Here is a 134,156-nt window from a genome sequence, read left to right on the forward strand (position 1 = left end):
AAACGAAAGACACTAGAATGAAAATTTTAAAGCCTCCTGTTAGTGCTTCATCTACACGTTATAGCCCTGAATTTTCCAATGCCTAGCTCTTTGCAAAAGAGAGATATCGGCAAGGAAAAGCTGTATTGTACCTTTGCATTTTTCTCCCAAACGAAAGACACTAGAATGAAAATTTTAAAGCCTCCTGTTAGTGCTTCATCTACACGTTATAGCCCTGAATTTTCCAATGCCTATCTCTTTGCAAAAGAGAGATATCGGCAAGGAAAAGCTGTATTGTACCTTTGCATTTTTCTCCCAAACGAAGGACACTAGAATGAAAATTTTAAAGCCTCCTATTAGTGCTTCATCTACACGTTATAGCCCTGAATTTTCCAATGCCTATCTCTTTGCAAAAGAGAGATATCGGCAAGGAAAAGCTGTATTGTACCTTTGCATTTTTCTCCCAAACGAAAGACACTAGAATGAAAATTTTAAAGCCTCCTGTTAGTGCTTCATATACACGTTATAGCCCTGAATTTTCCAATGCCTATCTCTTTGCAAAAGAGAGATATCGGCAAGGAAAAGCTGTATTGTACCTTTGCATTTTTCTCCCAAACGAAAGACACTAGAATGAAAATTTTAAAGCCTCCTGTTAGTGCTTCATCTACACGTTATAGCCCTGAATTTTCCAATGCCTAGCTCTTTGCAAAAGAGAGATATCGGCAAGGAAAAGCTGTATTGTACCTTTGCATTTTTCTCCCAAACGAAAGACACTAGAATGAAAATTTTAAAGCCTCCTGTTAGTGCTTCATCTACACGTTATAGCCCTGAATTTTCCAATGCCTATCTCTTTGCAAAAGAGAGATATCGGCAAGGAAAAGCTGTATTGTACCTTTGCATTTTTCTCCCAAACGAAGGACACTAGAATGAAAATTTTAAAACCTCCTATTAGTGCTTCATCTACACGTTATAGCCCTGAATTTTCCAATGCCTATCTCTTTGCAAAAGAGAGATATCGGCAAGGAAAAGCTGTATTGTACCTTTGCATTTTTCTCCCAAACGAAGTACACTAGAATGAAAATGTTAAAGCCTCCTGTTAGTGCTTCATCTACACGTTATAGCCCTGAATTTTCCAATGCCTATCTCTTTGCAAAAGAGAGATATCGGCAAGGAAAAGCTGTATTGTACCTTTGCATTTTTCTCCCAAACGAAAGACACTAGAATGAAAATTTTAAAGCCTCCTGTTAGTGCTTCATCTACACGTTATAGCCCTGCATTTTCCAATGCCTATCTCTTTGCAAAAGAGAGATATCGGCAAGGAAAAGCTGCATTGTACTTTTGCATTTTTCTCCCAAACGAAAGACACTAGAATGAAAATTTTAAAGCCTCCTGTTAGTGCTTCATCTATACGTTATAGCCCTGAATTTTCCAATGCCTATCTCTTTGCAAAAGAGAGATATCGGCAAGGAAAAGCTGTATTGTACCTTTGCATTTTTCTCCCAAACGAAGGACACTAGAATGAAAAATTTAAAGCCTCCTGTTAGTGCTTCATCTACACGTTATAGCCCTGAATTTTCCAATGCCTAGCTCTTTGCAAAAGAGAGATATCGGCAAGGAAATGCTGTATTGTACCTTTGCATTTTTCTCCCAAACGAAAGACACTAGAATGAAAATGTTAAAGCCTACTGTTAGTGCTTCATCTACACGTTATAGCCCTGAATTTTCCAATGCCTAGCTCTTTGCAAAAGAGAGATATCGGCAAGGAAAAGCTGTATTGTACCTTTGCATTTTTCTCCCAAACGAAAGACACTAGAATGAAAATTTTAAAGCCTCCTGTTAGTGCTTCATCTACACGTTATAGCCCTGAATTTTCCAATGCCTATCTCTTTGCAAAAGAGAGATATCAGCAAGGAAAAGCTGTATTGTACCTTTGCATTTTTCTCCCAAACGAAGGACACTAGAATGAAAATTTTAAAGCCTCCTATTAGTGCTTCATCTACACGTTATAGCCCTGAATTTTCCAATGCCTATCTCTTTGCAAAAGAGAGATATCGGCAAGGAAAAACTGTATTGTACCTTTGCATTTTTCTCCCAAACGAAAGACACTAAAATGAAAATTTTAAAGCCTCCTGTTAGTGCTTCATCTACACGTTATAGCCCTGAATTTTCCAATGCCTATCTCTTTGCAAAAGAGAGATATCGGCAAGGAAAAGCTGTATTGTACCTTTGCATTTTTCTCCCAAACGAAAGATACTAGAATGAAAATTTTAAATCCTACTGTTAGTGTTTCATCTGCACGTTATAGCCCTGAATTTTCCAATGCCTAGCTCTTTGCAAAAGAGAGATATCGGCAAGGAAAAGCTGTATTGTACCTTTGCATTTTTCTCCCAAACGAAAGACACTAGAATGAAAATTTTAAAGCCTACTGTTAGTGCTTCATCTACACGTTATAGCCCTGAATTTTCCAATGCCTAGCTCTTTGCAAAAGAGAGATATCGGCAAGGAAAAGCTGTATTGTACCTTTGCATTTTTCTCCCAAACGAAAGACACTAGAATGAAAATTTTAAAGCCTCCTGTTAGTGCTTCATCTACACGTTATAGCCCTGAATTTTCCAATGCCTATCTCTTTTCAAAAGAGAGATATCGGCAAGGAAAAGATGTATTGTACCTTTGCATTTTTCTCCCAAACGAAGGATACTAGAATGAAAATGTTAAAGCCTCCTATTAGTGCTTCATCTACACGTTATAGGCCTAAATTTTCCAATGCCTATCTCTTTGCAAAAGAGAGATATCGGCAAGGAAAAGTGTATTGTACTTTTGCATTTTTCTCCCAAACGAAAGACACTAGAATGATAATTTTAAAGCCTCCTGTTAGTGCTTCATCTACACGTTATAGCCCTGCATTTTCCAATGCCTATCTCTTTGCAAAAGAGAGATATCGGCAAGGAAAAGCTGCATTGTACTTTTGCATTTTTCTCCCAAACGAAAGACACTAGAATGAAAATTTTAAAGCCTCCTGTTAGTGCTTCATCTACACGTTATAGCCCTGAATTTTCCAATGCCTATCTCTTTGCAAAAGAGAGATATCGGCAAGGAAAAGCTGTATTGTGCCTTTGCATTTTTCTCCCAAACGAAAGACACTAGAATGAAAATGTTAAAGCCTACTGTTAGTGCTTCATCTACACGTTATAGCCCTGAATTTTCCAATGCCTAGCTCTTTGCAAAAGAGAGATATCGGCAAGGAAAAGCTGTATTGTACCTTTGCATTTTTCTCCCAAACGAAAGACACTAGAATGAAAATTTTAAAGCCTCCTGTTAGTGCTTCATCTACACGTTATAGCCCTGAATTTTCCAATGCCTATCTCTTTGCAAAAGAGAGATATCGGCAAGGAAAAGCTGTATTGTACCTTTGCATTTTTCTCCCAAACGAAGGACACTAGAATGAAAATGTTAAATCCTCCTATTAGTGCTTCATCTACACGTTATAGCCCTGAATTTTCCAATGCCTATCTCTTTGCAAAAGAGAGATATCGGCAAGGAAAAGCTGTATTGTACCTTTGCATTTTTCTCCCAAACGAAAGACACTAGAATGAAAATTTTAAATCCTACTGTTAGTGCTTCATCTACACGTTATAGCCCTGAATTTTCCAATGCCTAGCTCTTTGCAAAAGAGAGATATCGACAAGGAAAAGCTGTATTGTACCTTTGCTTTTTTCTCCCAAACGAAAGACACTAGAATGAAAATTTTAAAGCCTCCTATTAGTGCTTCATCTACACGTTATAGCCCTGAATTTTCCAATGCCTATCTCTTTGCAAAAGAGAGATATCGGCAAGGAAAAGCTGCATTGTACTTTTGCATTTTTCTCCCAAACGAAAGACACTAGAATGAAAATTTTAAAGCCTCCTGTTAGTGCTTCATCTACACGTTATAGCCCTGAATTTTCCAATGCCTAGCTCTTTGCAAAAGAGAGATATTGGCAAGGAAAAGCTGTATTGTACCTTTGCATTTTTCTCCCAAACGAAAGACACTAGAATGAAAATTTAAAAGCCTCCTGTTAGTGCTTCATGTACGCGGTATAGCCCTGAATTTTCCAATGCCTAGCTCTTTGCAAAAGAGAGATATCGGCAAGGAAAAGCTGTATTGTACCTTTGCATTTTTCTCCCAAACGAAAGACACTAGAATGAAAATTTTAAAGCCTCCTGTTAGTGCTTCATCTACACGTTATAGCCCTGAATTTTCCAATGCCTATCTCTTTGCAAAAGAGAGATATCGGCAAGGAAATGCTGTATTGTACCTTTGCATTTTTCTCCCAAACGAAAGACACTAGAATGAAAATTTTAAAGCCTCCTGTTAGTGCTTCATCTACACGTTATAGCCCTGCATTTTCCAATGCCTATCTCTTTGCAAAAGAGAGATATCGGCAAGGAAAAGCTGCATTGTACTTTTGCATTTTTCTCCCAAACGAAAGACACTAGAATGAAAATTTTAAAGCCTCCTGTTAGTGCTTCATCTACACGTTATAGCCCTGAATTTTCCAATGCCTAGCTCTTTGCAAAAGAGAGATATTGGCAAGGAAAAGCTGTATTGTACCTTTGCATTTTTCTCCCAAACGAAAGACACTAGAATGAAAATTTTAAAGCCTCCTGTTAGTGCTTCATCTACACGATATAGCCCTGAATTTTCCAATGCCTATCTCTTTGCAAAAGAGAGATATCGGCAAGGAAAAGCTGTATTGTACCTTTGCATTTTTCTCCCAAACGAAGGACACTAGAATGAAAATTTTAAAGCCTCCTGTTAGTGCTTCATCTACACGTTATAGCCCTGAATTTTCCAATGCCTATTTCTTTGCAAAAGAGAGATATCGGCATGGAAAAGCTGTATTGTACCTTTGCATTTTTCTCCCAAACGAAAGACACTAGAATGAAAATTTTAAAGCCTACTGTTAGTGCTTCATCTACACGTTATAGCCCTGAATTTTCCAATGCCTAGCTCTTTGCAAAAGAGAGATATCGGCAAGGAAAAGCTGTATTGTACCTTTGCATTTTTCTCCCAAACGAAAGACACTAGAATGAAAATTTTAAAGCCTCCTGTTAGTGCTTCATCTACACGTTATAGCCCTGAATTTTCCAATGCCTATCTCTTTGCAAAAGAGAGATATCGGCAAGGAAAAGCTGTATTGTACCTTTGCTTTTTTCTCCCAAACGAAAGACACTAGAATGAAAATTTTAAAGCCTCCTATTAGTGCTTCATCTACACGTTATAGCCCTGAATTTTCCAATGCCTATCTCTTTGCAAAAGAGAGATATCGGCAAGGAAAAGCTGCATTGTACTTTTGCATTTTTCTCCCAAACGAAAGACACTAGAATGAAAATTTTAAAGCCTCCTGTTAGTGCTTCATCTACACGTTATAGCCCTGAATTTTCCAATGCCTAGCTCTTTGCAAAAGAGAGATATTGGCAAGGAAAAGCTGTATTGTACCTTTGCATTTTTCTCCCAAACGAAAGACACTAGAATGAAAATTTAAAAGCCTCCTGTTAGTGCTTCATGTACGCGGTATAGCCCTGAATTTTCCAATGCCTAGCTCTTTGCAAAAGAGAGATATCGGCAAGGAAAAGCTGTATTGTACCTTTGCATTTTTCTCCCAAACGAAAGACACTAGAATGAAAATTTTAAAGCCTCCTGTTAGTGCTTCATCTACACGTTATAGCCCTGAATTTTCCAATGCCTATCTCTTTGCAAAAGAGAGATATCGGCAAGGAAATGCTGTATTGTACCTTTGCATTTTTCTCCCAAACGAAAGACACTAGAATGAAAATTTTAAAGCCTCCTGTTAGTGCTTCATCTACACGTTATAGCCCTGCATTTTCCAATGCCTATCTCTTTGCAAAAGAGAGATATCGGCAAGGAAAAGCTGCATTGTACTTTTGCATTTTTCTCCCAAACGAAAGACACTAGAATGAAAATTTTAAAGCCTCCTGTTAGTGCTTCATCTACACGTTATTGCCCTGAATTTTCCAATGCCTAGCTCTTTGCAAAAGAGAGATATTGGCAAGGAAAAGCTGTATTGTACCTTTGCATTTTTCTCCCAAACGAAAGACACTAGAATGAAAATTTTAAAGCCTCCTGTTAGTGCTTCATCTACACGTTATAGCCCTGAATTTTCCAATGCCTATCTCTTTGCAAAAGAGAGATATCGGCAAGGAAAAACTGTATTGTACCTTTGCATTTTTCTCCCAAACGAAAGACACTAGAATGAAAATTTTAAAGCCTCCTGTTAGTGCTTCATCTACACGTTATAGCCCTGAATTTTCCAATGCCTATCTCTTTGCAAAAGAGAGATATCGGCAAGGAAAAGCTGTATTGTACCTTTGCATTTTTCTCCCAAACGAAGGACACTAGAATGAAAATTTTAAAGCCTCCTATTAGTGCTTCATCTACACGTTATAGCCCTGAATTTTCCAATGCCTATCTCTTTGCAAAAGAGAGATATCGGCAAGGAAAAGCTGTATTGTACCTTTGCATTTTTCTCCCAAACGAAGTACACTAGAATGAAAATGTTAAAGCCTCCTGTTAGTGCTTCATCTACACGTTATAGCCCTGAATTTTCCAATGCCTATCTCTTTGCAAAAGAGAGATATCGGCAAGGAAAAGCTGTATTGTACCTTTGCATTTTTCTCCCAAACGAAAGACACTAGAATGAAAATTTTAAAGCCTCCTGTTAGTGCTTCATCTACACGTTATAGCCCTGAATTTTCCAATGCCTATCTCTTTGCAAAAGAGAGATATCGGCAAGGAAATGCTGTATTGTACCTTTGCATTTTTCTCCCAAACGAAAGACACTAGAATGAAAATTTTAAAGCCTCCTGTTAGTGCTTCATCTACACGTTATAGCCCTGCATTTTCCAATGCCTATCTCTTTGCAAAAGAGAGATATCGGCAAGGAAAAGCTGCATTGTACTTTTGCATTTTTCTCCCAAACGAAAGACACTAGAATGAAAATTTTAAAGCCTCCTGTTAGTGCTTCATCTACACGTTATAGCCCTGAATTTTCCAATGCCTAGCTCTTTGCAAAAGAGAGATATTGGCAAGGAAAAGCTGTATTGTACCTTTGCATTTTTCTCCCAAACGAAAGACACTAGAATGAAAATTTTAAAGCCTACTGTTAGTGCTTCATCTACACGTTATAGCCCTGAATTTTCCAATGCCTAGCTCTTTGCAAAAGAGAGATATCGGCAAGGAAAAGCTGTATTGTACCTTTGCATTTTTCTCCCAAACGAAAGACACTAGAATGAAAATTTTAAAGCCTCCTGTTAGTGCTTCATCTACACGTTATAGCCCTGAATTTTCCAATGCCTATCTCTTTGCAAAAGAGAGATATCGGCAAGGAAAAGCTGCATTGTACTTTTGCATTTTTCTCCCAAACGAAAGACACTAGAATGAAAATTTTAAAGCCTCCTGTTAGTGCTTCATCTACACGTTATAGCCCTGAATTTTCCAATGCCTAGCTCTTTGCAAAAGAGAGATATTGGCAAGGAAAAGCTGTATTGTACCTTTGCATTTTTCTCCCAAACGAAAGACACTAGAATGAAAATTTAAAAGCCTCCTGTTAGTGCTTCATCTACACGGTATAGCCCTGAATTTTCCAATGCCTAGCTCTTTGCAAAAGAGAGATATCGGCAAGGAAAAGCTGTATTGTACCTTTGCATTTTTCTCCCAAACGAAAGACACTAGAATGCAAACTACAGGTAGTGCTGCAGGGCCCACACCCTTTTACTTGCCTTACAGAGCAGCTCTGGAGCTGTTACAGTGCCCAGCTGCTGCAAGAAATCAGCTTGAATGCTTCAGGGGATGGGGCATGGCCAACATGAGCCCCACACCAAAGGAGGGGGGAGGTGTTTAATGCGAACTAGGGGTCATCCAAGCACTGCAAAAGGCCGCCATGCCCTGCTTGCCCCTTTTCTCTTTTCATATGCAGATGAGGGTTCCAGTCAACTTTGGCCCACTGCTTGGATAACATCACCGTATGCAAATCCGTCTGCTGCAGACCTTCCCCCAGGAGTGCTTGTACTAGTTGTTGCATATGGTTTGATATTTGATGGTGCTTCAGTATTAGGCAGCCTTCCGCCCTCCCATGTTCATCTGAAAAGATGTGGTCTCCCTGCAGTTGTTGTCCCCAGATGAGAGTTCACTTGTGCTGCCTCAGTTGAATCTCCTTTACTTGACAGAGATGTGCCTGAGCAGCTGCCCTCACCAGCCCTATCCCAAATCATACTTATTTTGCATAGGAGATACCATGGTCATGAAGATTGTTCTCCAAGGGTGAGGTTCATTCATTGCATTCTGGGTATGCTGACCCCTGTGATTTTCCCAAATGTGGGAAACTCGACTGCATTATTTGTGGTAGTGGGGGACTGTGTTTGTGCTTTCCTCTGGTCAGCTCTGGTAAAAGTCAGATTTCTTTGTCTCAGATCTTCCTCTAGCCTTGTTCTTCTTTCGAGAGTTCCCTTGTGCTGCCTCAGTTGGATCTCTTTCACTTGACAGGGGGGTGCCCGAACAGCGACCCTCCCCAGCTCTAGCCCAACTCCTACTTACCTGCCAGGTGAGATACTATGATCATGAAGGTGCTTCTCCCAGGGCAAGGCTCACCCATTGCACTCTGGGTGTGCTGCCCCTGCGATTTCCCCAAATGTGGGAAACTTGACTGCATAATTTGTGTTTCCCCTGGTCGGCTCTCGTATAATTCAGATCTCTTTGTCTCAGGTCTCTCTCCAGCCTAGTTTGCTGTCTGTTTCCACTTCTCTTTTCTTCAACCGCTCCCTTCTATACCCTTGTGCACTATCCTGACTTCTCCTCCCGTCTGCTAACTTTGTGCCTTCCAATGCACAATGCAAACTACAGGTAGTGCTGCAGGGCCCACACCCTTTTACTTGCCTTACAGAGCAGCTCTGGAGCTGTTACAGTGCCCAGCTGCTGCAAGAAATCAGCTTGAATGCTTCAGGGGATGGGGCATGGCCAACATGAGCCCCACACCAAAGGAGGGTGGAGGTGTTTAATGCGAACTAGGGGTCATCCAAGCACCGCAAAAGGCCGCCATCCCTGCACGCCCCTTTTCTCTTTTCATATGCAGATGAGGGTTGAAGCCAACTTTGACCCACTGCTTGGATGACATCACCGTATGCAAATCCGTCTTCTGCAGAACTTCCCCCAGGAATGCTTGCACTAGTTGTTGCATTTGGTTTGTTGTTTGGGGGTGCTTCAGTATTAGGCAGCCTTCTGCCCTCCCATGTTCATCTGAAAATATGTGTTCTCCCTGCAGTTGTTGTCCCCAGATGAGAGTTCCCTTGTGCTGCCTCAGTTGAATCTCCTTTACTTGACAGAGATGTGCATGAGCAGCGGCCCTCCCCAGCCCTATTCCAAATCATACTTATTTTGCATAGGAGATACCATGGTCATGAAGATTGTTCTCCCAGGGTGAGGTTCATTCATTGCATTTTGGGTATGCTGACCCCTGTGATTTCCCCAAATGTGGGAAACTTGACTGCATTATTTGTGGTAGTGGGGGACTGTGTTTGTGCTTTCCTCTGGTCATCTCTGGTAAAAGTCAGATTTCTTTGTCTCAGATTTTCCTCTAGCCTTGTTCTTCTTTCGAGAGTTCCATTGTGCTGCCTCAGTTGGATCTCCTTCACTTGACAGGGGGGTACCCGAGCAGCGACCCTCCCCAGCTCTAGCCCAACTCCTACTTACCTGCCAGGTGAGATACTATGATCATGAAGGTGCTTCTCCCAGGGCAAGGCTCACCCATTGCACTCTGGGTGTGCTGCCCCTGCGATTTCCCCAAATGTGGGAAACTTGACTGCATAATTTGTGTTTCCCCTGGTCGGCTCTCGTATAATTCAGATCTATTTGTCTCAGGTCTCTCTCCAGCCTAGTTTGCTGTCTGTTTCCACTTCTCTTTTCTTCAGCCGCTCCCTTCTATACCCTTGTGCACTATCCTGACTTCTCCTCCCGTCTGCTTACTTTGTGCCTTCCAATGCACAATGCAAACTACAGGTAGTGCTGCAGGGCCCACACCCTTTTACTTGCCTTACAGAGCAGCTCTGGAGCTGTTACAGTGCCCAGCTGCTGCAAGAAATCAGCTTGAATGCTTCAGGGGATGGGGCATGGCCAACATGAGCCCCACACCAAAGGAGGGGGGAGGTGTTTAATGCGAACTAGGGGTCATCCAAGCACTGCAAAAGGCCGCCATGCCCTGCATGCCCCTTTTCTCTTTTCATATGCAGATGAGGGTTCCAGTCAACTTTGGCCCACTGCTTGGATAACATCACCGTATGCAAATCCGTCTGCTGCAGACCTTCCCCCAGGAGTGCTTGTACTAGTTGTTGCATATGGTTTGATATTTGATGGTGCTTCAGTATTAGGCAGCCTTCCGCCCTCCCATGTTCATCTGAAAAGATGTGGTCTCCCTGCAGTTGTTGTCCCCAGATGAGAGTTCACTTGTGCTGCCTCAGTTGAATCTCCTTTACTTGACAGAGATGTGCCTGAGCAGCTGCCCTCACCAGCCCTATCCCAAATCATACTTATTTTGCATAGGAGATACCATGGTCATGAAGATTGTTCTCCCAGGGTGAGGTTCATTCATTGCATTCTGGGTATGCTGACCCCTGTGATTTTCCCAAATGTGGGAAACTCGACTGCATTATTTGTGGTAGTGGGGGACTGTGTTTGTGCTTTCCTCTGGTCAGCTCTGGTAAAAGTCAGATTTCTTTGTCTCAGATCTTCCTCTAGCCTTGTTCTTCTTTCGAGAGTTCCCTGGTGCTGCCTCAGTTGGATCTCCTTCACTTCACAGGGGGGAACCCGAGCAGCGACCCTCCCCAGCTCTAGCCCAACTCCTACTTACCTGCCAGGTGAGATACTATGATCATGAAGGTGCTTCTCCCAGGGCAAGGCTCAACCATTGCACTCTGGGTGTGCTGCTCCTGCGATTTCCCCAAATGTGGGAAACTTGACTGCATAATTTGTGTTTCCCCTCGTCGGCTCTCGTATAATTCAGATCTCTTTGTCTCAGGTCTCTCTCCAGCCTAGTTTGCTGTCTGTTTCCACTTCTCTTTTCTTCAGCCGCTCCCTTCTATACCCTTGTGCACTATCCTGACTTCTCCTCCCGTCTGCTTACTTTGTGCCTTCCAATGCACAATGCAAACTACAGGTAGTGCTGCAGGGCCCACACCCTTTTACTTGCCTTACAGAGCAGCTCTGGAGCTGTTACAGTGCCCAGCTGCTGCAAGAAATCAGCTTGAATGCTTCAGGGGCTGGGGCATAGCCAACATGAGCCCCACACCAAAGGAGGGTGGAGGTGTTTAATGCAAACTAGGGGTCAGCCAAGCGCCGCAAAAGGCCACCATGCCCTGCACGCCCCTTTTCTCTTTTCATATGCAGACGAGGGTTGAAGCCAACTTTGACCCACTGCTTGGATGACATCACCATATGCAAATCCATCTGCGGCAGGCCTTCCCCCAGGAATGCTTGCACTAGTTGTTGCATTTGGTTTGTTGTTTGGGGGTGCTTCAGTATTAGGCAGCCTTCTGCCCTCCCATGTTCATCTTCAGGGGATGGGGCATGGCCAACATGAGCCCCACACCAAAGGAGGGTGGAGGTGTTTAATGCGAACTAGGGGTCATCCAAGCACCGCAAAAGGCCGCCATGCCCTGCACGCCCCTTTTCTCTTTTCATATGCAGATGAGGGTTGAAGCCAACTTTGACCCACTGCTTGGATGACATCACCGTATGCAAATCCGTCTTCTGCAGAACTTCACTTGACAGGGGGGTGCCCGAGCAGCGACCCTCCCCATCTCTAGCCCAACTCCTACTTACCTGCCAGGTGAGATACTATGATCAGGAAGGTGCTTCTCCCAGGGCAAGGCTCACCCATTGCACTCTGGGTGTGCTGCTCCTACGATTTCCCCAAATGTGGGACACTTGACTGCATAATTTGTGTTTCCTCTAGTCGGCTACTCGTATAATTCAGATCTCTTTGTCTCAGGTCTCTCTCCAGCCTAGTTTGCTGTCTGTTTCCACTTCTCTTTTCTTGAGCCGCTGCCTTCTATGCCCTTGTGCACTCTCCTGACTTCTCCTGTCTGCTTACTTTGTGCCTTCCAACGCACAATGCAAACTACAGGTAGTGCTGCAGGGCCCACACCCTTTTACTTGCCTTTCAGAGCAGCTCTGGAGCTGTTACAGTGCCCAGCTGCTGCAAGAAATCAGCTTGAATGCTTCAGGGGCTGGGGCATAGCCAACATGAGCCCCACACCGACGGAGGGTGGAGGTGTTTAATGCGAACTAAGGGTCATCCAAGCGCCGCAAAAGGCCGCCATGCCCTGCATACCCCTTTTCTCTTTTCATATGCAGATGAGGGTTCCAGCCAACTTTGGCCCACTGCTTGGATGACATCACCGTATGCAAATCCGTCTTCTGCAGACCTTCCCCCAGGAATGCTTGTACTAGTTGTTGCATTTGGTTTGTTGTTTGGGGTGCTTCAGTATTAGGCAGCCTTCAGCTCTCCCATGTTCATCTGAAAATATGTGTTCTCCCTGCAGTTGTTGTCCCCAGATGAGAGTTCCCTTGTGCTGCCTCAGTTGAATCTCCTTTACTTGAAAGAGATGTGCCTGAGCAGCGGCCCTCCCCAGCCCTATCCCAAATCATACTTATTTTGCATAGGAGATACCATGGTCATGAAGATTGTTCTCCCAGGGTGAGGTTCATTCATTGCATTCTGGGTATGCTGACCCCTGTGATTTCCCCAAATGTGGGAAACTCGACTGCATTATTTGTGGTAGTGGGGGACTGTGTTTGTGCTTTCCTCTGGTCAGCTCTGGTAAAAGTCAGATTTCTTTGTCTCAGATCTTCCTCTAGCCTTGTTCTTTTTTTGAGAGTTTCCTTGTGCTGCCTCAGTTGGATCTCCTTCACTTGACAGGGGGGTGCCCGAGCAGCGACCCTCCCCAGCTCAAGCCCAACTCCTACTTACCTGCCAAGTGAGATACTATGATCAGGAAGGTGCTTCTACCAGGGCAAGGCTCACCCATTGCACTCTGGGTGTGCTGCTCCTACGATTTCCCCAAATGTGGGACACTTGACTGCATAATTTGTGTTTCCTCTGGTCGGCTACTCGTATAATTCAGATCTCTTTGTCTCAGGTCTCTCTCCAGCCTAGTTTGCTGTCTGTTTCCACTTCTCTTTTCTTGAGCCCCTGCCTTCTATGCCCTTGTGCACTCTCCTGACTTCTCCTGTCTGCTTACTTTGTGCCTTCCAACGCACAATGCAAACTACAGGTAGTGCTGCAGGGCCAACACCCTTTTACTTGCCTTACAGAGCAGCTCTGGAGCTGTTACAGTGCCCAGCTGCTGCAAGAAATCAGCTTGAATGCTTCAGGGGCTGGGGCATAGCCAACATGAGCAGCAAGATGCAGCACTGGACTATTAGTAATGTACTGTTGTATGCTGAGCACCACAATGCAGCACAAGACAATGAGCAGTGATACTGAGCACTGATGAGGATACTACTGAGAACTGACACTGAGCAGGAGAGACACACTACTAGTATTACTGAGCAGCAATAAGTAACCACTGATACTGGGCACTGATATTGAGATTTCCACTGAGAGAACATAGCCACGTCCTCTCCGCTCTCTCTTCAATGCACGAGTAAAAATGGCGGCAACGCGCAGCTCTTTATATGGAATCCGAATCTCGCGAGAATCCGACAGCGGGATGATGACATTTTCCCTTGTTCAGGTTTTCCGAGTCAGGCGGGAACAACCGAGCCTGCCACGGACCAGTGTAAACCACGTGGAGTTCGTCGGGAATTCGGTTCTCGGAGAACCGAACCCGCTCCTCTATATATACTATATTACTATGTTACTGTAGTATACAGAACACCACAATGCAATGAGCAGTGATAGTGAGCACTGATGAGGATACTAGAACTGACACTGAGCAGCAAGATGCAGCACTGGACTATTAGTAATGTACTGTAGTATGCTGAGCACCACAATGCAGCACAAGACAATGAGCAGTGATACTGAGCACTGATGAGGATACTACTGAGAACTGACACTGAGCAGGAGAGACACACTGCTAGTATTACTGAGCAGCAATAAGTAACCACTGATACTGAGCACTGATATTGAGATTTCCACTGAGAGAACATAGCCACGTCCTCTCCGCTCTCTCTTCAATGCACGAGTAAAAATGGCAGCAACGCGCAGCTCTTTATATGGAATCCGAATCTCGCAAGAATCCGACAGCGGGATGATGACATTTTCCCTTGTTCAGGTTTTCCGAGTCAGGCGGGAACAACCGAGCCTGCCTCGGACCAGTGTAAACCACGTGGAGTTCGTGGGGAATTCGGTTCTCGGAGAACCGAACCCGCTCCTCTCTACCTTATACCCATCAATTTTTTTATTTTCAATCTAAGCCCCTGCAGTTTTCTGTAAGCATCTGCTTCGCTATGATGATCAACAAGTCACAAGGGCAAACACTCAGGGCTTGAGGCGTAGATCTTAGGACCAGCTGCTACAAGCATGGCAGAGGTGTCACTATCACTGGTGACACCCAGAAAGGTGGCGAGGGAGATTGTAATGCAGTGCGCGCAGATAAACAGCGCAATGGTAAAAAGGAGGCATGGTTTCATAGGTAGGGGCGTGGCCTGGTGGCCTGAATCTACATTTTGTTGCTCCGGGTGTCCCGGGGGTTGGGGGCTGCACCCGGGGACTAGTGTGTGAGCTGTGCTGGCTCCTGCACAGTGACAGGGCATGGCCACCCAGCATGACGCCTCCCTTCTTGACCATGCTGTAATTGCAGTCGCACTGCAGTTCAGCGTGATCATAAAAAATGGTGTAGGCTCCTGCTGGTGCAGGCTGTAGAGAAAAGCTGCTGTGACCACGCCCCCTGTGTCTCCTCCGTTGCAGACCCCATTTTGAAGCCTTGCCCCCGGACTAAGAGAAAAGTATGCCCTTGCGCACTATCCTGACTTCTCCTCCCGTCTGCTTAATTTGTGCCTTCCAACGCACAATGCGAACAACAGGTGGTGCTGCAGGGCCCACACCCTTTTACTTGCCTTACAGAACAGCTCTGGAGCTGTTACAGTGCCCAGCTGCTGCAAGAAATCAGCTTGAATGCTTCAGGGGATGGGGCATGGCCAACATGAGCCCCACACCAAAGGAGGGTGGGGGTGTTTAATGCGAACTAGGGGTCATCCAAGCACTGCAAAAGGCCGCCATGCCCTGCATGCCCCTTTTCTCTTTTCATATGCAGATGAGGGTTCCAGTCAACTTTGGCCCACTGCTTGGATAACATCACCGTATGCAAATCCGTCTGCTGCAGACCTTCCCCAAGGAGTGCTTGTACTAGTTGTTGCATATGGTTTGATATTTGATGGTGCTTCAGTATTAGGCAGCCTTCCGCCCTCCCATGTTCATCTGAAAAGATGTGGTCTCCCTGCAGTTGTTGTCCCCAGATGAGAGTTCCCTTGTGCTGCCTCAGTTGAATCTCCTTTACTTGACAGAGATGTGCCTGAGCAGCGGCCCTCACCAGCCCTATCCCAAATCATACTTATTTTGCATAGGAGATACCATGGTCATGAAGATTGTTCTCCCAGGGTGAGGTTCATTCATTGCATTCTGGGTATGCTGACCCCTGTGATTTTCCCAAATGTGGGAAACTCGACTGCATTATTTGTGGTAGTGGGGGACTGTGTTTGTGCTTTCCTCTGGTCAGCTCTGGTAAAAGTCAGATTTCTTTGTCTCAGATCTTCCTCTAGCCTTGTTCTTCTTTCGAGAGTTCCCTTGTGCTGCCTCAGTTGGATCTCTTTCACTTGACAGGGGGGTGCCCGAACAGCGACCCTCCCCAGCTCTAGCCCAACTCCTACTTACCTGCCAGGTGAGATACTATGATCATGAAGGTGCTTCTCCCAGGGCAAGGCTCACCCATTGCACTCTGGGTGTGCTGCCCCTGCGATTTCCCCAAATGTGGGAAACTTGACTGCATAATTTGTGTTTCCCCTGGTCGGCTCTCGTATAATTCAGATCTATTTGTCTCAGGTCTCTCTCCAGCCTAGTTTGCTGTCTGTTTCCACTTCTCTTTTCTTCAGCCGCTCCCTTCTATACCCTTGTGCACTATCCTGACTTCTCCTCCCGTCTGCTTACTTTGTGCCTTCCAATGCACAATGCAAACTACAGGTAGTGCTGCAGGGCCAACACCCTTTTACTTGCCTTACAGAGCAGCTCTGGAGCTGTTACAGTGCCCAGCTGCTGCAAGAAATCAGCTTGAATGCTTCAGGGGATGGGGCATGGCCAACATGAGCCCCACACCAAAGGAGGGGGGAGGTGTTTAATGCGAACTAGGGGTCATCCAAGCACTGCAAAAGGCCGCCATGCCCTGCATGCCCCTTTTCTCTTTTCATATGCAGATGAGGGTTCCAGTCAACTTTGGCCCACTGCTTGGATAACATCACCGTATGCAAATCCGTCTGCTGCAGACCTTCCCCCAGGAGTGCTTGTACTAGTTGTTGCATATGGTTTGATATTTGATGGTGCTTCAGTATTAGGCAGCCTTCCGCCCTCCCATGTTCATCTGAAAAGATGTGGTCTCCCTGCAGTTGTTGTCCCCAGATGAGAGTTCACTTGTGCTGCCTCAGTTGAATCTCCTTTACTTGACAGAGATGTGCCTGAGCAGCTGCCCTCACCAGCCCTATCCCAAATCATACTTATTTTGCATAGGAGATACCATGGTCATGAAGATTGTTCTCCCAGGGTGAGGTTCATTCATTGCATTCTGGGTATGCTGACCCCTGTGATTTTCCCAAATGTGGGAAACTCGACTGCATTATTTGTGGTAGTGGGGGACTGTGTTTGTGCTTTCCTCTGGTCAGCTCTGGTAAAAGTCAGATTTCTTTGTCTCAGATCTTCCTCTAGCCTTGTTCTTCTTTCGAGAGTTCCCTGGTGCTGCCTCAGTTGGATCTCCTTCACTTCACAGGGGGGAACCCGAGCAGCGACCCTCCCCAGCTCTAGCCCAACTCCTACTTACCTGCCAGGTGAGATACTATGATCATGAAGGTGCTTCTCCCAGGGCAAGGCTCAACCATTGCACTCTGGGTGTGCTGCTCCTGCGATTTCCCCAAATGTGGGAAACTTGACTGCATAATTTGTGTTTCCCCTCGTCGGCTCTCGTATAATTCAGATCTCTTTGTCTCAGGTCTCTCTCCAGCCTAGTTTGCTGTCTGTTTCCACTTCTCTTTTCTTCAGCCGCTCCCTTCTATACCCTTGTGCACTATCCTGACTTCTCCTCCCGTCTGCTTACTTTGTGCCTTCCAATGCACAATGCAAACTACAGGTAGTGCTGCAGGGCCCACACCCTTTTACTTGCCTTACAGAGCAGCTCTGGAGCTGTTACAGTGCCCAGCTGCTGCAAGAAATCAGCTTGAATGCTTCAGGGGCTGGGGCATAGCCAACATGAGCCCCACACCAAAGGAGGGTGGAGGTGTTTAATGCAAACTAGGGGTCAGCCAAGCGCCGCAAAAGGCCACCATGCCCTGCACGCCCCTTTTCTCTTTTCATATGCAGACGAGGGTTGAAGCCAACTTTGACCCACTGCTTGGATGACATCACCATATGCAAATCCATCTGCGGCAGGCCTTCCCCCAGGAATGCTTGCACTAGTTGTTGCATTTGGTTTGTTGTTTGGGGGTGCTTCAGTATTAGGCAGCCTTCTGCCCTCCCATGTTCATCTGAAAATATATGTTCTCCCTGCAGTTGTTGTCCCAAGATGAGAGTTCCCTTGTGCTGCCTCAGTTGAATCTCCTTTACTTGACAGAGATGTGCATGAGCAGCGGCCCTCCCCAGCCCTATTCCAAATCATACTTATTTTGCATAGGAGATACCATGGTCATGAAGATTTTTCTCCCAGGGTGAGGTTCATTCATTGCATTTTGGGTATGCTGACCCCTGTGATTTCCCCAAATGTGGGAAACTTGACTGCATTATTTGTGGTAGTGGGAGACTGTGTTTGTGCTTTCCTCTGGTCAGCTCTGGTAAAAGTCAGATTTCTTTGTCTCAGATTTTCCTTTAGCCTTGTTCTTTTTTCGAGAGTTCCCTTGTGCTGCCTCAGTTGGATCTCCTTCACTTTACAGGGGGGTACCCGAGCAGCGACCCTCCCCAGCTCTAGCCCAACTCCTACTTACCTGCCAGGTGAGATACTATGATCATGAAGGTGCTTCTCCCAGGGCAAGGCTCACCCATTGTACTCTGGGTGTGCTGCTCCTGTGATTTCCCCAAATGTGGGAAACTTGACTGCATAATTTGTGTTTCCCCTGGTCGGCTCTCGTATAATTCAGATCTCTTTGTCTCAGGTCTCTCTCCAGCCTAGTTTGCTGTCTGTTTCCACTTCTCTTTTCTTCAGCCGCTCCCTTCTATACCCTTGTGCACTATCCTGACTTCTCCTCCCGTCTGCTTACTTTGTGCCTTCCAATGCACAATGCAAACTACAGGTAGTGCTGCAGGGCCAACACCCTTTTACTTGCCTTACAGAGCAGCTCTGGAGCTGTTACAGTGCCCAGCTGCTGCAAGAAATCAGCTTGAATGCTTCAGGGGATGGGGCATGGCCAACATGAGCCCCACACCAAAGGAGGGTGGAGGTGTTTAATGCGAACTAGGGGTCATCCAAGCACCGCAAAAGGCCGCCATGCCCTGCACGCCCCTTTTCTCTTTTCATATGCAGATGAGGGTTGAAGCCAACTTTGACCCACTGCTTGGATGACATCACCGTATGCAAATCCGTCTTCTGCAGAACTTCCCCCAGGAATGCTTGCACTAGTTGTTGCATTTGGTTTGTTGTTTGGGGGTGCTTCAGTATTAGGCAGCCTTCTGCCCTCCCATGTTCATCTGAAAATATGTGTTCTCCCTGCAGTTGTTGTCCCCAGATGAGAGTTCCCTTGTGCTGCCTCAGTTGAATCTCCTTTACTTGACAGAGATGTGCCTGAGCAGCGGCCCTCCCCAGCTCTATCCCAAATCATACTTATTTTGCATAGGAGATACCATGGTCATGAAGATTATTCTCCCAGGGTGAGGTTCATTCATTGCATTATGGGTATGCTGACCCCTGTGATTTCCCCAAATGTGGGAAACTCGACTGCTTTATTTGTGGTAGTGGGGGACTGTGTTTGTGTTTTCCTCTGGTCAGCTCTGGTAAAAGTCAGATTTCTTTGTTCAGATCTTCCTCTAGCCTTGTTCTTCTTTCGAGAGTTCCCTTGTGCTGCCTCAGTTGGATCTCCTTCACTTGACAGGGGGGTGCCCAAGCAGAGACCCTCCCCAGCTCTAGCCCAACTCCTACTTACCTGCCAGGTGAGATACTATGATCATGAAGGTGCTTCTCCCAGGGCAAGGCTCACCCATTGCACTCTGGGTGTGCTGCCCCTGCGATTTCCCCAAATGTGGGAAACTTGACTGCATAATTTGTGTTTCCCCTGGTCGGCTCTCGTGTAATTCAGATCTCTTTGTCTCAGGTCTCTCTCCAACCTAGTTTGCTGTCTGTTTCCACTTCTCTTTTCTTCAGCCGCTCCCTTCTATACCCTTGTGCACTATCCTGACTTCTCCTCCCGTCTGCTTACTTTGTGCCTTCCAATGCACAATGCAAACTACAGGTAGTGCTGCAGGGCCCACACCCTTTTACTTGCCTTACAGAGCAGCTCTGGAGATGTTACAGTGCCCAGCTGCTGCAAGAAATCAGCTTGAATGCTTCAGGGGATGGGGCATGGCCAACATGAGCCCCACACCAAAGGAGGGTGGAGGTGTTTAATGCGAACTAGGGGTCATCCAAGCACCGCAAAAGGCCGCCATGCCCTGCACGCTCCTTTTCTCTTTTCATATGCAGATGAGGGTTGAAGCCAACTTTGACCCACTGCTTGGATGACATCACCGTATGCAAATCCGTCTTCTGCAGAACTTCCCCCAGGAATGCTTGCACTAGTAGTTGCATTTGGTTTGTTGTTTGGGGGTGCTTCAGTATTAGGCAGCCTTCTGCCCTCCCATGTTCATCTGAAAATATGTGTTCTCCCTGCAGTTGTTGTCCCCAGATGAGAGTTCCCTTGTGCTGCCTCAGTTGAATCTCCTTTACTTGACAGAGATGTGCATGAGCAGCGGCCCTCCCCAGCCCTATTCCAAATCATACTTATTTTGCATAGGAGATACCATGGTCATGAAGATTGTTCTCCCAGGGTGAGGTTCATTCATTGCATTTTGGGTATGCTGACCCCTGTGATTTCCCCAAATGTGGGAAACTTGACTGCATTATTTGTGGTAGTGGGGGACTGTGTTTGTGCTTTCCTCTGGTCAGCTCTGGTAAAAGTCAGATTTCTTTGTCTCAGATTTTCCTCTAGCCTTGTTCTTCTTTCGAGAGTTCCCTTGTGCTGCCTCAGTTGGATCTCCTTCAGTTTACAGGGGGGTACCCGAGCAGCGATCCTCCCCAGCTCTAGCCCAACTCCTACTTACCTGCCAGGTGAGATACTATGATCATGAAGGTGCTTCTCCCAGGGCAAGGCTCACCCATTGCACTCTAGGTGTGCTGCTCCTGCGATTTCCCCAAATGTGGGAAACTTGACTGCATAATTTGTGTTTCCCCTGGTCGGCTCTCGTATAATTCAGATCTCTTTGTCTCAGGTCTCTCTCCAGCCTAGTTTGCTGTCTGTTTCCACTTCTCTTTTCTTGAGCCGCTCCCTTCTATGCCCTTGCGCACTATCCTGACTTCTCCTCCTGTCTGCTTACTTTGTGCCTTCCAACGCACAATGCGAACTACAGGTAGTGCTGCAGGGCCCACACCCTTTTACTTGCCTTACAGAGCAGCTCTGGAGCTGTTACAGTGCCCAGCTGCTGCAAGAAATCAGCTTGAATGCTTCAGGGGCTGGGGCATAGCCAACATGAGCCCCACACCAAAGGAGGGTGGAGGTGTTTAATGCAAACTAGGGGTCAGCCAAGTGCCGCAAAAGGCCACCATGCCCTGCACGCCCCTTTTCTCTTTTCATATGCAGACGAGGGTTGAAGCCAACTTTGACCCACTGCTTGGATGACATCACCATATGCAAATCCATCTGCGGCAGGCCTTCCCCCAGGAATGCTTGCACTAGTTGTTGCATTTGGTTTGTTGTTTGGGGGTGCTTCAGTATTAGGCAGCTTTCTGCCCTCCCATGTTCATCTGAAAATATATGTTCTCCCTGCAGTTGTTGTCCCCAGATGAGAGTTCCCTTGTGCTGCCTCAGTTGAATCTCCTTTACTTGACAGAGATGTGCATGAGCAGCGGCCCTCCCCAGCCCTATTCCAAATCATACTTATTTTGCATAGGAGATACCATGGTCATGAAGATTTTTCTCCCAGGGTGAGGTTCATTCATTGCATTTTGGGTATGCTGACCCCTGTGATTTCCCCAAATGTGGGAAACTCAACTGCATTATTTGTGGTAGTGGGGGACTGTGTTTGTGCTTTCCTCTGGTCAGCTCTAGTAAAAGTCAGATTTCTTTGTCTCACATTTTCCTCTAGCCTTGTTCTTCTTTCGAGAGTTCCCTTGTGCTGCCTTTGTTGGATCTCCTTCACTTTACAGGGGGGTACCCGAGCAGCGACCCTCCCCAGCTCTAGCCCAACTCCTACTTACCTGCCAGGTGAGATACTATGATCATTAAGGTGCTTCTCCCAGGGCAAGGCTCACCCATTGTACTCTGGGTGTGCTGCTCCTGCGATTTCCCCAAATGTGGGAAACTTGACTGCATAATTTGTGTTTCCCCTCGTCGGCTCTCGTATAATTCAGATCTCTTTGTCTCAGGTCTCTCTCCAGCCTAGTTTGCTGTCTGTTTCCACTTCTCTTTTCTTCAGCCGCTCCCTTCTATACCCTTGTGCACTATCCTGACTTCTCCTCCCGTCTGCTTACTTTGTGCCTTCCAATGCACAATGCAAACTACAGGTAGTGCTGCAGGGCCCACACCCTTTTACTTGCCTTACAGAGCAGCTCTGGAGCTGTTACAGTGCCCAGCTGCTGCAAGAAATCAGCTTGAATGCTTCAGGGGCTGGGGCATAGCCAACATCAGCCCCACACCGAAGGAGGGTGGAGGTGTTTAATGCAAACTAGGGGTCAGTCAAGCGCCGCAAAAGGCCACCATGCCCTGCACGCCCCTTTTCTGTTTTCATATGCAGATGAGGGTTGAAGCCAACTTTGACCCACTGCTTGGATGACATCACCATATGCAAATCCATCTGCGGCAGGCCTTCCCCCAGGAATGCTTGCACTAGTTGTTGCATTTGGTTTGTTGTTTGGGGGTGCTTCAGTATTAGGCAGCCTTCTGCTGCACCCTGCTTTGGTGTGGGGCTCATGTTGGCCATGCCCCATCCCCTGAAGCTTTCAAGCAGATTTCTTGCAGCAGCTGGGCACTGTAACAGCTCAAGAGCTGCTCTGTAAGGCAAGTAAAAGGGTGTGGGCCCTGCAGCACTACCTGTAGTTTGCATTGTGCATTGGAAGGCACAAAGTAAGCAGACGGGAGGAGAAGTCAGGATAGTGCACAAGGGTATAGAAGGGAGCGGCTGAAGAAAAGAGAAGTGGAAACAGACAGCAAACTAGGCTGGAGAGAGATCTGAGACAAAGAGATCTGAATTATACGATAGCCGACCAGGGGAAACACAAATTATGCAGTCAAGTTTCCCACATTTGGGGAAATCGCAGGGGCAGCACACCCAGAGTGCAATGGGTGAGCCTTGCCCTGGGAGAAGCACCTTCATGATCATAGTATCTCACCTGGCAGGTAAGTATGAGTTGGGCTAGAGCTGGGGAGGGTCGCTGCTCGGGCACCCCCCTGTTAAGTGAAGGAGATCCAACTGAGGCAGCACAAGGGAACTCTCAAAAGAAGAACAAGGCTAGAGGAAGATCTGAAACAAAGAAATCTGACTTTTACCAGAGCTGACCAGAAGAAAACACAAACACAGTCCCCCACTACCACAAATAAAGCAGTCGAGGTGAGGTTCATTCATTGCATTTTGGGTATGCTGACCCCTGTGATTTCCCCAAATGTGGGAAACTCGACTGCTTTATTTGTGGTAGTGGGGGACTGTGTTTGTGTTTTCTTCTGGTCAGCTCTGGTAAAAGTCAGATTTCTTTGTTTCAGATCTTCCTCTAGCCTTGTTCTTCTTTTGAGAGTTCCCTTGTGCTGCCTCAGTTGGATCTCCTTCACTTAACAGGGGGGTGCCCGAGCAGCGACCCTCCCCAGCTCTAGCCCAACTCCTACTTACCTGCCAGGTGAGATACTATGATCATGAAGGTGCTTCTCCCAGGGCAAGGCTCACCCATTGCACTCTGGGTGTGCAGCCCCTGCGATTTCCCCAAATGTGGGAAACTTGACTGCATAATTTGTGTTTCCCCTGGTCGGCTCTCGTATAATTCAGATCTCTTTGTCTCAGATCTCTCTCCAGCCTAGTTTGCTGTCTGTTTCCACTTCTCTTTTCTTCAGCCGCTCCCTTCTATACCCTTGTGCACTATCCTGACTTCTCCTCCCGTCTGCTTACTTTGTGCCTTCCAATGCACAATGCAAACTACAGGTAGTGCTGCAGGGCCCACACCCTTTTACTTGCCTTACAGAGCAGCTCTGGAGCTGTTACAGTGCCCAGCTGCTGCAAGAAATCTGCTTGAATGCTTCAGGGGATGGGACATGGCCAACATGAGCCCCACACCAAAGGAGGGTGGAGCAGAAGGCTGACTAATACTGAAGCACCCCCAAACAACAAACCAAATGCAACAACTAGTGCAAGCATTCCTGGGGGAAGGCCTGCCGCAGATGGATTTGCATATGGTGATGTCATCCAAGCAGTGGGTCAAAGTTGGCTTCAACCCTCGTCTGCATATGAAAACAGAAAAGGGGCGTGCAGGGCATGGTGGCCTTTTGCGGCGCTTGACCGACCCCTAGTTTGCATTAAACACCTCCACCCTCCTTCGGTGTGGGGCTCATGTTGGCTATGCCCCAGCCCCTGAAGCATTCAAGCTGATTTCTTGCAGCAGCTGGGCACTTTAACAGCTCCAGAGCTGCTCTGTAAGGCAAGTAAAAGGGTGTGGGCCCTGCAGCACTACCTGTAGTTTGCATTGTGCATTGGAAGGCACAAAGTAAGCAGACGGGAGGAGAAGTCAGGATAGTGCACAAGGGTATAGAAGGGAGCGGCTGAAGAAAAGAGAAGTGGAAACAGACAGCAAACTAGGCTGGAGAGAGACCTGAGACAAAGAGATCTGAATTATACGAGAGCCGACCAGGGGAAACACAAATTATGCAGTCAAGTTTCCCACATTTGGGGAAATCGCAGGAGCAGCACACCCAGAGTGCAATGGGTGAGCCTTGCCCTGGGAGAAGCACCTTCATGATCATAGTATCTCACCTGGCAGGTAAGTAGGAGTTGGGCTAGAGCTGGGGAGGGTCGCTGCTCGGGTACCCCCCTGTCAAGTGAAGGAGATCCAACTGAGGCAGCACAAGGGAACTCTCGAAAGAAGAACAAGGCAAGAGGAAAATCTGAGACAAAGAAATCTGACTTTTACCAGAGCTGACCAGAGGAAAGCACAAACACAGTCCCCCACTACCACAAATAATGCAGTTGAGTTTCCCACATTTGGGGAAATCACAGGGGTCAGCATACCCAAAATGCAATGAATGAACCTCACCCTGGGAGAACAATCTTCATGACCATGGTATCTCCTATGCAAAATAAGTATGATTTGGAATAGGGCTGGGGAGGGCCGCTGCTCATGCACATCTCTGTCAAGTAAAGGATATTCAACTGAGGCAGCACAAGGGAACTCTCATCTGGGGACAACAACTGCAGGGAGAACACATATTTTCAGATGAACATGGGAGGGCAGAAGGCTGCCTAATACTGAAGCACCCCCAAACAACAAACCAAATGCAACAACTAGTGCAAGCATTCCTGGGGGAAGTTCTGCAGAAGACGGATTTGCATACGGTGATGTCATACAAGCAGTGGGTCAAAGTTGGCTTCAACCCTCATCTGCATATGAAAAGAGAAAAGGGGCGTGCAGGGCATGGCGGCCTTTTGCGGTGCTTGGATGACCCCTAGTTCGCATTAAACACCTCCACCCTCCTTTGGTGTGGGGCTCATGTTGGCCATGCCCCATCCCCTGAAGCATTCAAGCAGATTTCTTGCAGCAGCTGGGCACTGTAACAGCTCCAGAGCTGCTCTGTAAGGCAAGTAAAAGGGTGTGGGCCCTGCAGCACTACCTGTAGTTTGCATTGTGCATTGGAAGGCACAAAGTAAGCAGACGGGAGGAGAAGTCAGGATAGTGCACAAGGGTATAGAAGGGAGCGGCTGAAGAAAAGAGAAGTGGAAACAGACAGCAAACTAGGCTGGAGAGAGACCTGAGACAAAGAGATCTGAATTATACGAGAGCCGACCAGGGGAAACACAAATTATGCAGTCAAGTTTCCCACATTTGGGGAAATCGCAGGGGCAGCACACCCAGAGTGCAATGGGTGAGCCTTGCCCTGGGAGAAGCACCTTCATGATCATAGTATCTCACCTGGCAGGTAAGTAGGAGTTGGGCTAGAGCTGGGGAGGGTCTCTGCTCGGGCACCCCCCTGTCAAGTGAAGGAGATCCAACTGAGGCAGCACAAGGGAACTCTCAAAAGAAGAACAAGGCTCTGAAACAAAGAAATCTGACTTTTACCAGAGCTGACCAGAGGAAAACACAAACACAGTCCCCCACTACCACAAATAAAGCAGTCGAGTTTCCCACATTTGGGGAAATCACAGGGGTCAGCATACCCAGAATGCAATGAATGAACCTCACCCTGGGAGAATAATCTTCATGACCATGGTATCTCCTATGCAAAATAAGTATGATTTGGGATAGAGCTGGGGAGGGCCGCTGCTCAGGCACATCTCTGTCAAGTTAAGGAGATTCAACTGAGGCAGCACAAGGGAACTCTCATCTAGGGACAACAACTGCAGGGAGAACACATATTTTCAGATGAACATGGGAGGGCAGACGGCTGCCTAATACTGAAGCACCCCCAAACAACAAACCAAATGCAACAACTAGTGCAAGCATTCCTGGGGGAAGGCCTGCCGCAGAGGGATTTGCATATGGTGATGTCATCCAAGCAGTGGGTCAAAGTTGGCTTCAACCCTCGTCTGCATATGAAAAGAGAAAAGGGGCGTGCAGGGCATGGTGGCCTTTTGCGGCGCTTGGCTGACCCCTAGTTTGCATTAAACACCTCCACCCTCCTTTGGTGTGGGGCTCATGTTGGCTATGCCCCAGCCCCTGAAGCATTCAAGCTGATTTCTTGCAGCAGCTGGGCACTGTAACAGCTCCAGAGCTGCTCTGTAAGGCAAGTAAAAGGGTCTGGGCCCTGCAGCACTACCTGTAGATCGCATTGTGCGTTGGAAGGCACAAAGTAAGCAGACAGGAGGAGAAGTCAGGATAGTGCGCAAGGGCATAGAAGGGAGCGGCTCAAGAAAAGAGAAGTGGAAACAGACAGCAAACTAGGCTGGAGAGAGACCTGAGACAAAGAGATCTGAATTATACGAGAGCCGACCAGGGGAAACACAAATTATGCAGTCAAGTTTCCCACATTTAGGGAAATCGCAGGGGCAGCACACCCAGAGTGCAATGGGTGAGCCTTGCCCTGGGAGAAGCACCTTCATAATCATAGTATCTCACCTGGCAGGTAAGTAGGAGTTGGGCTAGAGCTGGGGAGGGTCGCTGTTCGGGCACCCCCCTGTCAAGTGAAAGAGATCCAACTGAGGTAGCACAAGGGAACTCTCGAAAGAAGAACAAGGCTAGAGGAAGATCTGAGACAAAGAAATCTGACTTTTTCCAGAGCTGACCAGAGGAAAGCACAAACACAGTCCCCCACTACCACAAATAATGCTGTCGAGTTTCCCAAATTTGGGGAAATCACAGGGGTCAGCATACCCAGAATGCAATGAATGAACCTCACCTTGGGAGAACAATCTTCATGACCATGGTATCGCCTATGCAAAATAAGTATGATTTGGGATAGGGCTGGGGAGGGCCGCTGCTCAGGCACATCTCTGTCAAGTAAAGGAGATTCAACTGAGGCAGCACAAGGGAACTCTCATCTTGGGACAACAACTGCAGGGAGAACATATATTTTCAGATGAACATGGGAGGGCAGAAGGCTGCCTAATACTGAAGCACCCCCAAACAACAAACCAAATGCAACAACTAGTGCAAGCATTCCTGGGGGAAGGCCTGCAGCAGATGGATTTGCATATGGTGATGTCATCCAAGCAGTGGGTCAAAGTTGGCTTCAACCCTCGTCTGCATATGAAAAGAGAAAAGGGGCGTGCAGGGCATGGCGGCCTTTTGCAGCGCTTGGATGACCCCTAGTTCGCATTACACACCTCCACCCTCCTTCGGTGTGGGGCTCATGTTGGCTATGCCCCAGCCCCTGAAGCATTCAAGCTGATTTCTTGCAGCAGCTGGGCACTGTAACTGCTCCAGAGCTACTCTGTAAGGCAAGTAAAAGGGTGTGGGCCCTGCAGCACTACCTGTAGTTCGCATTGTGCGTTGGAAGGCACGAAGTAAGCAGACGGGAGAAGTCAGGATAGTGCGCAAGGGCATAGAAGGGAGCGGCTCAAGAAAAGAGAAGTGGAAACAGACAGCAAACTAGGCTGGAGAGAGACCTGAGACAAAGAGATCTGAATTATACGAGAGCCGACGAGGGGAAACACAAATTATGCAGTCACGTTTCCCACATTTGGGGAAATCGCAGGAGCAGCACACCCAGAGTGCAATGGTTGAGCCTTGCCCTGGGAGAAGCACCTTCATGATCATAGTATCTCACCTGGCAGGTAAGTAGGAGTTGGGCTAGAGCTGGGGAGGGTCGCTGCTCGGGTTCCCCCCTGTGAAGTGAAGGAGATCCAACTGAGGCAGCACCAGGGAACTCTCGAAAGAAGAACAAGGCTAGAGGAAGATCTGAGACAAAGAAATCTGACTTTTACCAGAGCTGACCAGAGGAAAGCACAAACACAGTCTCCCACTACCACAAATAATGCAGTCAAGTTTCCCACATTTGGGGAAATCACAGGGGTCAGCATACCCAAAATGCAATGAATGAACCTCACCCTGGGAGAAAAATCTTCATGACCATGGTATCTCCTATGCAAAATAAGTATGATTTGGAATAGGGCTGGGGAGGGCCGCTGCTCATGCACATCTCTGTCAAGTAAAGGAGATTCAACTGAGGCAGCACAAGGGAACTCTCATCTTGGGACAACAACTGCAGGGAGAACATATATTTTCAGATGAACATGGGAGGGCAGAGGACTGCCTAATACTGAAGCACCCCCAAACAACAAACCAAATGCAACAACTAGTGCAAGCATTCCTGGGGGAAGGCCTGCCGCAGATGGATTTGCATATGGTGATGTCATCCAAGCAGTGGGTCAAAGTTGGCTTCAACCCTCGTCTGCATATGAAAAGAGAAAAGGGGCGTGCAGGGCATGGTGGCCTTTTGCGGCGCTTGGCTGACCCCTAGTTTGCATTAAACACCTCCACCCTCCTTTGGTGTGGGGCTCATGTTGGCTATGCCCCAGCCCCTGAAGCATTCAAGCTGATTTCTTGCAGCAGCTGGGCACTGTAACAGCTCCAGAGCTGCTCTGTAAGGCAAGTAAAAGGGTGTGGGCCCTGCAGCACTACCTGTAGTTCGCATTGTGCGTTGGAAGGCACAAAGTAAGCAGACAGGAGGAGAAGTCAGGATAGTGCGCAAGGGCATAGAAGTAAGCGGCTCAAGAAAAGAGAAGTGGAAACAGACAGCAAACTAGGCTGGAGAGAGACCTGAGACAAAGAGATCTGAATTATACGAGAGCCGACCAGGGGAAACACAAATTATACAGTCAAGTTTCCCACATTTGGGGAAATCGCAGGAGCAGCACACCCAGAGTGCAATGGGTTAGCCTTGCCCTGGGAGAAGCACCTTCATGATCATAGTATCTCACCTGGCAGGTAAGTAGGAGTTGGGCTAGAGCTGGGGAGGGTCGCTGCTAGGGTACCCCCCTGTAAAGTGAAGGAGATCCAATTAAGGCAGCACAAGGGAACTCTCGAAAGAAGAACAAGGCTAGAGGAAAATCTGAGACAAAGAAATCTGACTTTTACCAGAGCTGACCAGAGGAAAGCACAAACACAGTCCCCCACTACCACAAATAATGCAGTTGAGTTTCCCACATTTGGGGAAATCACAGGGGTCAGCATACCCAAAATGCAATGAATGAACCTCACCCTGGGAGAAAAATCTTCATGACCATGGTATCTCCTATGCAAAATAAGTATGATTTGGAATAGGGCTGGGGAGGGCCGCTGCTCATGCACATCTCTGTCAAGTAAAGGAGATTTAACTGAGGCAGCACAAGGGAACTCTCATCTGGGGACAACAACTGCAGGGAGAACACATATTTTCAGATGAACATGGGAGGGCAGAAGGCTGCCTAATACTGAAGCACCCCCAAACAACAAACCAAATGCAACAACTAGTGCAAGCATTCCTGGGGGAAGTTCTGCAGAAGACGGATTTGCATACGGTGATGTCATCCAAGCAGTGGGTCAAAGTTGGCTTCAACCCTCATCTGCATATGAAAAGAGAAAAGGGGCGTGCAGGGCATGGCGGCCTTTTGCGGTGCTTGGATGACCCCTAGTTCGCATTAAACACCTCCACCCTCCTTTGGTGTGGGGCTCATGTTGGCCATACCCCATCCCCTGGAGCATTCAAGCTGATTTCTTGCAGCAGCTGGGCACTGTAACAGCTCCAGAGCTGCTCTGTAAGGCAAGTAAAAGGGTGTGGGCCCTGCAGCACTACCTGTAGTTTGCATTGTGCATTGGAAGGCACAAAGTAAGCAGACGGGAGGAGAAGTCAGGATAGTGCACAAGGGTATAGAAGGGAGCGGCTGAAGAAAAGAGAAGTGGAAACAGACAGCAAACTAGGCTGGAGAGAGACCTGAGACAAAGAGATCTGAATTATACGAGAGCCGACCAAGGGAAACACAAATTATGCAGTCAAGTTTCCCACATTTGGGGAAATCGCAGGGGCAGCACACCCAGAGTGCAATGGGTGAGCCTTGCCCTGGGAGAAGCACCTTCATGATCATAGTATCTCACCTGGCAGGTAAGTAGGAGTTGGGCTAGAGCTGGGGAGGGTCGCTGTTCGGGCACCCCCCTGTCAAGTGAAAGAGATCCAACTGAGGCAGCACAAGGGAACTCTCGAAAGAAGAACAAGGCTAGAGGAAGATCTGAGACAAAGAAATCTGACTTTTTCCAGAGCTGGCCAGAGGAAAGCACAAACACAGTCCCCCACTACCACAAATAATGCAGTCGAGTTTCCCACATTTGGGGAAATCACAGGGGTCAGCATACCCAGAATGCAATGAATGAACCTCACCCTGGGAGAACAATCTTCATGACCATGGTATCGCCTATGCAAAATAAGTATGATTTGGGATAGGGCTGGGGAGGGCCGCTGCTCAGGCACATCTCTGTCAAGTAAAGGAGATTCAACTGAGGCAGCACAAGGGAACTCTCATCTGGGGACAACAACTGCAGGGAGAACACATATTTTCAGATGAACATGTGAGGGCAGAAGGCTGCCTAATACTGAAGCACCCCCAAACAACAAACCAAATGCAACAACTAGTGCAAGCATTCCTGGGGGAAGGCCTGCAGCAGATGGATTTGCATATGGTGATGTCATCCAAGCAGTGGGTCAAAGTTGGCTTCAACCCTCGTCTGCATATGAAAAGAGAAAAGGGGCGTGCAGGGCATGGCGGCCTTTTGCAGCGCTTGGATGACCCCTAGTTTGCATTACACACCTCCTCCCTCCTTCGGTGTGGGGCTCATGTTGGCTATGCCCCAGCCCCTGAAGCATTAAAGCTGATTTCTTGCAGCAGCTGGGCACTGTAACTGCTCCAGAGCTACTCTGTAAGGCAAGTAAAAGGGTGTGGGCCCTGCAGCACTACCTGTAGTTCGCATTGTGCGTTGGAAGGCACGAAGTAAGCAGACGGGAGAAGTCAGGATAGTGCGCAAGGGCATAGAAGGGAGCGGCTCAAGAAAAGAGAAGTGGAAACAGACAGCAAACTAGGCTGGAGAGAGACCTGAGACAAAGAGATCTGAATTATACGAGAGCCGACGAGGGGAAACACAAATTATGCAGTCAAGTTTCCCACATTTGGGGAAATCGCAGGAGCAGCACACCCAGAGTGCAATGGTTGAGCCTTGCCCTGGGAGAAGCACCTTCATGATCATAGTATCTCACCTGGCAGGTAAGTAGGAGTTGGGCTAGAGCTGGGGAGGGTCGCTGCTCGGGTTCCCCCCTGTGAAGTGAAGGAGATCCAACTGAAGCAGCACCAGGGAACTCTCGAAAGAAGAACAAGGCTAGAGGAAGATCTGAGACAAAGAAATCTGACTTTTACCAGAGCTGACCAGAGGAAAGCACAAACACAGTCCCCCACTACCACAAATAATGCAGTCGAGTTTCCCACATTTGGGAAAATCACAGGGGTCAGCATACCCAGAATGCAATGAATGAACCTAACCCTGGGAGAACAATCTTCATGACCATGGTATCTCCTATGCAAAATAAGTATGATTTGGGATAGGGCTGGTGAGGGCCGCTGCTCAGGCACATCTCTGTCAAGTAAAGGAGATTCAACTGAGGCAGCACAAGGGAACTCTCATCTGGGGACAACAACTGCAGGGAGACCACATCTTTTCAGATGAACATGGGAGGGCGAAGGCTGCCTAATACTGAAGCACCATCAAATATCAAACCATGGCCCTCATTCCGAGTTGATCGCTCGCAAGGCGATTTTAGCAGAGTTACACACGCTAAGCCGCCGCCTACTGGGAGTGAATCTTAGCTTCTTAAAATTGCGACCGATGTATTCGCAATATTGCGATTACAAACTACTTAGCAGTTTCAGAGTAGCTTCAGACTTACTCTGCATCTGCGATCAGTTCAGTGCTTGTCGTTCCTGGTTTGACGTCACAAACACTCCCAGAGTTCGCCCAGACACTCCCCCGTTTCTCCGGCCACTCCTGCGTTTTTTCCGGAAACTGTAGCGTTTTTTCCCACACGCCCATAAAACGGCCTGTTTCCGCCCAGTAACACCTATTTCCTGTCAATCACATTACGATCGCCGGAGCGAAGAAAAATCCGTGAGTAAAAATACTTTCTTCATTGTAAAATTACTTGGCGCAGTCGCAGTGCGAATATTGCGCATGCGTACTAAGCAGAATTTCACTGCGATGCGATGAAATTTACAGAGCGAACGACTCGGAATGAGGGCCCATATGCAACAACTAGTACAAGCACTCCTGGGGGAAGGTCTGCAGCAGACGGATTTGCATACGGTGATGTAAATCCAAGCAGTGGGCTAAAGTTGACTGGAACCCTCATCTGCATATGAAAAGAGAAAAGGGGCATGCAGGGCATGGCGGCCTTTTGCAGTGCTTGGATGACCCCTAGTTCGCATTAAACACCCCCACCCTCCTTTGGTGTGGGGCTCATGTTGGCCATGCCCCATCCCCTGATGCATTCAAGCTGATTTCTTGCAGCAGCTGGGCACTGTAACAGCTCCAGAGCTGTTCTGTAAGGCAAGTAAAAGTGTGTGGGCCCTGCAGCACCACCTGTTGTTCGCATTGTGCGTTGGAAGGCACAAATTAAGCAGACGGGAGGAGAAGTCAGGATAGTGCGCAAGGGCATTCTTTTCTCTTAGTCCGGGGGCAAGGCTTCAAAATGGGGTCTGCAATGGAGGAGACACAGGGGGCGTGGTCACAGCAGCTTTTCTCTACAGTCTGCACCAGCAGGAGCCTACACCATTTTTTATGATCACGCTGAACTGCAGTGCGACTGCAATTACAGCATGGTCAAGAAGGGAGGCGTCATGCTGGGTGGCCATGCCCTGTCACTGTGCAGGAGCCAGCACCGCTCACACACTAGTCCCCGGGTGCAGCCCCCAACCCCCGGGACACCCGGAGCAACAAAATGTAGATTCAGGCCACCAGGCCACGCCCCTACCTATGAAACCATGCCTCCTTTTTACCATTGCGCTGTTTATCTGCGCGCACTGCATTACAATCTCCCTCGCCACCTCTCTGGGTGTCACCAGTGATAGTGACACCTCTGCCATGCTTGTAGCAGCTGGTCCTAAGATCTACGCCTCAAGCCCTGAGTGTTTGCCCTTGTGACTTGTTGATCATCATAGCGAAGCAGATGCTTACAGAAAACTGCAGGGGCTTAGATTGAAAATAAAAACAATTGATGGGTATAAGGTAGAGAGGAGTGGGTTCGGTTCTCCGAGAACCGAATTCCCCACGAACTCCACGTGGTTTACATTGGTCCGAGGCAGGCTCGGTTGTTCCTGCCTGACTCGGAAAACCTGAACAAGGGAAAATGTCATCATCCCGCTGTCAGATTCTCGTGAGATTCGGATTCCATATAAAGAGCTGCGCGTTGCTGCCATTTTTACTCGTGCATTGAAGAGAGAGCGGAGAGGACGTGGCTATGTTCTCTCAGTGGAAATCTCAATATCAGTGCTCAGTATCAGTGGTTACTTATTGCTGCTCAGTAATACTAGTAGTGTGTCTCTCCTGCTCAGTGTCAGTTCTCAGTAGTATCCTCATCAGTGCTCAGTATCACTGCTCATTGTCTTGTGCTGCATTGTGGTGCTCAGCATACTACAGTACATTACTAATAGTCCAGTGCTGCATCTTGCTGCTCAGTGTCAGTTCTAGTATCCTCATCAGTGCTCACTATCACTGCTCATTGCATTGTGGTGTTCTGTATACTACAGTAACATAGTAATATAGTATATATAGAGGAGCGGGTTCGGTTCTCCGAGAACCGAATTCCCGACGAACTCCACGTGGTTTACACTGGTCCGAGGCAGGCTCGGTTGTTCCTGCCTGACTCGGAAAACCTGAACAAGGGAAAATGTCATCATCCCGCTGTCGGATTCTCGCGAGATTCGGATTCCATATAAAGAGCTGCGCGTTGCCGCCATTTTTACTCGTGCATTGAAGAGAGAGCGGAGAGGACGTGGCTATGTTCTCTCAGTGGAAATCTCAATATCAGTGCTCAGTATCAGTGGTTACTTATTGCTGCTCAGTAATACTAGTAGTGTGTCTCTCCTGCTCAGTGTCAGTTCTCAGTAGTATCCTCATCAGTGCTCAGTATCACTGCTCATTGTCTTGTGCTGCATTGTGGTGCTCAGCATACTACAGTACATTACTAATAGTCCAGTGCTGCATCTTGCTGCTCAGTGTCAGTTCTAGTATCCTCATCAGTGCTCACTATCACTGCTCATTACATTGTGGTGTTCTGTATACTACAGTAACATAGTAATATAGTAACATATGGTAACATAGTTTTTGAGGTTGAATAGAGGCAAATTGCCCATCGTGTTCAACCTGTTTTAAGTTGTGATGATTCTACATACTTGCTGAATAATGTTTTATGACTAGTTAGCTACTATAACTCATGTTACCCCCGGATTAACCATGTTGATATTTTAAGTATTATAACCTTGGATAGCTTTTTCATTCAGAAATGTATCCATTCCTTTTTTAAATCCAATTACAGAGTCCGCCATTACCACCTTCCCTGGCAGGGAATTCCACATCCTGATTGCCCTAACAGTGAAGATCATAGTATCTCACCTGGCAGGTAAGTAGGAGTTGGGCTAGAGCTGTGGAGGATTGCTGCTCGGGCACCCCCTGTCAAGTGAAGGAGATCCAACTGAGGCAGCACAAGGGAACTCTCGAAAGAAGAACAAGGCTAGAGGAAGATCTGAGACAAAGAAATCTGACTTTTACCAGAGCTGACCAGAGGAAAGCACAAACACAGTCCCCCACTACCACAAATAATGCAGTCGAGTTTCCCACATTTGGGGAAATCACAGGGGTCAGCATACCCAGAGTGCAATGAATGAACCTCACCCTGGGAGAACAATCTTCATGACCATGGTATCTCCTATGCAAAATAAGTATGATTTGGGATAGGGCTGGGGAGGGCCGCTGCTCAGGCACATCTCTGTCAAGTAAAGGAGATTCAACTGAGGCAGCACAAGGGAACTCTCATCTGGGGACAACAACTGCAGGGAGAACACATATTTTCAGATGAACATGGGAGGGCAGAAGGCTGCCTAATACTGAAGCACCCCCAAACAACAAACCAAATGCAACTACTAGTGCAAGCATTCCTGGGGGAAGGCCTGCAGCAGACGGATTTGCATATGGTGATGTCATCCAAGCAGTGGGTCAAAGTTGGCTTCAACCCTCGTCTGCATATGAAAATAAAAAAGGGGTGTGCAGGGCATGGCTGCCTTTTGCGGCGCTTGGATGACCCCTAGTTCGCATTAAACACCTCCACCCTCCTTCGGTGTGGGGCTCATGTTGGCTATGCCCCAGCCCCTGAAGCATTCAAGCTGATTTCTTGCAGCAGCTGGGCACTGTAACAGCTCCAGAGCTGCTCTGTAAAGCAAGTAAAAGGGTGTGGGCCCTGCAGCACTACCTGTAGTTTGCATTGTGCATTGGAAGGCACAAAGTAAGCAGACGGGAGGAGAAGTCAGGATAGTGCACAAGGGTATAGAAGGGAGCGGCTGAAGAAAAGAGAAGTGGAAACAGACAGCAAACTAGGCTGGAGAGAGATCTGAGACAAAGAGATCTGAATTATACGATAGCCGACCAGGGGAAACACAAATTATGCAGTCAAGTTTCCCACATTTGGGGAAATCGCAGGGGCAGCACACCCAGAGTGCAATGGGTGAGCCTTGCCCTGGGAGAAGCACCTTCATGATCATAGTATCTCACCTGGCAGGTAAGTATGAGTTGGGCTAGAGCTGGGGAGGGTCGCTGCTCGGGCACCCCCCTGTTAAGTGAAGGAGATCCAACTGAGGCAGCACAAGGGAACTCTCAAAAGAAGAACAAGGCTAGAGGAAGATCTGAAACAAAGAAATCTGACTTTTACCAGAGCTGACCAGAAGAAAACACAAACACAGTCCCCCACTACCACAAATAAAGCAGTCGAGGTGAGGTTCATTCATTGCATTTTGGGTATGCTGACCCCTGTGATTTCCCCAAATGTGGGAAACTCGACTGCTTTATTTGTGGTAGTGGGGGACTGTGTTTGTGTTTTCTTCTGGTCAGCTCTGGTAAAAGTCAGATTTCTTTGTTTCAGATCTTCCTCTAGCCTTGTTCTTCTTTTGAGAGTTCCCTTGTGCTGCCTCAGTTGGATCTCCTTCACTTAACAGGGGGGTGCCCGAGCAGCGACCCTCCCCAGCTCTAGCCCAACTCCTACTTACCTGCCAGGTGAGATACTATGATCATGAAGGTGCTTCTCCCAGGGCAAGGCTCACCCATTGCACTCTGGGTGTGCAGCCCCTGCGATTTCCCCAAATGTGGGAAACTTGACTGCATAATTTGTGTTTCCCCTGGTCGGCTCTCGTATAATTCAGATCTCTTTGTCTCAGATCTCTCTCCAGCCTAGTTTGCTGTCTGTTTCCACTTCTCTTTTCTTCAGCCGCTCCCTTCTATACCCTTGTGCACTATCCTGACTTCTCCTCCCGTCTGCTTACTTTGTGCCTTCCAATGCACAATGCAAACTACAGGTAGTGCTGCAGGGCCCACACCCTTTTACTTGCCTTACAGAGCAGCTCTGGAGCTGTTACAGTGCCCAGCTGCTGCAAGAAATCTGCTTGAATGCTTCAGGGGATGGGACATGGCCAACATGAGCCCCACACCAAAGGAGGGTGGAGCAGAAGGCTGACTAATACTGAAGCACCCCCAAACAACAAACCAAATGCAACAACTAGTGCAAGCATTCCTGGGGGAAGGCCTGCCGCAGATGGATTTGCATATGGTGATGTCATCCAAGCAGTGGGTCAAAGTTGGCTTCAACCCTCGTCTGCATATGAAAACAGAAAAGGGGCGTGCAGGGCATGGTGGCCTTTTGCGGCGCTTGACCGACCCCTAGTTTGCATTAAACACCTCCACCCTCCTTCGGTGTGGGGCTCATGTTGGCTATGCCCCAGCCCCTGAAGCATTCAAGCTGATTTCTTGCAGCAGCTGGGCACTTTAACAGCTCCAGAGCTGCTCTGTAAGGCAAGTAAAAGGGTGTGGGCCCTGCAGCACTACCTGTAGTTTGCATTGTGCATTGGAAGGCACAAAGTAAGCAGACGGGAGGAGAAGTCAGGATAGTGCACAAGGGTATAGAAGGGAGCGGCTGAAGAAAAGAGAAGTGGAAACAGACAGCAAACTAGGCTGGAGAGAGACCTGAGACAAAGAGATCTGAATTATACGAGAGCCGACCAGGGGAAACACAAATTATGCAGTCAAGTTTCCCACATTTGGGGAAATCGCAGGAGCAGCACACCCAGAGTGCAATGGGTGAGCCTTGCCCTGGGAGAAGCACCTTCATGATCATAGTATCTCACCTGGCAGGTAAGTAGGAGTTGGGCTAGAGCTGGGGAGGGTCGCTGCTCGGGTACCCCCCTGTCAAGTGAAGGAGATCCAACTGAGGCAGCACAAGGGAACTCTCGAAAGAAGAACAAGGCAAGAGGAAAATCTGAGACAAAGAAATCTGACTTTTACCAGAGCTGACCAGAGGAAAGCACAAACACAGTCCCCCACTACCACAAATAATGCAGTTGAGTTTCCCACATTTGGGGAAATCACAGGGGTCAGCATACCCAAAATGCAATGAATGAACCTCACCCTGGGAGAACAATCTTCATGACCATGGTATCTCCTATGCAAAATAAGTATGATTTGGAATAGGGCTGGGGAGGGCCGCTGCTCATGCACATCTCTGTCAAGTAAAGGAGATTCAACTGAGGCAGCACAAGGGAACTCTCATCTGGGGACAACAACTGCAGGGAGAACACATATTTTCAGATGAACATGGGAGGGCAGAAGGCTGCCTAATACTGAAGCACCCCCAAACAACAAACCAAATGCAACAACTAGTGCAAGCATTCCTGGGGGAAGTTCTGCAGAAGACGGATTTGCATACGGTGATGTCATACAAGCAGTGGGTCAAAGTTGGCTTCAACCCTCATCTGCATATGAAAAGAGAAAAGGGGCGTGCAGGGCATGGCGGCCTTTTGCGGTGCTTGGATGACCCCTAGTTCGCATTAAACACCTCCACCCTCCTTTGGTGTGGGGCTCATGTTGGCCATGCCCCATCCCCTGAAGCATTCAAGCAGATTTCTTGCAGCAGCTGGGCACTGTAACAGCTCCAGAGCTGCTCTGTAAGGCAAGTAAAAGGGTGTGGGCCCTGCAGCACTACCTGTAGTTTGCATTGTGCATTGGAAGGCACAAAGTAAGCAGACGGGAGGAGAAGTCAGGATAGTGCACAAGGGTATAGAAGGGAGCGGCTGAAGAAAAGAGAAGTGGAAACAGACAGCAAACTAGGCTGGAGAGAGACCTGAGACAAAGAGATCTGAATTATACGAGAGCCGACCAGGGGAAACACAAATTATGCAGTCAAGTTTCCCACATTTGGGGAAATCGCAGGGGCAGCACACCCAGAGTGCAATGGGTGAGCCTTGCCCTGGGAGAAGCACCTTCATGATCATAGTATCTCACCTGGCAGGTAAGTAGGAGTTGGGCTAGAGCTGGGGAGGGTCTCTGCTCGGGCACCCCCCTGTCAAGTGAAGGAGATCCAACTGAGGCAGCACAAGGGAACTCTCAAAAGAAGAACAAGGCTCTGAAACAAAGAAATCTGACTTTTACCAGAGCTGACCAGAGGAAAACACAAACACAGTCACCCACTACCACAAATAAAGCAGTCGAGTTTCCCACATTTGGGGAAATCACAGGGGTCAGCATACCCAGAATGCAATGAATGAACCTCACCCTGGGAGAATAATCTTCATGACCATGGTATCTCCTATGCAAAATAAGTATGATTTGGGATAGAGCTGGGGAGGGCCGCTGCTCAGGCACATCTCTGTCAAGTTAAGGAGATTCAACTGAGGCAGCACAAGGGAACTCTCATCTAGGGACAACAACTGCAGGGAGAACACATATTTTCAGATGAACATGGGAGGGCAGACGGCTGCCTAATACTGAAGCACCCCCAAACAACAAACCAAATGCAACAACTAGTGCAAGCATTCCTGGGGGAAGGCCTGCCGCAGAGGGATTTGCATATGGTGATGTCATCCAAGCAGTGGGTCAAAGTTGGCTTCAACCCTCGTCTGCATATGAAAAGAGAAAAGGGGCGTGCAGGGCATGGTGGCCTTTTGCGGCGCTTGGCTGACCCCTAGTTTGCATTAAACACCTCCACCCTCCTTTGGTGTGGGGCTCATGTTGGCTATGCCCCAGCCCCTGAAGCATTCAAGCTGATTTCTTGCAGCAGCTGGGCACTGTAACAGCTCCAGAGCTGCTCTGTAAGGCAAGTAAAAGGGTCTGGGCCCTGCAGCACTACCTGTAGATCGCATTGTGCGTTGGAAGGCACAAAGTAAGCAGACAGGAGGAGAAGTCAGGATAGTGCGCAAGGGCATAGAAGGGAGCGGCTCAAGAAAAGAGAAGTGGAAACAGACAGCAAACTAGGCTGGAGAGAGACCTGAGACAAAGAGATCTGAATTATACGAGAGCCGACCAGGGGAAACACAAATTATGCAGTCAAGTTTCCCACATTTAGGGAAATCGCAGGGGCAGCACACCCAGAGTGCAATGGGTGAGCCTTGCCCTGGGAGAAGCACCTTCATAATCATAGTATCTCACCTGGCAGGTAAGTAGGAGTTGGGCTAGAGCTGGGGAGGGTCGCTGTTCGGGCACCCCCCTGTCAAGTGAAAGAGATCCAACTGAGGTAGCACAAGGGAACTCTCGAAAGAAGAACAAGGCTAGAGGAAGATCTGAGACAAAGAAATCTGACTTTTTCCAGAGCTGACCAGAGGAAAGCACAAACACAGTCCCCCACTACCACAAATAATGCTGTCGAGTTTCCCAAATTTGGGGAAATCACAGGGGTCAGCATACCCAGAATGCAATGAATGAACCTCACCTTGGGAGAACAATCTTCATGACCATGGTATCGCCTATGCAAAATAAGTATGATTTGGGATAGGGCTGGGGAGGGCCGCTGCTCAGGCACATCTCTGTCAAGTAAAGGAGATTCAACTGAGGCAGCACAAGGGAACTCTCATCTTGGGACAACAACTGCAGGGAGAACATATATTTTCAGATGAACATGGGAGGGCAGAAGGCTGCCTAATACTGAAGCACCCCCAAACAACAAACCAAATGCAACAACTAGTGCAAGCATTCCTGGGGGAAGGCCTGCAGCAGATGGATTTGCATATGGTGATGTCATCCAAGCAGTGGGTCAAAGTTGGCTTCAACCCTCGTCTGCATATGAAAAGAGAAAAGGGGCGTGCAGGGCATGGCGGCCTTTTGCAGCGCTTGGATGACCCCTAGTTCGCATTACACACCTCCACCCTCCTTCGGTGTGGGGCTCATGTTGGCTATGCCCCAGCCCCTGAAGCATTCAAGCTGATTTCTTGCAGCAGCTGGGCACTGTAACTGCTCCAGAGCTACTCTGTAAGGCAAGTAAAAGGGTGTGGGCCCTGCAGCACTACCTGTAGTTCGCATTGTGCGTTGGAAGGCACGAAGTAAGCAGATGGGAGAAGTCAGGATAGTGCGCAAGGGCATAGAAGGGAGCGGCTCAAGAAAAGAGAAGTGGAAACAGACAGCAAACTAGGCTGGAGAGAGACCTGAGACAAAGAGATCTGAATTATACGAGAGCCGACGAGGGGAAACACAAATTATGCAGTCACGTTTCCCACATTTGGGGAAATCGCAGGAGCAGCACACCCAGAGTGCAATGGTTGAGCCTTGCCCTGGGAGAAGCACCTTCATGATCATAGTATCTCACCTGGCAGGTAAGTAGGAGTTGGGCTAGAGCTGGGGAGGGTCGCTGCTCGGGTTCCCCCCTGTGAAGTGAAGGAGATCCAACTGAGGCAGCACCAGGGAACTCTCGAAAGAAGAACAAGGCTAGAGGAAGATCTGAGACAAAGAAATCTGACTTTTACCAGAGCTGACCAGAGGAAAGCACAAACACAGTCTCCCACTACCACAAATAATGCAGTCAAGTTTCCCACATTTGGGGAAATCACAGGGGTCAGCATACCCAAAATGCAATGAATGAACCTCACCCTGGGAGAAAAATCTTCATGACCATGGTATCTCCTATGCAAAATAAGTATGATTTGGAATAGGGCTGGGGAGGGCCGCTGCTCATGCACATCTCTGTCAAGTAAAGGAGATTCAACTGAGGCAGCACAAGGGAACTCTCATCTTGGGACAACAACTGCAGGGAGAACATATATTTTCAGATGAACATGGGAGGGCAGAGGACTGCCTAATACTGAAGCACCCCCAAACAACAAACCAAATGCAACAACTAGTGCAAGCATTCCTGGGGGAAGGCCTGCCGCAGATGGATTTGCATATGGTGATGTCATCCAAGCAGTGGGTCAAAGTTGGCTTCAACCCTCGTCTGCATATGAAAAGAGAAAAGGGGCGTGCAGGGCATGGTGGCCTTTTGCGGCGCTTGGCTGACCCCTAGTTTGCATTAAACACCTCCACCCTCCTTTGGTGTGGGGCTCATGTTGGCTATGCCCCAGCCCCTGAAGCATTCAAGCTGATTTCTTGCAGCAGCTGGGCACTGTAACAGCTCCAGAGCTGCTCTGTAAGGCAAGTAAAAGGGTGTGGGCCCTGCAGCACTACCTGTAGTTCGCATTGTGCGTTGGAAGGCACAAAGTAAGCAGACAGGAGGAGAAGTCAGGATAGTGCGCAAGGGCATAGAAGTAAGCGGCTCAAGAAAAGAGAAGTGGAAACAGACAGCAAACTAGGCTGGAGAGAGACCTGAGACAAAGAGATCTGAATTATACGAGAGCCGACCAGGGGAAACACAAATTATACAGTCAAGTTTCCCACATTTGGGGAAATCGCAGGAGCAGCACACCCAGAGTGCAATGGGTTAGCCTTGCCCTGGGAGAAGCACCTTCATGATCATAGTATCTCACCTGGCAGGTAAGTAGGAGTTGGGCTAGAGCTGGGGAGGGTCGCTGCTAGGGTACCCCCCTGTAAAGTGAAGGAGATCCAATTAAGGCAGCACAAGGGAACTCTCGAAAGAAGAACAAGGCTAGAGGAAAATCTGAGACAAAGAAATCTGACTTTTACCAGAGCTGACCAGAGGAAAGCACAAACACAGTCCCCCACTACCACAAATAATGCAGTTGAGTTTCCCACATTTGGGGAAATCACAGGGGTCAGCATACCCAAAATGCAATGAATGAACCTCACCCTGGGAGAAAAATCTTCATGACCATGGTATCTCCTATGCAAAATAAGTATGATTTGGAATAGGGCTGGGGAGGGCCGCTGCTCATGCACATCTCTGTCAAGTAAAGGAGATTTAACTGAGGCAGCACAAGGGAACTCTCATCTGGGGACAACAACTGCAGGGAGAACACATATTTTCAGATGAACATGGGAGGGCAGAAGGCTGCCTAATACTGAAGCACCCCCAAACAACAAACCAAATGCAACAACTAGTGCAAGCATTCCTGGGGGAAGTTCTGCAGAAGACGGATTTGCATACGGTGATGTCATCCAAGCAGTGGGTCAAAGTTGGCTTCAACCCTCATCTGCATATGAAAAGAGAAAAGGGGCGTGCAGGGCATGGCGGCCTTTTGCGGTGCTTGGATGACCCCTAGTTCGCATTAAACACCTCCACCCTCCTTTGGTGTGGGGCTCATGTTGGCCATGCCCCATCCCCTGGAGCATTCAAGCTGATTTCTTGCAGCAGCTGGGCACTGTAACAGCTCCAGAGCTGCTCTGTAAGGCAAGTAAAAGGGTGTGGGCCCTGCAGCACTACCTGTAGTTTGCATTGTGCATTGGAAGGCACAAAGTAAGCAGACGGGAGGAGAAGTCAGGATAGTGCACAAGGGTATAGAAGGGAGCGGCTGAAGAAAAGAGAAGTGGAAACAGACAGCAAACTAGGCTGGAGAGAGACCTGAGACAAAGAGATCTGAATTATACGAGAGCCGACCAAGGGAAACACAAATTATGCAGTCAAGTTTCCCACATTTGGGGAAATCGCAGGGGCAGCACACCCAGAGTGCAATGGGTGAGCCTTGCCCTGGGAGAAGCACCTTCATGATCATAGTATCTCACCTGGCAGGTAAGTAGGAGTTGGGCTAGAGCTGGGGAGGGTCGCTGTTCGGGCACCCCCCTGTCAAGTGAAAGAGATCCAACTGAGGCAGCACAAGGGAACTCTCGAAAGAAGAACAAGGCTAGAGGAAGATCTGAGACAAAGAAATCTGACTTTTTCCAGAGCTGGCCAGAGGAAAGCACAAACACAGTCCCCCACTACCACAAATAATGCAGTCGAGTTTCCCACATTTGGGGAAATCACAGGGGTCAGCATACCCAGAATGCAATGAATGAACCTCACCCTGGGAGAACAATCTTCATGACCATGGTATCGCCTATGCAAAATAAGTATGATTTGGGATAGGGCTGGGGAGGGCCGCTGCTCAGGCACATCTCTGTCAAGTAAAGGAGATTCAACTGAGGCAGCACAAGGGAACTCTCATCTGGGGACAACAACTGCAGGGAGAACACATATTTTCAGATGAACATGTGAGGGCAGAAGGCTGCCTAATACTGAAGCACCCCCAAACAACAAACCAAATGCAACAACTAGTGCAAGCATTCCTGGGGGAAGGCCTGCAGCAGATGGATTTGCATATGGTGATGTCATCCAAGCAGTGGGTCAAAGTTGGCTTCAACCCTCGTCTGCATATGAAAAGAGAAAAGGGGCGTGCAGGGCATGGCGGCCTTTTGCAGCGCTTGGATGACCCCTAGTTTGCATTACACACCTCCTCCCTCCTTCGGTGTGGGGCTCATGTTGGCTATGCCCCAGCCCCTGAAGCATTAAAGCTGATTTCTTGCAGCAGCTGGGCACTGTAACTGCTCCAGAGCTACTCTGTAAGGCAAGTAAAAGGGTGTGGGCCCTGCAGCACTACCTGTAGTTCGCATTGTGCGTTGGAAGGCACGAAGTAAGCAGACGGGAGAAGTCAGGATAGTGCGCAAGGGCATAGAAGGGAGCGGCTCAAGAAAAGAGAAGTGGAAACAGACAGCAAACTAGGCTGGAGAGAGACCTGAGACAAAGAGATCTGAATTATACGAGAGCCGACGAGGGGAAACACAAATTATGCAGTCAAGTTTCCCACATTTGGGGAAATCGCAGGAGCAGCACACCCAGAGTGCAATGGTTGAGCCTTGCCCTGGGAGAAGCACCTTCATGATCATAGTATCTCACCTGGCAGGTAAGTAGGAGTTGGGCTAGAGCTGGGGAGGGTCGCTGCTCGGGTTCCCCCCTGTGAAGTGAAGGAGATCCAACTGAAGCAGCACCAGGGAACTCTCGAAAGAAGAACAAGGCTAGAGGAAGATCTGAGACAAAGAAATCTGACTTTTACCAGAGCTGACCAGAGGAAAGCACAAACACAGTCCCCCACTACCACAAATAATGCAGTCGAGTTTCCCACATTTGGGAAAATCACAGGGGTCAGCATACCCAGAATGCAATGAATGAACCTAACCCTGGGAGAACAATCTTCATGACCATGGTATCTCCTATGCAAAATAAGTATGATTTGGGATAGGGCTGGTGAGGGCCGCTGCTCAGGCACATCTCTGTCAAGTAAAGGAGATTCAACTGAGGCAGCACAAGGGAACTCTCATCTGGGGACAACAACTGCAGGGAGACCACATCTTTTCAGATGAACATGGGAGGGCGAAGGCTGCCTAATACTGAAGCACCATCAAATATCAAACCATGGCCCTCATTCCGAGTTGATCGCTCGCAAGGCGATTTTAGCAGAGTTACACACGCTAAGCCGCCGCCTACTGGGAGTGAATCTTAGCTTCTTAAAATTGCGACCGATGTATTCGCAATATTGCGATTACAAACTACTTAGCAGTTTCAGAGTAGCTTCAGACTTACTCTGCATCTGCGATCAGTTCAGTGCTTGTCGTTCCTGGTTTGACGTCACAAACACTCCCAGAGTTCGCCCAGACACTCCCCCGTTTCTCCGGCCACTCCTGCGTTTTTTCCGGAAACTGTAGCGTTTTTTCCCACACGCCCATAAAACGGCCTGTTTCCGCCCAGTAACACCCATTTCCTGTCAATCACATTACGATCGCCGGAGCGAAGAAAAATCCGTGAGTAAAAATACTTTCTTCATTGTAAAATTACTTGGCGCAGTCGCAGTGCGAATATTGCGCATGCGTACTAAGCAGAATTTCACTGCGATGCGATGAAATTTACAGAGCGAACGACTCGGAATGAGGGCCCATATGCAACAACTAGTACAAGCACTCCTGGGGGAAGGTCTGCAGCAGACGGATTTGCATACGGTGATGTAAATCCAAGCAGTGGGCTAAAGTTGACTGGAACCCTCATCTGCATATGAAAAGAGAAAAGGGGCATGCAGGGCATGGCGGCCTTTTGCAGTGCTTGGATGACCCCTAGTTCGCATTAAACACCCCCACCCTCCTTTGGTGTGGGGCTCATGTTGGCCATGCCCCATCCCCTGATGCATTCAAGCTGATTTCTTGCAGCAGCTGGGCACTGTAACAGCTCCAGAGCTGTTCTGTAAGGCAAGTAAAAGTGTGTGGGCCCTGCAGCACCACCTGTTGTTCGCATTGTGCGTTGGAAGGCACAAATTAAGCAGACGGGAGGAGAAGTCAGGATAGTGCGCAAGGGCATTCTTTTCTCTTAGTCCGGGGGCAAGGCTTCAAAATGGGGTCTGCAATGGAGGAGACACAGGGGGCGTGGTCACAGCAGCTTTTCTCTACAGTCTGCACCAGCAGGAGCCTACACCATTTTTTATGATCACGCTGAACTGCAGTGCGACTGCAATTACAGCATGGTCAAGAAGGGAGGCATCATGCTGGGTGGCCATGCCCTGTCACTGTGCAGGAGCCAGCACCGCTCACACACTAGTCCCCGGGTGCAGCCCCCAACCCCCGGGACACCCGGAGCAACAAAATGTAGATTCAGGCCACCAGGCCACGCCCCTACCTATGAAACCATGCCTCCTTTTTACCATTGCGCTGTTTATCTGCGCGCACTGCATTACAATCTCCCTCGCCACCTCTCTGGGTGTCACCAGTGATAGTGACACCTCTGCCATGCTTGTAGCAGCTGGTCCTAAGATCTACGCCTCAAGCCCTGAGTGTTTGCCCTTGTGACTTGTTGATCATCATAGCGAAGCAGATGCTTACAGAAAACTGCAGGGGCTTAGATTGAAAATAAAAACAATTGATGGGTATAAGGTAGAGAGGAGTGGGTTCGGTTCTCCGAGAACCGAATTCCCCACGAACTCCACGTGGTTTACATTGGTCCGAGGCAGGCTCGGTTGTTCCTGCCTGACTCGGAAAACCTGAACAAGGGAAAATGTCATCATCCCGCTGTCAGATTCTCGTGAGATTCGGATTCCATATAAAGAGCTGCGCGTTGCTGCCATTTTTACTCGTGCATTGAAGAGAGAGCGGAGAGGACGTGGCTATGTTCTCTCAGTGGAAATCTCAATATCAGTGCTCAGTATCAGTGGTTACTTATTGCTGCTCAGTAATACTAGTAGTGTGTCTCTCCTGCTCAGTGTCAGTTCTCAGTAGTATCCTCATCAGTGCTCAGTATCACTGCTCATTGTCTTGTGCTGCATTGTGGTGCTCAGCATACTACAGTACATTACTAATAGTCCAGTGCTGCATCTTGCTGCTCAGTGTCAGTTCTAGTATCCTCATCAGTGCTCACTATCACTGCTCATTGCATTGTGGTGTTCTGTATACTACAGTAACATAGTAATATAGTATATATAGAGGAGCGGGTTCGGTTCTCCGAGAACCGAATTCCCGACGAACTCCACGTGGTTTACACTGGTCCGAGGCAGGCTCGGTTGTTCCTGCCTGACTCGGAAAACCTGAACAAGGGAAAATGTCATCATCCCGCTGTCGGATTCTCGCGAGATTCGGATTCCATATAAAGAGCTGCGCGTTGCCGCCATTTTTACTCGTGCATTGAAGAGAGAGCGGAGAGGACGTGGCTATGTTCTCTCAGTGGAAATCTCAATATCAGTGCTCAGTATCAGTGGTTACTTATTGCTGCTCAGTAATACTAGTAGTGTGTCTCTCCTGCTCAGTGTCAGTTCTCAGTAGTATCCTCATCAGTGCTCAGTATCACTGCTCATTGTCTTGTGCTGCATTGTGGTGCTCAGCATACTACAGTACATTACTAATAGTCCAGTGCTGCATCTTGCTGCTCAGTGTCAGTTCTAGTATCCTCATCAGTGCTCACTATCACTGCTCATTACATTGTGGTGTTCTGTATACTACAGTAACATAGTAATATAGTAACATATGGTAACATAGTTTTTGAGGTTGAATAGAGGCAAATTGCCCATCGTGTTCAACCTGTTTTAAGTTGTGATGATTCTACATACTTGCTGAATAATGTTTTATGACTAGTTAGCTACTATAACTCATGTTACCCCCGGATTAACCATGTTGATATTTTAAGTATTATAACCTTGGATAGCTTTTTCATTCAGAAATGTATCCATTCCTTTTTTAAATCCAATTACAGAGTCCGCCATTACCACCTTCCCTGGCAGGGAATTCCACATCCTGATTGCCCTAACAGTGAAGATCATAGTATCTCACCTGGCAGGTAAGTAGGAGTTGGGCTAGAGCTGTGGAGGATTGCTGCTCGGGCACCCCCTGTCAAGTGAAGGAGATCCAACTGAGGCAGCACAAGGGAACTCTCGAAAGAAGAACAAGGCTAGAGGAAGATCTGAGACAAAGAAATCTGACTTTTACCAGAGCTGACCAGAGGAAAGCACAAACACAGTCCCCCACTACCACAAATAATGCAGTCGAGTTTCCCACATTTGGGGAAATCACAGGGGTCAGCATACCCAGAGTGCAATGAATGAACCTCACCCTGGGAGAACAATCTTCATGACCATGGTATCTCCTATGCAAAATAAGTATGATTTGGGATAGGGCTGGGGAGGGCCGCTGCTCAGGCACATCTCTGTCAAGTAAAGGAGATTCAACTGAGGCAGCACAAGGGAACTCTCATCTGGGGACAACAACTGCAGGGAGAACACATATTTTCAGATGAACATGGGAGGGCAGAAGGCTGCCTAATACTGAAGCACCCCCAAACAACAAACCAAATGCAACTACTAGTGCAAGCATTCCTGGGGGAAGGCCTGCAGCAGACGGATTTGCATATGGTGATGTCATCCAAGCAGTGGGTCAAAGTTGGCTTCAACCCTCGTCTGCATATGAAAATAAAAAAGGGGTGTGCAGGGCATGGCTGCCTTTTGCGGCGCTTGGATGACCCCTAGTTCGCATTAAACACCTCCACCCTCCTTCGGTGTGGGGCTCATGTTGGCTATGCCCCAGCCCCTGAAGCATTCAAGCTGATTTCTTGCAGCAGCTGGGCACTGTAACAGCTCCAGAGCTGCTCTGTAAAGCAAGTAAAAGGGTGTGGGCCCTGCAGCACTACCTGTAGTTTGCATTGTGCGTTGGAAGGCACAAAGTAAGCAGACGGGGAAGTCAGGATAGTGCACAAGGGCATAGAAGGGAGCGGCTGAAGAAAAGAGAAGTGGAAACAGACAGCAAACTAGGCTGGAGAGAGACCTGAGACAAAGAGATCTGAATTATACGAGAGCCGACCAGGGGAAACACAAATTATGCAGTCAAGTTTCCCACATTTGGGGAAATCGCAGGGGCAGCACACCCAGAGTGCAATGGGTGAGCCTTGCCCTGGGAGAAGCACCTTCATGATCATAGTATCTCACCTGGCAGGTAAGTAGGAGTTGGGCTAGAGCTGGGGAGGGTCTCTGCTCGGGCACCCCCCTGTCAAGTGAAGGAGATCCAACTGAGGCAGCACAAGGGAACTCTCAAAAGAAGAACAAGGCTCTGAAACAAAGAAATCTGACTTTTACCAGAGCTGACCAGAGGAAAACACAAACACAGTCCCCCACTACCACAAATAAAGCAGTCGAGTTTCCCACATTTGGGGAAATCACAGGGGTCAGCATACCCAGAATGCAATGAATGAACCTCACCCTGGGAGAATAATCTTCATGACCATGGTATCTCCTATGCAAAATAAGTATGATTTGGGATAGAGCTGGGGAGGGCCGCTGCTCAGGCACATCTCTGTCAAGTTAAGGAGATTCAACTGAGGCAGCACAAGGGAACTCTCATCTAGGGACAACAACTGCAGGGAGAACACATATTTTCAGATGAACATGGGAGGGCAGAAGGCTGCCTAATACTGAAGCACCCCCAAACAACAAACCAAATGCAACAACTAGTGCAAGCATTCCTGGGGGAAGGCCTGCCGCAGATGGATTTGCATATGGTGATGTCATCCAAGCAGTGGGTCAAAGTTGGCTTCAACCCTCGTCTGCATATGAAAACAGAAAAGGGGCGTGCAGGGCATGGTGGCCTTTTGCTGCGCTTGTCTGACCCCTAGTTTGCATTAAACACCTCCACCCTCCTTCGGTGTGGGGCTCATGTTGGCTATGCCCCAGCCCCTGAAGCATTCAAGCTGATTTCTTGCAGCAGCTTGGCACTGCAACAGCTCCAGAGCTGCTCTGTAAGGCAAGTAAAAGGGTGTGGGCCCTGCAGCACTACCTGTAGTTTGCATTGTGCATTGGAAGGCACAAAGTAAGCAGACGGGAGGAGAAGTCAGGATAGTGCACAAGGGTATAGAAGGGAGCGGCTGAAGAAAAGAGAAGTGGAAACAGACAGCAAACTAGGCTGGAGAGAGACCTGAGACAAAGAGATCTGAATTATACGAGAGCCGACCAGGGGAAACACAAATTATGCAGTCAAGTTTCCCACATTTGGGGAAATCGCAGGAGCAGCACACCCAGAGTACAATGGGTGAGCCTTGCCCTTGGAGAAGCACCTTCATGATCATAGTATCTCACCTGGCAGGTAAGTAGGAGTTGGGCTAGAGCTGGGGAGGGTCGCTGCTCGGGCACCCCCCTGTAAAGTGAAGGAGATCCAACTGAGGCAGCACAAGGGAACTCTCGAAAGAAGAACAAGGCTAAAGGAAAATCTGAGACAAAGAAATCTGACTTTTACCAGAGCTGACCAGAGGAAAGCACAAACACAGTCTCCCACTACCACAAATAATGCAGTCAAGTTTCCCACATTTGGGGAAATCACAGGGGTCAGCATACCCAAAATGCAATGAATGAACCTCACCCTGGGAGAAAAATCTTCATGACCATGGTATCTCCTATGCAAAATAAGTATGATTTGGAATAGGGCTGGGGAGGGCCGCTGCTCATGCACATCTCTGTCAAGTAAAGGAGATTCAACTGAGGCAGCACAAGGGAACTCTCATCTTGGGACAACAACTGCAGGGAGAACATATATTTTCAGATGAACATGGGAGGGCAGAAGGCTGCCTAATACTGAAGCACCCCCAAACAACAAACCAAATGCAACAACTAGTGCAAGCATTCCTGGGGGAAGGCCTGCCGCAGAGGGATTTGCATATGGTGATGTCATCCAAGCAGTGGGTCAAAGTTGGCTTCAACCCTCGTCTGCATATGAAAAGAGAAAAGGGGCGTGCAGGGCATGGTGGCCTTTTGCGGCGCTTGGCTGACCCCTAGTTTGCATTAAACACCTCCACCCTCCTTTGGTGTGGGGCTCATGTTGGCTATGCCCCAGCCCCTGAAGCATTCAAGCTGATTTCTTGCAGCAGCTGGGCACTGTAACAGCTCCAGAGCTGCTCTGTAAGGCAAGTAAAAGGGTCTGGGCCCTGCAGCACTACCTGTAGATCGCATTGTGCGTTGGAAGGCACAAAGTAAGCAGACAGGAGGAGAAGTCAGGATAGTGCGCAAGGGCATAGAAGGGAGCGGCTCAAGAAAAGAGAAGTGGAAACAGACAGCAAACTAGGCTGGAGAGAGACCTGAGACAAAGAGATCTGAATTATACGAGAGCCGACCAGGGGAAACACAAATTATGCAGTCAAGTTTCCCACATTTGGGGAAATCGCAGGGGCAGCACACCCAGAGTGCAATGGGTGAGCCTTGCCCTGGGAGAAGCACCTTCATAATCATAGTATCTCACCTGGCAGGTAAGTAGGAGTTGGGCTAGAGCTGGGGAGGGTCGCTGTTCGGGCACCCCCCTGTCAAGTGAAAGAGATCCAACTGAGGTAGCACAAGGGAACTCTCGAAAGAAGAACAAGGCTAGAGGAAGATCTGAGACAAAGAAATCTGACTTTTTCCAGAGCTGACCAGAGGAAAGCACAAACACAGTCCCCCACTACCACAAATAATGCTGTCGAGTTTCCCACATTTGGGGAAATCACAGGGGTCAGCATACCCAGAATGCAATGAATGAACCTCACCTTGGGAGAACAATCTTCATGACCATGGTATCGCCTATGCAAAATAAGTATGATTTGGGATAGGGCTGGGGAGGGCCGCTGCTCAGGCACATCTCTGTCAAGTAAAGGAGATTCAACTGAGGCAGCACAAGGGAACTCTCATCTGGGGACAACAACTGCAGGGAGAACACATATTTTCTGATGAACATGTGAGGGCAGAAGGCTGCCTAATACTGAAGCACCCCCAAACAACAAACCAAATGCAACAACTAGTGCAAGCATTCCTGGGGGAAGGCCTGCAGCAGATGGATTTGCATATGGTGATGTCATCCAAGCAGTGGGTCAAAGTTGGCTTCAACCCTCGTCTGCATATGAAAAGAGAAAAGGGGCGTGCAGGGCATGGCGGCCTTTTGCAGCGCTTGGATGACTCCTAGTTCGCATTACACACCTCCACCCTCCTTCGGTGTGGGGCTCATGTTGGCTATGCCCCAGCCCCTGAAGCATTCAAGCTGATTTCTTGCAGCAGCTGGGCACTGTAACTGCTCCAGAGCTACTCTGTAAGGCAAGTAAAAGGGTGTGGACCCTGCAGCACTACCTGTAGTTCGCATTGTGCGTTGGAAGGCACGAAGTAAGCAGACGGGAGAAGTCAGGATAGTGCGCAAGGGCATAGAAGGGAGCGGCTCAAGAAAAGAGAAGTGGAAACAGACAGCAAACTAGGCTGGAGAGAGACCTGAGACAAAGAGATCTGAATTATACGAGAGCCGACGAGGGGAAACACAAATTATGCAGTCAAGTTTCCCACATTTTGGGGAAATCGCAGGAGCAGCACACCCAGAGTGCAATGGTTGAGCCTTGCCCTGGGAGAAGCACCTTCATGATCATAGTATCTCACCTGGCAGGTAAGTAGGAGTTGGGCTAGAGCTGGGGAGGGTCGCTGCTCGGGTTCCCCCCTGTGAAGTGAAGGAGATCCAACTGAGGCAGCACCAGGGAACTCTTGAAAGAAGAACAAGGCTAGAGGAAGATCTGAGACAAAGAAATCTGACTTTTACCAGAGCTGACCAGAGGAAAGCACAAACACAGTCTCCCACTACCACAAATAATGCAGTCAAGTTTCCCACATTTGGGGAAATCACAGGGGTCAGCATACCCAAAATGCAATGAATGAACCTCACCCTGGGAGAAAAATCTTCATGACCATGGTATCTCCTATGCAAAATAAGTATGATTTGGAATAGGGCTGGGGAGGGCCGCTGCTCATGCACATCTCTGTCAAGTAAAGGAGATTCAACTGAGGCAGCACAAGGGAACTCTCATCTTGGGACAACAACTGCAGGGAGAACATATATTTTCAGATGAACATGGGAGGGCAGAAGACTGCCTAATACTGAAGCACCCCCAAACAACAAACCAAATGCAACAACTAGTGCAAGCATTCCTGGGGGAAGGCCTGCCGCAGATGGATTTGCATATGGTGATGTCATCCAAGCAGTGGGTCAAAGTTGGCTTCAACCCTCGTCTGCATATGAAAAGAGAAAAGGGGCGTGCAGGGCATGGTGGCCTTTTGCGGCGCTTGGCTGACCCCTAGTTTGCATTAAACACCTCCACCCTCCTTTGGTGTGGGGCTCATGTTGGCTATGCCCCAGCCCCTGAAGCATTCAAGCTGATTTCTTGCAGCAGCTGGGCACTGTAACAGCTCCAGAGCTGCTCTGTAAGGCAAGTAAAAGGGTGTGGGCCCTGCAGCACTACCTGTAGTTCGCATTGTGCGTTGGAAGGCACAAAGTAAGCAGACAGGAGGAGAAGTCAGGATAGTGCGCAAGGGCATAGAAGGGAGCGGCTCAAGAAAAGAGAAGTGGAAACAGACAGCAAACTAGGCTGGAGAGAGACCTGAGACAAAGAGATCTGAATTATACGAGAGCCGACCAGGGGAAACACAAATTATACAGTCAAGTTTCCCACATTTGGGGAAATCGCAGGAGCAGCACACCCAGAGTGCAATGGGTTAGCCTTGCCCTGGGAGAAGCACCTTCATGATCATAGTATCTCACCTGGCAGGTAAGTAGGAGTTGGGCTAGAGCTGGGGAGGGTCGCTGCTCGGGTACCCCCCTGTAAAGTGAAGGAGATCCAACTAAGGCAGCACAAGGGAACTCTCGAAAGAAGAACAAGGCTAGAGGAAAATCTGAGACAAAGAAATCTGACTTTTACCAGAGCTGACCAGAGGAAAGCACAAACACAGTCCCCCACTACCACAAATAATGCAGCTGAGTTTCCCACATTTGGGGAAATCACAGGGGTCAGCATACCCAAAATGCAATGAATGAACCTCACCCTGGGAGAAAAATCTTCATGACCATGGTATCTCCTATGCAAAATAAGTATGATTTGGAATAGGGCTGGTGAGGGCCGCTGCTCAGGCACATCTCTGTCAAGTAAAGGAGATTCAACTGAGGCAGCACAAGGGAACTCTCATCTTGGGACAACAACTGCAGGGAGACCACATCTTTTCAGATGAACATGGGAGGGCGGAAGGCAGCCTAATACTGAAGCACCATCAAATATCAAACCATGGCCCTCATTCCGAGTTGATCGCTCGCAAGGCGATTTTAGCAGAGTTACACACGCTAAGCCGCCGCCTACTGGGAGTGAATCTTAGCTTCTTAAAATTGCGACCGATGTATTCGCAATATTGCGATTACAAACTACTTAGCAGTTTCAGAGTAGCTTCAGACTTACTCGGCATCTGCGATCAGTTCAGTGCTTGTCGTTCCTGGTTTGACGTCACAAACACTCCCAGAGTTCGCCCAGACACTCCCCCGTTTCTCCGGCCACTCCTGCGTTTTTTCCGGAAACTGTAGCGTTTTTTCCCACACGCCCATAAAACGGCCTGTTTCCGCCCAGTAACACCCATTTCCTGTCAATCACATTACGATCGCCGGAGCGAAGAAAAAGCCGTGAGTAAAAATACTTTCTTCATTGTAAAATTACTTGGCGCAGTCGCAGTGCGAATATTGCGCATGCGTACTAAGCAGAATTTCACTGCGATGCGATGAAATTTACAGAGCGAACGACTCGGAATGAGGGCCCATATGCAACAACTAGTACAAGCACTCCTGGGGGAAGGTCTGCAGCAGACGGATTTGCATACGGTGATGTAAATCCAAGCAGTGGGCCAAAGTTGACTGGAACCCTCATCTGCATATGAAAAGAGAAAAGGGGCATGCAGGGCATGGCGGCCTTTTGCAGTGCTTGGATGACCCCTAGTTCGCATTAAACACCTCCACCCTCCTTTGGTGTGGGGCTCATGTTGGCCATGCCCCATCCCCTGATGCATTCAAGCTGATTTCTTGCAGCAGCTGGGCACTGTAACAGCTCCAGAGCTGTTCTGTAAGGCAAGTAAAAGGGTGTGGGCCCTGCAGCACCACCTCTTGTTCGCATTGTGCGTTGGAAGGCACAAATTAAGCAGACGGGAGGAGAAGTCAGGATAGTGCGCAAGGGCATTCTTTTCTCTTAGTCCGGGGGCAAGGCTTCAAAATGGGGTCTGCAACGGAGGAGACACAGGGGGCGTGGTCACAGCAGCTTTTCTCTACAGTCTGCACCAGCAGGAGCCTACACCATTTTTTATGATCACGCTGAACTGCAGTGCGACTGCAATTACAGCATGGTCAAGAAGGGAGGCGTCATGCTGGGTGGCCATGCCCTGTCACTGTGCAGGAGCCAGCACCGCTCACACACTAGTCCCCGGGTGCAGCCCCCAACCCCCGGGACACCCGGAGCAACAAAATGTAGATTCAGGCCACCAGGCCACGCCCCTACCTATGAAACCATGCCTCCTTTTTACCATTGCGCTGTTTATCTGCGCGCACTGCATTACAATCTCCCTCGCCACCTCTCTGGGTGTCACCAGTGATAGTGACACCTCTGCCATGCTTGTAGCAGCTGGTCCTAAGATCTACGCCTCAAGCCCTGAGTGTTTGCCCTTGTGACTTGTTGATCATCATAGCGAAGCAGATGCTTACAGAAAACTGCAGGGGCTTAGATTGAAAATAAAAACAATTGATGGGTATAAGGTAGAGAGGAGCGGGTTCGGTTCTCCGAGAACCGAATTCCCCACGAACTCCACGTGGTTTACATTGGTCCGAGGCAGGCTCGGTTGTTCCTGCCTGACTCGGAAAACCTGAACAAGGGAAAATGTCATCATCCCGCTGTCAGATTCTCGTGAGATTCGGATTCCATATAAAGAGCTGCGCGTTGCTGCCATTTTTACTCGTGCATTGAAGAGAGAGCGGAGAGGACGTGGCTATGTTCTCTCAGTGGAAATCTCAATATCAGTGCTCAGTATCAGTGGTTACTTATTGCTGCTCAGTAATACTAGTAGTGTGTCTCTCCTGCTCAGTGTCAGTTCTCAGTAGTATCCTCATCAGTGCTCAGTATCACTGCTCATTGTCTTGTGCTGCATTGTGGTGCTCAGCATACTACAGTACATTACTAATAGTCCAGTGCTGCATCTTGCTGCTCAGTGTCAGTTCTAGTATCCTCATCAGTGCTCACTATCACTGCTCATTGCATTGTGGTGTTCTGTATACTACAGTAACATAGTAATATAGTATATATAGAGGAGCGGGTTCGGTTCTCCGAGAACCGAATTCCCGACGAACTCCACGTGGTTTACACTGGTCCGAGGCAGGCTCGGTTGTTCCCGCCTGACTCGGAAAACCTGAACAAGGGAAAATGTCATCATCCCGCTGTCGGATTCTCGCGAGATTCGGATTCCATATAAAGAGCTGCGCGTTGCCGCCATTTTTACTCGTGCATTGAAGAGAGAGCGGAGAGGACGTGGCTATGTTCTCTCAGTGGAAATCTCAATATCAGTGCTCAGTATCAGTGGTTACTTATTGCTGCTCAGTAATACTAGTAGTGTGTCTCTCCTGCTCAGTGTCAGTTCTCAGTAGTATCCTCATCAGTGCTCAGTATCACTGCTCATTGTCTTGTGCTGCATTGTGGTGCTCAGCATACTACAGTACATTACTAATAGTCCAGTGCTGCATCTTGCTGCTCAGTGTCAGTTCTAGTATCCTCATCAGTGCTCACTATCACTGCTCATTACATTGTGGTGTTCTGTATACTACAGTAACATAGTAATATAGTAACATATGGTAACATAGTTTTTGAGGTTGAATAGAGGCAAATTGCCCATCGTGTTCAACCTGTTTTAAGTTGTGATGATTCTACATACTTGCTGAATAATGTTTTATGACTAGTTAGCTACTATAACTCATGTTACCCCCGGATTAACCATGTTGATATTTTAAGTATTATAACCTTGGATAGCTTTTTCATTCAGAAATGTATCCATTCCTTTTTTAAATCCAATTACAGAGTCCGCCATTACCACCTTCCCTGGCAGGGAATTCCACATCCTGATTGCCCTAACAGTGAAGATCATAGTATCTCACCTGGCAGGTAAGTAGGAGTTGGGCTAGAGCTGTGGAGGATTGCTGCTCGGGCACCCCCTGTCAAGTGAAGGAGATCCAACTGAGGCAGCACAAGGGAACTCTCGAAAGAAGAACAAGGCTAGAGGAAGATCTGAGACAAAGAAATCTGACTTTTACCAGAGCTGACCAGAGGAAAGCACAAACACAGTCCCCCACTACCACAAATAATGCAGTCGAGTTTCCCACATTTGGGGAAATCACAGGGGTCAGCATACCCAGAGTGCAATGAATGAACCTCACCCTGGGAGAACAATCTTCATGACCATGGTATCTCCTATGCAAAATAAGTATGATTTGGGATAGGGCTGGGGAGGGCCGCTGCTCAGGCACATCTCTGTCAAGTAAAGGAGATTCAACTGAGGCAGCACAAGGGAACTCTCATCTGGGGACAACAACTGCAGGGAGAACACATATTTTCAGATGAACATGGGAGGGCAGAAGGCTGCCTAATACTGAAGCACCCCCAAACAACAAACCAAATGCAACTACTAGTGCAAGCATTCCTGGGGGAAGGCCTGCAGCAGACGGATTTGCATATGGTGATGTCATCCAAGCAGTGGGTCAAAGTTGGATTCAACCCTCGTCTGCATATGAAAATAAAAAAGGGGTGTGCAGGGCATGGCTGCCTTTTGCGGCGCTTGGATGACCCCTAGTTCGCATTAAACACCTCCACCCTCCTTCGGTGTGGGGCTCATGTTGGCTATGCCCCAGCCCCTGAAGCATTCAAGCTGATTTCTTGCAGCAGCTGGGCACTGTAACAGCTCCAGAGCTGCTCTGTAAAGCAAGTAAAAGGGTGTGGGCCCTGCAGCACTACCTGTAGTTTGCATTGTGCATTGGAAGGCACAAAGTAAGCAGACGGGAGAAGTAAGGATAGTGCGCAAGGCCATAGAATGGAGCGGCTTAAGAAAAGAGAAGTGGAAACAGACAGCAAACTAGGCTGGAGAGAGACCTGAGACAAAGAGATCTGAATTATACGAGAGCCGACCAGGGGAAACACAAATTATGCAGTCAAGTTTCCCACATTTGGGGAAATCGCAGGGGCAGCAAATCCAGAGTGCAACGGGTGAGCCTTGCCCTGGGAGAAGCACCTTCATGATTATAGTATCTCACCTGGCAGGTAAGTAGAAGTTGGGCTAGAGCTGGGGAGGGTCGCTGCTCGGGCACCCCCCTGTCAAGTGAAGGAGATCCAACTGAGGCAGCACAAGGGAACTCTCGAAAGAAGAACAAGGCTAGAGGAAGAACTGAAACAAAGAAATCTGACTTTTACCAGAGCTGACCAGAGGAAAGCACAAACACAGTCCCCCACTACCACAAATAATGCAGTTGAGTTTCCCACATTTGGGGAAATCACAGGGGTCAGCATACCCAGAATGCAATGAATGAACCTCACCCTGGGAGAATCTTCAAGACCATGGTCTCTCCTATGCAAAATAAGTATGATTTGGGATAGGGCTGGGGAGGGCCGCTGCTCAGGCACATCTCTGTCAAGTAAAGGAGATTCAACTGAGGCAGCACAAGGGAACTCTCATCTGGGGACAACAACTGCAGGGAGAACACATATTTTCAGATGAACATGGGAGGGCAGAAGGCTGCCTAATACTGAAGCACCCCCAAACAACAAACCAAATGCTACAACTAGTGCAAGCATTCCTGGGGGAAGGCCTGCAGCAGATGGATTTGCATATGGTGATGCCATCCAAGCAGTGGGTCAAAGTTGGCTTCAACCCTCGTCTGCATATGAAAAGAGAAAAGGGGCGTGCAGGGCATGGCGGCCTTTTGCGGCGCTTGGATGACCCCTAGTTAGCATTACACACCTCCACCCTCCTTCGGTGTGGGGCTCATGTTGGCTATGCCCCAGCCCCTGAAGCATTCAAGCTGATTTCTTGCAGCAGCTGGGCACTGTAACAGCTCCAGAGCTGCTCTGTAAGGCAAGTAAAAGGGTGTGGGCCCTGCAGCACTACCTGTAGTTTGCATTGTGCGTTGGAAGGCACGAAGTAAGCAGACGGGAGAAGTCAGGATAGTGCGCAAGGGCATAGAAGGGAGCGGCTCAAGAAAAGAGAAGTGGAAACAGACAGCAAACTAGGCTGGAGATAGACCTGAGACAAAGAGATCTGAATTATACGAGAGCCGACCAAGGGAAACACAAATTATGCAGTCAAGTTTCCCACATTTGGGGAAATCACAGGGGCAGCACAACCAGAGTGCAATGGGTGAGCCTTGCCCTGGGAGAAGCACCTTCATGATCATAGTATCTCACCTGGCAGGTAAGTAGGAGTTGGGCTAGAGCTGGGGAGGGTCGCTGCTCGGGCACCCCCCTGTCAAGTGAAAGAGATCCAACTGAGGCAGCACAAGGGAACTCTCGAAAGAAGAACAAGGCTAGAGGAAGATCTGAGATAAAGAAATCTGATTTTTACCAGAGCTGACCAGAGGAAAGCACAAACACAGTCCCCCACTACCACAAATAATGCAGTCGAGTTTCCCACATTTGGGGAAATCACAGGGGTCAGCATACCCAGAATGCAATGAATGAACCTCACCCTGGGAGAACAATCTTCATGACCATGGTATCGCCTATGCAAAATAAGTATGATTTGGGATAGGGCTGGGGAGGGCCGCTGCTCAGGCACATCTCTGTCAAGTAAAGGAGATTCAACTGAGGCAGCACAAGGGAACTCTCATCTGGGGACAACAACTGCAGGGAGAACATATATTTTCAGATGAACATGGGAGGGCAGAAGGCTGCCTAATACTGAAGCACCCCCAAACAACAAACCAAATGCAACAACTAGTGCAAGCATTCCTGGGGGAAGGCCTGCAGCAGATGGATTTGCATATGGTGATGTCATCCAAACAGTGGGTCAAAGTTGGCTTCAACCCTCGTCTGCATATGAAAAGAGACAAGGGGCGTGCAGGGCATGGCGGCCTTTTGCGGCGCTTGGATGACCCCTAGTTCGCATTACACACCTCCACCCTCCTTCGGTGTGGGGCTCATGTTGGCTATTCCCCAGCCCCTGAAGCATTCAAGCTGATTTCTTGCAGCAGCTGGGCACTGTAACTGCTCCAGAGACGCTCTGTAAGGCAAGTAAAAGGGTGTGGGTCCTGCAGCACTACCTGTAGTTTGCATTGTGCGTTGGAAGGCACAAAGTAAGCAGACGGGAGAAGTCAGGATAGTGCGCAAGGGCATAGAAGGGAGCGGCTCAAGAAAAGAGAAGTGGAAACAGACAGCAAACTAGGCTGGAGATAGACCTGAGACAAAGAGATCTGAATTATACGAGAGCCGACCAAGGGAAACACAAATTATGCAGTCAAGTTTCCCACATTTGGGGAAATCACAGGGGCAGCACAACCAGAGTGCAATGGGTGAGCCTTGCCCTGGGAGAAGCACCTTCATGATCATAGTATCTCACCTGGCAGGTAAGTAGGAGTTGGGCTAGAGCTGGGGAGGGTCGCTGCTCGGGCACCCCCCTGTCAAGTGAAAGAGATCCAACTGAGGCAGCACAAGGGAACTCTCGAAAGAAGAACAAGGCTAGAGGAAGATCTGAGATAAAGAAATCTGATTTTTACCAGAGCTGACCAGAGGAAAGCACAAACACAGTCCCCCACTACCACAAATAATGCAGTCGAGTTTCCCACATTTGGGGAAATCACAGGGGTCAGCATACCCAGAATGCAATGAATGAACCTCACCCTGGGAGAACAATCTTCATGACCATGGTATCGCCTATGCAAAATAAGTATGATTTGGGATAGGGCTGGGGAGGGCCGCTGCTCAGGCACATCTCTGTCAAGTAAAGGAGATTCAACTGAGGCAGCACAAGGGAACTCTCATCTGGGGACAACAACTGCAGGGAGAACATATATTTTCAGATGAACATGGGAGGGCAGAAGGCTGCCTAATACTGAAGCACCCCCAAACAACAAACCAAATGCAACAACTAGTGCAAGCATTCCTGGGGGAAGGCCTGCAGCAGATGGATTTGCATATGGTGATGTCATCCAAACAGTGGGTCAAAGTTGGCTTCAACCCTCGTCTGCATATGAAAAGAGACAAGGGGCGTGCAGGGCATGGCGGCCTTTTGCGGCGCTTGGATGACCCCTAGTTCGCATTACACACCTCCACCCTCCTTCGGTGTGGGGCTCATGTTGGCTATTCCCCAGCCCCTGAAGCATTCAAGCTGATTTCTTGCAGCAGCTGGGCACTGTAACTGCTCCAGAGACGCTCTGTAAGGCAAGTAAAAGGGTGTGGGTCCTGCAGCACTACCTGTAGTTTGCATTGTGCGTTGGAAGGCACAAAGTAAGCAGACGGGAGAAGTCAGGATAGTGCGCAAGGGCATAGAAGGGAGCGGCTCAAGAAAAGAGAAGTAGAAACAGACAGCAAACTAGGCTGGAGAGAGACCTGAGACAAAGAGATCTGAATTATACGAGAGCCGACCAGGGGAAACACAAATTATGCAGTCAAGTTTCCCACATTTGGGGAAATCGCAGAAGCAGCACACCCAGAGTGCAATGGGTGAGCCTTACCCTGGGAGAAGCACCTTCATGATCATAGTATCTCACCTGGCAGGTAAGTAGGAGTTGGGCTAGAGCTGGGGAGGGTCGCTGCTCGAGCATCCCCCTGTCAAGTAAAGGAGATTCAACTGAGGCAGCACAAGGGAACTCTCATCTGGGGACAACAACTGCAGGGAGAACACATATTTTCAGATAAAAATCTTGGTCATGCTCTGGTTTCTCTTCAGAACGAACAAATCTTTCGCCTTTTACTAAAGATTTCCGTGGAGAGGAGCAAAACCGAGTTTTATCTCAATTTTTGCATGCCCCATCTTTTTGGGGTTTCTTTTATCGGTTTAAAGATAGAATGAGTGTGCTTTAATGTAAGCTCATTTGCATAGAAATGACAGTAAATGTTTGTTTCTTTTCAAACAGAACTTTCTTGACCATGCTACTTGCTTGAAAGATCTGGGAGCACATGGAATACAGTACAAACCATGCTTATAGCAAGGAGAAGACAGGTGAGAAATCTGCTTTCTTTCAAATTGGGCGCTCACTTTGATCTGAATGAGGACTGCTGGCACGGCACTCAGGCGACAGGTGGAATCTTGGTCATGCTCTGGTTTCTCTTCAGAACGAACAAATCTTTCGCCTTTTACTAAAGATTTCCGTGGAGAGGAGCAAAACTGAGTTTTATCTCAATTTTTGCATGTCCCATATTATTGGGGTTTCTTTTATCGGATTAAAGACAGAACGAGTGTGCTTTCTTGTTAGCTTTAATGTAAGTATATTTGCATAACAATGACAATAAATGTCTGTTTCTTTTCAAGCAGAACTTTCTTGACCATACTAATTGCTTGAAAGATCTGGGAGCACATGGAAAAGAGTACAAACCATGCTTATAGCAAGGGGAAGCCTGGTGAGAAATCTGCTTTCTTTCTTTCAAATTGGGTGCTCACTTTGAGCTGAATGAGGACTGCTGGCATGGCACTCAGGCGACAGGTGGAATCTTGGTCATGCTCTGGTTTCTCTTCAGAACGAACAAATCTTTCGCCTTTTACTAAAGATTTCCGTGGAGAGGAGCAAAACTGAGTTTTATCTCAATTTTTGCATGCCCCGTCTTATTGGGGTTTCTTTTATCAGTTTAAAGATAGAACGAGTGTGCTTTAATGTAAGCTCATTTGCGTAGAAATGACAGTAAATGTTTGTTTCTTTTCAAACAGAACTTTCTTGACTATACTAATTGCTTGAAAGATCTGGGAGCACATGGAAAAGAGTACAAACCATGTTTATAGCAAGGGGAAGCCTGGTGAGAAATCTGCTTTCTTTCTTTCAAATTGGGTGCTCACTTTGAGCTGAATGAGGACTGCTGGCATGGCACTCAGGCGACAGGTAGAATCTTGGTCATGCTGTGGTTTCTCTTCAGAACGAACAAATCTTTCGCCTTTTACTAAAGATTTCCGTGGAGAGGAGCAAAACTGAGTTTTATCTCAATTTTTGCATGCCCCATCTTATTGGGGTTTTATTTTATTGGTTTAAAGATAGAACGAGTGTGCTTTAATGTAAGCTCATTTGCATAGAAATTACAGTAAATGTTTGTTTCTTTTCAAACAGAACTTTCTTGACCACACTAATTGTTTGAAAGATCTGGGAGCACATGGAAAAGAGTACAAACCATGTTTATAGCAAGGGGAAGCCTGGTGAGAAATCTGCTTTCTTTCATTCAAATTGGGTGCTCACTTTGAGCTGAATGAGAACTGCTGGCATGGCACTCAGGCGACAGGTGGAATCTTGGTCATGCTCTGGTTTCTCTTCAGAACTAACAAATATTTCGCCTTTTATTAAAGATTTCCGTGGAGAGGAGCAAAACTGAGTTTTATCTCAATTTTTGCATGCCCCATATTATTGGGGTTTCTTTTATCAGTTTAAAGACAGAACGAGTGTGCTTTCTTGTTAGCTTTAATGTAAGTTTATTTGCATAACAATGACAGTAAATGTTTGTTTCTTTTCAAACAGAACTTTCTTGACCATGCTACTTGCTTGAAAGATCTGGGAGCACATGGAAAACAGTACAAACCATGCAGTATCACAAGAGCCTTTATTTGATCTTTCATGAAGATAGAGCAGAATTGAGGACACGTCAACAATTTCTGCCGAAGGTGGTTCATCTTTCCACATGGTGCCTTTGGCCACTGACACCTTCGTTGAGTCAAAGTCTCTGGCTGTGGTCAGAACTTTGAAAATTTATGTCACCAGAACGGTTCAGATTAGGAAAACAGAGGCTCTGTTTGTCCTGTATGCTCCCAACATGATTGGGTGTCCTGCTTCCATGCAGACCATTATGCGCTGGATCTGTGGTAAGATTCAGCATGCTCATTCCACGGCAGGATTGCCGTTACTGAATTAGGTGAAGACCCATTCTACTAGAAAGGTGGGTTCATCCTGGGCAGCTGGTCGGGGAGTCTCGGCATTGCAACTTTGCCGAGCAGCTATTTAGTAAACACTTTTGCTAAGTTTTACAAGTTTGATACCTTGGCTGATGATAACCTCAAGTTGGGTCATTCGGTGCTGCAGAGTCGTACGCACTCTCCCACCCGTTCAAGAGCTTTGGTATAACCCCATGGTTCTTAATGTGACCCCAGCATCCTCTAGGTCGTATGAGAAAATAGGATTTTAATACCTACCGGTAAATCCTTTTCTCTTAGTACGTAGAGGATGCTGGGCACCCGTCCCAGTCCATACTGTGTCTGCAGTTATTACTTGTGGTTATACACATGTTGTGTTACGGTTCTGGTCAGCTTTTTGCTGCAATTGTTCATGCCGTTGGCTTGTGTTCTGTTGAATGCCACGTTCTGCGGCATGCTTAAGGTGTGAGCTGGTAAGATGCTCACCTTAGTTTAACTATAAATCCTTTCCTCGAAATGTCCGTCTCCCTGGGCACAGTTCCTATAACTGGAGTCTGGAGGAGGGGCATAGAGGGAGGAGCCAGTTCACACCCTTTGAAAGTCTTAAAGTGCCCATGTCTCTTGCGGATCCCGTCTATACCCCATGGTTCTTAATGTGACCCCAGCATCCTCTACGGACTAAGAGAAAAGGATGCCCTTGTGTACTATCCTGACTTCTCCTCCCGTCTGCTTACTTTGTGCCTTCCAACGCACAATGCGAACTACAGGTGGTGCTGCAGGGCCCACACCCTTTTACTTGCCTTACAGAGCAGCTCTGGAGCTGTTACAGTGCCCAGCTGCTGCAAGAAATCAGCTTGAATGCTTCAGGGGATGGGGCATGGCCAACATGAGCCCCACACCAAAGGAGGGTGGGGGTGTTTAATGCGAACAAGGGGTCATCCAAGCACTGCAAAAGGCCGCCATGCCCTGCATGCCCCTTTTCTCTATGGAATCCGAATCTCGCAAGAATCCGACAGCGGGATGATGACATTTTCCCTTGTTCAGGTTTTCCGAGTCAGGCGGGAACAACCGAGCCTGCCTCGGACCAGTGTAAACCACGTGGAGTTCGTGGGGAATTCGGTTCTCGGAGAACCGAACCCGCTCCTCTCTACCTTATACCCATCATTTTTTTTATTTTCAATCTAAGCCCCTGCAGTTTTCTGTAAGCATCTGCTTCGCTATGATGATCAACAAGTCACAAGGGCAAACACTCAGGGTGTGAGGCGTAGATCTTAGGACCAGCTGCTACAAGCATGGCAGAGGTGTCACTATCACTGGTGACACCCAGAGAGGTGGCGAGGGAGATTGTAATGCAGTGCGCGCAGATAAGCAGCGCAATGGTAAAAAGGAGGCATGGTTTCATAGGTAGGGGCGTGGCCTGGTGGCCTGAATCTACATTTTGTTGCTCCGGGTGTCCCGGGGGTTGGGGGCTGCACCCGGGGACTAGTGTGTGAGCGGTGCTGGCTCCTGCATAGTGACAGGGCATGGCCACCCAGCATGACGCCTCCCTTCTTGACCATGCTGTAATTGCAGTCGCACTGCAGTTCAGCGTGATCATAAAAAATGGTGTAGGCTCCTGCTGGTGCAGACTGTATGTGCGCGCAGGAAGCCGCCACCATTTTTGTGATCACAGCGGCTGAATGTGATGTCATACAGCCGCTGTGACCACGCCCCCTGTGTCTCCTCCGTTGCAGACCCCATTTTGAAGCCTTGCCCCCGCACCGCTCCATCCCTGACTTGGAAATGGAGTGTTGCTGACCCACCTCTCCCCCCCTTCCCCGCCCCGATTGACAGGCAGAGGCGATCACATTCTCTGCGGGGTGCCGCAGAAAATGCAGGCACATGCGTATGCTCTTAGCAATTTTTGCAGTTGGATCGCTTATTGTGATTGCAATCCAACCTGAATCAGGCCCTATTACCTATCACAATGCGCTGCGGGCAGTACAAAATTGGGTTAATATAGGAGAAAAACCCCCAGACCTGTGCTCCTTAACTGTACCTGGTGGCTAGTGGAGCGGCTGCCCAGTAATCAGTGTCCACCGCAGTGCGCACACGGCCCACCCCCTACGGCCTCGCTCCCCTTCATCAGCGGCCTCGTGATCCGGAAGGGTGGTGTGTGTGTGACTGACCTTAGGATGAAACCGGAGCCTCCGCTGCAGTGACCCAGCAACCAGGGCACGGGAGTATACAGCGCCGCTGGGAGTGATGAAGCTGCAGTAAAGATGTCTATTAGACCTAGCCTGCTGCAGCCCTTGTAGATTCTCATAAAACAAGTTCTTCTTTTCTTGTCAAAATTAATAGCTAAGAATAGGCTGCCTGAGGCAGGCCCCTGTTAATTGGCCTGCTACTGAAGGCACCAACTACAAACTGAGCTCCCTGTTCATGGAAGCGGGGTTATAGAGGAGAATGCACTGAGCTTCTTGGGAACAGTCAAAAGCTTTGAGCCGGTTGGTGCCTCAGATCAAGATCCTACTCTACACCCCAATGTGAATCCTTGTGGAGTCCAGTGTACCCCACAGAAGAAATGAATGTGTCACACCCATTGGCAGCAACCTTAGAATAGCTGCTGACGGGCACAATTGAGAAAGGAAGGGGGGGGGGGACATTTGAATCCAGCACATAGATGCAATTCAAATATGTAATTTGTACCTTCCTATTTTAAAATATAATGGATGAACCTCACCCTGTGAGAACAATCTTCATGATCAAGAGATCTAATATGTAAAATAAGTATGAGTTGGGATAGGGCTGGGGAGGGTGGCAGCTCGGGCAGCCCCTCCCCCGTCAAGTTAAGGAGATTCAACTGAGGAAGCACAAGGGAACTCTCGTCTGGGGACAACAACTGCAGGGAGACCACATCTTTTCAGATGAACATGGGAGGGCGGAAGGCTGCCTAATACTGAAGCACCATCAAATATCAAACCATATCCAACAACTAGTACAAGCATTCCTGGGGGAAGGTCTGCAGCAGAAGGATTTGCATACGGTGATGTCATCCAAGCAGTGGGCCAAAGTTGGCTGGAACCCTCATCTGCATATAAAAAGAGAAAAGGGGCATGCAGGGCATGGCGGCCTTTTGCAGTGCTTGGATGACCCCTAGTTCGCATTAAACACCCCCACCCTCCTTTGGTGTGGGGCTCATGTTGGCCATGCCCCATCCCCTGAAGCATTCATGCTGATTCGGATTCCATAGAGAAAAGGGGCATGCAGGGCATGGCGGCCTTTTGCAGTGCTTGGATGACCCCTAGTTTGCATTAAACACCCCCACCCTCCTTTGGTGTGGGGCTCATGTTGGCCATGCCCCATCCCCTGAAGCATTCAAGCTGATTTCTTGCAGCAGCTGGGCACTGTAACATATAAAGAGCTGCGCGTTGCTGCCATTTTTACTCGTGCATTGAAGAGAGAGTGGAGAGGACGTGGCTATGTTCTCTCAGTGGAAATCTCAATATCAGTGCTCAGTATCAGTGGTTACTTATTGCTGCTCAGTAATACTAGTAGTGTGTCTCTCCTGCTCAGTGTCAGTTCTCAGTAGTATCCTCATCAGTGCTCAGTATCACTGCTCATTGTCTTGTGCTGCATTGTGGTGCTCAGCATACTACAGTACATTACTAATAGTCCAGTGCTGCATCTTGCTGCTCAGTGTCAGTTCTAGTATCCTCATCAGTGCTCACTATCACTGCTCATTGCATTGTGGTGTTCTGTATACTACAGTAACATAGTAATATAGTATATATAGAGGAGCGGGTTCGGTTCTCCGAGAACCGAATTCCCGACGAACTCCACGTGGTTTACACTGGTCCGAGGCAGGCTCGGTTGTTCCCGCCTGACTCGGAAAACCTGAACAAGGGAAAATGTCATCATCCCGCTGTCGGATTCTCGCGAGATTCGGATTCCATATAAAGAGCTGCGCGTTGCCGCCATTTTTACTCGTGCATTGAAGAGAGAGCGGAGAGGACGTGGCTATGTTCTCTCAGTGGAAATCTCAATATCAGTGCCCAGTATCAGTGGTTACTTATTGCTGCTCAGTAATACTAGTAGTGTGTCTCTCCTGCTCAGTGTCAGTTCTCTGTAGTATCCTCATCAGTGCTCAGTATCACTGCTCATTGTCTTGTGCTGCATTGTGGTGCTCAGCATACAACAGTACATTACTAATAGTCCAGTGCTGCATCTTGCTGCTCATGTTGGCTATGCCCCAGCCCCTGAAGCATTCAAGCTGATTTCTTGCAGCAGCAGGGCACTGTAACAGCTCCAGAGCTGCTCTGTAAGGCAAGTAAAAGGGTGTTGGCCCTGCAGCACTACCTGTAGTTTGCATTGTGCGTTGGAAGGCACAAAGTAAGCAGACAGGAGAAGTCAGGAGAGTGCACAAGGGCATAGAAGGCAGGGGCTCAAGAAAAGAGAAGTGGAAACAGACAGCAAACTAGGCTGGAGAGAGACCTGAGACAAAGAGATCTGAATTATACGAGTAGCCGACCAGAGGAAACACAAATTATGCAGTCAAGTGTCCCACATTTGGGGAAATCGTAGGAGCAGCACACCCAGAGTGCAATGGGTGAGCCTTGCCCTGGTAGAAGCACCTTCCTGATCATAGTATCTCACTTGGCAGGTAAGTAGGAGTTGGGCTTGAGCTGGGGAGGGTCGCTGCTCGGATACCCCCCTGTCAAGTGAAGGAGATCCAACTGAGGCAGCACAAGGAAACTCTCGAAAAAAAACAAGGCTAGAGGAAGATCTGAGACAAAGAAATCTGACTTTTACCAGAGCTGACCAGAGGAAAGCACAAACACAGTCCCCCACTACCACAAATAATGCAGTCGAGTTTCCCACATTTGGGGAAATCACAGGGGTCAGCATACCCAGAATGCAATGAATGAACCTCACCCTGGGAGAACAATCTTCATGACCATGGTATCTCCTATGCAAAATAAGTATGATTTGGGATAGGGCTGGGGAGGGCCGCTGCTCAGGCACATCTCTGTCAAGTAAAGGAGATTCAACTGAGGCAGCACAAGGGAACTCTCATCTGGGGACAACAACTGCAGGGAGAACACATATTGTCAGATGAACATGGGAGAGCAGAAGGCTGCCTAATGCACCCCAAACAACAAACCAAATGCAACAACTAGTACAAGCATTCCTGGGGGAAGGTCTGCAGAAGACGGATTTGCATACGGTGATGTCATCCAAGCAGTGGGCCAAAGTTGGCTGGAACCCTCATCTGCATATGAAAAGAGAAAAGGGGTATGCAGGGCATGGCGGCCTTTTGCGGCGCTTGGATGACCCTTAGTTCGCATTAAACATCTTCCCCCCCTGTCGGTGTGGGGCTCATGTTGGCTATGCCCCAGCCCCTGAAGCATTCAAGCTGATTTCTTGCAGCAGCTGGGCACTGTAACAGCTCCAGAGCTGCTCTGAAAGGCAAGTAAAAGGGTGTGGGCCCTGCAGCACTACCTGTAGTTTGCATTGTGCGTTGGAAGGCACAAAGTAAGCAGACAGGAGAAGTCAGGAGAGTGCACAAGGGCATAGAAGGCAGCGGCTCAAGAAAAGAGAAGTGGAAACAGACAGCAAACTAGGCTGGAGAGAGACCTGAGACAAAGAGATCTGAATTATACGAGTAGCCGACTAGAGGAAACACAAATTATGCAGTCAAGTGTCCCACATTTGGGGAAATCGTAGGAGCAGCACACCCAGAGTGCAATGGGTGAGCCTTGCCCTGGGAGAAGCACCTTCATGATCATAGTATCTCACCTGGCAGGTAAGTAGGAGTTGGGCTAGAGATGGGGAGGGTCGCTGCTCGGGCACCCCCCTGTCAAGTGAAGGAGATCCAACTGAGGCAGCACAAGGAAACTCTCGAAAAAAGAACAAGGCTAGAGGAAGATCTGAGACAAAGAAATCTGTCTTTTACCAGAGCTGACCAGAGGAAAGCACAAACACAGTCCCCCACTACCACAATTAATGCAGTCGAGTTTCCCACATTTGGGGAAATCACAGGGGTCAGCATACCCAGAATGCAATGAATGAACCTCACCCTGGGAGAACAATCTTCATGACCATGGAAACTCCTATGCAAAATAAGTATGATTTGGGATAGGGCTGGGGAGGGCCGCTGCTCAGGCACATCTCTGTCAAGTAAAGGAGATTCAACTGAGGCAGCACAAGGGAACTCTCATCTGGGGACAACAACTGCAGGGAGAACACATATTTTCAGATGAACATGGGAGGGCAGAAGGCTGCCTAATACTGAAGCACCCCCAAACAACAAACCAAATGTAACAACTAGTAAAAGCATTCCTGGGAGAAGGTCTGCAGAAGACGGATTTGCATACGGTGATGTCATCCAAGCAGTGGGCCAAAGTTGGCTGGAACCCTCATCTGCATATGAAAAGAGAAAAGGGTTATGCAGGGCATGGCGGCCTTTTGCGGTGCTTGGATGACCCCTAGTTCGCATTAAATACCTCCACCCTCCTTCGGTGTGGGGCTCATGTTGGCTATGCCCCAGCCCCTGAAGCATTCAAGCTGATTTCTTGCAGCAGCTGGGCACTGTAACAGCTCCAGAGCTGCTCTGTACGGCAAGTAAAAGGGTGTGGGCCCTGCAGCACTACCTGTAGTTCGCATTGTGCGTTGGAAGGCACAAAGTAAGCAGACGGGAGAAGTCAGGATAGTGCGCAAGGGCATAGAAGGGAGCGGCTCAAGAAAACAGAAGTGGAAACAGACAGCAAACTAGGCTGGAGAGAGACCTGAGACAAAGAGATCTGAATTATACGAGAGCCGACCAGGGGAAACACAAATTATGCAGTCAAGTTTCCCACATTTGGGGAAATCGCAGGAGCAGCACACCCAGAGTGCAATGGGTGAGCCTTGCCCTGGGAGAAGCACCTTCATGATCATAGTATCTCACCTGGCAGGTATGTAGGAGTTGGGCTAGAGCTGGGGAGGGTCGCTGCTCGGGTACCCCCCTGTCAAGTGAAGGAGATCAAACTGAGGCAGCACAATGGAACTCTCGAAAGAAGAACAAGGCTAGAGGAAGATCTGAGACAAAGAAATCTGACTTTTACCAGAGCTGACAAGAGGAAAACACAAACACAGTGCCCCACTACCACAAATAATGCAGTTGAGTTTCCCACATTTGGGGAAATCACAGGGGTCAGCATACCCAGAATGCAATGAATGAACCTCACCCTGGGAGAACAATCTTTATGACCATGGTATCTCCTATGCAAAATAAGTATGATTTGAGATAGGGCTGGGGAGGGCCGCTGCTCAGGCACATCTCTGTCAAGTAAAGGAGATTCAACTGAGGCAGCACAAGGGAACTCTCATCTGGGGACAACAACTGCCGGGAGAACACATATTTTCAGATGAACATGGGAGGGCAGAAGGCTGCCTAATACTGAAGCACGCCCAAACAACAAACCAAATGCAACAACTAGTACAAGCATTCCTGGGAGAAGGTCTGCAGAAGACGGATTTACATACGGTGATGTCATCCAAGCAGTGGGCCAAAGTTGGCTGGAACCCTCATCTGCATATGTTGAAGATACAATTTGTGAATTGCATTTAACACTATCTCCCTTTCCTGGGGAGAAGATGGTAGGGCCGATTTGAAAAACCGGCGAGGAGGCACCTCTTCGAATTTCAGCTTGTAACCCTGAGAAACAATTTCTATTGCCTAGGGATCCACCTGCGAATGAACCCAGATGTGGCTGAAAACTCGAAGACGTGCCCTCAACTGGGCGGACTCCTTTAGCGGAGCCCCAGCGTCATGCGGTGGATTTTGTAGAGGCCGGGGAGGACTTCTGTTCCTGGGAACTAGCTGTGTTGTGCAGCTTCTTCCCTCTGCCCTTACCTCTGGCAAGAAAGGACGCACCTCGTACTTTCTTGTTTCTCTGTGATCGAAAGGACTGCATTTGATAATGTGGTGCTTTCTTAGGCTGTGAGGGAATATAAGGCAAAAAATTTGATTTACCAGCTGTAGCTGTGGAGACTAGGTCCGAGAGACCTTTCCCAAACAATTCCTCACCCCTGTAAGGTAAAACCTCCATATGCCTTTTTGAGTCGGCATCACCTGTCCATTGCCGGGTCCATAGGACTCGTCTAGCAGAAATCGACATAGCGTTTATTCTAGAACCCAGTAGACTAATGTCACTTTGAGCATCTCTCATATATAGGACAGCATCTTTTATATGCCCTATGGTCAATAACATAGCATCCTTATCTAGGGTCTCAATCTCTGCTGATAAGGTATCTGTCCATGCTGCCACCGCGCTACAACCCCGGCCGACGCAATTGCCGGTCTGAGTAAGGTACCAGAATGTGTGTAAATGGACTTTAGGGTAACCTCCTGCTTGCGGTCAGCAGGGTCCCTGATGGTAGCCGTATCCTGGGATGGCAGCGCTACCTTTTTGGATAAGCGTGTCAATGCTTTATCCACCCTAGGGGAGGATTCCCACCGTATCCTGTCCATTGGCGGGAAAGGATACGCCATAAGAATCCTTTTGGGAATCTGCAGCTTTTTGTCTGGAGATTCCCAAGCTTTTTCACATAATTCGTTCAACTCATGTGAGGGGGGAAAGGTTATCTCAGGTTTCTTTCCCTTATACATGTGTACCCTCGTGTCAGGGACAGGGGACTCTGTGATGTGCAAAACATCTTTTATTGCAATAATCATATATCGAATACATTTAGCCAATTTTGGCTGTAACTTTGCATCATCGTAGTCGACACTGGAGTCAGAATCTGTGTCGGTATCTGTGTCAACTATTTGGGATAGTGGGCGCTTTTGAGACCCCGAAGGTCCCTGCGACATAGGGACAGGCATGGGTTGACTCCCTGACTGCTCCCTAGCTTCAGCTTTGTCTAATCTCTTGTGTAATAAGTTTACATTAGCACTTAAAACATTCCACATATCCATCCAGTCAGGTGTCGGCGTTGTCGATGGAGACACCACATTAATTTGCTCCTGCTCCTCTCTAGGAGAGCCTTCTACCTCAGACATGTCGACACACGTGTACCGACACACCATACACTCAGGGAATCCTCTTATCTGAGGACAGTTCCCCAACAAGGCCCTTTGGAGAGACAGAGAGAGAGAGTATGCCAGCACACACCCCAGCGCTATATGACCCAGGAAAAAAACACAATAATTTTATGTTTACCCAGTAGCGCTGTATTTCCATATATATATGCGCCTAATTATGTGCCCCCCTCTTCTTTAAGACCCTCTTTCTACCGTGGTATAAGCAGGGGAGAGTCCGTGGAGCTTCCCCTCAGCGGTGCTGTGGAGAAAATGGCGCTGGTGAGTGCTGAGGGAGAAGCCCCACCCCCTCAGCGACGGGCTTCTGTCCCGCTCAAATATAGTAAAAAAATGGCGGGGGCTCTTATATATATATACAGTGCCTAGCTGCATATATATTTATTTTGCCAAAGAGAGGTCTATATTGCTGCCCAGGGCGTCCCCCCTGCGCCCTTCACCCTTACACTGACTGCCGTGTGTGAGGTGTATTGGAGCAATGGAGCACAGCTTTACTGCTGTGCGTTACCTCAGTGAAGATCATGAAGTCTTCCGCCGCCTCTGAAGTCTTCTTTTCTTCTCATACTCACCCGGCTTCTATCTTCCGGCTCTGCGAGGGGGACGGCGGCGCGGCTCTGGGACGGACGGCGAGGGTGAGACCTGCGTACCGATCCCTCTGGAGCTAATGCTGTACAGTAGCCTAAGAAGCAGAGCCTATCAACTCACAGAAGTAGGTGTGCATCTCTCCCCTCCGCCCCTCGATGCAGGGAGTCTGTTGCCAGCAGGCTCCCTGAAAATAAAAAAATCTAACAAATATACTTTCTGTCAGGAAACTCAGGAGAGCTCCCTGAAAAGCACCCAGTCTCCTCTGGGCACAGTAGTAAACTGAGGTCTGGAGGAGGGGCATAGAGGGAGGAGCCAGTGCACACCCAGATCTAAAGTCTTTCTTAAAGTGCCCATGTCTCCTGCGGAGCCCGTCTATCCTTACGGAGTCCCCAGCATCCTCTAGGACGTAAGAGAAAAATTATGCTGGCAGAAAAATCCAATTGAGTGATTAAACAGCTCCAGAGCTGCTCTGTAAGGCAAGTAAAAGGGTGTGGGCCCTGCAGCACTACCTGTAGTTTGCATTGTGCATTGGAAGCCTAGTTTGCTGTCTGTTTCCACTTCTTTTTTCTTGAGCCCCTCCCGTCTATACCCTTGTGCACTATCCTGACTTCTCCTCCCGTCTGCTTACTTTGTGCCTTCCAATGCACAATGCAAACTACAGGTAGTGCTGCAGGGCCCACACCCTTTTACTTGCCTTATAGAGCAGCTCTTGAGCTGTTACAGTGCCCAGCTGCTGCAAGAAATCAGCGTGAATGCTTCAGGGGCTGGGGCATGGCCAACATGAGCCCCACACCGAAGGAGGGTGGGGGTGTTTAATGCGAACTAGGGGTCTCGCACAATGCGAACTACAGGTAGTGCTGCAGGGCCCACACCCTTTTACTTGCCTTACAGAGCAGCTCTGGAGCTGTTACAGTGCCCAGCTGCTGCAAGAAATCAGCTTGAATCCTTCAGGGGCTGGGGCATAGCCAACATGAGCCCCACACCGACGGAGGGTGGAGGTGTTTAATGCGAACTAGGGGTCATCCAAGTGCCGCAAAAGGCCGCCATGCCCTGCACGCCCCTTTTCTCTTTTCATATGCAGACGAGGGTTGAAGCCAACTTTGACCCACTGCTTGGATGACATCGCCATATGCAAATCCATCTGCTGCAGGCCTTCCCCCAGGAATGCTTGCACTAGTTGTTGCATTTGGTTTGTTGTTTGGGGGTGCTTCAGTATTAGGCAGCCTTCTGCCCTCCCATGTTCATCTGAAAATATGTGTTCTCCCTGCAGTTGTTGTCCCCAGATGAGAGTTCCCTTGTGCTGCCTCAGTTGAATCTCCTTTACTTGACAGAGATGTGCCTGAGCAGCGGCCCTCCCCAGCCCTATCCCAAATCATACTTATTTTGCATAGGAGATACCATGGTCATGAAGACTGTTCTCCCAGGGTGCGGTTCATTCATTGCATTCTGGGTATGCTCACCCCTGTGATTTCCCCAAATGTGGGAAACTCGACTGCATTATTTAATGCGAACTAGGGGTCATCCAAGCACCGCAAAAGGCCGCCATGCCCTGCATACCCCTTTTCTCTTTTCATAAGCAGACGAGGTTTGAAGCCAACTTTGACCCACTGCTTGGATGACATCACTTGCTGCCTTTCCAATGAAGCAAGTTTAATTTAATAATAGGTGAAAAACCATCCCTACAAAGGTGTTAATCAGATACTTGGCTTTGTGGACACTTTTCAGAGCACAAATTTGTTAGCATAAAAATAAAGCCAGAAAATGAAGAGCTGTTTAATCACTCAATTGGATTTTTCTGCCAGCATATTTCTTTTTCTCTGCAACCCACTGCTAAATTGTGCTTCCTAGCTGTTTTTATAAAATCACTGAATCAAATCTAACTCTGATTACATCAGAGAAGGCCAGGTACCCTACACCATAACAGGGGGTTTGAAATTTTGACTTGTCTACTTAAAGATCACCAAAATCTGATAACAAGGTCAATTAAGTCCCTGGGTGGGATTGAACCACCAACCTTTTGGTTAATAGCCTTACACACTAACTGATTGCGCCACAGCGACACTTTGCAAAAGTCCATACTGACAAAGGCTAATAAGCATTCATCTAGAACGATTCCTAGAAACATTTTAAAAAGTCAATAATGTGGAGAGTTTTTGTAAGATGTTTCTTCCATCAACCAATGAAGAAACACATTGGTACTTTCCCATGATGAGTGAGTGCTTCAGGATCTTTTGCACTTACATGTGCAGCAGAGTACTGTAATGGAAGCATGCTGGGTCCATAACCCAGAGGTAGGCAGATTGAAACTATCCTCTGCTATATGCATTTTTTTTTGTTAATTAAAGTAATCCAAAACTGGGATTGATATTTTTGCTCTTTTATTTTTACTTAAAGTACAATAACTTTTACCATTTTAATTTGTTTTAATAGTATATTGACAGTATTGTTTTCTTTCAAAAATCCAATTAATTTTCTTTACCCGATTATTAAAATGGTAATTGACAAAAACAAACTACATTGTCACCAGAAGAGCAATACAAAATGTACAAGTGATATATTAAAATCATCTTTCCAGCTTGAATTTCAATGATGCATTGGGGCAACGATTTTGTGAGAAACATCTTCACCCTTAAATAAAGATTTTCTTAATTCCTTACCTGTGTGCTAATTAGATATCACCTTGTTTTCACATTAAACAGACTTCCACATGAGAAAACAGCAAATATGCAGTGGCGTTAATGTTTCCTGGTGTCAACCTGTATTATTTCCGTAGATATTGAAATGAGGATGCATCTTGCTGCCTTTCCAATGAAACAAGTTTAATTTAGTAATAGGTGAAAAACCATCCCTACAAAGATGTTAATCAGATACTTGGCTTTGTGGACACTTTTCAGAGAACAAATTTGTAATCATAAAAATAAAGCCAGAAAATGAAGAGCTGTTTAATCACTCAATTGGATTTTTCTGCCAGCATTTTTCTTTTTCTCTGCAACCCACTGCTAAATTGTGCTTCCTAGCTGTTTTTTTATAAAATCACTTAATCAAATCTAACTCTGATTACATCAGAGAAGGCCAGGTACCCTATACCATAAGAGGGGGTTTGCAATTTTGACTTGTCTACTTAAATATCACCAAAATCTGATCACAAGGTCAATTACGTCCCTGGGTGGGATTGAACCACCAACCTTTTGATAAATAGCTGAACACACTAACCGATTGCGCCACAGAGACACTTTGCAAAAAGCACATACTGACAAAGACTAATAAGCATTCATCTAGAACGTTTCCTAGAAAAACTTTAAAAAGTCAATAATCTGGAGAGTTTTTGTAAGATGTTTCTTCCAGCAACCAATGAAGAAACACATTGGTACTTTCGCATGATGAGTGAGTGCTTCAGGATCTCTTGCACTTACATGTGCAGCAGAGTACTGCAATGGAAGCATGCTGGGCCCATAACCCAGAGGTAGGCAGATTGAAACTATCCTTTGCTATATGATTTTTTTTTTTTGTTCATTAAAGTAATCCAAAACTGGGATTGATATTTTAGCTTTTATTTTTACTTAAAGTACAATAACTTTTACCATTTTAATTTGTTTTAATAGTATATTGACAGTATTGTTTTCTTTCAAAAATCCACTTAATTTTCTTTACCCTATTATTAAAATGGTAATTGACAAAAACAAACTACATTGTCACCATAAGAGCAATACAAAATGTACAAGTGATATATTAAAATCATCTTTCCAGCTTGAATTTCAATGATGCATTGGGGCAACGATTTTGTGAGAAACATCTTCACCCTTAAATAAAGATTTTCTTAATTCCTTACCTGTGTGCTAATTAGATATCACCTTGTTTTCACATTAAACAGACTTCCACATGAGAAAGCAGCAAGGATGCAGTGGCGTTAATGTTTCCTGGTGTCAACCTGTATTATTTCAGTAGATATTGAAATGAGGATGCATCTTGCTGCCTTTCCAATGAAGCAAGTTTAATTTAGTAATAGGTGAAAAACCATCCCTACAAATATGTTAATCAGATACTTGGCTTTGTGGACACTTTTCAGAGAACAAATTAGTTAGCATAAAAATAAAGCCAGAAAATGAAGAGCTGTTTAATCACTCAATTGGATTTTTCTGCCAGCATATTTCTTTTTCTCTGCAACCCACTGCCAAATTGAGCTTCCTAGCTGTTTTTATAAAATCACTGAATCAAATCTAACTCTGATTACATCAGAGAAGGCCAGGTACCCTACACCATAACAGGGGGTTTGAAATTTTGACTTGTCTACTTAAAGATCACCAAAATCTGATAACAAGGTCAATTAAGTCCCTGGGTGGGATTGAACAACCAACCTTTTGGTTAATAGCCTTACACACTAACTGATTGCGCCACAGCTACACTTTGCAAAAGTACATACTGACAAAGGCTAATAAGCATTCATCTAGAACGATTCCTAGAAACATTTTAAAAAGTCAATAATGTGGAGAGTTTTTGTAAGATGTTTCTTCCATCAACCAATGAAGAAACACATTGGTACTTTCCCATGATAAGTGAGTGCTTCAGGACCTCTTGCACTTACATGTGCAGCAGAGTACTGTAATGGAAGCATGCTGGGTCCATAACCCAGAGGTAGGCAGATTGAAACTATCCTCTGCTATATGCATTTTTTTTTGTTAATTAAAGTAATCCAAAACTGGGATTGATATTTTTGCTCTTTTATTTTTACTTAAAGTACAATAACTTTTACCATTTTAATTTGTTTTAATAGTATATTGACAGTATTGTTTTCTTTCAAAAATCCACTTAATTTTCTTTACCCGATTATTAAAATGGTAATTGACAAAAACAAACTACATTGTCACCAGAAGAGCAATACAAAATGTACAAGTGATATATTAAAATCATCTTTCCAGCTTGAATTTCAATGATGCATTGGGGCAACGATTTTGTGAGAAACATCTTCACCCTTAAATAAAGATTTTCTTAATTCCTTACCTGTGTGCTAATTAGATATCACCTTGTTTTCACATTAAACAGACTTCCACATGCGAAAGCAGCAAGGATGCAGTGGCGTTAATGTTTCCTGGTGTCAACCTGTATTATTTCAGTAGACATTGAAATGAAGATGCATCTTGCTGCCTTTCCAATGAAGCAAGTTTAATTTAGTAATAGGTGAAAAACCATCCCTACAAAGGTGTTAATCAGAGACTTGGCTTTGTGGACACTTTTCAGAGAACAAATTTGTTAGTATAAAAATAAAGCCAGAAAATGAAGAGCTGTTTAATCACTCAATTGGATTTTTCTGCCAGCATATTTCTTTTTCTCTGCAACCCACTGCTAAATTGTTCTTCCTAGCTGTTTTTATAAAATCACTGAATCAAATCTAACTCTGATTACATTAGAGAAGGCCAGGTACCCTACACCATAACAGGGGGTTTGAAATTTTGACTTGTCTACTTAAAGATCACCAAAATCTGATAACAAGGTCAATTAAGTCCCTTGGTGGGATTGAACCACCAACCTTTTGGTTAATAGCCTTACACACTAACTGATTGCGCCACAGCGACACTTTTCAAAAGAACATACTGACAAAGGCTAATAAGCATTCATCTAGAACGATTCCTAGAAACATTTTAAAAAGTCAATAATGTGGAGAGTTTTTGTAAGATGTTTCTTCCATCAACCAATGAAGAAACACATTGGTACTTTCCCATGATGAGTGAGTGCTTCAGGATCTCTTGCACTTACATGTGCAGCAGAGTACTGTAATGGAAGCATGCTGGGTCCATAACCCAGAGGTAGGCAGATTGAAACTATCCTCTGCTATATGCATTTTTTTTGTTAATTAAAGTAATCCAAAACTGGGATTGATATTTTTGCTCTTTTATTTTTACTTAAAGTACAATAACTTTTACCATTTTAATTTGTTTTAATAGTATATTGACAGTATTGTTTTCTTTCAAAAATCCTATTAATTTTCTTTACCCGATTATTAAAATGGTAATTGACAAAAACAAACTACATTGTCACCAGAAGAGCAATACAAAATGTACAAGTGATATATTAAAATCATCTTTCCAGCTTGAATTTCAATGATGCATTGGGGCAACGATTTTGTGAGAAACATCTTCACCCTTAAATAAAGATGTTCTTAATTCCTTACCTGTGTGCTAATTAGATATCACCTTGTTTTCACATTAAACAGACTTCCACATGAGAAAACAGCAAAGATGCAGTGGCGTTAATGTTTCATGGTGTCAACCTGTATTATTTCCGTAGATATTGAAATGAGGATGCATCTTGCTGCCTTTCCAATGAAGCAAGTTTAATTTAGTAATAGGTGAAAAACCATCCCTACAAAGATGTTAATCAGATACTTGGCTTTGTGGACACTTTTCAGAGAACAAATTTGTTATCATAAAAATAAAGCCAGAAAATGAAGAGCTGTTTAATCACTCAATTGGATTTTTCTGCCAGCATTTTTCTTTTTCTCTGCAACCCACTGCTAAATTGTGCTTCCTAGCTGTTTTTTTATAAAATCACTTAATCAAATCTAACTCTGATTACATCAGAGAAGGCCAGGTACCCTACACCATAAGAGGGGGTTTGCAATTTTGACTTGTCTACTTAAATATTACCAAAATCTGATCACAAGGTCAATTACGTCCCTGGATGGGATTGAACCACCAACCTTTTGATTAATAGCTGAACACACTAACCGATTGCGCCACAGAGACACTTTGTGAAAAGTCCATACTGACAAAGACTAATAAGCATTCATCTAGAACGTTTCCTAGAAAAACTTTAAAAAGTCAATAATCTGGAGAGTTTTTGTAAGATGTTTCTTCCAGCAACCAATGAAGAAACACATTGGTACTTTCGCATGATGAGTGAGTGCTTCAGGATCTCTTGCACTTACATGTGCAGCAGAGTACTGCAATGGAAGCATGCTGGGCCCATAACCCAGAGGTAGGCAGATTGAAACTATCCTTTGCTATATGCATTTTTTTTTTTGTTCATTAAAGTAATCCAAAACTGGGATTGATATTTTAGCTTTTATTTTTACTTAAAGTACAATAACTTTTACCATTTTAATTTGTTTTAATAGTATATTGACAGTATTGTTTTCTTTCAAAAATCCAATTAATTTTCTTTACCCGATTATTAAAATGGTAATTGACAAAAACAAACTACATTGTCACCAGAAGAGCAATACAAAATGTACAAGGGATATATTAAAATCATCTTTCCAGCTTGAATTTCAATGATGCATTGGGGCAACGATTTTGTGAGAAACATCTTCACCCTTAAATAAAGATTTTCTTAATTCCTTACCTGTGTGCTAATTAGATATCACCTTGTTTTCACATTAAACAGACTTCCACATGAGAAAGCAGCAAGGATGCAGTGGCGTTAATGTTTCCTGGTGTCAACCTGTATTATTTCAGTAGATATTGAAATGAGGATGCATCTTGCTGCCTTTCCAATGAAGCAAGTTTAATTTAGTAATAGGTGAAAAACCATCCCTACAAATATGTTAATCAGATACTTGGCTTTGTGGACACTTTTCAGAGAACAAATTCGTTAGCATAAAAATAAAGCCAGAAAATGAAGAGCTGTTTAATCACTCAATTGGATTTTTCTGCCAGCATATTTCTTTTTCTCTGCAACCCACTGCTAAATTGTGCTTCCTAGCTGTTTTTTTTATAAAATCACTTATTCAAATCTAACTCTGATTACATCAGAGTAGGCCAGGTACCCTACACCATAAGAAGGGGGTTTGAAATTTTGACTTGTCTACTTAAAGATCACCAAAATCTGATAACAAGGTCAATTACATCCCTGTGTGGGATTGAACCACCAACCCTTTGATTAATAACCAAACACACTATCAGATTGCGCCACAGAGACACTTTACAAACGTACATACTGACAAAGGCTAATAAGCATTCATCTAGAACGTTTCCTAGAAAAACTTTAAAAAGTCAATAATCTGGAGAGTTTTTGTAAGATGTTTCTTCCATCAACCAACGAAGAAACACATTGGTACTTTCCCATGATGAGTGAGTGCTTCAGGAGCTCTTGCACTTACATGTGCAGCAGAGTACTGCAATGGAAAAATGCTGGGCCCATAACCCAGAGGTAGGCAGATTGAAACTATCCTCTGCTATATGCATTTTTTTTTGTTAATTAAAGTAATCCAAAACTGGGATTGATATTTTTGCTCTTTTATTTTTACTTAAAGTACAATAACTTTTACCATTTTAATTTGTTTTAATAGTATATTGACAGTATTGTTTTCTTTCAAAAATCCACTTAATTTTCTTTACCCTATTATTAAAATGGTAATTGACAAAAACAAACTACATTGTCACCAGAAGAGCAATACAAAATGTACAAGTGATATATTAAAATCATCTTTCCAGCTTGAATTTCAATGATGCATTGGGGCAACGATTTTGTGAGAAACACCTTCACCCTTAAATAAAGATTTTCTTAATTCCTTACCTGTGTGCTAATTAGATATCACCTTGTTTTCACATTAAACAGACTTTCACATGCGAAAACAGCAAATATGCAGTGGCGTTAATGTTTCCTGGTGTCAACCTGTATTATTTCCGTAGATATTGAAATGAGGATGCATCTTGCTGCCTTTCCAATGAAGCAAGTTTAATTTAGTAATAGGTGAAAAACCATCCCTACAAAGATGTTAATCAGATACTTGGCTTTGTGGACACTTTTCAGAGAACAAATTTGTAATCATAAAAATAAAGCCAGAAAATGAAGAGCTGTTTAATCACTCAATTGGATTTTTCTGCCAGCATTTTTCTTTTTCTCTGCAACCCACTGCTAAATTGTGCTTCCTAGCTGTTTTTTTATAAAATCACTTAATCAAATCTAACTCTGATTACATCAGAGAAGGCCAGGTACCCTATACCATAAGAGGGGGTTTGCAATTTTGACTTGTCTACTTAAATATCACCAAAATCTGATCACAAGGTCAATTACGTCCCTGGGTGGGATTGAACCACCAACCTTTTGATAAATAGCTGAACACACTAACCGATTGCGCCACAGAGACACTTTGCAAAAAGCACATACTGACAAAGACTAATAAGCATTCATCTAGAACGTTTCCTAGAAAAACTTTAAAAAGTCAATAATCTGGAGAGTTTTTGTAAGATGTTTCTTCCAGCAACCAATGAAGAAACACATTGGTACTTTCGCATGATGAGTGAGTGCTTCAGGATCTCTTGCACTTACATGTGCAGCAGAGTACTGCAATGGAAGCATGCTGGGCCCATAACCCAGAGGTAGGCAGATTGAAACTATCCTTTGCTATATGAATTTTTTTTTTGTTCATTAAAGTAATCCAAAACTGGGATTGATATTTTAGCTTTTATTTTTACTTAAAGTACAATAACTTTTACCATTTTAATTTGTTTTAATAGTATATTGACAGTATTGTTTTCTTTCAAAAATCCACTTAATTTTCTTTACCCTATTATTAAAATGGTAATTGACAAAAACAAACTACATTGTCACCATAAGAGCAATACAAAATGTACAAGTGATATATTAAAATCATCTTTCCAGCTTGAATTTCAATGATGCATTGGGGCAACGATTTTGTGAGAAACATCTTCACCCTTAAATAAAGATTTTCTTAATTCCTTACCTGTGTGCTAATTAGATATCACCTTGTTTTCACATTAAACAGACTTCCACATGAGAAAGCAGCAAGGATGCAGTGGCGTTAATGTTTCCTGGTGTCAACCTGTATTATTTCAGTAGATATTGAAATGAGGATGCATCTTGCTGCCTTTCCAATGAAGCAAGTTTAATTTAGTAATAGGTGAAAAACCATCCCTACAAATATGTTAATCAGATACTTGGCTTTGTGGACACTTTTCAGAGAACAAATTAGTTAGCATAAAAATAAAGCCAGAAAATGAAGAGCTGTTTAATCACTCAATTGGATTTTTCTGCCAGCATATTTCTTTTTCTCTGCAACCCACTGCCAAATTGTGCTTCCTAGCTGTTTTTATAAAATCACTGAATCAAATCTAACTCTGATTACATCAGAGAAGGCCAGGTACCCTACACCATAACAGGGGGTTTGAAATTTTGACTTGTCTACTTAAAGATCACCAAAATCTGATAACAAGGTCAATTAAGTCCCTGGGTGGGATTGAATAACCAACCTTTTGGTTAATAGCCTTACACACTAACTGATTGCGCCACAGCTACACTTTGCAAAAGTACATACTGACAAAGGCTAATAAGCATTCATCTAGAACGATTCCTAGAAACATTTTAAAAAGTCAATAATGTGGAGAGTTTTTGTAAGATGTTTCTTCCATCAACCAATGAAGAAACACATTGGTACTTTCCCATGATAAGTGAGTGCTTCAGGACCTCTTGCACTTACATGTGCAGCAGAGTACTGTAATGGAAGCATGCTGGGTCCATAACCCAGAGGTAGGCAGATTGAAACTATCCTCTGCTATATGCATTTTTTTTTGTTAATTAAAGTAATCCAAAACTGGGATTGATATTTTTGCTCTTTTATTTTTACTTAAAGTACAATAACTTTTACCATTTTAATTTGTTTTAATAGTATATTGACAGTATTGTTTTCTTTCAAAAATCCACTTAATTTTCTTTACCCGATTATTAAAATGGTAATTGACAAAAACAAACTACATTGTCACCAGAAGAGCAATACAAAATGTACAAGTGATATATTAAAATCATCTTTCCAGCTTGAATTTCAATGATGCATTGGGGCAACGATTTTGTGAGAAACATCTTCACCCTTAAATAAAGATTTTCTTAATTCCTTACCTGTGTGCTAATTAGATATCACCTTGTTTTCATATTAAACAGACTTCCACATGCGAAAGCAGCAAGGATGCAGTGGCGTTAATGTTTCCTGGTGTCAACCTGTATTATTTCAGTAGACATTGAAATGAAGATGCATCTTGCTGCCTTTCCAATGAAGCAAGTTTAATTTAGTAATAGGTGAAAAACCATCCCTACAAAGGTGTTAATCAGAGACTTGGCTTTGTGGACACTTTTCAGAGAACAAATTTGTTAGTATAAAAATAAAGCCAGAAAATGAAGAGCTGTTTAATCACTCAATTGGATTTTTCTGCCAGCATATTTCTTTTTCTCTGCAACCCACTGCTAAATTGTTCTTCCTAGCTGTTTTTATAAAATCACTGAATCAAATCTAACTCTGATTACATCAGAGAAGGCCAGGTACCCTACACCATAATAGGGGGTTTGAAATTTTGACTTGTCTACTTAAAGATCACCAAAATCTGATAACAAGGTCAATTAAGTCCCTTGGTGGGATTGAATCACCAACCTTTTGGTTAATAGCCTTACACACTAACTGATTGCGCCACAGCGACACTTTGCAAAAGAACATACTGACAAAGGCTAATAAGCATTCATCTAGAACGATTCCTAGAAACATTTTAAAAAGTCAATAATGTGGAGAGTTTTTGTAAGATGTTTCTTCCATCAACCAATGAAGAAACACATTGGTACTTTCCCATGATGAGTGAGTGCTTCAGGATCTCTTGCACTTACATGTGCAGCAGAGTACTGTAATGGAAGCATGCTGGGTCCATAACCCAGAGGTAGGCAGATTGAAACTATCCTCTGCTATATGCATTTTATTTGTTAATTAAAGTAATCCAAAACTGGGATTGATATTTTTGCTCTTTTATTTTTACTTAAAGTACAATAACTTTTACCATTTTAATTTGTTTTAATAGTATATTGACAGTATTGTTTTCTTTCAAAAATCCTATTAATTTTCTTTACCCGATTATTAAAATGGTAATTGACAAAAACAAACTACATTGTCACCAGAAGAGCAATACAAAATGTACAAGTGATATATTAAAATCATCTTTCCAGCTTGAATTTCAATGATGCATTGGGGCAACGATTTTGTGAGAAACATCTTCACCCTTAAATAAAGATGTTCTTAATTCCTTACCTGTGTGCTAATTAGATATCACCTTGTTTTCACATTAAACAGACTTCCACATGAGAAAACAGCAAAGATGCAGTGGCGTTAATGTTTCCTGGTGTCAACCTGTATTATTTCCGTAGATATTGAAATGAGGATGCATCTTGCTGCCTTTCCAATGAAGCAAGTTTAATTTAGTAATAGGTGAAAAACCATCCCTACAAAGATGTTAATCAGATACTTGGCTTTGTGGACACTTTTCAGAGAACAAATTTGTTATCATAAAAATAAAGCCAGAAAATGAAGAGCTGTTTAATCACTCAATTGGATTTTTCTGCCAGCATTTTTCTTTTTCTCTGCAACCCACTGCTAAATTGTGCTTCCTAGCTGTTTTTTTATAAAATCACTTAATGAAATCTAACTCTGATTACATCAGAGAAGGCCAGGTACCCTACACCATAAGAGGGGGTTTGCAATTTTGACTTGTCTACTTAAATATTACCAAAATCTGATCACAAGGTCAATTACGTCCCTGGATGGGATTGAACCACCAACCTTTTGATTAATAGCTGAACACACTAACCGATTGCGCCACAGAGACACTTTGCGAAAAGTACATACTGACAAAGACTAATAAGCATTCATCTAGAACGTTTCCTAGAAAAACTTTAAAAAGTCAATAATCTGGAGAGTTTTTGTAAGATGTTTCTTCCAGCAACCAATGAAGAAACACATTGGTACTTTCGCATGATGAGTGAGTGCTTCAGGATCTCTTGCACTTACATGTGCAGCAGAGTACTGCAATGGAAGCATGCTGGGCCCATAACCCAGAGGTAGGCAGATTGAAACTATCCTTTGCTATATGCATTTTTTTTTTGTTCATTAAAGTAATCCAAAACTGGGATTGATATTTTAGCTTTTATTTTTACTTAAAGTACAATAACTTTTACCATTTTAATTTGTTTTAATAGTATATTGACAGTATTGTTTTCTTTCAAAAATCCAATTAATTTTCTTTACCCGATTATTAAAATGGTAATTGACAAAAACAAACTACATTGTCACCAGAAGAGCAATACAAAATGTACAAGTGATATATTAAAATCATCTTTCCAGCTTGAATTTCAATGATGCATTGGGGCAACGATTTTGTGAGAAACATCTTCACCCTTAAATAAAGATTTTCTTAATTCCTTACCTGTGTGCTAATTAGATATCACCTTGTTTTCACATTAAACAGACTTCCACATGAGAAAGCAGCAATGATGCAGTGGCGTTAATGTTTCCTGGTGTCAACCTGTATTATTTCAGTAGATATTGAAATGAGGATGCATCTTGCTGCCTTTCCAATGAAGCAAGTTTAATTTAGTAATAGGTGAAAAACCATCCCTACAAATATGTTAATCAGATACTTGGCTTTGTGGACACTTTTCAGAGAACAAATTCGTTAGCATAAAAATAAAGCCAGAAAATGAAGAGCTGTTTAATCACTCAATTGGATTTTTCTGCCAGCATATTTCTTTTTCTCTGCAACCCACTGCTAAATTGTGCTTCCTAGCTGTTTTTTTTATAAAATCACTTATTCAAATCTAACTCTGATTACATCAGAGTAGGCCAGGTACCCTACACCATAAGAAGGGGGTTTGAAATTTTGACTTGTCTACTTAAAGATCACCAAAATCTGATAACAAGGTCAATTACATCCCTGGGTGGGATTGAACCACCAACCCTTTGATTAATAACCAAACACACTAACAGATTGCGCCACAGAGACACTTTACAAACGTACATACTGACAAAGGTTAATAAGCATTCATCTAGAACGTTTCCTAGAAAAACTTTAAAAAGTCAATAATCTGGAGAGTTTTTGTAAGATGTTTCTTCCATCAACCAACGAAGAAACACATTGGTACTTTCCCATGATGAGTGAGTGCTTCAGGATCTCTTGCACTTACATGTGCAGCAGAGTACTGCAATGGAAAAATGCTGGGCCCATAACCCAGAGGTAGGCAGATTGAAACTATCCTCTGCTATATGCATTTTTTTTTGTTAATTAAAGTAATCCAAAACTGGGATTGATATTTTTGCTCTTTTATTTTTACTTAAAGTACAATAACTTTTACCATTTTAATTTGTTTTAATAGTATATTGACAGTATTGTTTTATTTCAAAAATCCACTTAATTTTCTTTACCCTATTATTAAAATGGTAATTGACAAAAACAAACGACATTGTCACCAGAAGAGCAATACAAAATGTACAAGTGATATATTAAAATCATCTTTCCAGCTTGAATTTCAATGATGCATTGGGGCAACGATTTTGTGAGAAACACCTTCACCCTTAAATAAAGATTTTCTTAATTCCTTACCTGTGTGCTAATTAGATATCACCTTGTTTTCACATTAAACAGACTTCCACATGCGAAAGCAGCAAGGATGCAGTGGCGTTAATGTTTCCTGGTGTCAACCTGTATTATTTCAGTAGACATTGAAATGAGGATGCATCTTGCTGCCTTTCCAATGAAGCAAGTTTAATTTAGTAATAGGTGAAAAACCATCCCTACAAAGGTGTTAATCAGAGACTTGGCTTTGTGGACACTTTTCAGAGAACAAATTTGTTAGCATAAAAATAAAGCCAGAAAATGAAGAGCTGTTTAATCACTCAATTGGATTTTTTTGCCAGCATATTTCTTTTTCTCTGCAACCCACTGCTAAATTGTGCTTCCTAGCTGTTTTTATAAAATCACTGAATCAAATCTAACTCTGATTACATCAGAGAAGGCCAGGTACCCTACACCATAACAGGGGGTTTGAAATTTTGACTTGTCTACTTAAAGATCACCAAAATCTGATAACAAGGTCAATTACGTCCCTGGGTGGGATTGAACCACCAACCTTTTGGTTAATAACCATACACACTAACTGATTGCGCCACAGCGACACTTTGCAAAAGTACATACTGACAAAGGCTAATAAGCATATATCTAGAACGTTTCCTAGAAACATTTTAAAAAGTCAATAATGTGGAGAGTTTTTGTAAGATGTTTCTTCCATCAACCAATGAAGAAACACATTGGTACTTTCCCATGATAAGTGAGTGCTTCAGGACCTCTTGCACTTACATGTGCAGCAGAGTACTGTAATGGAAGCATGCTGGGTCCATAACCCAGAGGTAGGCAGATTGAAACTATCCTTTGCTATATGCATTTTTTTTTGTTAATTAAAGTAATCCAAAACTGGGATTGATATTTTTGCTCTTTTATTTTTACTTAAAGTACAATAACTTTTACCATTTTAATTTGTTTTAATAGTATAATGACAGTATTGTTTTCTTTCAAAAATCCAATTAATTTTCTTTACCCTATTATTAAAATGGTAATTGACAAAAACAAACTACATTGTCACCAGAAGAGCAATACAAAATGTACAAGTGATATATTAAAATCATCGTTCCAGCTTGAATTTCAATGATGCATTGGGGCAACGATTTTGTGAGAAACATCTTCACCCTTAAATAAAGATTTTCTTAATTCCTTACCTGTGTGCTAATTAGATATCACCTTGTTTTCACATTAAACAGACTTCCACATGAGAAAGCAGCAAGGATGCAGTGGCGTTAATGTTTCCTGGTGTCAACCTGTATTATTTCTGTAGATATTGAAATGAGGATGCATCTTGCTGCCTTTCCAATGAAGCAAGTTTAATTTAGTAATAGGTGAAAAACCATCCCTACAAAGGTGTTAATCAGAGACTTGGCTTTGTGGACACTTTTCAGAGAACAAATTTGTTAGCATAAAAATAAAGCCAGAAAATGAAGAGCTGTTTAATCACTCAATTGGATTTTTTTGCCAGCATATTTCTTTTTCTCTGCAACCCACTGCTAAATTGTGCTTCCTAGCTGTTTTTATAAAATCACTGAATCAAATCTAACTCTGATTACATCAGAGAAGGCCAGGTACCCTACACCATAAGAGGGGGTTTGAAATTTTGACTTGTCTACATAAAGATCACCAAAATCTGATAACAAGGTCAATTACGTCCCTGGGTGGGATTGAACCACCAACCTTTTGGTTAATAGCCTTACACACTAACTGATTGCGCCACAGCGACACTTTGCAAAAGCATATACTGAAAAAGGCTAATAAGCATTCATCTAGAACGTTTCCTAGAAACATTTTAAAAAGTCAATAATGTGGAGAGTTTTTGTAAGATGTTTCTTCCATCAACCAATGAAGAAACACATTGGTACTTTCCCATGATGAGTGAGTGCTTCAGGATCTCTTGCACATACATGTGCAGCAGAGTACTGTAATGGAAGCATGCTGGGTCCATAACCCAGAGGTAGGCAGATTGAAACTATCCTCTGCTATATGCATTTTTTTTGTTAATTAAAGTAATCCAAAACTGGGATTGACATTTTTGCTCTTTTATTTTTACTTAAAGTACAATAACTTTTACCATTTTAATTTGTTTTAATAGTATATTGACAGTATTGTTTTCTTTCAAAAATTCACTTAATTTTCTTTTCTGTGTGCTAATTAGATATCACCTTGTTTTCACATTAAATAGACTACCACATGAGAAAGCAGCAAGGATGCAGTGGCGTTAATGTTTCCTGGTGGTAGTGGGGGACTGTGTTTGTGCTTTCCTCTGGTCAGCTCTGGTAAAAGTCAGATTTCTTTGTCTCAGATCTTCCTCTAGCCTTGTTCTTCTTTCGAGAGTTCCCTTGTGCTGCCTCAGTTGGATCTCCTTCACTTGACAGGGGCGTACCCAAGCAGCGACCCTCCCCAGCACTAGCCCAACTCCTACTTACCTGCCAGGTGAGATACTATGATCATGAAGGTGCTTCTCCCAGGGCAAGGCTCACCCATTGCACTCTGGGTGTGCTGCTCCTGCGATTTCCCCAAATGTGGGAAACTTGACTGCATAATTTGTGTTTCCCCTGGTCGGCTCTCGTATAATTCAGATCTCTTTGTCTCAGGTCTCTCTCCAGCCTAGTTTGCTGTCTGTTTCCACTTCTCTTTTCTTAAACCGCTCCCTTCTATGCCCTTGCGCACCTTAATTAAATCTAACTCTGATTACGTCAGAGAAGGCCAGGTACCCTACACCATAAGAGGGGGTTTGAAATTTTGACTTGTCTACTTAAAGATCACCAAAATCTGATCACAAGGTCAATTACATCACTGGGTGGGAACCTTTTGGTTAATAGCCCATGTAAGTGCAAGAGATCCTGAAGCACTCACTCATCATGGGAAAGTACCAATGTGTTTCTTACAAAAATTCTCCAGATTATTGACTTTTTGAAGTTTTTCTAGGAAACGTTCTAGATGAATGCTTATTAGCCTTTGTCAGTATGTACTTTCGCAAAGTGTCGCTATGGCGCAATCAGTTAGTATGTATGGCTATTAACCTAAAGGTTGGTGATTCAATCCCACCCAGGGACGTAATTGACCTTGTTATCAGATTTTGGTGATCTTTAAGTAGACAAGTCAAAATTTCAAACCCCCTCTTATGGTGTAGGGTACCCGGCCTTCTCTGATGTAATCAGAGTTAGATTTGATTAAGTGATTTTATAAAAAACAGCTAGGAAGCACAATTTAGCAGTGGGTTGCAGAGAAAAAAAATTATGCTGGCAGAAAAGTCCAATTGAGTGATTAAACAGCTCTTCATTTTCTGATTTTATGTTTATGCTAACAAATTTGCTCTCTGAAAAGTGTCCACAAAGCCAAGTCTCTGATTAACACCTTTAGTAGGAATGGTTTTTCACCTATTACTGAATTAAACTTGCTTCATTGGAAAGGCAGCAAGATGCATCCTCATTTCAATGTCTACTGAAATAATACAGGTTGACACCAGGAAACATAAATGTCACTGCATCCTTGCTGCTTCCTCAAGGGGAAGTCTGTTTAATGTGAAAACAAGGTGATATCTAATCAGCACACAGGTAAGGAATTAAGAAAATCTTTCTTTATGGGTGAAGATGTTTCTCACAAAATTGTTGCACCAAGGCATCATTGAAATTAAAGCTGGAAAGATGATTTTAATATATCACTTGTATATTTTGTACTGCTCTTCTGGTGACAATGTAGTTTGTTTTTGTCAATTACCATTTTAATAATAGGGTAAAGAAAATTAAGTGGATTTTTGAAAGAAAACAATACTGTCAATATACTATTAAAACAAATTAAAATGGTAAAAGTTATTGTACTTTAAGTAAAAATAAAAGAGCAAAAATATCAATCCCAGTTTTGGATTACTTTAATTAACAAAAAACAATGCATATAGCAGAGGATAGTTTCAATCTGCCTACCTCTGGGTTATGGACCCAGCATGCTTCCATTACAGTACTCTGCTGCACATGTAAGTGCAAGAGATCCTGAAGCACTCACTCATCATGGGAAAGTACCAATGTGTTTCTTCATTGGTTGATGGAAGAAACATCTTACAAAAACTCTCCAGATTATTGACTTTTTAAAGTTTTTCTAGGAAACGTTCTAGATGAATGCTTATTAGCCTTTGTCAGTATGTACTTTCGCAAAGTGTCTCTGAGGCACAAACAGTTAGCGTGTTCAGTTGTTAACCAAAAGGTTGGTGGTTCAATCCCACCTAGGGACGTAATTGACCTTGTTATCAGATTTTGGTGATCTTTAAGTAGACAAGTAAAAATTTCAAACCACCTCTTATGGTGTAGGGAACCTGGCCTTCTCTGATGTAATCAGAGTTAGATTTGATTAAGTGATTTTATAAAAAAAACAGCCACAAAGCACAATTTAGCAGTGGGTTGCAGAGAAAAAGAAATATGCTGGCAGAAAAATCCAATTGAGTGATTAAACAGCTCTTCATTTTCTGGCTTTATTTTTATGCTAACAAATTTGTGCTCTGAAAAGTGTCCACAAAGCCAAGTATCTGATTATCACCTTTGTAGGGATGGTTTTTCACCTATTATTAAATTAAACTTACTTCATTGGAAAGGCAGCAAGTGATGTCATCCAAGCAGTGGGTCAAGGTTGGCTTCAAACCTCGTCTGCTTATGAAAAGAGAAAAGGGGTATGCAGGGCATGGCGGCCTTTTGCGGTGCTTGGATGACCCCTAGTTCGCATTAAATAATGCAGTCGAGTTTCCCACATTTGGGGAAATCACAGGGGTCAGCATACCCAGAATGCAATGAATGAACCGCACCCTGGGAGAACAGTCTTCATGACCATGGTATCTCCTATGCAAAATAAGTATGATTTGGGATAGGGCTGGGGAGGGCCGCTGCTCAGGCACATCTCTGTCAAGTAAAGGAGATTCAACTGAGGCAGCACAAGGGAACTCTCATCTGGGGACAACAACTGCAGGGAGAACACATATTTTCAGATGAACATGGGAGGGCAGAAGGCTGCCTAATACTGAAGCACCCCCAAACAACAAACCAAATGCAACAACTAGTGCAAGCATTCCTGGGGGAAGGCCTGCAGCAGATGGATTTGCATATGGCGATGTCATCCAAGCAGTGGGTCAAAGTTGGCTTCAACCCTCGTCTGCATATGAAAAGAGAAAAGGGGCGTGCAGGGCATGGCGGCCTTTTGCGGCACTTGGATGACCCCTAGTTCGCATTAAACACCTCCACCCTCCGTCGGTGTGGGGCTCATGTTGGCTATGCCCCAGCCCCTGAAGGATTCAAGCTGATTTCTTGCAGCAGCTGGGCACTGTAACAGCTCCAGAGCTGCTCTGTAATGCAAGTAAAAGGGTGTGGGCCCTGCAGCACTACCTGTAGTTCGCATTGTGCGAGACCCCTAGTTCGCATTAAACACCCCCACCCTCCTTCGGTGTGGGGCTCATGTTGGCCATGCCCCAGCCCCTGAAGCATTCACGCTGATTTCTTGCAGCAGCTGGGCACTGTAACAGCTCAAGAGCTGCTCTGTAAGGCAAGTAAAAGGGTGTGGGCCCTGCAGCACTACCTGTAGTTTGCATTGTGCATTGGAAGGCACAAAGTAAGCAGACGGGAGGAGAAGTCAGGATAGTGCACAAGGGTATAGACGGGAGGGGCTCAAGAAAAAAGAAGTGGAAACAGACAGCAAACTAGGCTTCCAATGCACAATGCAAACTACAGGTAGTGCTGCAGGGCCCACACCCTTTTACTTGCCTTACAGAGCAGCTCTGGAGCTGTTTAATCACTCAATTGGATTTTTCTGCAAGCATAATTTTTCTCTTACGTCCTAGAGGATGCTGGGGACTCCGTAAGGACCATGGGGGATAGACGGGCTCCGCAGGAGACATGGGCACTTTAAGAAAGACTTTAGATCTGGGTGTGCACTGGCTCCTCCCTCTATGCCCCTCCTCCAGACCTCAGTTTACTACTGTGCCCAGAGGAGACTGGGTGCTTTTCAGGGAGCTCTCCTGAGTTTCCTGACAGAAAGTATATTTGTTAGATTTTTTTATTTTCAGGGAGCCTGCTGGCAACAGACTCCCTGCATCGAGGGGCGGAGGGGAGAGATGCACACCTACTTCTGTGAGTTGATAGGCTCTGCTTCTTAGGCTACTGTACAGCATTAGCTCCAGAGGGATCGGTACGCAGGTCTCACCCTCGCCGTCCGTCCCAGAGCCGCGCCGCCGTCCCCCTCGCAGAGCCGGAAGATAGAAGCCGGGTGAGTATGAGAAGAAAAGAAGACTTCAGAGGCGGCGGAAGACTTCATGATCTTCACTGAGGTAACGCACAGCAGTAAAGCTGTGCTCCATTGCTCCCATACACCTCACACACGGCAGTCAGTGTAAGGGTGAAGGGCGCAGGGGGGACGCCCTGGGCAGCAATATAGACCTCTCTTTGGCAAAATAAATATATATGCAGCTAGGCACTGTATATATATATAAGAGCCCCCGCCATTTTTTTACTATATTTGAGCGGGACAGAAGCCCGTCGCTGAGGGGGTGGGGCTTCTCCCTCAGCACTCACCAGCGCCATTTTCTCCACAGCACCGCTGAGGGGAAGCTCCATGGACTCTCCCCTGCTTATACCACGGTAGAAAGAGGGTCTTAAAGAAGAGAGGGCACATAATTAGGCGCATATATATATGGAAATACAGCGCTACTGGGTAAACATAAAATGATTGTGTTTTTTTCCTGGGTCATATAGCGCTGGGGTGTGTGCTGGCATACTTTCTCTCTCTGTCTCTCCAAAGGGCCTTGTTGGGGAACTGTCCTCAGATAAGAGGATTCCCTGAGTGTATGGTGTGTCGGTACACGTGTGTCGACATGTCTGAGGTAGAAGGCTCTCCTAGAGAGGAGCAGGAGCAAATTAATGTGGTGTCTCCATCGACAACGCCGACACCTGACTGGATGGATATGTGGAATGTTTTAAGTGCTAATGTAAACTTATTACACAAGAGATTAGACAAAGCTGAAGCTAGGGAACAGTCAGGGAGTCAACCCATGCCTGTCCCTATGTCGCAGGGACCTTCGGGGTCTCAAAAGCGCCCACTATCCCAAATAGTTGACACAGATACCGACACGGATTCTGACTCCAGTGTCGACTACGATGATGCAAAGTTACAACCAAAATTGGCTAAATGTATTCGATATATGATTATTGCAATAAAAGATGTTTTGCACATCACAGAGTCCCCTGTCCCTGACACGAGGGTACACATGTATAAGGGAAAGAAACCTGAGATAACCTTTCCCCCCTCACATGAGTTGAACGAATTATGTGAAAAAGCTTGGGAATCTCCAGACAAAAAGCTGCAGATTCCCAAAAGGATTCTTATGGCGTATCCTTTCCCGCCAATGGACAGGATACGGTGGGAATCCTCCCCTAGGGTGGATAAAGCATTGACACGCTTATCCAAAAAGGTAGCGCTGCCATCCCAGGATACGGCTACCATCAGGGACCCTGCTGACCGCAAGCAGGAGGTTACCCTAAAGTCCATTTACACACATTCTGGTACCTTACTCAGACCGGCAATTGCGTCGGCCGAGGTTGTAGCGCGGTGGCAGCATGGACAGATACCTTATCAGCAGAGATTGAGACCCTAGATAAGGATGCTATGTTATTGACCATAGGGCATATAAAAGATGCTGTCCTATATATGAGAGATGCTCAAAGTGACATTAGTCTACTGGGTTCTAGAATAAACGCTATGTCGATTTCTGCTAGACGAGTCCTATGGACCCGGCAATGGACAGGTGATGCCGACTCAAAAAGGCATATGGAGGTTTTACCTTACAGGGGTGAGGAATTGTTTGGGGAAGGTCTCTCGGACCTTGTCTCCACAGCTACAGCTGGTAAATCAAATTTTTTGCCTTATATTCCCTCACAGCCTAAGAAAGCACCACATTATCAAATGCAGTCCTTTCGATCACAGAGAAACAAGAAAGTACGAGGTGCGTCCTTTCTTGCCAGAGGTAAGGGCAGAGGGAAGAAGCTGCACAACACAGCTAGTTCCCAGGAACAGAAGTCCTCCCCGGCCTCTACAAAATCCACCGCATGACGCTGGGGCTCCGCTAAAGGAGTCCGCCCAGTTGGGGGCACGTCTTCGAGTTTTCAGCCACATCTGGGTTCATTCGCAGGTGGATCCCTAGGCAATAGAAATTGTTTCTCAGGGTTACAAGCTGAAATTCGAAGAGGTGCCTCCTCGCCGGTTTTTCAAATCGGCCCTACCATCTTCTCCCCAGGAAAGGGAGATAGTGTTAAATGCAATTCACAAATTGTATCTTCAACAGGTGGTGGTCAAGGTTCCCCTGCTTCAACAAGGAAAGGGAAATTATTCGACCCTGTTTGTAGTCCCAAAACCGGACGGTTTGGTCAGACCCATATTAAATTTAAAATCCCTGAACCTATACTTGAAAAGGTTCAAGTTCAAGATGGAATCGCTAAGAGCGGTCATCGCCAGCCTAGAAGGGGGGGATTTTATGATATCTCTGGACATAAAGGATGCATACCTTCATGTACTCATTTATCCACCTCATCAGGCGTACCTAAGATTTGCGGTACAGTATTGTCATTACCAATTTCAGACGTTGCCGTTTGGTCTCTCCAGAATTTTCTCCGAGAATTTTCACCAAGGTAATGACAGAAATTATGGTGCTCCTGCGAAAGCAAGGTGTCACAATTATCCCGTACTTGAACGATCTCCTCATAAAAGCGAGATCAAGAGAGCAGTTGCTGAACAGCGTATAACTTTCATTGAAGGTGTTACAGCAAAACGGCTGGATTCTCAATATCCCGAAGTCGCAGTTGGTTCCTACGACTCGTCTGACTTTGCTTGGGCATTATTCTGGATACGGACCAGAAAAGGGTTTATCTTCCGATAGAAAAGGCCCAGGAACTCATGACTCTGGTCAGGAACCTATTGAAACCAAAACAGGTGTCAGTGCATCACTGCACTCGAGTCCTGGGAATGATGGTGGCATCATACGAGGCCATTCCCTTCGGCAGGTTCCATGCGAGGATCTTGCAATGGGACCTACTGGACAAGTGGTCCGGGTCACATCTACAGATTCATCAGTTGATCACCCTGTCCCCCAGGGCCAGGGTATCTCTCCTGTGGTGGCTGCAGAGTGCTCACCTTCTAGAGGGCCGCAGGTTCGGCATTCAGGACTGGATCCTGGTGACCACGAACGCGAGCCTCCGAGGTTGGGGAGCAGCCACACAGGGAAGAAATTTCCAAGGTCTTTGGTCAAGTCAGGAGACTTGTCTTCACATCAACATCCTGGAGCTAAGGGCCATATACAACGCCCTATGTCAAGCGGAGACCTTACTTCGCGACCAACCAGTTCTGATCCAGTCAGACAACGTCACCGCAGTAGTTCATGTAAACCGCCAAGGCGGCACAAGGAGCAGAGTGGCGATGGCGGAAGCCACCAGAATTCTTCGCTGGGTGGAGAATCATGTAAGCGCACTGTCAGCAGTGTTCATTCCGGGAGTGGACAACTGGGAAGCAGACTTCCTCAGCAGACACGACCTACATCCAGGAGAGTGGGGACTCCATCAGGAAGTCTTCGCACAGATTGCAAGTCGGTGGGGACTGTTCCAGATAGACATGATGGCGTCCCGCCTCAACAAAAAGCTACAGAGGTATTGCACCAGGTCAAGAGACCCTCAGGCAGTAGCTGTTTAAACAGCTCTTCATTTTCTGATTTTATGTTTATGCTAACAAATTTGCTCTCTGAAAAGTGTCCACAAAGCCAAGTCTCTGATTAACACCTTTGTAGGAATGGTTTTTCACCTATTACTGAATTAAACTTGCTTCATTGGAAAGGCAGCAAGATGCATCCTCATTTCAATGTCTACTGAAATAATACAGGTTGACACCAGGAAACATTAACGCCACTGCATCCTTGCTGCTTTCGCATGTGGAAGTCTGTTTAATGTGAAAACAAGGTGATATCTAATTAGCACACAGGTAAGGAATTAAGAAAATCTTTATTTAAGGGTGAAGGTGTTTCTCACAAAATCGTTGCCCCAATGCATCATTGAAATTCAAGCTGGAAAGATGATTTTAATATATCACTTGTACATTTTGTATTGCTCTTCTGGTGACAATGTAGTTTGTTTTTGTCAATTACCATTTTAATAATAGGGTAAAGAAAATTAAGTGGATTTTTGAAAGAAAACAATACTGTCAATATACTATTAAAACAAATTAAAATGGTAAAAGTTATTGTACTTTAAGTAAAAATAAAAGAGCAAAAATATCAATCCCAGTTTTGGATTACTTTAATTAACAAAAAAAAATGCATATAGCAGAGGATAGTTTCAATCTGCCTACCTCTGGGTTATGGGCCCAGCATGTTTCCATTGCAGTACTCTGCTGCACATGTAAGTGCAAGAGATCCTGAAGCACTCACTCATCATGGGAAAGTACCAATGTGTTTCTTCGTTGGTTGATGGAAGAAACATCTTACAAAAACTCTCCAGATTATTGACTTTTTAAAGTTTTTCTAGGAAACGTTCTAGATGAATGCTTATTAGCCTTTGTCAGTATGTATGTTTGTAAAGTGTCTCTGTGGCGCAATCGGTTAGTGTGTTTGGTTATTAATCAAAGGGTTGGTGGTTCAATCCCACCCAGCGATGTAATTGACCTTGTTATCAGATTTTGGTGATCTTTAAGTAGACAAGTCAAAATTTCAAACCCCCTTCTTATGGTGTAGGGTACCTGGCCTACTCTGATGTAATCAGAGTTAGATTTGAATCAGTGATTTTATAAAAAAAACAGCTAGGAAGCACAATTTAGCAGTGGGTTGCAGAGAAAAAGAAATATGCTGGCAGAAAAATCCAATTGAGTGATTAAACAGCTCTTCATTTTCTGGCTTTATTTTTATGCTAACTAATTTGTTCTCTGAAAAGTGTCCACAAAGCCAAGTATCTGATTAACATATTTGTAGGGATGGTTTTTCACCTATTACTAAATTAAACTTGCTTCATTGGAAAGGCAGCAAGATGCATCCTCATTTCAATATCTACTGAAATAATACAGGTTGACACCAGGAAACATTAACGCCACTGCATCCTTGCTGCTTTCTCATGTGGAAGTCTGTTTAATGTGAAAACAAGGTGATATCTAATTAGCACACAGGTAAGGAATTAAGAAAATCTTTATTTAAGGGTGAAGATGTTTCTCACAAAATCGTTGCCCCAATGCATCATTGAAATTCAAGCTGGAAAGATGATTTTAATATATCACTTGTACATTTTGTATTGCTCTTCTGGTGACAATGTAGTTTGTTTTTGTCACTTACCATTTTAATAATCGGGTAAAGAAAATTAATTGGATTTTTGAAAGAAAACAACACTGTCAATATACTATTAAAACAAATTAAAATGGTAAAAGTTATTGTACTTTAAGTAAAAATAAAAGCTAAAATATCAATCCCAGTTTTGGATTACTTTAATGAACAAAAAAAATGCATATAGCAAAGGATAGTATCAATCTGCCTACCTCTGGGTTATGGGCCCAGCATGCTTCCATTGCAGTACTCTGCTGCACATGTAAGTGCAAGAGATCCTGAAGCACTCACTCATCATGGGAAAGTACCAATGTGTTTCTTCATTGGTTGCTGGAAGAAACATCTTACAAAAACTCTCCAGGTTATTGACTTTTTAAAGTTTTTCTAGGAAACGTTCTAGATGAATGCTTATTAGTCTTTGTCAGTATGTACTTTTTGCAAAGTGTCTCTGTGGCGCAATCGGTTAGTGTGTTCAGCTATTAATCAAAAGGTTGGTGGTTCAATCCCATCCAGGGACGTAATTGACCTTGTGATCAAATTTTGGTAATATTTAAGTAGACAAGTCATATAGCAGAGGATAGTTTCAATCTGCCTACCTCTGGGTTATGGACCCAGCATGCTTCCATTACAGTACTCTGCTGCACATGTAAGTGCAAGAGATCCTGAAGCACTCACTCATCATGGGAAAGTACCAATGTGTTTCTTCATTGGTTGATGGAAGAAACATCTTACAAAAACTCTCCAGATTATTGACTATTTAAAGTTTTTATAGGAAACGTTCTAGATGAATGCTTATTAGCCTTTGTCAGTATGCACTTTTGCAAAGTTTCGCTGTGGCGCAATCAGTTAGTGTATACGGCTATTAACCAAAAGGTTGGTGGTTCAATCCCACCCAGGGATGTAATTGAACTTATTATCAGATTTTGTTGATCTTTAAGTAGACAAGTCAAAATTTCGAAAACCCCTGCTATGGTGTAGGGTACCTGGCCTTCTCTGATGTAATCAGAGTTAGATTTGATTCATACTGTTAACTGGGTAGTATATCACAAGTTATACGGTGTGATTGGTGTGGCTGGTATGAATCTTGACCTTGGATTAACAAAAATCCTTTCCTCGTACTGTCCGTCTCCTCTGGGCACAGTTTCTCTAACTGAGGTATGGAGGAGGGGCATAGAGGGAGGAGCCAGTGCACACCCAGATCTAAAGTCTTTCTTAAAGTGCCCATGTCTGCTGCGGAGCCCGTCTATCCCCCATGGTCCTTACGGAGTCCCCATCATCCTCTACGGACTACGAGAAAAAAAAATTACCGGTAGGTTTAAAATGTTATTGTTTTCTCTGCAACCCACTGCTAAATTGTGCTTCCTAGCTGTTTTTTATAAAATCACTTAATTAAATCTAACTCTGATTACGTCAGAGAAGGCCAGGTACCCTACACCATAAGAGGGGGTTTGAAATTTTGACTTGTCTACTTAAAGATCACCAAAATCTGATGACAAGGTCAATTACATCCCTGGGTGGGATTGAACCACCAACCTTTTGGTTAATAGCCCATGTAAGTGCAAGAAATCCTGAAGCACTCACTCATCATGGGAAAGTACCAATGTGTTTCTTACAAAAATTCTCCAGATTATTGACTTTTTAAAGTTTTTCTAGGAAACGTTCTAGATGAATGATTATTAGCCTTTGTCAGTATTGACTTTTGTGGCAAAACTTGGTTTACCCTGCACCAGACTGGTTATAATTGAATGACTAAATCTCAAACAACCAACTAAACAGAAAAAATATATCAAGCCCAAGTGGGCAACTATTCTGACGTTGGAGGTGCTCCCAGGAATAGTGTACCAGATACAGAATGATTTGGTGGGTGTGGAAGAGCCCACATCTTACCAAATAGAAGAAATTCCTATATTTGGAGCACTCTTTTGATGATTAATGATGTGAAAAAGATGAAAACTGTCTATAATTAAAACTTAGCTTTTATTTATCCAATACTCAACTAAAATAAAATAACAGGGGTATATTAGACGTATCAATTACTTATTCCCCTTTTAAACAGTGGTAAAAATATGAATAATTCAAAAAAGAGCAAATATCATCATCTTAAAATTATTTGTATATTTTGCTCAACAATGGATGATAAGAAAAATGATAGTAATCTATCAAACTTATCCAATGAACAGCAGTAATCACAGAAATTAATGACAAAAAATGATAGTAATCTATCAAAAATATCCTGTGAGCAGCAGAGATGATATTGGTGATATAATTAATTACACCTTGCAGAAAAATACTGCTGTGTATGTGAGATCAGCTTCTCCCCATATTTCACAGAGTAAATCTGTGTTTTAACATCTCTTCCATGTTAAAGAGAAAATAATATCCATGTCTGTTAGAGAATACATAGTTACAATTGGGTTTTACTGCAACATTCTGTCTCCAAAATGATTCATTTGTATCTTGAATGAAAAACTGACACATTAGTGTTGTTTGTCAGGTATGTAACAAATGCAAATAAAGAAAAAACAAGATTATGCTGGCATGGATAGTAGAAAATTAGATAGTGACACTCTAGTCTGCTAGTCCCATCTGCTGTCTAACCTCATTCATGAGCGGAGGAAAGATGAGAGTAGGACCGTCGACTGTGTCACAGAAAAAAGATAGAACTGGCACACTGGCTAGAGACCCCAACGTGGTGTTAGATGGGCCCTGATGCTTATGAGCCTTGCAGGGTCCTAAATGCGCCACTTGGGTCTGAGCCAGAGTCCGAAAATGAAATAAAAAGGCCCACAGTAATAGACTAAATCACAATTGTGTTAATAACACTGCATCATTTAACAACATTTATTGTGCAATGAGATTGCACAAAACAGACCTGCTCCTAATAAAAAACATTGCTGTTGCTAGGTAACAATTGATATTATCTTAATAGGCACAAGTTAAAACAAAATCACAGGTGTTTATATCCCCAATAATTGCGCCTTGTTTATTGCCATGTTTTTGTATGCGTTGGTACTTGTTATTTTATCAAAATTACCTGCAGGTAACTGGTCAAGTGTGAGACTGTAACTCTGAGGGCAAAGGATAGTCGGCACTCCAGTTCACTGATCCCATCTGCTGTCTGACCTCATCATTGGAGCGGAGGACAGATGAGAGTGGGATCGTGGGTTGTGCCGTGGAAAGAAAGGCAGCGGACGGCAGCCTGAGAAGCCGTATGTGGTGTTAGGCGGACCCTGTTGCCACTTGCCTTGCAGGGTCCGGATGCGCCACCGGAGACCGGGTGTCTGTCCGTGAAAGTGAAAGTTGACAGGAAGAGAGAGAGTGTGTGGGGAGTGTCGGGTGAGTGAGTCTGACCCGTAGGTTATTGTACATTACCACTCGCGATCTCCCCGAACTCGATGGATCATTGCCGCTCAGCCGTTCTGAATGACTGCTGTTGGTCACGGCTCCTCCTGCAGTGAGGAGTCCGTGCGTGAGGCCGTTAGTTGGACGTACGTTTCACCACCTGGGCTTGCTCACCTGGCAGCCTATGGTGGTGTTCAGATGGTGCATTTAAAAAGGGGATCATCAACCAATCCCTTTCCTGAGTTCTTAATTGCCTAATTATGGCATAGGTTTGTTCAGCGCTTCCATCCACCTGGCTGTGCTTATTCTATTGAAGCTCCATAAGTAATAGTTAATATACGTAGACCACTAATTATGGCATAATTTTTGTTAAACAATTCTATCCACCAGGCAGTGCTTATTCTATTAAACCTCCATAAATGAAAGTTAATATATGTGGATCACAATGGAATCAATTAAAGTAATGTTCAAAGCGTATGGTGTGTTAGATCAAAAATATCGAATAACGGTTTAATTAATAAACAGAATTTTTTTATGGAGGATAATGGTTAATCAAATCACAGTTATATAAGCTGAAAATCCAACAGAAAAATAAGATTAAAGACAATGTGCGTTTTCTAAACATACATTTAACATAATTAGAATCGACAATATGTTTCAGGAGATTTAAGCTATGACATTCTTAATGCAGAAATTAATTGATTAGTAAGAGGAAATATCTCCTGTGATAATACTAATAATAATAGTGATATCAAAATAAAAGTAATAATCATAATAGGGATAATAGGAAATAATAATAAAAAATAATGAAAATAGATATAAACATGACCGACCTGTTAATCAAAATATGCCAGTGACAGAGGTTGGTGACCCAATCGTCGTAAGTAAGATAAAAGTGACTGTAATTTACTAATTAATAGACGGTTATGATAAATAATAAATAAATAAAACTCTATTTAGAGGAACAAATCTTGTTCTGGAGATGGAAATATTGTGCATTATCCTCGCCGAATATTCATCTTTGATAATATATAACCTTAAAGTTTAGGCTTTCCCGCCAAAGTCCGTATAGAGTAAAATTATGCACTGATGAATACGAAGTTGAAATTTGGGGAAATACGGAGGAGAGAAAAATGCAAAATAAATAAAAGTAATAATGATAATAATAAAAAATAATAAATAAGAATAAAAATGAGTATAAATTTGAAAATAATAGTAATAATAATGATAAATGTAAATGGGTATGAGATAGGTATAGATAAGACAATAAATATAACTGTAAAATAAAAATAAATATAAAGAATGTAAAAATAAGAATAAATATAAATATAAAATTAGAAATTAAAAATGAAACATGAAAATTAAGGATTAGAGATTATAAAGATAAATATAAATATAAATTTTTTTTTTTTTTTATAAAAGGGGGGTGGGGGGGGCGGGGGTTTGGGAGGGGGGGGGGGGAATGGGTATGGAGGGACCAGGGGGAAAAAAGCGGGGGAGGGGGGGGGGGGAGGAAAAGGGAGGGGGGGGGGAGGGGGGAAAAAGAGGGGGGAAAGGGGGAGGGGGGGGAGGGAAGTGAAAACAAAAGGGGGAGGAGAAAAGGGGGGTGTAATTGAGGGAAGGGAAAATTGGAAGGGGAGGGGGAAGGGATGACAGAATGGGGAAAAAAAGGGTTAAATAATGGGAAATGGGTGACTACAGTGCAGGGGAGGCTTGTTTGGTTGTTGTGTATCATTAGTGTTGGTGCTCTGTATTGTGAATGTTATGAAACCTGATTGTGTAGAAATTGACTGCTGGTGATTAATTTAGGTTCTATGTGTAGGTCTGCTCGAAAAATCATCGAGCAGATGTAATTGTGACCTGATGGTTGTGGTATCAGAGATGAAAAATATGTGAATAAAAGTGACAAAATTGAAAAAAGTGACATTAAACACAAAATTAAAAGTGCACATGTGAGAAAACACAAAACAAATGTTTGTGGGTGATAAAGATGTTACCTTGATAGGTAATGTCAAAAAGTGTACCTAGTTGTTGTTCAAAACGGTCTAAAGAGTGTGTATATTCAAATAATAAGAATACTAGTGAGTACAGAATGTGTAAGAATTATAGAAATAAAAATAATGATAATAATAGAACTGGTGAAAAGTGGGGAGGAAAGGGAAAGGACGGTGAGTCAAGGAGGACACCAAGGGGGGAGTAGGTTAAAAATTGGGGTAATAGTTGTATATTGTTGAAATATACTGGTGATTTAATTTGCTATTGCAATTATTATGTTGATACATCTAATGAAAAGTGGCCTGATACACAGCATGTAATGAAAATAGGTCTTGCAGGCCGGGGTAGCACGAATTTGTTGGAGCCTAAGGAAAGGTTGAGTTAAGAAAGGGGAAAGAGAGAAAGAGAGAGAGCGCATACATTGGCGCCATCGAGATCTAAATGGCGTGTCTCAATATCACATGTAAATAATCATCATAGGAACACCGTATAGTTTATGTGTTCGTTGAGACCTGATGGAGCTAAACTTCCCAATAGGTAGGTCCACTGGCTCTCCTTTTTGAGTAGTTCCTGCATTACATCGCCCCCTCTGATTCCAAGTTTGACCTTTTCCAGGCCAAAAGCTTGCATTCGATGGGTGTTGTCATTATGGTGGAGATGAAAATGTCTGGCCACCGTGGTTATTTGTCGGAAGTTCTGCATATCCCTATCCACGTTTCGGATTGTTCCTGCATGTTCCAAAATCCGTTGTTTAAACATCCGTGTGGTTATTCCCACATATCTTTTGCCACACAGGCACTGTAGGCAATACACCACATTGGTTGTTTTGCAGTTGAAGTAATCGGAGATCCTGTGTTGGTTACCAAATTTGTCTGTGATTTCTTGTGTTGGCTTCATATAGTCACAGGCCCTGCAGGTCCCACAAGGGTATGTGCCTCTTACTGAAGGAGAGACGGAAGGGAGTCGTTGGTAATGACTTTGTACCCAATAGTCCTTTAGGTTGGGTGACCTTCTCCAGCTCATCGAGACCTTGTCTCCCAGGCTAGTTGCTAGGTCTGAGTCAGACAACAGAACATGCCAGTGTTTTTGTATACCTTCTTTAAGTTGTCTCCACTCCTGACAGAAGTCTCCCACAAATCTCAGGTCATCTTGATCCTTCACTTTCTTTTCTTGGAAGATGAGGGAATTCCTAGTTGTTTTCAAAAGGGAGTTCCGTGCCTTTTTAATGGATCTATTGCTGTAGCCTCGTTCCTTGAGACGGGCCGCTACCTCCTCACTTTTGTGTCGGTAGGTTGCCTCATCCGAACAGTTCCTCTTTAATCTTAGGAACTCCCCTTTGGGGATGTTCGCCTCCTGTTAGTGCTTCATCTACACGTTATAGCCCTGAATTTTCCAATGCCTAGCTCTTTGCAAAAGAGAGATATTGGCAAGGAAAAGCTGTATTGTACCTTTGCATTTTTCTCCCAAACGAAAGACACTAGAATGAAAATTTTAAAGCCTCCTGTTAGTGCTTCATCTACACGTTATAGCCCTGAATTTTCCAATGCCTATCTCTTTGCAAAAGAGAGATATCGGCAAGGAAAAGCTGTAATGTACCTTTGCATTTTTCTCCCAAACGAAGGACACTAGAATGAAAATTTTAAAGCCTCCTGTTAGTGCTTCATCTACACGTTATAGCCCTGAATTTTCAAATGCCTATCTCTTTGCAAAAGAGAGATATCGGCAAGGAAAAGCTGTATTGTACCTTTGCATTTTTCTCCCAAACGAAAGACACTAGAATGAAAATTTTAAAGCCTCCTGTTAGTGCTTCATCTAAACGTTATAGCCCTGAATTTTCCAATGCCTATCTCTTTGCAAAAGAGAGATATCGGCAAGGAAAAACTGTATTGTACCTTTGCATTTTTCTCCTAAACGAAAGACACTAGAATGAAAATTTTAAAGCCTCCTGTTAGTGCTTCATCTACACGTTATAGCCCTGAATTTTCCAATGCCTAGCTCTTTGCAAAAGAGAGATATTGGCAAGGAAAAGCTGTATTGTACCTTTGCATTTTTCTCCCAAACGAAAGACACTAGAATGAAAATTTTAAAGTCTACTGTTAGTGCTTCATCTACACGTTATAGCCCTGAATTTTCCAATGCCTAGCTCTTTGCAAAAGAGAGATATCGGCAAGGAAAAGCTGTATTGTACCTTTGCATTTTTCTCCCAAACGAAAGACACTAGAATGAAAATTTTAAAGCCTCCTGTTAGTGCTTCATCTACACGTTATAGCCCTGAATTTTCCAATGCCTATCTCTTTGCAAAAGAGAGATATCGGCAAGGAAAAGCTGTATTGTACCTTTGCATTTTTCTCCCAAACGAAGGACACTAGAATGAAAATTTTAAAGCCTCCTATTAGTGCTTCATCTACACGTTATAGCCCTGAATTTTCCAATGCCTATCTCTTTGCAAAAGAGAGATATCGGCAAGGAAAAGCTGTATTGTACCTTTGCATTTTTCTCCCAAACGAAGGACACTAGAATGAAAATTTTAAAGCCTCCTGTTAGTGCTTCATCTACACGTTATAGCCCTGAATTTTCCAATGCCTATCTCTTAGCAAAAGAGAGATATCGGCAAGGAAAAGCTGTATTGTACCTTTGCATTTTTCTCCCAAACGAAAGACACTAGAATGAAAATTTTAAAGCCTCCTGTTAGTGCTTCATATACACGTTATAGCCCTGAATTTTCTCATGCCTATCTCTTTGCAAAAGAGAGATATCGGCAAGGAAAAGCTGCATTGTACTTTTACATTTTTCTCCCAAACGAAAGACACTAGAATGAAAATTTTAAAGCCTCCTGTTAGTGCTTCATCTACACGTTATAGCCCTGAATTTTCCAATGCCTATCTCTTTGCAAAAGAGAGATATCGGCAAGGAAAAGCTGCATTGTACTTTTACATTTTTCTCCCAAACGAAAGACACTAGAATGAAAATTTTAAAGCCTCCTTTTAGTGCTTCATCTACACGTAATAGCCCTGAATTTTCCAATGCCTATCTCTTTGCAAAAGAGAGATATCGGCAAGGAAATGCTGTATTGTACCTTTGCATTTTTCTCCCAAACGAAAGACACTAGAATGAAAATTTTAAAGCCTCCTGTTAGTGCTTCATCTACACGTAATAGCCCTGAATTTTCCAATGCCTAGCTCTTTGCAAAAGAGAGATATTGGCAAGGAAAAGCTGTATTGTACCTTTGCATTTTTCTCCCAAACGAAGGACACTAGAATGAAAATTTTAAAGCCTCCTGTTAGTGCTTCATCTACACGTAATAGCCCTGAATTTTCCAATGCCTATCTCTTTGCAAAAGAGAGATATCGGCAAGGAAAAGCAGCATTGTACTTTTGCATTTTTCTCCCAAACGAAAGACACTAGAATGAAAATTTTAAAGCCTCCTATTAGTGCTTCATCTACACGTTATAGCCCTGAATTTTCCAATGCCTAGCTCTTTGCAAAAGAGAGATATCGGCAAGGAAAAGCTGTATTGTACCTTTGCATTTTTCTCCCAAACGAAAGACACTAGAATGAAAATGTTAAAGCCTCCTGTTAGTGCTTCATCTACACGTTATAGCCCTGAATTTTCCAATGCCTATCTCTTTGCAAAAGAGAGATATCGGCAAGGAAAAGCTGTATTGTACCTTTGCATGTTTCTCCCAAACGAAGGACACTAGAATGAAAATTTTAAAGCCTCCTATTAGTGCTTCATCTACACGTTATAGCCCTGAATTTTCCAATGCCTATCTCTTTGCAAAAGAGAGATATCGGCAAGGAAAAGCTGTATTGTACCTTTGCATTTTTCTCCCAAACGAAGGACACTAGAATGAAAATTTTAAAGCCTTCTGTTAGTGCTTCATCTACACGTTATAGCCCTGAATTTTCAAATGCCTATCTCTTTGCAAAAGAGAGATATCGGCAAGGAAAAGCTGTATTGTACCTTTGCATTTTTCTCCCAAACGAAAGACACTAGAATGAAAATTTTAAAGCCTCCTGTTAGTGCTTCATCTACACGTTATAGCCCTGAATTTTCCAATGCCTATCTCTTTGCAAAAGAGAGATATCGGCAAGGAAAACTGTATTGTACCTTTGCATTTTTCTCCCAAACGAAAGACACTAGAATGAAAATTTTAAAGCCTCCTGTTAGTGCTTCATCTACACGTTATAGCCCTGAATTTTCCAATGCCTAGCTCTTTGCAAAAGAGAGATATTGGCAAGGAAAAGCTGTATTGTACCTTTGCATTTTTCTCCCAAACGAAAGACACTAGAATGAAAATTTTAAAGTCTACTGTTAGTGCTTCATCTACACGTTATAGCCCTGAATTTTCCAATGCCTAGCTCTTTGCAAAAGAGAGATATCGGCAAGGAAAAGCTGTATTGTACCTTTGCATTTTTCTCCCAAACGAAAGACACTAGAATGAAAATTTTAAAGCCTCCTGTTAGTGCTTCATCTACACGTTATAGCCCTGAATTTTCCAATGCCTATCTCTTTGCAAAAGAGAGATATCGGCAAGGAAAAGCTGTATTGTACCTTTGCATTTTTCTCCCAAACGAAGGACACTAGAATGAAAATTTTAAAGCCTCCTATTAGTGCTTCATCTACACGTTATAGCCCTGAATTTTCCAATGCCTATCTCTTTGCAAAAGAGAGATATCGGCAAGGAAAAGCTGTATTGTACCTTTGCATTTTTCTCCCAAACGAAGGACACTAGAATGAAAATTTTAAAGCCTCCTTTTAGTGCTTCATCTACACGTTATAGCCCTGAATTTTCCAATGCCTATCTCTTAGCAAAAGAGAGATATCGGCAAGGAAAAGCTGTATTGTACCTTTGCATTTTTCTCCCAAACGAAAGACACTAGAATGAAAATTTTAAAGCCTCCTGTTAGTGCTTCATATACACGTTATAGCCCTGAATTTTCCAATGCCTATCTCTTTGCAAAAGAGAGATATCGGCAAGGAAAAGCTGCATTGTACTTTTACATTTTTCTCCCAAACGAAAGACACTAGAATGAAAATTTTAAAGCCTCCTGTTAGTGCTTCATCTACACGTTATAGCCCTGAATTTTCCAATGCCTATCTCTTTGCAAAAGAGAGATATCGGCAAGGAAAAGCTGCATTGTACTTTTACATTTTTCTCCCAAACGAAAGACACTAGAATGAAAATTTTAAAGCCTCCTTTTAGTGCTTCATCTACACGTAATAGCCCTGAATTTTCCAATGCCTATCTCTTTGCAAAAGAGAGATATCGGCAAGGAAAAGCTGTATTGTACCTTTGCATTTTTCTCCCAAACGAAGGACACTAGAATGAAAATTTTAAAGCCTCCTTTTAGTGCTTCATCTACACGTTATAGCCCTGAATTTTCCAATGCCTATCTCTTAGCAAAAGAGAGATATCGGCAAGGAAAAGCTGTATTGTACCTTTGCATTTTTCTCCCAAACGAAAGACACTAGAATGAAAATTTTAAAGTCTTCTGTTAGTGCTTCATCTACACGTTATAGCCCTGAATTTTCAAATGCCTAGCTCTTTGCAAAAGAGAGATATCGGCAAGGAAAAGCTGTATTGTACCTTTGCATTTTTCTCCCAAACGAAAGACACTAGAATGAAAATTTTAAAGCCTCCTGTTAGTGCTTCATCTACACGTTATAGCCCTGAATTTTCCAATGCCTATCTCTTTGCAAAAGAGAGATATCGGCAAGGAAAAGCTGTATTGTACCTTTGCATTTTTCTCCCAAACGAAAGACACTAGAATGAAAATTTTAAAGCCTCCTGTTAGTGCTTCATATACACGTTATAGCCCTGAATTTTCCAATGCCTATCTCTTTGCAAAAGAGAGATATCGGCAAGGAAAAGCTGCATTGTACTTTTACATTTTTCTCCCAAACGAAAGACACTAGAATGAAAATTTTAAAGCCTCCTGTTAGTGCTTCATCTACACGTTATAGCCCTGAATTTTCCAATGCCTATCTCTTTGCAAAAGAGAGATATCGGCAAGGAAAAGCTGCATTGTACTTTTACATTTTTCTCCCAAACGAAAGACACTAGAATGAAAATTTTAAAGCCTCCTTTTAGTGCTTCATCTACACGTAATACCCCTGAATTTTCCAATGCCTATCTCTTTGCAAAAGAGAGATATCGGCAAGGAAATGCTGTATTGTACCTTTGCATTTTTCTCCCAAACGAAAGACACTAGAATGAAAATTTTAAAGCCTCCTGTTAGTGCTTCATCTACACGTTATAGCCCTGAATTTTCCAATGCCTATCTCTTTGCAAAAGAGAGATATCGGCAAGGAAAAGCTGTATTGTACCTTTGCATTTTTCTCCCAAACGAAGGACACTAGAATGAAAATTTTAAAGCCTCCTTTTAGTGCTTCATCTACACGTTATAGCCCTGAATTTTCCAATGCCTATCTCTTAGCAAAAGAGAGATATCGGCAAGGAAAAGCTGTATTGTACCTTTGCATTTTTCTCCCAAACGAAAGACACTAGAATGAAAATTTTAAAGCCTCCTGTTAGTGCTTCATATACACGTTATAGCCCTGAATTTTCCAATGCCTATCTCTTTGCAAAAGAGAGATATCGGCAAGGAAAAGCTGCATTGTACTTTTACATTTTTCTCCCAAATGAAAGACACTAGAATGAAAATTTTAAAGCCTCCTGTTAGTGCTTCATCTACACGTTATAGCCCTGAATTTTCCAATGCCTATCTCTTTGCAAAAGAGAGATATCGGCAAGGAAAAGCTGCATTGTACTTTTACATTTTTCTCCCAAACGAAAGACACTAGAATGAAAATTTTAAAGCCTCCTTTTAGTGCTTCATCTACACGTAATAGCCCTGAATTTTCCAATGCCTATCTCTTTGCAAAAGAGAGATATCGGCAAGGAAATGCTGTATTGTACCTTTGCATTTTTCTCCCAAACGAAAGACACTAGAATGAAAATTTTAAAGCCTCCTGTTAGTGCTTCATCTACACGTTATAGCCCTGAATTTTCCAATGCCTAGCTCTTTGCAAAAGAGAGATATTGGCAAGGAAAAGCTGTATTGTACCTTTGCATTTTTCTCCCAAACGAAGGACACTAGAATGAAAATTTTAAAGCCTCCTGTTAGTGCTTCATCTACACGTTATAGCCCTGAATTTTCCAATGCCTATCTCTTTGCAAAAGAGAGATATCGGCAAGGAAAAGCTGTATTGTACCTTTGCATTTTTCTCCCAAACGAAGGACACTAGAATGAAAATTTTAAAGCCTCCTATTAGTGCTTCATCTACACGTTATAGCCCTGAATTTTCCAATGCCTATCTCTTTGCAAAAGAGAGATATCGGCAAGGAAAAGCTGTATTGTACCTTTGCATTTTTCTCCCAAACGAAGGACACTAGAATGAAAATTTTAAAGCCTCCTGTTAGTGCTTCATCTACACGTTATAGCCCTGAATTTTCCAATGCCTATCTCTTAGCAAAAGAGAGATATCGGCAAGGAAAAGCTGTATTGTACCTTTGCATTTTTCTCCCAAACGAAAGACACTAGAATGAAAATTTTAAAGCCTCCTGTTAGTGCTTCATATACACTTTATAGCCCTGAATTTTCTCATGCCTATCTCTTTGCAAAAGAGAGATATCGGCAAGGAAAAGCTGCATTGTACTTTTACATTTTTCTCCCAAACGAAAGACACTAGAATGAAAATTTTAAAGCCTCCTATTAGTGCTTCATCTACACGTTATAGCCCTGAATTTTCCAATGCCTATCTCTTTGCAAAAGAGAGATATCGGCAAGGAAAAGCTGCATTGTACTTTTACATTTTTCTCCCAAACGAAAGACACTAGAATGAAAATTTTAAAGCCTCCTTTTAGTGCTTCATCTACACGTAATAGCCCTGAATTTTCCAATGCCTATCTCTTTGCAAAAGAGAGATATCGGCAAGGAAATGCTGTATTGTACCTTTGCATTTTTCTCCCAAACGAAAGACACTAGAATGAAAATTTTAAAGCCTCCTGTTGGTGCTTCATCTACACGTTATAGCCCTGAATTTTCCAATGCCTAGCTCTTTGCAAAAGAGAGATATTGGCAAGGAAAAGCTGTAATGTACCTTTGCATTTTTCTCCCAAACGAAGGACACTAGAATGAAAATTTTAAAGCCTCCTGTTAGTGCTTCATCTACACGTTATAGCCCTGAATTTTCCAATGCCTATCTCTTTGCAAAAGAGAGATATCGGCAAGGAAAAGCAGCATTGTACTTTTGCATTTTTCTCCCAAACGAAAGACACTAGAATGAAAATTTTTAAAACCTCCTATTAGTGCTTCATCTACACGTTATAGCCCTGAATTTTCCAATGCCTAGCTCTTTGCAAAAGAGAGATATCGGCAAGGAAAAGCTGTATTGTACCTTTGCATTTTTCTCCCAAACGAAAGACACTAGAATGAAAATTTTAAAGCCTCCTGTTAGTGCTTCATCTACACGTTATAGCCCTGAATTTTCCAATGCCTATCTCTTTGCAAAAGAGAGATATCGGCAAGGAAAAGCTGTATTGTACCTTTGCATGTTTCTCCCAAACGAAGGACACTAGAATGAAAATTTTAAAGCCTCCTATTAGTGCTTCATCTACACGTTATAGCCCTGAATTTTCCAATGCCTATCTCTTTGCAAAAGAGAGATATCGGCAAGGAAAAGCTGTATTGTACCTTTGCATTTTTCTCCCAAACGAAGGACACTAGAATGAAAATTTTAAAGCCTCCTGTTAGTGCTTCATCTACACGTTATAGCCCTGAATTTTCAAATGCCTATCTCTTTGCAAAAGAGAGATATCGGCAAGGAAAAGCTGTATTGTACCTTTGCATTTTTCTCCCAAACGAAAGACACTAGAATGAAAATTTTAAAGCCTCCTGTTAGTGCTTCATCTACACGTTATAGCCCTGAATTTTCCAATGCCTATCTCTTTGCAAAAGAGAGATATCGGCAAGGAAAAACTGTATTGTACCTTTGCATTTTTCTCCCAAACGAAGGACACTAGAATGAAAATTTTAAAGCCTCCTATTAGTGCTTCATCTACACGTTATAGCCCTGAATTTTCCAATGCCTATCTCTTTGCAAAAGAGAGATATCGGCAAGGAAAAGCTGCATTGTACTTTTACATTTTTCTCCCAAACGAAAGACACTAGAATGAAAATTTTAAAGCCTCCTTTTAGTGCTTCATCTACACGTAATAGCCCTGAATTTTCCAATGCCTATCTCTTTGCAAAAGAGAGATATCGGCAAGGAAATGCTGTATTGTACCTTTGCATTTTTCTCCCAAACGAGAGACACTAGAATGAAAATTTTAAAGCCTCCTGTTAGTGCTTCATCTACACGTTATAGCCCTGAATTTTCCAATGCCTAGCTCTTTGCAAAAGAGAGATATCGGCAAGGAAAAGCTGTATTGTACCTTTGCATTTTTCTCCCAAACGAAGGACACTAGAATGAAAATTTTAAAGCCTCCTGTTAGTGCTTCATCTACACGTTATAGCCCTGAATTTTCCAATGCCTATCTCTTTGCAAAAGAGAGATATCGGCAAGGAAAAGCAGCATTGTACTTTTGCATTTTTCTCCCAAACGAAAGACACTAGAATGAAAATTTTAAAGCCTCCTGTTAGTGCTTCATCTACACGTTATAGCCCTGAATTTTCCAATGCCTATCTCTTTGCAAAAGAGAGATATCGGCAAGGAAAAGCTGTATTGTACCTTTGCATGTTTCTCCCAAACGAAGGACACTAGAATGAAAATTTTAAAGCCTCCTATTAGTGCTTCATCTACACGTTATAGCCCTGAATTTTCCAATGCCTATCTCTTTGCAAAAGAGAGATATCGGCAAGGAAAAGCTGTATTGTACCTTTGCATTTTTCTCCCAAACGAAGGACACTAGAATGAAAATTTTAAAGCCTCCTGTTAGTGCTTCATCTACACGTTATAGCCCTGAATTTTCAAATGCCTATCTCTTTGCAAAAGAGAGATATCGGCAAGGAAAAGCTGTATTGTACCTTTGCATTTTTCTCCCAAACGAAAGACACTAGAATGAAAATTTTAAAGCCTCCTGTTAGTGCTTCATCTGCACGTTATAGCCCTGAATTTTCCAATGCCTATCTCTTTGCAAAAGAGAGATATCGGCAAGGAAAAACTGTATTGTACCTTTGCATTTTTCTCCCAAACGAAGGACACTAGAATGAAAATTTTAAAGCCTCCTATTAGTGCTTCATCTACACGTTATAGCCCTGAATTTTCCAATGCCTATCTCTTTGCAAAAGAGAGATATCGGCAAGGAAAAGCTGCATTGTACTTTTACATTTTTCTCCCAAACGAAAGACACTAGAATGAAAATTTTAAAGCCTCCTTTTAGTGCTTCATCTACACGTAATAGCCCTGAATTTTCCAATGCCTATCTCTTTGCAAAAGAGAGATATCGGCAAGGAAATGCTGTATTGTACCTTTGCATTTTTCTCCCAAACGAGAGACACTAGAATGAAAATTTTAAAGCCTCCTGTTAGTGCTTCATCTACACGTTATAGCCCTGAATTTTCCAATGCCTAGCTCTTTGCAAAAGAGAGATATCGGCAAGGAAAAGCTGTATTGTACCTTTGCATTTTTCTCCCAAACGAAAGACACTAGAATGAAAATTTTAAAGCCTCCTGTTAGTGCTTCATCTACACGTTATAGCCCTGAATTTTCCAATGCCTATCTCTTTGCAAAAGAGAGATATCGGCAAGGAAAAGCTGTATTGTACCTTTGCATTTTTCTCCCAAACGAAGGACACTAGAATGAAAATTTTAAAGCCTCCTATTAGTGCTTCATCTACACGTTATAACCCTGAATTTTCCAATGCCTATCTCTTTGCAAAAGAGAGATATCGGCAAGGAAAAGCAGCATTGTACTTTTGCATTTTTCTCCCAAACGAAAGACACTAGAATGAAAATTTTAAAGCCTCCTGTTAGTGCTTCATATACACGTTATAGCCCTGAATTTTCCAATGCCTATCTCTTTGCAAAAGAGAGATATCGGCAAGGAAAAGCTGCATTGTACTTTTACATTTTTCTCCCAAACGAAAGACACTAGAATGAAAATTTTAAAGCCTCCTGTTAGTGCTTCATCTACACGTTATAGCCCTGAATTTTCCAATGCCTATCTCTTTGCAAAAGAGAGATATCGGCAAGGAAAAGCTGCATTGTACTTTTACATTTTTCTCCCAAACGAAAGACACTAGAATGAAAATTTTAAAGCCTCCTTTTAGTGCTTCATCTACACGTAATAGCCCTGAATTTTCCAATGCCTATCTCTTTGCAAAAGAGAGATATCGGCAAGGAAATGCTGTATTGTACCTTTGCATTTTTCTCCCAAACGAAAGACACTAGAATGAAAATTTTAAAGCCTCCTGTTAGTGCTTCATCTACACGTTATAGCCCTGAATTTTCCAATGCCTAGCTCTTTGCAAAAGAGAGATATTGGCAAGGAAAAGCTGTATTGTACCTTTGCATTTTTCTCCCAAACGAAGGACACTAGAATGAAAATTTTAAAGCCTCCTGTTAGTGCTTCATCTACACGTTATAGCCCTGAATTTTCCAATGCCTATCTCTTTGCAAAAGAGAGATATCGGCAAGGAAAAACTGTATTGTACCTTTGCATTTTTCTCCCGAACGAAAGACACTAGAATGAAAATTTTAAAGCCTCCTGTTAGTGCTTCATCTACAAGTTATAGCCCTGAATTTTCCAATGCCTAGCTCTTTGCAAAAGAGAGATATTGGCAAGGAAAAGCTGTATTGTACCTTTGCATTTTTCTCCCAAACGAAAGACACTAGAATGAAAATTTTAAAGTCTACTGTTAGTGCTTCATCTACACGTTATAGCCCTGAATTTTCCAATGCCTATCTCTTTGCAAAAGAGAGATATCGGCAAGGAAAAGCTGTATTGTACCTTTGCATTTTTCTCCCAAACGAAAGACACTAGAATGAAAATTTTAAAGCCTCCTGTTAGTGCTTCATATACACGTTATAGCCCTGAATTTTCCAATGCCTATCTCTTTGCAAAAGAGATATCGGCAAGGAAAAGCTGTATTGTACCTTTGCATTTTTCTCCCAAACGAAAGACACTAGAATGAAAATTTTAAAGCCTCCTGTTAGTGCTTCTTCTACACGTTATAGCCCTGAATTTTCCAATGCCTAGCTCTTTGCAAAAGAGAGATATCGGCAAGGAAAAGCTGTATTGTACCTTTGCATTTTTCTCCCAAACGAAAGACACTAGAATGAAAATTTTAAAGCCTCCTGTTAGTGCTTCATCTACACGTTATAGCCCTGAATTTTCCAATGCCTATCTCTTTGCAAAAGAGAGATATCGGCAAGGAAAAGCTGTATTGTACCTTTGCATTTTTCTCCCAAACGAAGGACACTAGAATGAAAATTTTATAACCTCCTATTAGTGCTTCATCTACACGTTATAGCCCTGAATTTTCCAATGCCTATCTCTTTGCAAAAGAGAGATATCGGCAAGGAAAAGCTGCATTGTACTTTTACATTTTTCTCCCAAACGAAAGACACTAGAATGAAAATTTTAAAGCCTCCTTTTAGTGCTTCATCTACACGTAATAGCCCTGAATTTTCCAATGCCTATCTCTTTGCAAAAGAGAGATATCGGCAAGGAAATGCTGTATTGTACCTTTGCATTTTTCTCCCAAACGAAAGACACTAGAATGAAAATTTTAAAGCCTCCTGTTAGTGCTTCATCTACACGTTATAGCCCTGAATTTTCCAATGCCTTACTCTTTGCAAAAGAGAGATATTGGCAAGGAAAAGCTGTATTGTACCTTTGCATTTTTCTCCCAAACGAAGGACACTAGAATGAAAATTTTAAAGCCTCCTGTTAGTGCTTCATCTACACGTTATAGCCCTGAATTTTCCAATGCCTATCTCTTTGCAAAAGAGAGATATCGGCAAGGAAAAACTGTATTGTACCTTTGCATTTTTCTCCCGAACGAAAGACACTAGAATGAAAATTTTAAAGCCTCCTGTTAGTGCTTCATCTACACGTTATAGCCCTGAATTTTCCAATGCCTAGCTCTTTGCAAAAGAGAGATATTGGCAAGGAAAAGCTGTATTGTACCTTTGCATTTTTCTCCCAAACGAAAGACACTAGAATGAAAATTTTAAAGCCTCCTGTTAGTGCTTCATCTACACGTTATAGCCCTGAATTTTCCAATGCCTATCTCTTTGCAAAAGAGAGATATCGGCAAGGAAAAGCTGTATTGTACCTTTGCATTTTTCTCCCAAACGAAGGACACTAGAATGAAAATTTTATAACCTCCTATTAGTGCTTCATCTACACGTTATAGCCCTGAATTTTCCAATGCCTATCTCTTTGCAAAAGAGAGATATCGGCAAGGAAAAGCTGTATTGTACCTTTGCATTTTTCTCCCAAACGAAGTACACTAGAATGAAAATGTTAAAGCCTCCTGTTAGTGCTTCATCTACACGTTATAGCCCTGCATTTTCCAATGCCTATCTCTTTGCAAAAGAGAGATATCGGCAAGGAAAAGCTGCATTGTACTTTTGCATTTTTCTCCCAAACGAAAGACACTAGAATGAAAATTTTAAAGCCTCCTGTTAGTGCTTCATCTACACGTTATAGCCCTGAATTTTCCAATGCCTATCTCTTTGCAAAAGAGAGATATCGGCAAGGAAAAGCTGTATTGTACCTTTGCATTTTTCTCCCAAACGAAGGACACTAGAATGAAAAATTTAAAGCCTCCTGTTAGTGCTTCATCTACACGTTATAGCCCTGAATTTTCCAATGCCTATCTCTTTGCAAAAGAGAGATATCGGCAAGGAAAAGCTGTATTGTACCTTTGCATTTTTCTCCCAAACGAAAGACACTAGAATGAAAATTTTAAAGCCTACTGTTAGTGCTTCATCTACACGTTATAGCCCTGAATTTTCCAATGCCTAGCTCTTTGCAAAAGAGAGATATCGGCAAGGAAATGCTGTATTGTACCTTTGCATTTTTCTCCCAAACGAAAGACACTAGAATGAAAATTTTAAAGCCTCCTGTTAGTGCTTCATCTACACGTTATAGCCCTGAATTTTCCAATGCCTAGCTCTTTGCAAAAGAGAGATATTGGCAAGGAAAAGCTGTATTGTACCTTTGCATTTTTCTCCCAAACGAAAGACACTAGAATGAAAATTTTAAAGTCTACTGTTAGTGCTTCATCTACACGTTATAGCCCTGAATTTTCCAATGCCTATCTCTTTGCAAAAGAGAGATATCGGCAAGGAAAAGCTGTATTGTACCTTTGCATTTTTCTCCCAAACGAAAGACACTAGAATGAAAATTTTAAAGCCTCCTGTTAGTGCTTCATATACACGTTATAGCCCTGAATTTTCCAATGCCTATCTCTTTGCAAAAGAGAGATATCAGCAAGGAAAAGCTGTATTGTACTTTTGCATTTTTCTCCCAAACGAAAGACACTAGAATGAAAATTTTAAAGCCTCCTGTTAGTGCTTCATCTACACGTTATAGCCCTGAATTTTCCAATGCCTAGCTCTTTGCAAAAGAGAGATATCGGCAAGGAAAAGCTGTATTGTACCTTTGCATTTTTCTCCCAAACGAAAGACACTAGAATGAAAATTTTAAAGCCTCCTGTTAGTGCTTCATCTACACGTTATAGCCCTTAATTTTCCAATGCCTATCTCTTTGCAAAAGAGAGATATCGGCAAGGAAAAGCTGTATTGTACCTTTGCATTTTTCTCCCAAACGAAGGACACTAGAATGAAAATGTTAAAGCCTCCTGTTAGTGCTTCATCTACACGTTATAGCCCTGCATTTTCCAATGCCTATCTCTTTGCAAAAGAGAGATATCGGCAAGGAAAAGCTGCATTGTACTTTTGCATTTTTCTCCCAAACGAAAGACACTAGAATGAAAATTTTAAAGCCTCCTGTTAGTGCTTCATCTACACGTTATAGCCCTGAATTTTCCAATGCCTATCTCTTTGCAAAAGAGAGATATCGGCAAGGAAAAGCTGTATTGTACCTTTGCATTTTTCTCCCAAACGAAGGACACTAGAATGAAAAATTTAAAGCCTCCTGTTAGTGCTTCATCTACACGTTATAGCCCTGAATTTTCCAATGCCTAGCTCTTTGCAAAAGAGAGATATCGGCAAGGAAAAGCTGCATTGTACTTTTACATTTTTCTCCCAAACGAAAGACACTAGAATGAAAATTTTAAAGCCTCCTGTTAGTGCTTCATCTACACGTTATAGCCCTGAATTTTCCAATGCCTATCTCTTTGCAAAAGAGAGATATCGGCAAGGAAAAGCTGCATTGTACTTTTACATTTTTCTCCCAAACGAAAGACACTAGAATGAAAATTTTAAAGCCTCCTTTTAGTGCTTCATCTACACGTAATAGCCCTGAATTTTCCAATGCCTATCTCTTTGCAAAAGAGAGATATCGGCAAGGAAATGCTGTATTGTACCTTTGCATTTTTCTCCCAAACGAAAGACACTAGAATGAAAATTTTAAAGCCTCCTGTTAGTGCTTCATCTACACGTAATAGCCCTGAATTTTCCAATGCCTAGCTCTTTGCAAAAGAGAGATATTGGCAAGGAAAAGCTGTATTGTACCTTTGCATTTTTCTCCCAAACGAAGGACACTAGAATGAAAATTTTAAAGCCTCCTGTTAGTGCTTCATCTACACGTAATAGCCCTGAATTTTCCAATGCCTATCTCTTTGCAAAAGAGAGATATCGGCAAGGAAAAGCAGCATTGTACTTTTGCATTTTTCTCCCAAACGAAAGACACTAGAATGAAAATTTTAAAGCCTCCTATTAGTGCTTCATCTACACGTTATAGCCCTGAATTTTCCAATGCCTAGCTCTTTGCAAAAGAGAGATATCGGCAAGGAAAAGCTGTATTGTACCTTTGCATTTTTCTCCCAAACGAAAGACACTAGAATGAAAATGTTAAAGCCTCCTGTTAGTGCTTCATCTACACGTTATAGCCCTGAATTTTCCAATGCCTATCTCTTTGCAAAAGAGAGATATCGGCAAGGAAAAGCTGTATTGTACCTTTGCATGTTTCTCCCAAACGAAGGACACTAGAATGAAAATTTTAAAGCCTCCTATTAGTGCTTCATCTACACGTTATAGCCCTGAATTTTCCAATGCCTATCTCTTTGCAAAAGAGAGATATCGGCAAGGAAAAGCTGTATTGTACCTTTGCATTTTTCTCCCAAACGAAGGACACTAGAATGAAAATTTTAAAGCCTTCTGTTAGTGCTTCATCTACACGTTATAGCCCTGAATTTTCAAATGCCTATCTCTTTGCAAAAGAGAGATATCGGCAAGGAAAAGCTGTATTGTACCTTTGCATTTTTCTCCCAAACGAAAGACACTAGAATGAAAATTTTAAAGCCTCCTGTTAGTGCTTCATCTACACGTTATAGCCCTGAATTTTCCAATGCCTATCTCTTTGCAAAAGAGAGATATCGGCAAGGAAAACTGTATTGTACCTTTGCATTTTTCTCCCAAACGAAAGACACTAGAATGAAAATTTTAAAGCCTCCTGTTAGTGCTTCATCTACACGTTATAGCCCTGAATTTTCCAATGCCTAGCTCTTTGCAAAAGAGAGATATTGGCAAGGAAAAGCTGTATTGTACCTTTGCATTTTTCTCCCAAACGAAAGACACTAGAATGAAAATTTTAAAGTCTACTGTTAGTGCTTCATCTACACGTTATAGCCCTGAATTTTCCAATGCCTAGCTCTTTGCAAAAGAGAGATATCGGCAAGGAAAAGCTGTATTGTACCTTTGCATTTTTCTCCCAAACGAAAGACACTAGAATGAAAATTTTAAAGCCTCCTGTTAGTGCTTCATCTACACGTTATAGCCCTGAATTTTCCAATGCCTATCTCTTTGCAAAAGAGAGATATCGGCAAGGAAAAGCTGTATTGTACCTTTGCATTTTTCTCCCAAACGAAGGACACTAGAATGAAAATTTTAAAGCCTCCTATTAGTGCTTCATCTACACGTTATAGCCCTGAATTTTCCAATGCCTATCTCTTTGCAAAAGAGAGATATCGGCAAGGAAAAGCTGTATTGTACCTTTGCATTTTTCTCCCAAACGAAGGACACTAGAATGAAAATTTTAAAGCCTCCTTTTAGTGCTTCATCTACACGTTATAGCCCTGAATTTTCCAATGCCTATCTCTTAGCAAAAGAGAGATATCGGCAAGGAAAAGCTGTATTGTACCTTTGCATTTTTCTCCCAAACGAAAGACACTAGAATGAAAATTTTAAAGCCTCCTGTTAGTGCTTCATATACACGTTATAGCCCTGAATTTTCCAATGCCTATCTCTTTGCAAAAGAGAGATATCGGCAAGGAAAAGCTGCATTGTACTTTTACATTTTTCTCCCAAACGAAAGACACTAGAATGAAAATTTTAAAGCCTCCTGTTAGTGCTTCATCTACACGTTATAGCCCTGAATTTTCCAATGCCTATCTCTTTGCAAAAGAGAGATATCGGCAAGGAAAAGCTGCATTGTACTTTTACATTTTTCTCCCAAACGAAAGACACTAGAATGAAAATTTTAAAGCCTCCTTTTAGTGCTTCATCTACACGTAATAGCCCTGAATTTTCCAATGCCTATCTCTTTGCAAAAGAGAGATATCGGCAAGGAAAAGCTGTATTGTACCTTTGCATTTTTCTCCCAAACGAAGGACACTAGAATGAAAATTTTAAAGCCTCCTTTTAGTGCTTCATCTACACGTTATAGCCCTGAATTTTCCAATGCCTATCTCTTAGCAAAAGAGAGATATCGGCAAGGAAAAGCTGTATTGTACCTTTGCATTTTTCTCCCAAACGAAAGACACTAGAATGAAAATTTTAAAGTCTTCTGTTAGTGCTTCATCTACACGTTATAGCCCTGAATTTTCAAATGCCTAGCTCTTTGCAAAAGAGAGATATCGGCAAGGAAAAGCTGTATTGTACCTTTGCATTTTTCTCCCAAACGAAAGACACTAGAATGAAAATTTTAAAGCCTCCTGTTAGTGCTTCATCTACACGTTATAGCCCTGAATTTTCCAATGCCTATCTCTTTGCAAAAGAGAGATATCGGCAAGGAAAAGCTGTATTGTACCTTTGCATTTTTCTCCCAAACGAAAGACACTAGAATGAAAATTTTAAAGCCTCCTGTTAGTGCTTCATATACACGTTATAGCCCTGAATTTTCCAATGCCTATCTCTTTGCAAAAGAGAGATATCGGCAAGGAAAAGCTGCATTGTACTTTTACATTTTTCTCCCAAACGAAAGACACTAGAATGAAAATTTTAAAGCCTCCTGTTAGTGCTTCATCTACACGTTATAGCCCTGAATTTTCCAATGCCTATCTCTTTGCAAAAGAGAGATATCGGCAAGGAAAAGCTGCATTGTACTTTTACATTTTTCTCCCAAACGAAAGACACTAGAATGAAAATTTTAAAGCCTCCTTTTAGTGCTTCATCTACACGTAATACCCCTGAATTTTCCAATGCCTATCTCTTTGCAAAAGAGAGATATCGGCAAGGAAATGCTGTATTGTACCTTTGCATTTTTCTCCCAAACGAAAGACACTAGAATGAAAATTTTAAAGCCTCCTGTTAGTGCTTCATCTACACGTTATAGCCCTGAATTTTCCAATGCCTATCTCTTTGCAAAAGAGAGATATCGGCAAGGAAAAGCTGTATTGTACCTTTGCATTTTTCTCCCAAACGAAGGACACTAGAATGAAAATTTTAAAGCCTCCTTTTAGTGCTTCATCTACACGTTATAGCCCTGAATTTTCCAATGCCTATCTCTTAGCAAAAGAGAGATATCGGCAAGGAAAAGCTGTATTGTACCTTTGCATTTTTCTCCCAAACGAAAGACACTAGAATGAAAATTTTAAAGCCTCCTGTTAGTGCTTCATATACACGTTATAGCCCTGAATTTTCCAATGCCTATCTCTTTGCAAAAGAGAGATATCGGCAAGGAAAAGCTGCATTGTACTTTTACATTTTTCTCCCAAATGAAAGACACTAGAATGAAAATTTTAAAGCCTCCTGTTAGTGCTTCATCTACACGTTATAGCCCTGAATTTTCCAATGCCTATCTCTTTGCAAAAGAGAGATATCGGCAAGGAAAAGCTGCATTGTACTTTTACATTTTTCTCCCAAACGAAAGACACTAGAATGAAAATTTTAAAGCCTCCTTTTAGTGCTTCATCTACACGTAATAGCCCTGAATTTTCCAATGCCTATCTCTTTGCAAAAGAGAGATATCGGCAAGGAAATGCTGTATTGTACCTTTGCATTTTTCTCCCAAACGAAAGACACTAGAATGAAAATTTTAAAGCCTCCTGTTAGTGCTTCATCTACACGTTATAGCCCTGAATTTTCCAATGCCTAGCTCTTTGCAAAAGAGAGATATTGGCAAGGAAAAGCTGTATTGTACCTTTGCATTTTTCTCCCAAACGAAGGACACTAGAATGAAAATTTTAAAGCCTCCTGTTAGTGCTTCATCTACACGTTATAGCCCTGAATTTTCCAATGCCTATCTCTTTGCAAAAGAGAGATATCGGCAAGGAAAAACTGTATTGTACCTTTGCATTTTTCTCCCAAACGAAAGACACTAGAATGAAAATTTTAAAGCCTCCTGTTAGTGCTTCATCTACACGTTATAGCCCTGAATTTTCCAATGCCTAGCTCTTTGCAAAAGAGAGATATCGGCAAGGAAAAGCTGTATTGTACCTTTGCATTTTTCTCCCAAACGAAAGACACTAGAATGAAAATTTTAAAGCCTCCTGTTAGTGCTTCATCTACACGTTATAGCCCTGAATTTTCCAATGCCTATCTCTTTGCAAAAGAGAGATATCGGCAAGGAAAAGCTGTATTGTACCTTTGCATTTTTCTCCCAAACGAAGGACACTAGAATGAAAATTTTAAAGCCTCCTATTAGTGCTTCATCTACACGTTATAGCCCTGAATTTTCCAATGCCTATCTCTTTGCAAAAGAGAGATATCGTCAAGGAAAAGCTGTATTGTACCTTTGCATTTTTCTCCCAAACGAAGGACACTAGAATGAAAATTTTAAAGCCTCCTGTTAGTGCTTCATCTACACGTTATAGCCCTGAATTTTCCAATGCCTATCTCTTAGCAAAAGAGAGATATCGGCAAGGAAAAGCTGTATTGTACCTTTGCATTTTTCTCCCAAACGAAAGACACTAGAATGAAAATTTTAAAGCCTCCTGTTAGTGCTTCATATACACTTTATAGCCCTGAATTTTCTCATGCCTATCTCTTTGCAAAAGAGAGATATCGGCAAGGAAAAGCTGCATTGTACTTTTACATTTTTCTCCCAAACGAAAGACACTAGAATGAAAATTTTAAAGCCTCCTATTAGTGCTTCATCTACACGTTATAGCCCTGAATTTTCCAATGCCTATCTCTTTGCAAAAGAGAGATATCGGCAAGGAAAAGCTGCATTGTACTTTTACATTTTTCTCCCAAACGAAAGACACTAGAATGAAAATTTTAAAGCCTCCTTTTAGTGCTTCATCTACACGTAATAGCCCTGAATTTTCCAATGCCTATCTCTTTGCAAAAGAGAGATATCGGCAAGGAAATGCTGTATTGTACCTTTGCATTTTTCTCCCAAACGAAAGACACTAGAATGAAAATTTTAAAGCCTCCTGTTGGTGCTTCATCTACACGTTATAGCCCTGAATTTTCCAATGCCTAGCTCTTTGCAAAAGAGAGATATTGGCAAGGAAAAGCTGTAATGTACCTTTGCATTTTTCTCCCAAACGAAGGACACTAGAATGAAAATTTTAAAGCCTCCTGTTAGTGCTTCATCTACACGTTATAGCCCTGAATTTTCCAATGCCTATCTCTTTGCAAAAGAGAGATATCGGCAAGGAAAAGCAGCATTGTACTTTTGCATTTTTCTCCCAAACGAAAGACACTAGAATGAAAATTTTAAAGCCTCCTATTAGTGCTTCATCTACACGTTATAGCCCTGAATTTTCCAATGCCTAGCTCTTTGCAAAAGAGAGATATCGGCAAGGAAAAGCTGTATTGTACCTTTGCATTTTTCTCCCAAACGAAAGACACTAGAATGAAAATTTTAAAGCCTCCTGTTAGTGCTTCATCTACACGTTATAGCCCTGAATTTTCCAATGCCTATCTCTTTGCAAAAGAGAGATATCGGCAAGGAAAAGCTGTATTGTACCTTTGCATGTTTCTCCCAAACGAAGGACACTAGAATGAAAATTTTAAAGCCTCCTATTAGTGCTTCATCTACACGTTATAGCCCTGAATTTTCCAATGCCTATCTCTTTGCAAAAGAGAGATATCGGCAAGGAAAAGCTGTATTGTACCTTTGCATTTTTCTCCCAAACGAAGGACACTAGAATGAAAATTTTAAAGCCTCCTGTTAGTGCTTCATCTACACGTTATAGCCCTGAATTTTCAAATGCCTATCTCTTTGCAAAAGAGAGATATCGGCAAGGAAAAGCTGTATTGTACCTTTGCATTTTTCTCCCAAACGAAAGACACTAGAATGAAAATTTTAAAGCCTCCTGTTAGTGCTTCATCTACACGTTATAGCCCTGAATTTTCCAATGCCTATCTCTTTGCAAAAGAGAGATATCGGCAAGGAAAAACTGTATTGTACCTTTGCATTTTTCTCCCAAACGAAGGACACTAGAATGAAAATTTTAAAGCCTCCTATTAGTGCTTCATCTACACGTTATAGCCCTGAATTTTCCAATGCCTATCTCTTTGCAAAAGAGAGATATCGGCAAGGAAAAGCTGCATTGTACTTTTACATTTTTCTCCCAAACGAAAGACACTAGAATGAAAATTTTAAAGCCTCCTTTTAGTGCTTCATCTACACGTAATAGCCCTGAATTTTCCAATGCCTATCTCTTTGCAAAAGAGAGATATCGGCAAGGAAATGCTGTATTGTACCTTTGCATTTTTCTCCCAAACGAGAGACACTAGAATGAAAATTTTAAAGCCTCCTGTTAGTGCTTCATCTACACGTTATAGCCCTGAATTTTCCAATGCCTAGCTCTTTGCAAAAGAGAGATATCGGCAAGGAAAAGCTGTATTGTACCTTTGCATTTTTCTCCCAAACGAAGGACACTAGAATGAAAATTTTAAAGCCTCCTGTTAGTGCTTCATCTACACGTTATAGCCCTGAATTTTCCAATGCCTATCTCTTTGCAAAAGAGAGATATCGGCAAGGAAAAGCAGCATTGTACTTTTGCATTTTTCTCCCAAACGAAAGACACTAGAATGAAAATTTTAAAGCCTCCTGTTAGTGCTTCATCTACACGTTATAGCCCTGAATTTTCCAATGCCTATCTCTTTGCAAAAGAGAGATATCGGCAAGGAAAAGCTGTATTGTACCTTTGCATGTTTCTCCCAAACGAAGGACACTAGAATGAAAATTTTAAAGCCTCCTATTAGTGCTTCATCTACACGTTATAGCCCTGAATTTTCCAATGCCTATCTCTTTGCAAAAGAGAGATATCGGCAAGGAAAAGCTGTATTGTACCTTTGCATTTTTCTCCCAAACGAAGGACACTAGAATGAAAATTTTAAAGCCTCCTGTTAGTGCTTCATCTACACGTTATAGCCCTGAATTTTCAAATGCCTATCTCTTTGCAAAAGAGAGATATCGGCAAGGAAAAGCTGTATTGTACCTTTGCATTTTTCTCCCAAACGAAAGACACTAGAATGAAAATTTTAAAGCCTCCTGTTAGTGCTTCATCTACACGTTATAGCCCTGAATTTTCCAATGCCTATCTCTTTGCAAAAGAGAGATATCGGCAAGGAAAAACTGTATTGTACCTTTGCATTTTTCTCCCAAACGAAGGACACTAGAATGAAAATTTTAAAGCCTCCTATTAGTGCTTCATCTACACGTTATAGCCCTGAATTTTCCAATGCCTATCTCTTTGCAAAAGAGAGATATCGGCAAGGAAAAGCTGCATTGTACTTTTACATTTTTCTCCCAAACGAAAGACACTAGAATGAAAATTTTAAAGCCTCCTTTTAGTGCTTCATCTACACGTAATAGCCCTGAATTTTCCAATGCCTATCTCTTTGCAAAAGAGAGATATCGGCAAGGAAATGCTGTATTGTACCTTTGCATTTTTCTCCCAAACGAGAGACACTAGAATGAAAATTTTAAAGCCTCCTGTTAGTGCTTCATCTACACGTTATAGCCCTGAATTTTCCAATGCCTAGCTCTTTGCAAAAGAGAGATATCGGCAAGGAAAAGCTGTATTGTACCTTTGCATTTTTCTCCCAAACGAAAGACACTAGAATGAAAATTTTAAAGCCTCCTGTTAGTGCTTCATCTACACGTTATAGCCCTGAATTTTCCAATGCCTATCTCTTTGCAAAAGAGAGATATCGGCAAGGAAAAGCTGTATTGTACCTTTGCATTTTTCTCCCAAACGAAGGACACTAGAATGAAAATTTTAAAGCCTCCTATTAGTGCTTCATCTACACGTTATAACCCTGAATTTTCCAATGCCTATCTCTTTGCAAAAGAGAGATATCGGCAAGGAAAAGCAGCATTGTACTTTTGCATTTTTCTCCCAAACGAAAGACACTAGAATGAAAATTTTAAAGCCTCCTGTTAGTGCTTCATATACACGTTATAGCCCTGAATTTTCCAATGCCTATCTCTTTGCAAAAGAGAGATATCGGCAAGGAAAAGCTGCATTGTACTTTTACATTTTTCTCCCAAACGAAAGACACTAGAATGAAAATTTTAAAGCCTCCTGTTAGTGCTTCATCTACACGTTATAGCCCTGAATTTTCCAATGCCTATCTCTTTGCAAAAGAGAGATATCGGCAAGGAAAAGCTGCATTGTACTTTTACATTTTTCTCCCAAACGAAAGACACTAGAATGAAAATTTTAAAGCCTCCTTTTAGTGCTTCATCTACACGTAATAGCCCTGAATTTTCCAATGCCTATCTCTTTGCAAAAGAGAGATATCGGCAAGGAAATGCTGTATTGTACCTTTGCATTTTTCTCCCAAACGAAAGACACTAGAATGAAAATTTTAAAGCCTCCTGTTAGTGCTTCATCTACACGTTATAGCCCTGAATTTTCCAATGCCTAGCTCTTTGCAAAAGAGAGATATTGGCAAGGAAAAGCTGTATTGTACCTTTGCATTTTTCTCCCAAACGAAGGACACTAGAATGAAAATTTTAAAGCCTCCTGTTAGTGCTTCATCTACACGTTATAGCCCTGAATTTTCCAATGCCTATCTCTTTGCAAAAGAGAGATATCGGCAAGGAAAAACTGTATTGTACCTTTGCATTTTTCTCCCGAACGAAAGACACTAGAATGAAAATTTTAAAGCCTCCTGTTAGTGCTTCATCTACAAGTTATAGCCCTGAATTTTCCAATGCCTAGCTCTTTGCAAAAGAGAGATATTGGCAAGGAAAAGCTGTATTGTACCTTTGCATTTTTCTCCCAAACGAAAGACACTAGAATGAAAATTTTAAAGTCTACTGTTAGTGCTTCATCTACACGTTATAGCCCTGAATTTTCCAATGCCTATCTCTTTGCAAAAGAGAGATATCGGCAAGGAAAAGCTGTATTGTACCTTTGCATTTTTCTCCCAAACGAAAGACACTAGAATGAAAATTTTAAAGCCTCCTGTTAGTGCTTCATATACACGTTATAGCCCTGAATTTTCCAATGCCTATCTCTTTGCAAAAGAGAGATATCGGCAAGGAAAAGCTGTATTGTACCTTTGCATTTTTCTCCCAAACGAAAGACACTAGAATGAAAATTTTAAAGCCTCCTGTTAGTGCTTCTTCTACACGTTATAGCCCTGAATTTTCCAATGCCTAGCTCTTTGCAAAAGAGAGATATCGGCAAGGAAAAGCTGTATTGTACCTTTGCATTTTTCTCCCAAACGAAAGACACTAGAATGAAAATTTTAAAGCCTCCTGTTAGTGCTTCATCTACACGTTATAGCCCTGAATTTTCCAATGCCTATCTCTTTGCAAAAGAGAGATATCGGCAAGGAAAAGCTGTATTGTACCTTTGCATTTTTCTCCCAAACGAAGGACACTAGAATGAAAATTTTATAACCTCCTATTAGTGCTTCATCTACACGTTATAGCCCTGAATTTTCCAATGCCTATCTCTTTGCAAAAGAGAGATATCGGCAAGGAAAAGCTGCATTGTACTTTTACATTTTTCTCCCAAACGAAAGACACTAGAATGAAAATTTTAAAGCCTCCTTTTAGTGCTTCATCTACACGTAATAGCCCTGAATTTTCCAATGCCTATCTCTTTGCAAAAGAGAGATATCGGCAAGGAAATGCTGTATTGTACCTTTGCATTTTTCTCCCAAACGAAAGACACTAGAATGAAAATTTTAAAGCCTCCTGTTAGTGCTTCATCTACACGTTATAGCCCTGAATTTTCCAATGCCTTACTCTTTGCAAAAGAGAGATATTGGCAAGGAAAAGCTGTATTGTACCTTTGCATTTTTCTCCCAAACGAAGGACACTAGAATGAAAATTTTAAAGCCTCCTGTTAGTGCTTCATCTACACGTTATAGCCCTGAATTTTCCAATGCCTATCTCTTTGCAAAAGAGAGATATCGGCAAGGAAAAACTGTATTGTACCTTTGCATTTTTCTCCCGAACGAAAGACACTAGAATGAAAATTTTAAAGCCTCCTGTTAGTGCTTCATCTACACGTTATAGCCCTGAATTTTCCAATGCCTAGCTCTTTGCAAAAGAGAGATATTGGCAAGGAAAAGCTGTATTGTACCTTTGCATTTTTCTCCCAAACGAAAGACACTAGAATGAAAATTTTAAAGCCTCCTGTTAGTGCTTCATCTACACGTTATAGCCCTGAATTTTCCAATGCCTATCTCTTTGCAAAAGAGAGATATCGGCAAGGAAAAGCTGTATTGTACCTTTGCATTTTTCTCCCAAACGAAGGACACTAGAATGAAAAATTTAAAGCCTCCTGTTAGTGCTTCATCTACACGTTATAGCCCTGAATTTTCCAATGCCTAGCTCTTTGCAAAAGAGAGATATCGGCAAGGAAATGCTGTATTGTACCTTTGCATTTTTCTCCCAAACGAAAGACACTAGAATGAAAATTTTAAAGCCTCCTGTTAGTGCTTCATCTACACGTTATAGCCCTGAATTTTCCAATGCCTATCTCTTTGCAAAAGAGAGATATCAGCAAGGAAAAGCTGTATTGTACCTTTGCATTTTTCTCCCAAACGAAGGACACTAGAATGAAAATTTTAAAGCCTCCTATTAGTGCTTCATCTACACGTTATAGCCCTGAATTTTCCAATGCCTATCTCTTTGCAAAAGAGAGATATCGGCAAGGAAAAACTGTATTGTAACTTTGCATTTTTCTCCCAAACGAAAGACACTAGAATGAAAATTTTAAAGCCTCCTGTTAGTGCTTCATATACACGTTATAGCCCTGAATTTTCCAATGCCTATCTCTTTGCAAAAGAGAGATATCGGCAAGGAAAAGCTGCATTGTACTTTTACATTTTTCTCCCAAACGAAAGACACTAGAATGAAAATTTTAAAGCCTCCTGTTAGTGCTTCATCTACACGTTATAGCCCTGAATTTTCCAATGCCTATCTCTTTGCAAAAGAGAGATATCGGCAAGGAAAAGCTGCATTGTACTTTTACATTTTTCTCCCAAACGAAAGACACTAGAATGAAAATTTTAAAGCCTCCTTTTAGTGCTTCATCTACACGTAATAGCCCTGAATTTTCCAATGCCTATCTCTTTGCAAAAGAGAGATATCGGCAAGGAAATGCTGTATTGTACCTTTGCATTTTTATCCCAAACGAAAGACACTAGAATGAAAATTTTAAAGCCTCCTGTTAGTGCTTCATCTACACGTTATAGCCCTGAATTTTCCAATGCCTAGCTCTTTGCAAAAGAGAGATATTGGCAAGGAAAAGCTGTATTGTACCTTTGCATTTTTCTCCCAAACGAAGGACACTAGAATGAAAATTTTAAAGCCTCCTGTTAGTGCTTCATCTACACGTTATAGCCCTGAATTTTCCAATGCCTATCTCTTTGCAAAAGAGAGATATCGGCAAGGAAAAACTGTATTGTACCTTTGCATTTTTCTCCCGAACGAAAGACACTAGAATGAAAATTTTAAAGCCTCCTGTTAGTGCTTCATCTACAAGTTATAGCCCTGAATTTTCCAATGCCTAGCTCTTTGCAAAAGAGAGATATTGGCAAGGAAAAGCTGTATTGTACCTTTGCATTTTTCTCCCAAACGAAAGACACTAGAATGAAAATTTTAAAGTCTACTGTTAGTGCTTCATCTACACGTTATAGCCCTGAATTTTCCAATGCCTATCTCTTTGCAAAAGAGAGATATCGGCAAGGAAAAGCTGTATTGTACCTTTGCATTTTTCTCCCAAACGAAAGACACTAGAATGAAAATTTTAAAGCCTCCTGTTAGTGCTTCATATACACGTTATAGCCCTGAATTTTCCAATGCCTATCTCTTTGCAAAAGAGAGATATCGGCAAGGAAAAGCTGTATTGTACCTTTGCATTTTTCTCCCAAACGAAAGACACTAGAATGAAAATTTTAAAGCCTCCTGTTAGTGCTTCTTCTACACGTTATAGCCCTGAATTTTCCAATGCCTAGCTCTTTGCAAAAGAGAGATATCGGCAAGGAAAAGCTGTATTGTACCTTTGCATTTTTCTCCCAAACGAAAGACACTAGAATGAAAATTTTAAAGCCTCCTGTTAGTGCTTCATCTACACGTTATAGCCCTGAATTTTCCAATGCCTATCTCTTTGCAAAAGAGAGATATCGGCAAGGAAAAGCTGTATTGTACCTTTGCATTTTTCTCCCAAACGAAGGACACTAGAATGAAAATTTTATAACCTCCTATTAGTGCTTCATCTACACGTTATAGCCCTGAATTTTCCAATGCCTATCTCTTTGCAAAAGAGAGATATCGGCAAGGAAAAGCTGCATTGTACTTTTACATTTTTCTCCCAAACGAAAGACACTAGAATGAAAATTTTAAAGCCTCCTTTTAGTGCTTCATCTACACGTAATAGCCCTGAATTTTCCAATGCCTATCTCTTTGCAAAAGAGAGATATCGGCAAGGAAATGCTGTATTGTACCTTTGCATTTTTCTCCCAAACGAAAGACACTAGAATGAAAATTTTAAAGCCTCCTGTTAGTGCTTCATCTACACGTTATAGCCCTGAATTTTCCAATGCCTTACTCTTTGCAAAAGAGAGATATTGGCAAGGAAAAGCTGTATTGTACCTTTGCATTTTTCTCCCAAACGAAGGACACTAGAATGAAAATTTTAAAGCCTCCTGTTAGTGCTTCATCTACACGTTATAGCCCTGAATTTTCCAATGCCTATCTCTTTGCAAAAGAGAGATATCGGCAAGGAAAAACTGTATTGTACCTTTGCATTTTTCTCCCGAACGAAAGACACTAGAATGAAAATTTTAAAGCCTCCTGTTAGTGCTTCATCTACACGTTATAGCCCTGAATTTTCCAATGCCTAGCTCTTTGCAAAAGAGAGATATTGGCAAGGAAAAGCTGTATTGTACCTTTGCATTTTTCTCCCAAACGAAAGACACTAGAATGAAAATTTTAAAGCCTCCTGTTAGTGCTTCATCTACACGTTATAGCCCTGAATTTTCCAATGCCTATCTCTTTGCAAAAGAGAGATATCGGCAAGGAAAAGCTGTATTGTACCTTTGCATTTTTCTCCCAAACGAAGGACACTAGAATGAAAATTTTATAACCTCCTATTAGTGCTTCATCTACACGTTATAGCCCTGAATTTTCCAATGCCTATCTCTTTGCAAAAGAGAGATATCGGCAAGGAAAAGCTGTATTGTACCTTTGCATTTTTCTCCCAAACGAAGTACACTAGAATGAAAATGTTAAAGCCTCCTGTTAGTGCTTCATCTACACGTTATAGCCCTGCATTTTCCAATGCCTATCTCTTTGCAAAAGAGAGATATCGGCAAGGAAAAGCTGCATTGTACTTTTGCATTTTTCTCCCAAACGAAAGACACTAGAATGAAAATTTTAAAGCCTCCTGTTAGTGCTTCATCTACACGTTATAGCCCTGAATTTTCCAATGCCTATCTCTTTGCAAAAGAGAGATATCGGCAAGGAAAAGCTGTATTGTACCTTTGCATTTTTCTCCCAAACGAAGGACACTAGAATGAAAAATTTAAAGCCTCCTGTTAGTGCTTCATCTACACGTTATAGCCCTGAATTTTCCAATGCCTATCTCTTTGCAAAAGAGAGATATCGGCAAGGAAAAGCTGTATTGTACCTTTGCATTTTTCTCCCAAACGAAAGACACTAGAATGAAAATTTTAAAGCCTACTGTTAGTGCTTCATCTACACGTTATAGCCCTGAATTTTCCAATGCCTAGCTCTTTGCAAAAGAGAGATATCGGCAAGGAAATGCTGTATTGTACCTTTGCATTTTTCTCCC

The 134,156-nt window shown here is 43.8% G+C and overlaps 77 non-coding genes and 10 pseudogenes across 77 annotated transcripts; 30 read left to right on the top strand and 57 right to left on the bottom strand.

Annotated features, from left to right (window-relative positions):
* The first annotated feature begins 8,248 nt into the window (after positions 1-8,248).
* LOC134992795 (U1 spliceosomal RNA) lies at positions 8,249-8,412 on the top strand. Its single transcript, XR_010196897.1, has one exon. It is a non-coding gene; the product is annotated as a U1 spliceosomal RNA (small nuclear RNA).
* A 152-nt stretch (positions 8,413-8,564) lies between these two features.
* On the top strand, positions 8,565-8,727 carry LOC134992827 (U1 spliceosomal RNA). Its single transcript, XR_010196927.1, has one exon. It is a non-coding gene; the product is annotated as a U1 spliceosomal RNA (small nuclear RNA).
* Positions 8,728-9,400: 673 nt separating this feature from the next.
* Positions 9,401-9,564, top strand: LOC134992797 (U1 spliceosomal RNA). The gene has a single exon (XR_010196899.1). It is a non-coding gene; the product is annotated as a U1 spliceosomal RNA (small nuclear RNA).
* Positions 9,565-9,716: 152 nt separating this feature from the next.
* On the top strand, positions 9,717-9,879 carry LOC134992832 (U1 spliceosomal RNA). Its single transcript, XR_010196932.1, has one exon. It is a non-coding gene; the product is annotated as a U1 spliceosomal RNA (small nuclear RNA).
* A 674-nt stretch (positions 9,880-10,553) lies between these two features.
* LOC134992776 (U1 spliceosomal RNA) lies at positions 10,554-10,717 on the top strand. Its single transcript, XR_010196882.1, has one exon. It is a non-coding gene; the product is annotated as a U1 spliceosomal RNA (small nuclear RNA).
* A 152-nt stretch (positions 10,718-10,869) lies between these two features.
* LOC134992762 (U1 spliceosomal RNA) lies at positions 10,870-11,005 on the top strand (annotated as a pseudogene).
* Positions 11,006-11,840: 835 nt separating this feature from the next.
* Positions 11,841-12,004, top strand: LOC134992761 (U1 spliceosomal RNA). The gene has a single exon (XR_010196874.1). It is a non-coding gene; the product is annotated as a U1 spliceosomal RNA (small nuclear RNA).
* Positions 12,005-12,674: 670 nt separating this feature from the next.
* LOC134992753 (U1 spliceosomal RNA) lies at positions 12,675-12,838 on the top strand. Its single transcript, XR_010196865.1, has one exon. It is a non-coding gene; the product is annotated as a U1 spliceosomal RNA (small nuclear RNA).
* A 152-nt stretch (positions 12,839-12,990) lies between these two features.
* On the top strand, positions 12,991-13,154 carry LOC134992779 (U1 spliceosomal RNA). Its single transcript, XR_010196883.1, has one exon. It is a non-coding gene; the product is annotated as a U1 spliceosomal RNA (small nuclear RNA).
* A 2,424-nt stretch (positions 13,155-15,578) lies between these two features.
* Positions 15,579-15,742, top strand: LOC134992787 (U1 spliceosomal RNA). Its single transcript, XR_010196889.1, has one exon. It is a non-coding gene; the product is annotated as a U1 spliceosomal RNA (small nuclear RNA).
* A 152-nt stretch (positions 15,743-15,894) lies between these two features.
* Positions 15,895-16,057, top strand: LOC134992833 (U1 spliceosomal RNA). The gene has a single exon (XR_010196933.1). It is a non-coding gene; the product is annotated as a U1 spliceosomal RNA (small nuclear RNA).
* Positions 16,058-16,731: 674 nt separating this feature from the next.
* On the top strand, positions 16,732-16,895 carry LOC134992790 (U1 spliceosomal RNA). Its single transcript, XR_010196892.1, has one exon. It is a non-coding gene; the product is annotated as a U1 spliceosomal RNA (small nuclear RNA).
* A 152-nt stretch (positions 16,896-17,047) lies between these two features.
* On the top strand, positions 17,048-17,183 carry LOC134992763 (U1 spliceosomal RNA; annotated as a pseudogene).
* A 701-nt stretch (positions 17,184-17,884) lies between these two features.
* LOC134992813 (U1 spliceosomal RNA) lies at positions 17,885-18,048 on the top strand. Its single transcript, XR_010196913.1, has one exon. It is a non-coding gene; the product is annotated as a U1 spliceosomal RNA (small nuclear RNA).
* Positions 18,049-18,200: 152 nt separating this feature from the next.
* LOC134992760 (U1 spliceosomal RNA) lies at positions 18,201-18,363 on the top strand. The gene has a single exon (XR_010196873.1). It is a non-coding gene; the product is annotated as a U1 spliceosomal RNA (small nuclear RNA).
* A 674-nt stretch (positions 18,364-19,037) lies between these two features.
* Positions 19,038-19,201, top strand: LOC134992812 (U1 spliceosomal RNA). Its single transcript, XR_010196912.1, has one exon. It is a non-coding gene; the product is annotated as a U1 spliceosomal RNA (small nuclear RNA).
* Positions 19,202-19,352: 151 nt separating this feature from the next.
* LOC134992824 (U1 spliceosomal RNA) lies at positions 19,353-19,515 on the top strand. Its single transcript, XR_010196924.1, has one exon. It is a non-coding gene; the product is annotated as a U1 spliceosomal RNA (small nuclear RNA).
* Positions 19,516-20,189: 674 nt separating this feature from the next.
* LOC134992798 (U1 spliceosomal RNA) lies at positions 20,190-20,353 on the top strand. Its single transcript, XR_010196900.1, has one exon. It is a non-coding gene; the product is annotated as a U1 spliceosomal RNA (small nuclear RNA).
* A 152-nt stretch (positions 20,354-20,505) lies between these two features.
* On the top strand, positions 20,506-20,668 carry LOC134992774 (U1 spliceosomal RNA). The gene has a single exon (XR_010196881.1). It is a non-coding gene; the product is annotated as a U1 spliceosomal RNA (small nuclear RNA).
* A 674-nt stretch (positions 20,669-21,342) lies between these two features.
* Positions 21,343-21,506, top strand: LOC134992791 (U1 spliceosomal RNA). Its single transcript, XR_010196893.1, has one exon. It is a non-coding gene; the product is annotated as a U1 spliceosomal RNA (small nuclear RNA).
* Positions 21,507-21,658: 152 nt separating this feature from the next.
* Positions 21,659-21,794, top strand: LOC134992770 (U1 spliceosomal RNA; annotated as a pseudogene).
* An 855-nt stretch (positions 21,795-22,649) lies between these two features.
* Positions 22,650-22,812, bottom strand: LOC134992825 (U1 spliceosomal RNA). The gene has a single exon (XR_010196925.1). It is a non-coding gene; the product is annotated as a U1 spliceosomal RNA (small nuclear RNA).
* A 468-nt stretch (positions 22,813-23,280) lies between these two features.
* Positions 23,281-23,443, top strand: LOC134992750 (U1 spliceosomal RNA). The gene has a single exon (XR_010196862.1). It is a non-coding gene; the product is annotated as a U1 spliceosomal RNA (small nuclear RNA).
* Positions 23,444-24,271: 828 nt separating this feature from the next.
* On the bottom strand, positions 24,272-24,434 carry LOC134992834 (U1 spliceosomal RNA). Its single transcript, XR_010196934.1, has one exon. It is a non-coding gene; the product is annotated as a U1 spliceosomal RNA (small nuclear RNA).
* Positions 24,435-24,586: 152 nt separating this feature from the next.
* On the bottom strand, positions 24,587-24,750 carry LOC134992820 (U1 spliceosomal RNA). Its single transcript, XR_010196920.1, has one exon. It is a non-coding gene; the product is annotated as a U1 spliceosomal RNA (small nuclear RNA).
* Positions 24,751-25,424: 674 nt separating this feature from the next.
* On the bottom strand, positions 25,425-25,587 carry LOC134992828 (U1 spliceosomal RNA). The gene has a single exon (XR_010196928.1). It is a non-coding gene; the product is annotated as a U1 spliceosomal RNA (small nuclear RNA).
* Positions 25,588-25,729: 142 nt separating this feature from the next.
* On the bottom strand, positions 25,730-25,893 carry LOC134992808 (U1 spliceosomal RNA). The gene has a single exon (XR_010196910.1). It is a non-coding gene; the product is annotated as a U1 spliceosomal RNA (small nuclear RNA).
* A 674-nt stretch (positions 25,894-26,567) lies between these two features.
* Positions 26,568-26,730, bottom strand: LOC134992768 (U1 spliceosomal RNA). Its single transcript, XR_010196876.1, has one exon. It is a non-coding gene; the product is annotated as a U1 spliceosomal RNA (small nuclear RNA).
* Positions 26,731-26,882: 152 nt separating this feature from the next.
* LOC134992822 (U1 spliceosomal RNA) lies at positions 26,883-27,046 on the bottom strand. The gene has a single exon (XR_010196922.1). It is a non-coding gene; the product is annotated as a U1 spliceosomal RNA (small nuclear RNA).
* A 698-nt stretch (positions 27,047-27,744) lies between these two features.
* On the bottom strand, positions 27,745-27,880 carry LOC134992777 (U1 spliceosomal RNA; annotated as a pseudogene).
* A 152-nt stretch (positions 27,881-28,032) lies between these two features.
* LOC134992814 (U1 spliceosomal RNA) lies at positions 28,033-28,196 on the bottom strand. Its single transcript, XR_010196914.1, has one exon. It is a non-coding gene; the product is annotated as a U1 spliceosomal RNA (small nuclear RNA).
* Positions 28,197-28,870: 674 nt separating this feature from the next.
* On the bottom strand, positions 28,871-29,033 carry LOC134992757 (U1 spliceosomal RNA). The gene has a single exon (XR_010196869.1). It is a non-coding gene; the product is annotated as a U1 spliceosomal RNA (small nuclear RNA).
* Positions 29,034-29,185: 152 nt separating this feature from the next.
* Positions 29,186-29,349, bottom strand: LOC134992792 (U1 spliceosomal RNA). The gene has a single exon (XR_010196894.1). It is a non-coding gene; the product is annotated as a U1 spliceosomal RNA (small nuclear RNA).
* A 674-nt stretch (positions 29,350-30,023) lies between these two features.
* LOC134992747 (U1 spliceosomal RNA) lies at positions 30,024-30,186 on the bottom strand. The gene has a single exon (XR_010196860.1). It is a non-coding gene; the product is annotated as a U1 spliceosomal RNA (small nuclear RNA).
* Positions 30,187-30,338: 152 nt separating this feature from the next.
* LOC134992801 (U1 spliceosomal RNA) lies at positions 30,339-30,502 on the bottom strand. The gene has a single exon (XR_010196903.1). It is a non-coding gene; the product is annotated as a U1 spliceosomal RNA (small nuclear RNA).
* Positions 30,503-31,200: 698 nt separating this feature from the next.
* LOC134992766 (U1 spliceosomal RNA) lies at positions 31,201-31,336 on the bottom strand (annotated as a pseudogene).
* Positions 31,337-31,488: 152 nt separating this feature from the next.
* Positions 31,489-31,652, bottom strand: LOC134992799 (U1 spliceosomal RNA). The gene has a single exon (XR_010196901.1). It is a non-coding gene; the product is annotated as a U1 spliceosomal RNA (small nuclear RNA).
* A 3,239-nt stretch (positions 31,653-34,891) lies between these two features.
* On the bottom strand, positions 34,892-35,055 carry LOC134992746 (U1 spliceosomal RNA). Its single transcript, XR_010196859.1, has one exon. It is a non-coding gene; the product is annotated as a U1 spliceosomal RNA (small nuclear RNA).
* A 674-nt stretch (positions 35,056-35,729) lies between these two features.
* On the bottom strand, positions 35,730-35,892 carry LOC134992826 (U1 spliceosomal RNA). The gene has a single exon (XR_010196926.1). It is a non-coding gene; the product is annotated as a U1 spliceosomal RNA (small nuclear RNA).
* Positions 35,893-36,360: 468 nt separating this feature from the next.
* On the top strand, positions 36,361-36,523 carry LOC134992751 (U1 spliceosomal RNA). Its single transcript, XR_010196863.1, has one exon. It is a non-coding gene; the product is annotated as a U1 spliceosomal RNA (small nuclear RNA).
* An 828-nt stretch (positions 36,524-37,351) lies between these two features.
* On the bottom strand, positions 37,352-37,514 carry LOC134992835 (U1 spliceosomal RNA). Its single transcript, XR_010196935.1, has one exon. It is a non-coding gene; the product is annotated as a U1 spliceosomal RNA (small nuclear RNA).
* Positions 37,515-37,666: 152 nt separating this feature from the next.
* On the bottom strand, positions 37,667-37,830 carry LOC134992831 (U1 spliceosomal RNA). Its single transcript, XR_010196931.1, has one exon. It is a non-coding gene; the product is annotated as a U1 spliceosomal RNA (small nuclear RNA).
* A 674-nt stretch (positions 37,831-38,504) lies between these two features.
* On the bottom strand, positions 38,505-38,667 carry LOC134992829 (U1 spliceosomal RNA). The gene has a single exon (XR_010196929.1). It is a non-coding gene; the product is annotated as a U1 spliceosomal RNA (small nuclear RNA).
* Positions 38,668-38,809: 142 nt separating this feature from the next.
* LOC134992821 (U1 spliceosomal RNA) lies at positions 38,810-38,973 on the bottom strand. The gene has a single exon (XR_010196921.1). It is a non-coding gene; the product is annotated as a U1 spliceosomal RNA (small nuclear RNA).
* A 674-nt stretch (positions 38,974-39,647) lies between these two features.
* On the bottom strand, positions 39,648-39,810 carry LOC134992769 (U1 spliceosomal RNA). The gene has a single exon (XR_010196877.1). It is a non-coding gene; the product is annotated as a U1 spliceosomal RNA (small nuclear RNA).
* Positions 39,811-39,962: 152 nt separating this feature from the next.
* On the bottom strand, positions 39,963-40,126 carry LOC134992823 (U1 spliceosomal RNA). Its single transcript, XR_010196923.1, has one exon. It is a non-coding gene; the product is annotated as a U1 spliceosomal RNA (small nuclear RNA).
* A 698-nt stretch (positions 40,127-40,824) lies between these two features.
* Positions 40,825-40,960, bottom strand: LOC134992778 (U1 spliceosomal RNA; annotated as a pseudogene).
* Positions 40,961-41,112: 152 nt separating this feature from the next.
* Positions 41,113-41,276, bottom strand: LOC134992815 (U1 spliceosomal RNA). Its single transcript, XR_010196915.1, has one exon. It is a non-coding gene; the product is annotated as a U1 spliceosomal RNA (small nuclear RNA).
* Positions 41,277-41,950: 674 nt separating this feature from the next.
* On the bottom strand, positions 41,951-42,113 carry LOC134992758 (U1 spliceosomal RNA). The gene has a single exon (XR_010196871.1). It is a non-coding gene; the product is annotated as a U1 spliceosomal RNA (small nuclear RNA).
* Positions 42,114-42,265: 152 nt separating this feature from the next.
* LOC134992793 (U1 spliceosomal RNA) lies at positions 42,266-42,429 on the bottom strand. Its single transcript, XR_010196895.1, has one exon. It is a non-coding gene; the product is annotated as a U1 spliceosomal RNA (small nuclear RNA).
* A 674-nt stretch (positions 42,430-43,103) lies between these two features.
* LOC134992749 (U1 spliceosomal RNA) lies at positions 43,104-43,266 on the bottom strand. Its single transcript, XR_010196861.1, has one exon. It is a non-coding gene; the product is annotated as a U1 spliceosomal RNA (small nuclear RNA).
* A 152-nt stretch (positions 43,267-43,418) lies between these two features.
* LOC134992802 (U1 spliceosomal RNA) lies at positions 43,419-43,582 on the bottom strand. The gene has a single exon (XR_010196904.1). It is a non-coding gene; the product is annotated as a U1 spliceosomal RNA (small nuclear RNA).
* Positions 43,583-44,280: 698 nt separating this feature from the next.
* On the bottom strand, positions 44,281-44,416 carry LOC134992767 (U1 spliceosomal RNA; annotated as a pseudogene).
* A 152-nt stretch (positions 44,417-44,568) lies between these two features.
* LOC134992800 (U1 spliceosomal RNA) lies at positions 44,569-44,732 on the bottom strand. The gene has a single exon (XR_010196902.1). It is a non-coding gene; the product is annotated as a U1 spliceosomal RNA (small nuclear RNA).
* A 3,239-nt stretch (positions 44,733-47,971) lies between these two features.
* Positions 47,972-48,135, bottom strand: LOC134992796 (U1 spliceosomal RNA). The gene has a single exon (XR_010196898.1). It is a non-coding gene; the product is annotated as a U1 spliceosomal RNA (small nuclear RNA).
* A 670-nt stretch (positions 48,136-48,805) lies between these two features.
* On the bottom strand, positions 48,806-48,968 carry LOC134992830 (U1 spliceosomal RNA). Its single transcript, XR_010196930.1, has one exon. It is a non-coding gene; the product is annotated as a U1 spliceosomal RNA (small nuclear RNA).
* A 142-nt stretch (positions 48,969-49,110) lies between these two features.
* On the bottom strand, positions 49,111-49,274 carry LOC134992809 (U1 spliceosomal RNA). Its single transcript, XR_010196911.1, has one exon. It is a non-coding gene; the product is annotated as a U1 spliceosomal RNA (small nuclear RNA).
* Positions 49,275-49,948: 674 nt separating this feature from the next.
* Positions 49,949-50,111, bottom strand: LOC134992771 (U1 spliceosomal RNA). The gene has a single exon (XR_010196878.1). It is a non-coding gene; the product is annotated as a U1 spliceosomal RNA (small nuclear RNA).
* A 152-nt stretch (positions 50,112-50,263) lies between these two features.
* Positions 50,264-50,427, bottom strand: LOC134992816 (U1 spliceosomal RNA). Its single transcript, XR_010196916.1, has one exon. It is a non-coding gene; the product is annotated as a U1 spliceosomal RNA (small nuclear RNA).
* A 674-nt stretch (positions 50,428-51,101) lies between these two features.
* LOC134992754 (U1 spliceosomal RNA) lies at positions 51,102-51,264 on the bottom strand. The gene has a single exon (XR_010196866.1). It is a non-coding gene; the product is annotated as a U1 spliceosomal RNA (small nuclear RNA).
* A 152-nt stretch (positions 51,265-51,416) lies between these two features.
* Positions 51,417-51,580, bottom strand: LOC134992819 (U1 spliceosomal RNA). The gene has a single exon (XR_010196919.1). It is a non-coding gene; the product is annotated as a U1 spliceosomal RNA (small nuclear RNA).
* A 698-nt stretch (positions 51,581-52,278) lies between these two features.
* On the bottom strand, positions 52,279-52,415 carry LOC134992775 (U1 spliceosomal RNA; annotated as a pseudogene).
* Positions 52,416-52,567: 152 nt separating this feature from the next.
* LOC134992817 (U1 spliceosomal RNA) lies at positions 52,568-52,731 on the bottom strand. The gene has a single exon (XR_010196917.1). It is a non-coding gene; the product is annotated as a U1 spliceosomal RNA (small nuclear RNA).
* A 674-nt stretch (positions 52,732-53,405) lies between these two features.
* LOC134992759 (U1 spliceosomal RNA) lies at positions 53,406-53,568 on the bottom strand. Its single transcript, XR_010196872.1, has one exon. It is a non-coding gene; the product is annotated as a U1 spliceosomal RNA (small nuclear RNA).
* A 152-nt stretch (positions 53,569-53,720) lies between these two features.
* On the bottom strand, positions 53,721-53,884 carry LOC134992794 (U1 spliceosomal RNA). The gene has a single exon (XR_010196896.1). It is a non-coding gene; the product is annotated as a U1 spliceosomal RNA (small nuclear RNA).
* A 3,240-nt stretch (positions 53,885-57,124) lies between these two features.
* LOC134992807 (U1 spliceosomal RNA) lies at positions 57,125-57,288 on the bottom strand. Its single transcript, XR_010196909.1, has one exon. It is a non-coding gene; the product is annotated as a U1 spliceosomal RNA (small nuclear RNA).
* A 671-nt stretch (positions 57,289-57,959) lies between these two features.
* LOC134992781 (U1 spliceosomal RNA) lies at positions 57,960-58,122 on the bottom strand. Its single transcript, XR_010196885.1, has one exon. It is a non-coding gene; the product is annotated as a U1 spliceosomal RNA (small nuclear RNA).
* Positions 58,123-58,274: 152 nt separating this feature from the next.
* On the bottom strand, positions 58,275-58,435 carry LOC134992818 (U1 spliceosomal RNA). Its single transcript, XR_010196918.1, has one exon. It is a non-coding gene; the product is annotated as a U1 spliceosomal RNA (small nuclear RNA).
* A 671-nt stretch (positions 58,436-59,106) lies between these two features.
* LOC134992772 (U1 spliceosomal RNA) lies at positions 59,107-59,269 on the bottom strand. The gene has a single exon (XR_010196879.1). It is a non-coding gene; the product is annotated as a U1 spliceosomal RNA (small nuclear RNA).
* Positions 59,270-59,421: 152 nt separating this feature from the next.
* Positions 59,422-59,585, bottom strand: LOC134992803 (U1 spliceosomal RNA). Its single transcript, XR_010196905.1, has one exon. It is a non-coding gene; the product is annotated as a U1 spliceosomal RNA (small nuclear RNA).
* A 671-nt stretch (positions 59,586-60,256) lies between these two features.
* Positions 60,257-60,419, bottom strand: LOC134992773 (U1 spliceosomal RNA). Its single transcript, XR_010196880.1, has one exon. It is a non-coding gene; the product is annotated as a U1 spliceosomal RNA (small nuclear RNA).
* Positions 60,420-60,571: 152 nt separating this feature from the next.
* On the bottom strand, positions 60,572-60,735 carry LOC134992804 (U1 spliceosomal RNA). The gene has a single exon (XR_010196906.1). It is a non-coding gene; the product is annotated as a U1 spliceosomal RNA (small nuclear RNA).
* A 671-nt stretch (positions 60,736-61,406) lies between these two features.
* On the bottom strand, positions 61,407-61,569 carry LOC134992752 (U1 spliceosomal RNA). Its single transcript, XR_010196864.1, has one exon. It is a non-coding gene; the product is annotated as a U1 spliceosomal RNA (small nuclear RNA).
* Positions 61,570-61,713: 144 nt separating this feature from the next.
* On the top strand, positions 61,714-61,829 carry LOC134992784 (U5 spliceosomal RNA). Its single transcript, XR_010196886.1, has one exon. It is a non-coding gene; the product is annotated as a U5 spliceosomal RNA (small nuclear RNA).
* A 270-nt stretch (positions 61,830-62,099) lies between these two features.
* Positions 62,100-62,215, top strand: LOC134992786 (U5 spliceosomal RNA). Its single transcript, XR_010196888.1, has one exon. It is a non-coding gene; the product is annotated as a U5 spliceosomal RNA (small nuclear RNA).
* Positions 62,216-62,501: 286 nt separating this feature from the next.
* LOC134992785 (U5 spliceosomal RNA) lies at positions 62,502-62,617 on the top strand. Its single transcript, XR_010196887.1, has one exon. It is a non-coding gene; the product is annotated as a U5 spliceosomal RNA (small nuclear RNA).
* A 274-nt stretch (positions 62,618-62,891) lies between these two features.
* LOC134992788 (U5 spliceosomal RNA) lies at positions 62,892-63,007 on the top strand. The gene has a single exon (XR_010196890.1). It is a non-coding gene; the product is annotated as a U5 spliceosomal RNA (small nuclear RNA).
* A 275-nt stretch (positions 63,008-63,282) lies between these two features.
* Positions 63,283-63,398, top strand: LOC134992789 (U5 spliceosomal RNA). The gene has a single exon (XR_010196891.1). It is a non-coding gene; the product is annotated as a U5 spliceosomal RNA (small nuclear RNA).
* Positions 63,399-68,376: 4,978 nt separating this feature from the next.
* On the bottom strand, positions 68,377-68,540 carry LOC134992780 (U1 spliceosomal RNA). Its single transcript, XR_010196884.1, has one exon. It is a non-coding gene; the product is annotated as a U1 spliceosomal RNA (small nuclear RNA).
* A 151-nt stretch (positions 68,541-68,691) lies between these two features.
* LOC134992765 (U1 spliceosomal RNA) lies at positions 68,692-68,855 on the bottom strand. Its single transcript, XR_010196875.1, has one exon. It is a non-coding gene; the product is annotated as a U1 spliceosomal RNA (small nuclear RNA).
* Positions 68,856-69,519: 664 nt separating this feature from the next.
* LOC134992756 (U1 spliceosomal RNA) lies at positions 69,520-69,683 on the bottom strand. Its single transcript, XR_010196868.1, has one exon. It is a non-coding gene; the product is annotated as a U1 spliceosomal RNA (small nuclear RNA).
* Positions 69,684-69,835: 152 nt separating this feature from the next.
* Positions 69,836-69,999, bottom strand: LOC134992806 (U1 spliceosomal RNA). Its single transcript, XR_010196908.1, has one exon. It is a non-coding gene; the product is annotated as a U1 spliceosomal RNA (small nuclear RNA).
* A 671-nt stretch (positions 70,000-70,670) lies between these two features.
* LOC134992755 (U1 spliceosomal RNA) lies at positions 70,671-70,833 on the bottom strand. The gene has a single exon (XR_010196867.1). It is a non-coding gene; the product is annotated as a U1 spliceosomal RNA (small nuclear RNA).
* A 152-nt stretch (positions 70,834-70,985) lies between these two features.
* On the bottom strand, positions 70,986-71,149 carry LOC134992805 (U1 spliceosomal RNA). The gene has a single exon (XR_010196907.1). It is a non-coding gene; the product is annotated as a U1 spliceosomal RNA (small nuclear RNA).
* Positions 71,150-74,910: 3,761 nt separating this feature from the next.
* On the top strand, positions 74,911-75,089 carry LOC134992783 (U1 spliceosomal RNA; annotated as a pseudogene).
* Positions 75,090-90,335: 15,246 nt separating this feature from the next.
* LOC134992836 (U1 spliceosomal RNA) lies at positions 90,336-90,498 on the top strand. The gene has a single exon (XR_010196936.1). It is a non-coding gene; the product is annotated as a U1 spliceosomal RNA (small nuclear RNA).
* Positions 90,499-92,581: 2,083 nt separating this feature from the next.
* On the bottom strand, positions 92,582-92,760 carry LOC134992782 (U1 spliceosomal RNA; annotated as a pseudogene).
* Positions 92,761-134,156: the final 41,396 nt, after the last annotated feature.

The sequence above is a fragment of the Pseudophryne corroboree genome, unplaced genomic scaffold (genome assembly GCF_028390025.1).
Source record: "Pseudophryne corroboree isolate aPseCor3 unplaced genomic scaffold, aPseCor3.hap2 scaffold_1226, whole genome shotgun sequence".
NCBI lineage: Eukaryota > Metazoa > Chordata > Amphibia > Anura > Myobatrachidae > Pseudophryne > Pseudophryne corroboree.